This window comes from Gossypium hirsutum, chromosome A05, assembly GCF_007990345.1.
Source record: "Gossypium hirsutum isolate 1008001.06 chromosome A05, Gossypium_hirsutum_v2.1, whole genome shotgun sequence".
Taxonomy (NCBI): Eukaryota; Viridiplantae; Streptophyta; class Magnoliopsida; order Malvales; family Malvaceae; genus Gossypium; species Gossypium hirsutum.
Genome location: NC_053428.1, coordinates 1,485,666 through 1,586,858, shown reverse-complemented (window position 1 = coordinate 1,586,858; position 101,193 = coordinate 1,485,666). Strand labels below are relative to the sequence as shown.

The following is a 101,193-nucleotide window of genomic DNA, read 5'->3' as shown; positions in this document are numbered from 1 at the left end:
ATTGACTGAATTGGTATCATCCTCAATTAGGTCACCAACTCGGTCAATAAATTACGAAAATATCATTTCATAATTAAAAAAAGTTTTATTATTTGAGAATATTTTAGTCTTTTCATTTTAATAAAACCCAATTAAAACATGCGTACAAATTGGATTACTAAAGCCTAGAATTTACCTTTCAATCAATATTTCATTTTAATATATTTTACACATTTTTTGTTTCAATATACACAATTTATTATATACACAAGTTGTATAATTAGTTTCAAACTATATATTCAATTGTTTATTGTATATTACTTTTAAATAAGTATTTGTGTTCTAAATATTTAGTTTCCACATAGAAATGTGTGTGATAGAATTTTTAGTATTATATAGAATATTTTTATTTTTTGTATTATATCTTAAGAGAAATGTGTAGATAATGAAAATGTGATGATTCACGAAATAGAGAATATACGGAGAATCATGATAAATGTAGTGTTTTTACTGCATATAAGGTATGATGGAAAGACCTAAGTAGGGCGAAATTAAATTGTACTTTTTATTATAGTAAAAATATAATTTTATAATTTTAATAACCTATATTTTTGTAACTTTTTAAGAATTAAATCAAAATGTTATCATGTTTGAGGAATAAATTTTAAATTTTAAAATTTTAAATAAATTAAATAAAAAATTTATTTAAGGAGTCGAGCCCTGCAAACTCCCTCTAACTACGCGCCTAGACCTAAGGTCATCCTAGACTAATGGTAAGTATTTATATGTTCTGGTAGCCCTCTCTCTTAGCCATATTGACATGTGTACAAAATAAATCATGTTTTAGTTTATCACTAAAGAGACACCATGATTGGGCAAAATCCAATGTGCGAGACAACTAACATCAGTCATTAGCAAAGTAGATGGTAGAAGTTCCATATTCTGCACGTATGCATATTCACAAGACTTAAAATTTAAAAAAATGCTACTGTTAACGAGATTATGATTAACAAAATAATGGTGCCGAAATTCATAACTTATAATCAGGGAAATATTTTAGTGGGTCTGAAATTTTAATTTTGATAGTTTATATTTTTATAATTTTTAAAGAATTAAATTAATTTTTTATAATTTCAGAAGAGGTCAAAGTGTAATTTTATTTTTATTAATTTAAAATTTTAAAAGAATTTAAAATTTTAAATGATAATTTTTTATTTTAGAGGAGTCGGGCACATGTCAGCCCTACAATCGCCTCTGCTTATAACAATATTATTATTTTAAAATATTAAATCTTGACCTAAGTACAACAATAGAAAAAACATTTTAGATGATTTTTTTTTAAATTTTAAATAATTAGATACAATTTTTTTATATATAATTCGTAGTAGTTCCTAGTTGAAAGAAAGAAAAAAAAACACATGTAACTTTTTAATTGCAAGGCTTATTAAAGATACTGGTAATGATTTATAAGATCAAAATTGACATCAATGTCCAATTTTTAAACCTTATCGTGAAAACTCATTCTTCTCCAAATTTAAAGTAAAATGATTGTTGAGCTGGAAAAAAAATCTGTTAAGCTAAAAAAATCTTAAATGAATCATTAAATATCGATTTTAAATATTTTTTGTAAGAAAATGATGAAATACGTGACAGAAATTTTAATCAATCATTATATATAAATAATTAACTGAACCATTACACTAATGAATACCAATTTCTCGCATAATAAAACTTAAAGATTCTACCCTAAAGTCCTAAATTTATCTTCTTATCCGACCTTAGTGAGATTTTATCCAAAAAAGTTTTATAAAATATATGATCAACAACCATTTAACACAAGAAAATCAGTGTTTGATAATTGAGAAACTGAAAGAAAATGAAGGAAAACATGAAGTAAATAATGAAAAAAAAAAACTGATCTGAAAACTATATTATTCATTATGAAAATATAACTATTGTATTTATGTACAAACTAACGTGAATTGATATAACAAAATAACTACTGAATAACAACCATAATTAACAGTAATTGTTAGAGTAGTTATCAATAACTGATAGTAGTTAGTCTAATGATACGTAAATTTATACTAAATATATATAAAAACTTAAATAAATATAAATTGATGTTAGAATTATTCATATAAACAATTATTCAGATAAATTTTAATGAAGGAATAGATTAATGTTTTTCAAAATTCACCATTTAATATATATTTTCTTTTAAAGTTTAATAAATATTAGTGAATATTATTTAAATAAATTTAAAATTTTATATACATGACAAATATAATTATACTATATAAATACTAAAATAATTATATTTTATTATATTTTTAATGTTTAAGACAATGTTAAATTTGATTTGAAAAAAGTTTCAATATGGTAACCTTTTGAGTCAGATATATTCTGTTAAAGTGCAATTATTATTAAATCATTTTACCAACTTGGTAATACTAAAGGAAATCCAACTTTCAATATTCATATCCCAGCAATTAAAGATATACAACCCAGAAATGTGGTACAATTAAACTTACTCCATATGCAATTATCATATATTGTCATCATAAATAAATTTTATCCAATTATTTATTTAAATCTCATAATAAAAATAAATCTAAAATCTAAATCTAAAATTTCTTTAATTATCATTCCGAGTCCCAACCATTAAAAAGGAAATGCTGTATCCATTGTTGGCCAATGAACATTTAAAAATATGGAAAGTTGACAGGTAGCACAGCGCAGATCCAAACAAATTTTGTGACATAAATCATCACATTCCTTGTTTGTTTTTGGTTTTTTTTCCAAAAAAAAATTACCTTCTTTTCATAAATAGAATATTTAATTATAGATTTTTTCATAATAAGCCTTTAATATTATTTTAAATATTATTACATATAATATTAATTTTATTTACCAATAAATTAAAAATACAAGTTATGCTAATTGAGCATTACCCCTAATTAACATGATCGTTATTGTTAATGTAAGAGGATTTTAATTTTAGTATGCTGAAATTTTTCTATTTATGAGTTGAGAAAAAATTATTAATAATTCTAGATATCATGTAAAAAAATATCAGAACTTATAAAATAAAAATTAAGAATCACAACCATACACTCCTATAAAAGTATGTAAATAAAAAGATTATTTTTAATAATTTTTATAAAATAAAGTTAAGGACATTTAATAGCAAAATCTATATCTTTGGGTGGGACCGGGGGATTAACTTAATGTGGACCCGCAGACTCTCAGTCCAACACATTCTCGGGCTCTGCCCACTCAAAAGTCCCTTTTTATGGTTTTCGCTTTTCGCTCCACTAAGAGGACACTCTTCTTCTCATGCTTGCTGTCACTCTGAATCTTCTTTTCCCTCATTCCATTTCTCGAACAGAAAGCGAATTCGAAAATTCGGCCATGACTTCCATTAAGCAAGAAGGTTTGCCACTAATTGATCCCTCCAAAATTGAACTCCGACGTGAAACCGCCGTTGTCTTGCCCGGGAAAAGAAGAGGAGCGCACGCTGCCCTTGGCTACATGTGCAGTGCAGGTCTCTAAATTTTAAGCCTCTTCGTTTTTTTTTTCCTGTTTGATTGTTGGCGTTTTCACCTATGAAGATTCTCTTTTCTTTTTTCAAGCCCTTTTTTCCCTTCTCTAGTTCATTTTCGTTAATTTAATTTGTTAGCATACGTAGGTGGTTTCATTGTATTTTTTTTTCTCATCACTTGTTTGGTTATAGAGTTTTTGAATACAACAAATAAATCATATTCTACCGTGGAATTTAAAATCTCACTAGCTTACAGTTGAATGTAAACAAGTCAACAGAATTTTTTGAATCATGAGCTTAACATATCGAGTTAAATGGACACGTTACAAAATTTATAAACAGTTTTTAAATTTCACGAAAACTTGTATAGAATGATAATACTAAACTAGAACTATTTTTATAAACAGTTTTTGGTTAAAATCGTGTTAAATAATAATATATCGAATGAAACAAATGTTCTTGAAATGAAGTTGTACCCTCTATTCTATGTGTTGGAGAATTGTGAGTTTTCCTACAAAGATTTTGCGAATATGCTATCTACTTGGAATAAGGAATTATAGAGTATAATAACTGCCTATTTGTGTGTTGAGCTTGAATCTATATTAACGGAGGCCACCAATCAGATTAATACATAGATTCTTTTCATTCTATACTTTTAGCTTGTAGAAAGATTTGTCCTCTTCTTTTTTCTTTTTGCCGTTATTAAACGTGACAAAAAATAAACTGTAGATGGTTTCGAGATTTGTATCCCCTCGTAAGTATGACAGAAAAATATCTTATGTGTATTAATTCAATTGCTTCGACGTGTAGCTTGCATGGTGGAAAGGGTCTATATAATAGTTTCTGCTATTCAAGAGAGTTACCGAGGTTGTAACAATCTGACAAAAGTTCTAGTGGAAATTTTGCCGTAGTATTGAGAAAGTCTTGCCATGTTTGGTTTGCTTTATTTGGATGATGTTTGTAAAAATCACTTATTATTGGAAGTGGTATTGTTATTCTATTATCTCTTTATTTCTCTCTACGTCTGATCATATTGTCTTGAATTCTTTGTTCTTCTTAATTAGTCTTTATGTAATTGAAGAGGATTCCTTCATGAACTAGAAAAGAGAGGGAGACCATGATTGCTGCTTCATTTATCACCATTTATAAGAATCCAATTGCTTATCTGTTTGTGCTTTTTGTAAGCTACAGGATTTTTGGCTTTATGTGTAATTTTGACACAAGGGTAATAGAAATAAATGGTTTTAGTTAATTATTGAATCACCTTCAGCCTCTGCAGTTTCCATTTTTGATTAATTAGTGTTTTTCCATGAACACTACTAATTTCTCTTTTCCGTTTATGCTTTTCTTTTCTCTCCACAGTTCTCTTGGTTCTGTTCAACAAAGCAGCCCTTTCTTCTTACAGCTTTCCATATGTAAATGTGATCACACTTTTCCAGGTAGATCACTTACTAAGTTGGTTTCCTGAGCTAGCCTAAGTATGCTCGGCAGAATAGTTAAATGTTCCAACAGTTGAAAGACTTATAGAATATCTTCCTTTTTAAGATCTTCAGTGACAATTTTTTTCATAAACAATTGCTAGCAGCTAAAATTCCCTTCCTATATAGTTGAATATATTCCCAAGATGTTTCATGAATAGAGCAGAACAAGTGATATGGATCAAAGAACTGATTGAGGAGAATTTCAATCCTAAGTAGATTCTAAAAGTTGAAGCTCTCGCACTTAAAATTTCCTTTTTCTATCTGTATCAGGAAGTTATTGTCCAATTTGACATTTCCTCTCCCTTATAGTTTTTCAGTCATGTAAATATCATTTTCTGTCCAATTTTAAGTTATTGGGCACTGTTTACTGCAAGTTTGTCATTTTCTGCATTACCTTTACTTCCACAGCATGTGCATCCTGATCTGGTCTTTAAAGTCCTTAGCCTGCTATGATATCTAGAGAAACTCTTCATTTGTGCTATAACATAAAGGTTCAAGTACCCATGACACTACTGAAAGGTTTTAAAGAGGGGGAAAAAGCTTTGCCACTTGAAATTACTTTGCCAATCTATGTTACCTATACTTGGAAGAGTATCTGATATAGGTATGTGTCCAACATGCATGTTTAACTTTTTTAAAGTTTTCCCTTGTATTTGAAGAATCATACCCTATATCCATTTCCGAATATAAGTTGGACACAGATGCTAGACATGGGTACTGTAGAGAAATGAAGAACCAGGTAACATAGTTGCCAATTAATTGATAACGATCCTCTATTAAAAGATACTAGATAAACCCATCAGCAAACTGCAGTAACTGTTGAAGTTTTTGAAAAAATCAATGATATACATCGAGGTAAAGGATCATGGATTTACAGTAGTAGTGCCTTTTCTTTATAATTTTGTATGATTGAAAAAGAGCTTGAGAAAGATCAAATCACCTTCCTTGTAAAACCCCCTCTCCTTTTTTTCCTCTCCTAAGAAAACATGGGCATACTATTGATGTCAACAATTAGGCTTTACATGTATTTTGGTTGTTTTATTATCTCTTGACAGTTAACAGATCAATTACTATCATATTTTTGAAATTCAGTATCGCAAATTTCTATTTAATTTCTTTATTTAGACTTCAGTCATTGCACCCTGTTTGACTTTTGGAGTTTGACAATTGAACCACAACACATTAAAATTTTTCCTTATCTTAGTAGTTTATAAATCAAGTTGCTTTTATGTGTATTTAGATGCTATCTTCTTGTGCATTTCTCTATGCCATGAAACGCTGGAAGATCATCTCTTTCTCAGAGGGGGAGCCACAGCGTGTTACAAGCAACCCAATAACCTTAATACCATTGAGGACACTAGTTCATACCCTCCCTCTGGCAGTTTCATACTTGCTATACATGGTATGATATTCACTTTATGCGTGCTTGGTGAAGTTTTAATCTTTCTCCTAATCGGTCTCTTTACTTGCTTGTCTGGTTAAAGTTAATCACCATGGAATCCGTTCGTGGCATAAATGTTCCTATGTACACCACTTTAAGGCGGACTACAGTGGCTTTTACCATGATTGTGGAGTATCTTTTGACAGGACGGAAACACTCATCATATATCGTTGGCAGGTACGGAGCCCTTCTATATGCTATTCGTCTAACAATTCAGTCATGCATTGTACTTAAGGCATCTGCATGCATGTGCATTTGGTTGATGTGGTACATGCACCTCCTACATCATAAATAAGAATGCTTTTACATTTACAAAATTCAAATGGTTCCTGCCACTTTAAGCTCTCATGTCTTGCCCACATATGAAGTTTCACATTGAATATTGTGGTTGCTTAGAGAACTGAGATTTCTTAGATTTCTGCATCATAAACAAGAACTCATTGCTTTTATATTTACAAAGTTCAGAGCATTCCTGACATTTTGATTTCTCATGTCTGAAGTTTTACTTTTGAATTCTGCAGTTAATCAGAAGAGTTAAGTCTAGACAGCTGGGATGTCTTAAAATTTCTCCATCATAGCACCATGAGCACGAGCTAACCTTGGTGCCTGAGCATAGCTCAAGCACCATCAAAGACCCCCAACCCCCCAAAAGAAAAAAAAAAGTTCTGTATCATAAATAAGAATGCATTGGTTTCATATTCACAAAGCTCAGAGCATTCCTTCCATTTTGAGCTCTCTTGTGTTGCACACATTTGAATTTTCACTTTTGAATATGTGGTTGATGGGAAGATTTAAGTTTAGACAACTGGGCAAGTTTGCTTGAGGTGCAAAAATTATTTTAAGCCTGAAAACAAAACAGTGTGTCACTTGCAATAGAAAGTTTGATAATTGATAGCTATAGTTTCCATGTTCTGCAATTTTATATATGAAATGTTATCTTTTATGCATCACTATCTTGAATGTTCAAGGCGTGACTAATAACTTTCTAATGGACTAATCCAAAGATTTCATCAGTGTAGGGATAATTATACTTGGTGCATTTGTTGCTGGAGCTCGTGACTTGTCATTTGATGCCTATAGCTATTCCATTGTTTTTATGGCAAACATCTGCTCAGCAGTATATCTTGCTTCCATCGCTCATATTGGTACTAAGCCATTTTTGTCTCTTCGTCTCTCACAGAATGTTAATTTCTTTCTAGTTATTTGATAGTATTTCCTAACTTTTCAGGTAAATCCAGTGGCCTCAATAGCTTTGGCCTTATGTGGTGCAATGGTAAAATAAAAGAACTAATAGAATTTTCTTATATCCTTATCTATATAAAAAGCTACAATTAGGCTTTATCTGAACTTCTAAAAAATTTTGTTGATTCTTGAAGGAATAATTTGTGCACCAATCTTGTTACTTTGGACATCATTCAAAGGTGACCTTGAAGCGTTGATGAGCTTCCCTTATTTATATTCTAGTGGGTTTCAGGTGCTTCCTTTTTACAAAATAATATATCTCTTTCTCTGTTTACATTCCTTTTACTCATGATGTTGTTGAGAAAGTAAGTGCATTCATTGTTACCTATTTTGCAAATCTATCCATTAATACTTCTGCTCAGTTTGCAGCTATAATATTTTTTGGTTTTGCTAATGCAGTCAATTTCTTTTTGTTGATGGCGATTACCAATCTTGCCTGTCATGCAGTCTTTCTTTTATTGCTTTCCCTGGCAACAAAGTTTTTCTTAATTGTTATCCTTCAAGTTCCTTTCTTTTGTTAACTCATTTGGGCAAAATTTCTTAGCTTCTCTAAAGTTAAGCCAAGATTATACCGACCCTAATGATATCGTGACATGAGATTAGAAAAACTTTATAGCATTTAAACTCTTTTACATGTTAATCATTTTAACCTTGTGCAGGTTGTGATGCTTCTCTCTTGTATCATGGCTTTCCTAATAAATTATTATGTATTCTTGAATACAACACTCAATTCAGCTTTGACACAGACAATATGTGGCAATTTGAAGGTGTGATCACTTGTTCTGCTTTGGACATATTTGTAATTGGCTTTGATGTTTTGTCACTAAAAGGACTCTTTTATTATGTTTGGACGGGAAGAATTGTTTTTGGGATGGGAGTTGAAGACTCAAATGGGGTGAATCATTCCGGAGACCACTGGATCACTGTGCCTGGAATTTTTAGTTGTCTGTCTAAACCAACTTTATGCTGCAGTAATGAATTGTCTGGGCTTAAGTTTCTTGAATGTCCCTAAAGTTCACTAATCAAGATTTTTATGTCCATAAAAGTCATCTCACAGTAGGAAAAAGACTGTTTCTTCAACTCTTATGGTTTAACAATTTTGCATGGCAACAATTTTGCTTTTCCTTTTTTTACAAAAGACTAAAAGAGGCCAGAGTTCTAGAATAGGGGAAGGGTCGAAGGGGTCGGGTTGATCGAGATAAACTTGGGGTTCAAATGTTTTTCCATGTGAAATAATGGTTTTATTTGGTCTCTATCATGCCTTCAAAATGTCCTACTGGTCCAATAGATGCTTTTTCTCAGCCTTTCATTTAACTTGTTCCCTTGCATGTTGGTGACGCCTAATAGCTAATTGTACTGTGGTAGGATCTTTTCACTATTGGATTTGGATGGCTACTGTTTGGTGGGCTTCCATTTGATTTGGTGAGTATGGGCTCCTTTTCCTTGTCGAAGTTTATATTTGCAGGACCCCTAATAACCTGGGATACTTTCCCGTTTCTTGCTTTCAGATGAATGTTGTTGGCCAATCTCTTGGGTTTTTGGGATCATGTTTGTACGCCTACTGTAAACTCAAAGGAAAATAGACATATGGCCGCTGCTTGAGAGCCTCATACTGGAGGTAAATAATAATATTAATGGCTAATTACTATTATCTTTATCTTCTACAAAATTTTGATTCAAAGATAAATACTGTAGAGCGCACATGAATATCTTCCGTGGTCAAAGCTCCCTGCACAAATAGGCAAGCATTTAGGCGTATAAGAGGAACAGGGTCTCTTTTGCTTTTCAATGTCACCCAACACAGAAAATGGTTGATTATAAAGAACAGTAGTTTCTTCTATATATATATAACTTTTCATAAATGAAATTTTGAAGTTGCCAAATTTTGATTTCACCAAAATTCCTGCAACTAATACTTGCTATGGATACTTGGTAGCTTTGGCTAGTTATCAATGGTTATTCAAATAGCACTCAGATTCCTTTGTGCAACAACATGATTCGAGTTATAGTAAAAAGCTTATTTGCAAAAGGATAAGGTGCGTACATCTGACCTATCCCAAACCCAATAATGGAAGAGCCTCGTGCATTTTGATATATGCCCTTTAGCATATGTTTCTTCTCTCTAAAGATTAAGATTGTTGTGAAAATATTGGTTTAGAAAAAAGCGCAAAAAGTATATAAAATATATGGTTTTAATAAATTGAAATGTCATAAAAAGTGTGTTTAAAATAATTAGATTTTTAGAAATGCAAGGAAAATAAAATCATTTCATCAAAAAACCTAATTTACAAATGCCAAAAGCAACAACCGTGTTGATTTTTGTTTGCTTTATTAAATAATCATGATTTCAAAAATAGAATTTAAAATGTTTGATTTATTTTTTTTTAATCAAGAGGTAGGGAAACGGGATTAGTCAGAGCTAATATTATGGTCAATCACATCAATATTTTTTGGTATCTACATTAATACTATAGGGATTCTTATACTATTAGTTGGAATGTATTTGAGTTTCTTTACTACAAAAAATTGAGTAAATTAGTATATTAGATTAATGAGTAATTTAATCTTTTTATTAAAAATTTTGTTCATTTATAATATTTAAAACTAATTTTATATATCAGCATGAGATATGCATGACGTATCATGTTTAATTATTTAATTATTTCGTCAGCTACACTAATTTTTAATAGTAAAAATAAATAAAATTTTAATAAAAATAACCAATTAACTTTTTAATTTAATATATATGAATTAAATTATGTTTTTTAAATAAAAATAATAATATATATATTAACTCTTGATAAAGAGATCTCTATAGTATTTTTACCTTCATTAATCACATATAAAACATGGCTTTTGCTGGATTAATGTAACACAATAAAAGAAAATTAAGATCCCTTTACCTATAATGCAAAATGAGTATCGCTTTCGTGTACTGCAAGAACTCATTCCTGCTCAAATCAGAATATCGCTACCATTGCTCTGACACATGTGACATTATTATAACGTAGCGACAATTCATGAACTAATTTCTTTTCTTTTCACCCCCCCCCCGGCTTTGCCATGGTGTGCCCACACTGACTTGGGGACATTTCAGGTATCCCTTTTCAGTCTCCATAAAAGGTGAAATTGTGTCCATTTGTGCCTGAATCTTTTACAAAAGCAAAAAGCTTCTAATATCCACTTATTGCGGAGCAATTTTTTGGGGGGAAGAGAGATTCTAGGAGGTAAACCTCTGCTATCTCCCATGTGTGGTGTGGACAGTAAATAATAGTAACAATTAAGGCAATGTAAGAGAATTAAGAAAGAGATGGGTAATAAAACTCTCGAGATCTTGAAGGTAGAGGTGTGTCTTTCTTGTCTCCACAAACTGACAACCCCAAGTTTGGCCTAGTTGCCTTCCATGATTGAAACATACTCCTCAGTCTTCACCCCACATTTTGTTAAAAGCTTAAATCTTGCTTTCAATGTTCTCGTTTCTCAAATGCACTTTCTTGACCTTTCTTACCAGAAACCCAGAAAAAAGGTCAACTTCTTTTATCTTTATTGCTACGGTTCATAATGTCATTGATCTTGGTGGTAGGGCCATTTAGTATTATGATTGATAATCACATTTTAATTGTATTTTTAATTTTAAATGTAAGGTAAAAAAAATTTTAAATTTCGATGTATGAAATATTCTTTTCTAGATATAAATATTAAAATTATAAATAAATTTTGGTCTAAATTTTGATTTTATATGATTTTATATATTAAATTTTAATTTGATTTAACTTTCAATAATTACTAACAATATTATCGAGTTAACACTATTTCAAAGATAATATTACATAATTTATATACACAAATAATTATATTAATCTAATATAAAAATAAATGTATGTATTTATTATTTTAAATGTGAACAGTTGAATTAGAATAAAAATTACATATATACATATGATGACAATATAATATTTATGTATATAATTGCATCAAATAAAACATAATATATCTATATAAATTTGATATTTATTTAAAAAATAGTTTTTACACTTTGAATTTTAGATTACATTCTAACCCAAAGTTCAAATAGTAAACCAAACTAATCCCCTCCCCGGTCAACGTAATTTATATAAAGTCAATTATTAAAAGTATAATAATTATATTTAATTTTTTTGAAGTGCATGGAATATGAATTTATTTTATTATATCTTTGTCACGGATAGATGCATTAATTCCTCAAATTTCTCCACTTGATAGAACAAAAGTAAAAGAGTATAAAAGAAAAAATAATAAAAATAGTGGAAACTTGAAAAATCAAAAGTCATTCAACTACACACTTTCATTGTAGAGATGCTAAAAAAGTAAATTAGCTTTGGGTGATAAAAGGCAACATGATGATGATGATGGGCCATTAGTATTCCATACAAGTTGAATAAATCTCTGCATTAGTAAGAAACATGGGTGTCTCTTTGTCCCCACCCCTTTAATCAACAACAACCCCACCTTCCAAATCTATCTTCCCACTCTTCATTCTGACTCTGTTCCATTCTAAACTAAATTTCAATTTTCAAATAATTTGTATTTTAATTTTAAATCTTATTTTTGATACGATTGGTAAATTAATTTATTTTAAGATATATTTTTTTACTTATTAATAGATATTATATCGTATTGGTTGTCGAATCAAACGCATGTTAATTAAATTATTTTTTTAAATTAATAGCTTAATAAATTAAATAAAAATTAATAAATAAAAACAATGAAAAAAAATAAAAGCTAAATATTGTGCTATATACTATAGCGTTTGACCTATCGTCCATTTATTGAGACCAAAAATATGCAAAAACTGAGATTTAAAAAAGGGGTTCCTAGGATCTGGTGAGAAGGGAATGGAATGGTTGAAGGCGTGAGGGAATCTGTATTGGTAGTGGCATGCCAACTTATCCCCCCAAACTCATGAGTGTTAGCGAAGAAGGGTGCTTTATTTATTTTTTTAATTAAAAAAAAGTTGCTTCTTTTTTTAACAGTTCCCAAAATCTTCAAGAAGAGGAATAAGAAGAAAAAAGAGGACCCGCCACTCCATTGTTTGAAAGAAATGAAAAAGAGAGAGAGAGAGAAAAAAAAAGAACAGAAAAAAGAAGCAAAACCCAAGGAGTGTGTTCCCTAGTGCAGGCCCAAGGCAGGGCTCCTTTAGCGCCGGTGTCTCCGCTTTGGCTTCTTACAACCCAACCAAATCTTTGCCCCTTTTTTTGCTAATTGCTACGCTCCGGTTTGTATGTTTCTCTACTACGATTTGTATGAATCTAACTAATTCTATACATATATACATGCATACGTATAGGGGTAAATTATACTCACGTATCTACACTGAGTTCAGAACTTCAATAACATCAGCTGAATAAAGATTTGGTACAAGTTGAACTCAGAGATGAATCTTGTAAAAAGTCATTGATATTGATATATACGGATACGTACATATAAGCCAACTATCTTATTCACTTGGTTAACATCAGATAGAAAGGTGGTACTATATAATACAATGGAAAAGAGTTTTTTTGGGTAGGGTTCTTTATTTCCCTTTTTGAGGAGACTGTTTCCAGGTGCATGCGCAAGAGAAGGAATTTGATTTTTATTGAGTACAAATGAAGCATGGCAAACCCTAAAAAGTAAGTTCATCATTTCCCTCACCTTCTTCCCCCTCGGTCCTCACATCCCATATTTCGTAATCACATTTTTAAATTAACGACAATCAATTGCAATAAATATCGAAAATGTTAACGAAATAGCAATTTCTATTTAAATCTCCACCTGTAATCACTCTCTTAGTTCTTCTTCTCTCGTGCATCAAATAAAGTTATAATGGTTGTTTCTTTTGTTGACAATCTCATCACTTTTTCTTTTCTTTTCCTTTTTGTTTTTCCTCCGTTTGAACCCTAATTCAGCCTTGTTTTTTGATTGATTTGAGTGGTACTCCATAATCAACAACAGTGATGATCATCAAATACTTTTTCTGAAAACTTTGAGGTTTACATTAAGGTGAGTACTTTTTGAATTAAACAGAAGAATGTCTCCTCCATTTGTCTTTTGTTCAATTTTTTTTTCCTCATAAATGTAGCAACATGTTTATGTCTTAGTGCACCAAGAAACATCATATTTTTACTGTATTTGTCTTGTTGTTGAATAATAATTGATTTTTAGACTATTTTTTTTTCTGTAATTTGCTTTTAGCCCATTTCATAATTAAATTCAGTGATTAGACAGATTAATAGTTTAAGCATCAAAATTTTGCCTTGATTTTGACACAATTAAGGAAGGAATAAAAATCATGATATAGAGATCCCACTTTGTCATTATCATTCCCAACCACCAGCAAAACCGCCATGATCTCCACCTTCTACTCCATGAAGCTAGGCATCTTTTTTGCCCTACCAGGGACACTGGAAAAAAAAAATCAAATTTTACTGTCATGGGGGCCATATCTAAAACTTCTTTATTCAAGTACCCTTTTTTTCTTGTTGTTGTTGTTGGCTGGCTGGTAAGGGCAATGGCAACCATGCAAAGTGTATAAAAGCTTCAAAGGTGGTACAAACTCTTTAAACACCGATCGAAGTGTGTTTCTCTCGTTGCAATATTCGTGAGGGATGATCATTAATATCTTCTTCTTCTTTTTTTCATGCATTTGATCATGCTCAATGCTTGAGAAGCAAAAGAAAAGAAAGCGATGTTGGTGAGGTTCAATCCGAAGACGGATTTACGAATTGATTCAGTCGTAAAATACGATCTCAGATTGAGCCGCGCCAATATCACTTTCCACATCCCTTCTATTTTGCTTCCAAGCTCTTCTTCCTGTTGTTCCTTTTAAGTTACTGTTCATATATATATGTATGTATGTATATCCTGGATACAGTATCTTTTTATTTTGAATTTTTGCATGGTTTTTTTCCAGTTTATTGTCGCACTGATGAGACACAGCAGGTACGTAGTTGTTTTGTTTTGTGGCTATTTTGCAAGGATGATCATCCAACTATAGTGTAAACCGCTGCAAACAAGTTTTGTTGATTTCCTTTGAACATGTTGCACCCATATTCTTATTGTATGTATTTTAGATACAGATATTGCTCAATCTTTTGGTGATATAATAGCAATCAAATGGATGAAGATCTGGTCCTTGGCTTTTTAACACCTCCAATATTGTCCATTTATTAGTTGTCTACTGTTTCATTATCCAATAGACCATTTGTGGTAATTATGAGTTTGAGTCCATTAAATGTATAATTTCACTGTTTCATTATCCAGTAAAATAGTGATTACTTTCAATATGGGTAAATTCTTTTAGTGGTTTCGTCATAAAATGACATTTTGCTAGTGACGGGTTTGGCTATATCCGACATGCCTGTCTTCTTCATTGATAGCAAAGTGGCAATTCATTTTAAATATATATTATTTTATTCAGCATTTCTTTTTGAAAATTTTGTATTAAATAAAAAATTAAATGTTAAATATTTTCTATGCTTTACCAAATTAAGATTGATTTTTATCACATAATATGTGAGTTATAGATTTTGAAATAAATTCTATATTATCACTTCAAGAAAGGAAAATGCTCCTAATTTGCATGGAAATGTTAAGACTTGATTCTCCTATACATCTCTAAACTATAACTTTTATTTTAAATTGGTATTTAAATTTTAAAACATTTTAATTACATTCTTAAACTAATGAATTTATGTCAATAGAGTCCTCTCATTACTAAAATCATTAATATAACCATTAAATAATAACTTAAATCTTATATGTCATAGTTTAAAATATGAAGTTTAAAGAAAAATGAATATTGTAAAAATAGATATATAAATATTAGTTTTGAGATTTTTGAAGTTTTTACAAAAGTTTTATCGTTTGTCCTCCTTTTTCGATTTTACTTTATTTTTAGTTTTTATTTTTAAAAGTTATGGAGTAACATTTTACTCTCTTTTTTATATTTCAATTTAAATTATATCATGTAAGATTTTTCGTACCATTTAACTGTTAAATTAACAGTTTTAATAATTGAAGCACTTAATTGATGTAACATCAATGGTTAAAGGATACAATTAGAATATTTTGAAATTTGAATACCAAATTAAAATGAAAATCATAGTATAAAGATATTTGGTGCTACAACCATTGTGTTTAATATAGAAATTAAGCAAATATATAGAAAGATATATGTAATTAAGCAAGTATATGGTCATTGTGTTTAAAATTTTATGGGGTTGATTTGCCTAATTCCTACTGTATTAAATCAATACCGGGAGTGAAGTGAGATATTGAAAATGATACAGTTTATTTTCAAGAAAACCATTCACCTTTTATTTTTAAAATACAATTAGTTAAAACGTGTTAAATTTTAGTGATTAATTAAATATTAAATTTGACACGAGTTGAAAATTACAAGTTAATAAATATGAGGCTAGGCCATGCCATCAGTTTGCCCAGTATACTAGGTCTGTAGACCAACTGTTGTGTGATCTGCTCCATTACGTAAATCCGGTCCAATTCATTATTTTAAAAAGATAATATAAAATTTCTTTTTTCAATTAAAAATAATATATTTTTAAATCTAAAAATCATCAATTTCTTTTTTATGACCAACTTCGTATGCATTTTTTTTTAATAAGCAACGACTATCATTAAAGTTTAAATTTAAATATTCGTAGCATGTGTCCTATTCTCTTATACTCATCAGTTTGATTGAATAAATCTTAATTAATACTAGAGTTGTATCCTATTCATTTCCTAAGGGATTTAAATCGTCCATTCTTAAAAAAAGTAGAAAAATTTTTAAAGTCGATCACATCTTAATTTTTTGACAAAAGAAGAAAACCCAACAGCTTCTCTGACAATCCACTATTTCATCAACTACCATCGTTTCATCTTGGAAAGATTTGTACTTTTTGGACCTTTGATGGAATTTCTTTATGTTTAAGATTTGAGGTTACTTCTCTTAATAATATTGTATCTAAGGTTTGAATTTGAATCTTTCTTAAAAATGTAATATATTTTATTACTCCATCTAACATTTGTTGATTTTATTCATATGTTTTAATAAGTCAAATGATGAAATATGATAATAAATTTTTAGAATTCAATTTATCCAATGATAATATAATATATTAAATACTAATTTAATTTATTTTTTTGTATGATTACAAAATGAGAGACCATAAATGAGAAATATATTATTTTTATCAGTACAAATTACTTAATTCACACTTCTCTCTTTTAAATTTTAAGTCGCGAAATTCAAATTCGTTAATATTTATTTAGAATTTTATTTAAAATTTTTAATAAACATTTAAATAATATAAATTATTCCTTGTGTCTTTTTTTTAAATTGTATTTAGATAAGACTCAGATCTAAATTAATTTTTTATCGAAAATAATTCAAATAAGTTGATTGTCTCAAATCTTTGGTTTTCAACCTCATTACCATTCATTGGAGATTTTTATATGAGCCACAGTCTTGGTTTAAAAAAAATTTTGATTTTTTTTAAAAAATTAATTAAACTCCTAATGTTAAAATCTATCAATCACCATTGATAGCCAGCATGATATTCTCTAGAGCTACTATTGTTAAAGCCAATTATAATGGTTTCTTTTTCTTTAAGAAACACCTCAAAAAAAAGTAAGTATAAACGAGGAAATGCAAACATAATTAAACCACTTTTACTTTGTAAAGAATGTGAGAATTTGCTCTCTCTTTTTTCTTTTTTACTGTAGTCTCTTACGGAAATGATTTATAGAATCACGTAAAGCAGAGGTGAAGCTAGGCGCTGGCTGGGGCTGGCCCCTAAAACTGAATTTTTTTTATTTTAATCTATTTGAAAATAATAAAATTGTAAATTAATTTATGATAAAATTATATTTTGGTCCCTTTAAATATAAAAATATATATTTAATCTCTTTAAAAATAATGAAATCATAAATTACTACATAAAAAAGTTCGGACCTTTTAAAAATTTTATAATTCAATTCTAACACCTTAAAAATATTTCTGGTTTCGCCCTTGAAAAAGTAAAACTCAAATTCCAAATTGAATGCTATACAAAATACGTACCTTACATTATTGAACTGCTCTCCTTTTGGAAGTGATTTTCAGAATAAAAGTTAAAGACAGGGATCACATTCTAGTTTGAAAGAGTACAGCTGATGGAAAATATAGATTTCATTAGCTGCAAATAACCCACTGTCTTATCATGGACTAAATGGTTAGATGCTATTGTATGAAGGGGACATCAACATGTAATATATTGTACATTAAAACGCCTCACAAGTTGAAAATGATATAATTACATATGTATCCAATCGAGCTCTAAAGCATAGAATTAATGGAGGAACATTAAAAAAAAAAAACAAATCCCAGAATTCAAAGTAAATTGACATTCATGTTGTTGCAAATCAAATACCAGTGTTGGAGCCACTACTTACATAATTGAAGTTTGATTTCATCTTTCCTATGTTTGCCAATATTCAAAGGGGAATCTTTGGTGCTTTTGGTTCCCTCTAGTTTCTTTTTACGTCTTCCTTGTTGAGATAGACGAGAATGATGCGATAATATGGCGAGATCATTAAGGTCTTGCAATGGAGTGAGGACTTTCACTACTTCATCCATTGTAGGACGGGCTTTAGGGTCCCTATGGAGGCAATTGTAAGCTAATTGAGAAACTTTAAGTACCCCTTTAAGAGAATAATTTAGCTCTAACCGGGGATCCACCAGTTGGTAAAGTTTTCTCTTGTCAGCTAAATACGGCCGAGCCCATGTAACTAGATTCTGCTCGCCACTAGGACGCTTCTTGTCCATCGATCTTCGGCCGGTCAAAATCTCGAGTAAGACAACACCGAAGCTGTAAACATCACTTTTAGATGTCAAGTGTCCTGAGAAAAAAAAATATATGTATCCAATGTTGAATCAAATTTCCATCTTTGAATTAGTTAAGATCATGTCTGAGAATTATAATACCTGTCATAACATACTCCGGTGCAGCATAGCCATAGGTTCCGACAACTCTAGTAGAAACATGTGTTTTGTCTCCTTGAGGACCAGCTTTTGCTAGACCAAAATCTGAAAGCTTTGCATTATATTCCTGCAATAATAATTTAGATATCAATGATATAAATCACCAAAGCTAATGTCAATAAGAAATACATACATACATACCGAATCAAGTAAAATGTTGGATGTTTTAAAATCTCTATATATGACTGGTTCTGGACCACCATGAAGAAAAGCCAATCCTTTTGCTGCGCCAAGTGTGATCTTAATCCTATTTGACCAGGGAAGAGGTATTGTCCCTTTGCAAAATTAGGCAACATCAGCATTTGTTTCATATAAGGGTCAATTCTAAAAGGATCTGAGACTCACTTCTAAACAGATGGTTTTCAAGACTTCCTCGGGTCATAAACTCATAGACAAGCAACCGGTGATCCTCTTCAATGCAGTAACCAATGAGTTTAACGAGGTTAGGATGATGAAGTTGTCCAAGGAAGGCAACCTCAACCTGCAATGAATCAACCCAAGTTTCATTGACTAACCCATGAAAGCACATATGTTATTTTGTTTTGTTTTTTCTACTAATTACCACCCATTCTCTGTGGCCTTGAAGACCATCCAGTTTCAAACTCTTGACAGCAACAGTGATCCTTGAACCTGGTTTGGCCGGTGCTGTTCCATTTTCCTCTATCCACCCTTTGAAGACATACCCAAAACCACCTTCACCAAGTATGCTGTCAGGTCTAAAGTTCCCTGTTGCAGATTTTAGCTCTTGAAAAGTAAATTGAAGAAGCTGTCGTGGTGATTTGGTTTTTGTGGATGTTGGTGGATCGAGATTATCAGATGAAAGACGAGCTTCACTTGGAGGGAACAACTCTCTATTACTAGCATTTAGACATCTTGTCTCAGTAGCTGCATACAATGATTGAGAATCAGTCTTCTTTCAAAATATTGGAACTTTAAAGAAAAAAGGAACAAAATTCAGAAAATATCAGCATCATAAACAAGACTAGTGCGGGGAATTGTGTTAGCAGAGTGAGTGGTAGAAGAAGAGGAGTTGCAAACGCCACGTTTCAAGAAAGTCCAACAGCCACAGTTGTTGTTGTCAGCCATGGAGAACAAGTTAGGAAGAGAAAGTGCTTCAGTTAGTCACCACGTTAAACAAATGAAAGTAGTCATTCTTGCATGAGATTAAGGAACAAGGAGATGGAGGAGGAGGAGAGATTGGCCATATGGGAATAAAGCAAATGAAGAAAAGATAATTGAGTTAGTCAAGAAAGAAGGAAAGACAGAGAGACAGGATTGTGGGTGTCGGAGATTACAGGCATCATCATAAGCATCATCGCAGTAGTGTCTACAAAAAGAACTTTCTTTTTAACCACCTTTTTTTTGGGGGGTGGCAATTGCCTCCATCTCTTCAAGATGGTTTTACCAATGCCAGGTACGAGAAATACTTTTATATATATATATAATAATAGATTAAGAAAATGTAAATAATTTTATTAATAATACCATGGCAAATCCAAAATATTTTTTTTTGGAAATTCCACGATTATAAAAATACAATTTTATCATTTTAATATCTTATATCTTTATAATTTTAAAGAATTAAATTAAATTTTTATTATTTAAAAGAATAAAGTACAATTTTATCATTATTAATTTAAAATATTATAAAATATAAAAAAACTAAAATATATTTTTTTTCATTTTAAAGAGGATCAAGCCGTGCCAATTGCCTTATCTCCGCCCTTGAATAAGACATTGATTTTGATATTAAGTTCTTAAGTATTGAGGTTTGAATAGTTACATGATCGAAATTTTATTTTATTAAAAAAATAAATTATCTATATAACCATACTAATATACTACTTTTAATAATAATATTTAATGTATAGTTGGTGTCAAAGTTTCATTTATCATTTGTGAATAATAACATGCCATATCATAATTAAATGAAAAAAATATGAAAAATTTGTAAATAAATATTATTAAACATAATTAAACATTATTTGTAACTATTATAAATAAATATTAGTAACTCTTATATTTAAAATCTTAAATTTAGAATCTTGGATCTCGAGTTTAAGATTTTAATATTTAATTAAATTAATTATTATTTAATTATATTTAAATAAAATTATTAATATTTTATTTATAAATCTTACATATATTTTTTATTTTATTTAATAGTAAAACTTATATTACTATTCATCGATTTATGCACCCATACTTTTGGTTTATTTGTCATGCCGTAAACCAATGTGGCAATGTTAATTTCTTTTTTAAATAATTATTATATTTATTTTTAGTTCATGGTTTGTATATAAACTTTATAATATTATATTTATATGTTTGTATTTTTTTAAAAGTTACAAAAATTCTAATACAATTTTTGCGTGTTATAGTCAAATTATATAACTACCTAATGTTTATAATTAACTAAAGTTTTTCTTTCTAATTTTAATTTAATCCAAGCTTTGCAGTTGCTTTTCTAAATAATCTACATTATATATTTTCGCCAAAATGTTAATAATTCATATTACATTAATTTTGATCAACTGATTATATCATATCTAAAATTATCATTATCTTACCCCAAAAAAATCATTTTCTTACTTTAAAAAAATTTACCATTTTCTTGTGAATAATGTCTTTTTTTTTTTGGAGTTGTTAAACATTATTACATTAACATATTAAGAAACTAACGCATGCCAGAGAAATGATTAATTTGGAGGATTAAGAAAATTATAAACCAAATAAAGAGCCTTTTTTTTCCCTTCCAATCATAATATTGAGCTTGAAATGCAAAATAAGCAGAGATTTCCAAATTAACACTTGAACATATATGGAAGGTAGGCCATCAACCCTCCCAATTTATATGTTTTATGCTTTATAATCATCCAATTCCCAATTTTATTCCACCAAAAATAAAATCCCAACCTTTTTTAGTTACTTATTTTTGAATGCTTGGACTTAAAAAATGAAATTTTTTCCTTTCAATCGTTTTATAAATAAATAAATAAATTATAAAATAATATATGGTAAAATTGTACTTTTATTTCTTAAAATAAAAATAAATCGATTACTCCCTTCAAAAATGCGAAATTATAAACTAATACATGATAAATTTATATTTTAATATCTCAAAAAATTATAATTAAATTTCTTCTCTCGCCAAAACAATTTTGAGTTCACATTTGATTAAAAATCAAATCAGTACAAAACTAGAACCAAACTGAAAATTAGAATATTAAAATAAAATAAATTTGGATAAAACCCATTTATTATGGGACTTAAAAAAATCTTTAATCTTATCAGTTCAATCAATATGTGAAGATGTTATTAATATTGTGATTACACAAGTTTTAGATCAACTAACATTGAATATGTTTCTATACGAAAAGAGGAGAATCTATTAAAAAGGGTTTTGGGCCATTGAGGTTCAACTAAGACTTAATTTATAAGTTAAATATTTAAAAAAAAATCAGTAAAAAAAAGTTATGTTAAAATTTCAAAATATATGTATTGGTGATTTCATATACGAAGAAATGTTTTTGGGTTTGGGTTTATAATTGGATAGGAAGAGTGGGGGGAGTTTTGGTGAGAGGTCATTTCATGGATAAACAATAAGAATCAAAATGGCATTCAAAGAAATACACATTGGGTGAGTGAAAAGCAAATTTGGGAAGGTCCCTTGTTGGAAAGAAGGGGTACCCCATTGCCCCCACTAACCCAGCTTTGGATCCCCACCACCAATAATCTAGGCTCACCAGTTTTAGCCCACTCAACCTCATCATATTGGGCAAACAAGATATCCTACTTTTGGAGCTTTAAAGTTGCTCTATCATATAGTGGCTATATGAGAAAAAATAAAACTTCAATAGCGTTAATAGAGGTTCTAAAATAAACTCAGGCCATTTATTTTAATGTGGAAAGCTTTTTTAGACCCTCTTGATTGATACTTATAGAACCCTTTTTCTCTTAAAACTCTTTAATACGAAATTTGTCAGTAAATGTATCATAGAAAGACTAATCACTCTTTTTTGAATAAATAAAATAAAATACAATCTAATTTTTATTACAAGGGTCTTTGTTCCAAATTTATAGTGTGATAAATTAATATCCAAATACAGTTTTTCAAAACTGGGTTTAGCCATTTAGGGACTTAACCTGAAAGATTACTAGATTTTGCCCAACCCCAACATATATATCTTTTTACGGAAAAGAGCGCAATTCATTAATCAACTTTGTCGCTTTTCACAAGTTTAGCTAAAGCAGATTGAACCATAAAACATTCAAGTTTACATTTACATATTAAAACTAAAAGTTTCAATAATAAAATTCCTTTTCATCTTTTCCTCTTTTACTGACAAATAAATAGTTAGGTTGAGATGGGTTTGGTTGATTTAGTTTTTTTTTTTTTTTGGTTTTTTTAATCGAGACATTTGATTTTTTTTTGTTTTTATTTTATGAAATAAGAAATCGATAATTATTAAACTGTACTAAATCGGTTCAGTTTGAACTTTCATATTATTTTTTGGCTTCGATGTCAAACGAAATAAATCAAAATTAAATCGAATTGATGCAATTCAATAACATCATCTAACTAAAATTAAATACAACCGAATTAAATTACCAACTCATTTCTCTATTTAATCGGTTTTTTTTCCTCAGCTTTAAAATATTACAAGAGCTGAGCCAATTGTGTACCATCGTTCCCTTTTCTTTTTTCTTTTGATAAAAGCATGGTCCCTTATTGCCATCGTTATAAAATATAGAAAATAATTGGCATGCGTTATTTATTTACTTTAAAGTATTTATTAATTTATTTTGTAGAATACATATAAATAGGAGGTTATATAATAATTTGTTATTTGTTTTTTTCTTAATTCAAGTAATCACAATTCAATTTACTTTTTATTATTAAACTATTATATTATTTATAATTAATAAAAACCCAACAAACGAGGAAAAGAATAATAAATAAATAAAAATCTGAGTTAATTGTACTAAAATTCTTAAATTTTGGTCCTCAATCTTTAAAAGAATATTTTAATTACATATTCAAACTATCAATGTTATATTAATAAACTCCTTTCATGACTAAAATCGTTAATCTAACCATTAAACAAGATATTAAATCATATGTAATATAACTTAAAATGAAGAATTTAAAGAAAAATAAATATAGTAAAAATAGATGTAAAAATTTTGATTTTAAAGTTTTTACAGAATTTATATTCTACTCTTTTTTCTTTTCATTTTTACTTTTTTTTTAAAGTAATGCGATGATGTTTTACTTTTCTTTAAAATTTTTATTTAAAATTATGTCACATGTGTGTCATTTGATAATTAAATTAATAGTTTAACCTCATTGATATAATATTAATAGTTCAAGAACATATTTTTTTACAAGGTAATTTCATTAAATTTATTCAATTAATGAGACTATACAATTCGGGGGGAAGATAACAAACAACCATTGTAAGTGGTAAAAGTCAAATTCCATCAACACAACAAAGGCTTCGGCTTTAGCCTTAGCATCGATAAAATATTATGACACGTTAAAAATTGGCTCTGTCATAACTCAAACAGAACACATCTTGAGTGATTGCAGGTACTTAATACAATGAGAAAATTAGCACCGGATGGTCCAAAGCGACAAACACAAATTGGCAAAAGAATCGAGTATCCACCAATCTAGAGAAAACAATGACAAAACTAACCCTAAAATCACTCGCAAAAACAAGACTACATGCATAAACAATATTAAAACGCGTACTATAAGAGTAGATAAAAACTTTTAAAAGTGAATACTTATTAAACAATAGAAAAACAAACAAAATAACATATAAAACTTAAGACAGCACGAGTCTAAATTGACTCATAAAATCATTTATTATTTTAAAATATTCTTAAAATATAAATATATTAAGAAATTAATAAAGAGTGACATACTTTCTAAAAAAAACTGTCAGTGATCGAAGAGAAAACACGTGAAAGAGTAAATGAGAACTAGAAATGAAGAAAAGATTGATAGAAAAAAAAAAGTGAATAATAACCAATCTATAAACTAACACCGTCACCGGGTAAAACAAAAAGATAAAAAGCAATAGAGTTGAAGGAAAAAAAGAATTTTAAGGTTTGAAGAATGTAATTAAGATATTTAAAAATTTAAAGATCAATTAAAATAAAAGTTAATTAAGAGATGCATAATGCAGTCAACTCTTAAAACCCAACCCATAACCATGAAAGGAAGAATACGATGTCTAAACCTAATAAGATGCTTCCAGTAATAACTTCTCTTAACCATGTCTAAACCCAATCATAGAAGAACACGTTTCAAATGAACCTGACGTGTCTATTTTTAAGTGGTGAGTTATCTAATCATCGGTGTTACCCGATCCAATTAAAATAATCTTTTTATTAAATTTTCTGGCAGGCTGATGCTGCTACCTGCCTCCTCGTCTTCATCCCAGCCATGATAATAAACGATAACAAAATTAAAAGGAAAAAGAAAAGAGAATATAGCAAAAATAAAATTTCTTTGATTTCCTCAAATGCTACAACAACAACAAGAATTCCTCTCTATCAAATTGCTAACGATAGAGAGTAAGCGAATCCTAATTTTCTGAAGCCCTTTTGCGTTTTTTTTCAGAGAAATCGAGATCGATCGGATCGGAGTTTTTGAAACTGAATTTAGATAATATAATTTAAAAGGGAGAGGACGGATTTGGGATAAAAAAGAAAAGAAAAGGCCGTGAGAGCAGGCAATTTGGCTGAAACATGTCTGCCATAGTTTCAGGGAAGAGATCTTTCTTTGAGGAATTGAGTGCGTCACCTCCCGTTTCTAAGAGAATCCGTTGTTCTTCTCGTTTTGCTTCTTCTTCTTCCTTCTCCCCTTCTTCGCCGCCTCCTTTGTTTTTGACCGATCAATTGATAGCTATTTTCCCTGAAATGGATAAACAGGTAAGATTTTCAATTTTTTATTTTTATAAAAAAATTGTTATTTTGTTTAATTTTTAATATCTGGAAAAGAATATGAAATGGAAATTATTATTCAATTTTCTTGTTATGTTTTTTTATTCTAATGTTTAGTTGCTTTCTGTCACTAGAATGGAATTTCGAGGCGGAATTTTATGGTAAAAGAATTTGGAGTTAGAATTCGAATTTCAATTAAAACTTGAGATTTACCCTTTTTTTCTGTAATTAACACAATTCCAGGTTCAAAGATCAAATTCCATATTATAAATTGTAAAGTGACAGTCTATGCATAAAAACTTGAATTATATCATGTAAATTCAACTGACTTGAGAATCAATTTTTTTTTTTAAGTATCTGAGATAAGATCTTTTTGTCGTAATAGTTTAATGAAATAATATGATTTAGGTTCTCGAGAGAGTACTTGGAGAATGCGGAGACGATTTGGATTCAGCTATTAGACGTTTGAATGAACTTCGTTTAGGATCTGCTAATAGAAATGCAGCAATTGCCGCTGATGATAAAACTGGTGTGGAATTAAAAGAACTTCAAGCTCAAGGTATGAACGAAAATCCTTTTGATTCAATTTTGATAACTCGAGATTGATATCCCTGACAATTTTGTGGCTTTTGGATTGACCAAGATTTTTAACTACGCTCTACATCTCTCTTTGGATTCAGTTCTTGAGATTATATAGCAAAGAAGGTTTGTGGTAGTACTTGTTTTCAGGAATAATTGAAGACAATTGAATATTGGTATTGAAATGATAACCTGAAAGCTTGTTCTTTGATCCATGTAACATGTTTGAATAAGTAGTTCGCTTTTGGTGGTGCCTATGTGAGTGTTGCTACAAAGTCTGAACTTAAGAATGGGTAATTAGTATTGTATGATTCACCAAGAAACTCCAAGGCTTGGAGTTGTTTATGACCAGCTGTCCCTCCTGTGCCCCTTTTCCTTTTCTCAAATCAACTAAACAAATTGTGGAAACCAGAAACTAGCACACATTTACCGTGCAATATGTAAAACTTTCTTAGCAATTTGATGTGTGAATATATTACTATTGAAGTTACAGCTTATGTTCTTGCATTTACTTTTTATGCTATTTAGCTAGCTTAGAGTTTATTAGAATGAGCCGCCATGAAAACTAGAATTATGACTTATACTTTACTGAATTGGCTTTTAGTCTTTTTGCATCAATAGTTGCTTAGTGAGAAGAGCATTGTTCTGTTGTAGGTGTAGCAGCCAATGGAGATGTGGCTAAGGAACCGACAGCTCCAGAAGCTATGGATGGTTCAGATTGGGTGGACCTTTTTGTTAGGGAAATGTTAAATGCTTCTAACGTTGATGATGCCAGAGCACGTGCTTCGAGAGCACTGGAGGTTTTGGAGAAATCCATTTGTGCACGAGCTGGAGCAAAGGTGGCCCAAAATTTCCACCAGGTTGGTTCTCATGACTGTTAAAGTTGCTACTAGTTATCTCCTCTCTGATCCCTGCTACACACCATACTTCAATGGGAAAAAAGAGGAGGAAATGTTACTTTTGGTAACTAAAGTTTGACAAAAATCTCATTTAGGTCACAAAACTTTAATTTCTATCAATAAGGTCTTGAACTTTGTTAACTATACCAATTTGGTGACCCTGACATGTTTGATCCTAAAATTTAACGAAAAAATGACATGGCTGTAATCAGCATTTTTGAGACAAACAAAATAGAAGGCCTTGTTCTAAACTCTAAACCTTTTGTCACCGCAGACCAATCAAAACCAACCACCCCCCAGACCAATCAACTCCACACCCAAAAACACAATTCAGACTTTCAAAGTACAAGAAGCAAAAAATCACTCGCAATAACTGAGCCAAAAATCAAATAAAAAATTTCAAAAAAAGAAAAAGAAAAAAAAACAATGGATATTGCAGGTGATGGTTATATGTTGCTAACATGAACTGTTGTGGTCTCTTACTTGGTAGCTGCATATTTTTGTCTATTTTATTTGATGGATGAAATCATATATTGGGGCTAGATCTCGTATAATTAACTAAAGATCTATAGAGATAGGAAATTGTATTTCTCATCTTAACTATATCTTCAATTATTTTAGAGGATAGGTAATGGGATTTTGGTCAAAGTTTAATGACTAATGATGAATTTACTAGGAAAATGAAAAAAAAAAAAAAAAGGTTGTTTGAGGATACTGAAATTGGTATTTGGTTGTTATAGGAAAATAAGATGCTAAAAGAACAACTGGAAGCACTTATTCAGGAAAATACTATTCTGAAACGAGCTGTTGCCGTTCAGCATGAGCGTCAGAAGGAGTACGAAAATCAGAGTCAGGAGTTGCAGCATCTGAAGCAACTAGCATCTCAGTATCAAGAGCAGTTAAGAACCCTTGAGGTTAGTCTCATGAACTCAACTTTTGATTCACACAGGAAGTTGGAACACCTGCAGAGAGTATTAATATGCATATATTATCCATGTGCCTACTCACGTCTCATTATGACAAAGTTTACGGCTTTAATTGTTCCGGAATCTGATGAAAGTTGTTTGATCATTTGACGCCCCAACAGGTAAACAACTATGCATTGACAATGCACTTGAAGCAAGCTCAGCAAAGTAGCTCTATCCCGGGCCGTTTCAACCCCGATGTTTTCTAGAAGTTCTTGGATATGGTTTTTGCAGATGATTTGTGTGCAACTCAGTCCTCCAATCCTGGCAAAAGCTTTGCTAACAATATTAAGCTGCCAATAGCTATAATCTTAATGTGCATCAACAGGTATGCTGCCACCGGGTGGTGTATATTTTCTTTCTCATTTTACAAACAAATAGGCTCCAGTCAAAAGATCAAGCCTTTATTATTTTAACGAAAGACATGCATGGTAGTTTGTCTTTCCGATTATTTACTTGAACTGGAAATTTGATAGTAAAAAAAATGTTGGTAGGCTCCATATAACCTATAGAGCAAATGGAAATACTTACAAGTCTACATTTTCTTTCTATATTACTATTGACCATGCTATTGACCCACAATAATGGTTCCTTGTGCAATTTATTTTGGGAGTAATTTTCCTCTCTCTGTGGTTAATTGAATCTTAGCTTGAATGGTATGCAACAATGCAGGAGGACTGGATTCGAGTGCGCTGAAATACATTATCTTCCTATTTATGGGCTGGTTAGAGGCTATGGATGGTTTTAAACATATGTCAAAAAAAAAACAGATATGATCAAAACTTATTAAAAAAATAAAAATACACTCTAAACAATTTTTGCATTACTTGATTAATTCGGTGAAAAACAAAATGAAGTTCCTTAACAATAAAGGATCTCGTATCATTTAAGGATTTTTTTTTTCTTTCAACTAAACTTCTCATCTTATGTCCAAATTGAATATACATAAAATTAAAAGGCCCCGATTTCCATTGTAGCTTTCAAATTTGTGATAATTGATTAAAAAAAAGCTATTAACCCATTTCATCTCTTGTTAATAGACAAGAACGTTTTTACTTTATATCAAACAAAAAGGTTCTTTGTTTTTGAAAGCTGACAAAATTGTAAATCATGTATAGTTAATTTTTGGATTTTGCATAGATTTCCAAAGGGGATGGTGAATTGGTTATAGGGAGAAGGCACCATCATTGTACAAAACACACGCAATACTAATATCCTTATTTTCCACTAATTAGCTTGTTTCGGCAGTGTATCAGTGAAAGTATTATGAGATAGTTTGCATTAAGAGTTGGATTGTATTTTATCTTCTTTATTTAAAAAATGAGTATATTAATTTTTATACATTAGATTAAAGAGTAAATTAGTTATTTTATTATAAGTTTCATCTATTTTTACTGTTAAGTGTCGACGTGACTTATGAAATAATCATATAATGACATTTGGTCTGCCACATGTAGGAGAGAGCATTGATCGGTTTAAACTGACGAAACCAACTAATTCAATTTGATCCTTTCAATTTTATAGGTTTATGTGATTTTGTCGATAGACAACTCAATTATTACAGGTAATTCAGTCTAGTTTTGATTTTTAAATTGTCAAAGTGATTCAATCAATAAACCGATTTAATTTTATTATATTTAAAATATATTTTTATTATATAATTATATAATAAATATATTTTTGTTAAAATTCACTAAACCCAATCCCTAAACCCATCTAAATAACTAACCCAATTTAAATTAGCCCAACCATTCCAAGTGATTAAAAACCCAATTAACCCATATAATTTAGGTAAACTATACCATTAGTCACTAAATTATAGATGGATTTTCATTTTAGTCAATTAACTAGAAAAGTTACAATTTGGTCATTAAACTATTCAAAAGTTTTTATTTAAGTCACTAGGCTGTTAAAATCGATGTTATATGGCTTTCTCTGTTTGTATTGCCTGCACAAAAGAAAGCTCACTTTCCGCTCTTCTTCTACAGTTCAATTTTTTTTCATGAAATAGCTTTGGACATCATGAATCTGCGAACAACAATTCAAATATCTTTTTTTTTCGATCTCTAATACTAATAGTCAAATTGACTTGGACCTAAAGTATGTTCTTGACTTGGACCTAAAGTATGTTCTTCTACTCAACAATAGGTACTAATCCATTGTATTTGTAACACCCATTACCGTATTCCGAGCCTAGAATAGGGTATGAGGCATTACCAAACTTAATATGATCAATCATGTAAAAAAATCAGCCATAAAATTTTTTCTAAATTAAAAGCTTTCATACATATGTTTAACGTCCCTTATATGGGCCTACGGGGCCCAAAACATACATTCAGGGTGGTTCGGGACTAAACCGTAAACATATGAAACTTTTGCAACACTTAGAAAATTTTCACACTTTGGAGAGTCACACTCTCGTGTTTTCAACCCGTGTAACTCTCTGTTTATAACTTCATCACCCTTGTCAGTCGTACACTTCATATAAATAACAAGAAACGTGTATGGGCTTAATTCTCATTCAATTTCTCATATATATATACACAATTTCACGTTATGTAATCATACAACATATATCAGCTATATCTCTGTAATCTAAATATATTTTCATAACAACTTATCTTGATTTCAGACTATTTCATATTTAAGCTTAAACAACCAAAGTATTTGAAATATCATCTTTATGCAAATAGGACACATGAGGTATATAATTCTATAATTATGAATGAACACATTTATCAAACATTGTCCATATTCATATATCAATGTCTCATGTCTCCATATATCAATAACCGTCATTTTCATGAATTCCGAGTTCAATTTTATAATTATTTGTCTCATGTTCAATTTATTCCATATCGTAATTTTATTCATTAAAACATTTGAATTATCAATACATATGGACAGTACATTTAAGATGAACAATTATATAATCACAAATGAATTCATTTATCAACCAAGTTCTATACTCGTATCTTATCAACTCGTACTTCCTTGTATCACATAATTCCATGTAACACTTACCAAACTTTGTCAAATTAGTGAACGTCTTACGAAATTGAGTACTTCGTTTTCTCGATGCCATAGTTCAACTATGGTCTTACACATCTTCACATAATGATGCCATAGCCCAGCTATGGTCTTACACATATTCATATATCGATGCCATAACCCAGCTATGGTCTTACACTAATCACATATCTCACTTATGCCATATCCCAGATATGGTCTTATACAGTAGCATATATCACACCGATGCCATATCCCAAATATGGTCTTATACGGAAATCACTTGTCACTTGTTACTTGTAGCCGAAGCTACCACTATTCATTGATCAGGTAGCCGGAGCTACCATTTTTCACTGATCAGGTAGCCAGAACTACCACTTTTCACTGATCAGGTAGCTGAAGCTACCACTTTTCACTTGTCATTTGTCATTGATCAGATAAGTGTAGCCGAAGCTATCACTTATCACTTTCACTTTTCCTGGATCAGATAAGTGTAGCCGAAGCTATCACTTATCACTTGTTGCCATGGTCCAGCCATGGTCTTTTCCTTCAATTCATCTTGTCACTGAACTGAAATACTCAATTTGATCATTTATTCAATTTTCATGCTTTTACATTATTCACGATTTTATCATCAATACATATGAAATAACACATCATGAAATTCATAAAATTAACAAATAATCACTAAAATTTAGCCATATAAACTCACAAGTTCAATTTTTGTATTATAACGATAATCATAATTTCATAATAACTATACCAAATAAAACATTATATCATTTCTAATCCAACACTTATCGATTATAATCAGGCATGTGATCAATTTATACATGAGTCATTCATATATTTTTGTATATTTTCCTCCTCCTCCTCTCCATCCACATCCTTAGTATAAACAACACACTTGTAGGTAACATTATCCATAATTTTCACTATCTACTTATGTGTGTAACAACCCAAAATCCGTGGGCACCAGAAAAGTGTGTTATCGGGCCTCCGTCTTAGTGAAATAAGTTCGAAAATAATTATTAAAAATATTTATGAGTCTAGTAGTGTGTTTAATTAGGTTTTAATTAAGTAAATTTAGCTTAATTTAAAGTAATTAGTAAAAAGGATTAAATTGAATAAGAGTAAAAGTTTAATTATAGATTAAAGAAAAATTAGAAGGACTTAAGAGGAAATTAAACCATTTCCTATAACTGAGGCTGTTTAACATGGAAAATATCAAAGATTTTATTGATTAAAAATATATATATATTTATTTAATAATTAAGTATATTATATTATATTATATTATTATTATATATAAAAGAAACAAATAAGTTAAAAGAAACAGAATGAAAGCAAACGAAACAGAGAAGAACAGGGGAGAAAGAAAGGAAAGAAGAAAGAAAAGGGGAAATAAGATTTATGAAGCTTGGAGTTAATTGGTAAGCTCAATCAAGTCCTTTTCTCATAATTTTGATATTTTAGAAGTCTTAAAACAAGTTTTTGATGAAATTAAGTTGTTAGTTTGGAAGTTCTTAGGTTTTTAAACAAAGTTCATGTTGAATAAAATGATGAAATAGGGGTTTAATTGAACGAAATTCAAGTTAGAATAGATATAAGGATTGAATTGCAAAGTAAGTTATAAGTTTTGTGTTTTAGGGACTAGATTGAGGAAAATTCGGAATTAAGAAAATATGTTGAAAATTTAATAGTTAAATTTGAGTTTAAATGAAATTTGAATAGGAATAAGGTGTGAATTGGTGTTATAAATTTGGTTATTAACATTTTTCATCAAAACAGTTTTGGGAAGTAGCAATGGTCTGACTTTGAAAATTCACTAAAAATTTTATAAATTGAACTAGAGGATGAAAAAAATATGAAATTAAAGCTTATTGAGTCTAGTTTCTTATAGTAGAAACAATGTAAGCAATTAATTGATGAATCAAGAGATATTTGAAATTTTGTAATACTGGTTCGGGGTGATTTCGAGATGCCCTGTTTTAACTTTGGAAAATCACTAAAAATTGTACAAAAATTATTATGAGTGTAATTTATATATGTGAACTCCTTAATGAATCTAGTTTCAAAATAAATAAACAAGAACCTTATTCGAGTTCTGTACAATGAGATAATTTAGTTTTAGTAGAGAGAGGTCAGAACTGTCAAATGAAATAACAGGGGAGTATTTAACGAATAAACTGTATTAAATGGCTAGACTAAAAATTCTGGAAATTTTATGATTAAAAGATATATGAGTCTAGTTTTAAGGAAAATTTACGGATATTAATTTGGAGTTTCGTAGCTCAAGATATAAATAATTTAGTAACAATGACTCAAGTAGACAGCTTAATGGTGAAATTATATATATACATTAAAAATGGTTAAATTTGCATGTTTAGGCTCATGAATTAAATTGAATCATGTTGTATTGATGATTATAAATTATTATTTTCATAGCCAACAAAGAACCTGAAGCATCAGCATCGAAAGGAAAGGAGAAAGTCATCGAGTACTAAAACGGGAGAATTACGGTGTGTATTACTATAATTCGAATTTTAATTATTATTGATTGCTGAAATTTTTTTATTGTTATGTATGGTAAGTAAGACTTGAGGTAAGTATGTGAAATTGATATGAATATTGAGTGAAAATGAAAGTGATGCAAATTGAATCAAATTGAATTGAATAAGTGAATTATGGAATATGTAATTATTTGAGAAGCGTATTGATTGAAAAATGATTGGTGATTTGAATTGTGAATTGAAAGTGATATAGGATTGAGAAAGTGAATTGAATACCCTATTAACTAGTCGGGCTGAGTCGGATATAGTTGGCATGCCATAGGATTGGAAGTGTTCAGGGATACTTCAACCTCGAGTCGATGAGACACTGGGTGTCACTATATTTCTTCGGATAGATTCGATGAGGTACTCGGTACCAACTTTACTTCGGCTAGGCCGATGAGACACTGGGTGTCAACTATTACTTCGAACTATCTGATGAGGCATTGGGTGCCATATTGGTGTTGATGTGATCTTGATCGCATCATGTAATGTCACAACCCAACGCCGTCGAGATTGGCCTAAACACGAGGGCCCCAAGTGCAAGATGAAGCTAATTTTTAGCTCATTTGAATTTCTTTTCGTGTGGTTCAACTCATTCGAGCTCAAGTTAGCTCATTCGTGCTCAAGTCAGCTCATTCAAGCTCAATTTAACTCGTTGAGCTCGTTATTAGCTCTTTAGCTCTTTTAATTTAATTTGCCGGAATAAATTAATTAGTTGAGTTAGTTATTTTAGCTCAAATAATTACTAAGTGTTTAATTAAGAAATCTGGACATTTTAATTATGTTTGTTTATTGCATGTTTAAATTGTTTTAATTATTACCTAGCATAAATGTGTTTGCCTTATTACAATTATTTAATGTGTGCGATTTAAGCTAAGTAAATTTGTTGAATTTGCTAGGACAATGTACATGGACGGCAAAGAAGAGGTGGACTGCAACAAGCATAAAAGCCGAATTAATGTGGAGGTGAACGGCATGAAATTAAAGAAGCATTTGACCAACATCATGCATAATTTATGGAACAAATTAAGGAAGCACTTGACCAACATCATGCATAATTCATGGAAGAATTTGAGGAAGCATTTGACCAACATCATGCATAATTCATGGAAGAATTTAAGGAAGCATTTGGCCAACATCATGCATAATTTAAGGAACAAATTGAGGAAGCACCATGGCCGAATTTGGCTTCCAATTTTACCCATTCGGCTACCATTTTGTTTTGCCTATAAATATGTGTTAAATTTCATTGTAAAAAGGGAGAAGAACCTTGAACTAATGTTTTTACATTTTGTGAGATTGTTTACAACTCTCATTGTTCTCCAAAGACTCGTTTGACTTATCAAGTAACCCTTGTGGCGTCAACCCATTCTTCTTATCCGAACTTATCACTTTGCATCCAAAGTGTGGCGTTCAAGTTATACCGAGGTTCCTATCATCTTTGATAGTGGGTCAAGGTTCCATTTTATTCGTTTTCCATCCATACAACATTTAACCTTTCCTAAGTATTCGTATAAGTCCCGGGTTAACACACTTATATTGTGTTGGTTCAACTTGAATACTTGGTTTTCATTCACCTATCATCCTCAATACACTTCATAACCCCTTTTGAACTAAATTTGAGCCTTTATCCCTTCTTTCTTAACCTATCTTCGACAAACCTTGATATTACTCCAATTCACGATCGGGTACATCAACGACTCGACTCTCATCACCGAGGCCGGGGCGTATCATCTGGTATCAGAGCTAGCCGAATCGGAGTAAGAATCATCATCTTTGATATTATGGTTTTGTAAAAAAAATCAAAAAATTTTGCCTACGATCTAGGCGCGGACGAAAAGAACGTGAAAGATCCGTAAAAAAAAATCAAAAAAAAAATTTTGCCTACGGTCTAGGCGCGGACGAAAAGAACGTGAAAGATCCGTAAAAAAAATCAAAAAAAAAATTTTGCCTACGGTCTAGGCGCGGACGAAAAGAACGTGAAAGATCCGTAAATAAAAAAAAAGAGAAATTCAAAAAAAAAACAAAAAAAGTGATTGAAATTCATTTTAAGTTTTGTTTGATAGCCTACCATTTCCGACATCATTGCCCACCAAGCCAACTCAATTTTGTAAGCCGACGACAAACGGTATTGATTCGTCTATTTAGTTTGCGAAGAACTTCGAGAGGTAAAAAAAATCGAGTGGAAAAAGGCAAGAGTGATTGGTGTGAGTTCATTCGAGAGAAGAAAAGCCAAAAGCGAGCGTAAACGCGAGTGGAGTGAAAATTTTCTTTCCGAGTGTCTTGCGAGGTTTTGTGGTGAGGTATTTACTTTTTATTTTAAACACTTATTCTTTTTAGCAAAAAAAAATGTCTCAAGAAGAATTTTCCGAGTCAGAATTCCAATATTTGATGCAAGAAATGCGTAGAATGGTGAAATCAAAATTTGATAAATTGCATAATCGATTGAATCGAATAGAGAAAAGAGCCCAACGAAAGCAAATTTCATCGAGTCAAGAGACGGAGTTAAGATCATCTCGACGACTCTACTTAACAAGAGACTCTTATCAAGACTTCTATTCAACAATGCGTTCGAGACCAAGAGAAGCAAACTCCGAGTTTGAGTCCTTTCGAGATAATAAACGAAAAGGTAAACATGTCTCTACAAGTGCCTCAATTTATTCATCTACGAAGGATTATTTACGAATAGGCGAACGTGTTTCAAGAGTGTCAAAGTACTCGGCTACGGAAGATTTATTACAAAGAGATGATTGTCATTTGTATGAAGAATCCTTTTCTTATTCTCAACAAAAGGATTCTCATTTTGATGATTTCTACTTTTGTAATGGAATTGAAATAGCATGTGAAAAAGAAAAAGAGCGCGAGCGAGAAAATGAAAATGAAAAAGAAATGAAAGAAAAAGAAGATGAGTGTGAGATAGAAAAGAAAATTGAAAATGAGATTGAGAATAAAAACGAGTGTGAAAAAGAAAAGAAAACTGAAAAAGAGAGTGAGATTGAAGGAAGAAATGAGAGTGCAAAAGAAATGAGTGATATGGTAAAGGAAAGAGGATTTGAAAATGAGTTGGAAAAAGAAATAAGCGAAAAAGATGAAAGTGAACAAGAAAGGAGTGTTGTTACTAACCATCCTATGAATTTTCCTTGTTTTGTTTCTACTTTTCAGGTTTCTCGAAATCCCATCGATCAATTTCAACTTCAATACTTTTCTGAGGAGAGACGATTTCGATTAGTCGAGAAAGGTAAAATCATAGATGACTCTATTCCACCAGCGCCTAAAGGTAAGCATGGTAAGGGTTCTATGTTAGTCGAACTTCAACAAATTCATATGCATGATAATGTTGAGATTGCTGAAGAATTAGTTAGTAGAAGACTTTCCTATCCTGATATGTCTAAGTATCAATTTTTGATTGGTAATGACTTTGATTGGGATGATGGATTGAAAAGTTTTCCTCATGATATTTCTGATGTTTACAAGTTTGATGATGAAACCAGATTAAAACAACACAAACAAAATTTGGGATTGTGTGATGAAAAGTTGACATCTAATTTGTTTGCTTCTGTTGATCATGTGAATTATCTAATTTGTGATTCTGAAAATTGCTCCATGTCGTGGTTTAAAAGGTTTGAACATGTTTTGCATAATCATTACTTAAAATTACATCGTTTCCTTTTTATGATACCGATTTTGAAATTGTCATATCAAATTGGAATGGCAAGAGGAAACTTTGTTTTTGACCCCGGTGCATATCATTTTAAATTGTTGTCAAAAGGATTCGAACTATGGGAAGTTGACTTCAAAAATTATAGCTATCAAGTGCCTTGTGACCCAGGTTTGTTGCAATCAATGAATTTTTTAATTCATTTTGATAAGGTAAGACCAACTTCTACTTTTGATCCCGGTATTGACTCATATGTTCACTTGTTGAATAAGATCGTTAAAAATCCTTTTGAGTTTATGATTTCTAGTGTCACTAACCTATCTCTTTCTTGTGTAGGTGACACTTCAGAATGGTTCCCTCCAAAAGAGGGAGGGCGTGGAAATAATTCAAAATTTTCTCGAACCATTCGTGATTTTCAAAGTTTTGGAAATGATTCTATTCGGGTCATGAACAAAAGGGTTCGAGATCTTGAAAAAATTTTTTGAGCAAGTGGCCCGATTTGAGGACAAATCGTCTTCAAGAGGGAGGGTATGATGTGATCCTGATCGCATCATGTAATGTCACAACCCAACGCCGTCGAGATTGGCCTAAACACGAGGGCCCCAAGTGCAAGATGAAGCAAATTTTTAGCTCATTTGAATTTCTTTTCGTGTGGTTCAACTCATTCGAGCTCAAGTTAGCTCATTCGTGCTCAAGTCAGCTCATTCAAGCTCAATTTAACTCGTTGAGCTCGTTATTAGCTCTTCAGCTCTTTTAATTTAATTTGCCGGAATAAATTAATTAGTTGAGTTAGTTATTTTAGCTCAAATAATTACTAAGTGTTTAATTAAGAAATCTGGACATTTTAATTATGTTTGTTTATTGCATGTTTAAATTGTTTTAATTATTACCTAGCATAAATGTGTTTGCCTTATTACAATTATTTAATGTGTGCGATTTAAGCTAAGTAAATTTGTTGAATTTGCTAGGACAATGTACATGGACGGCAAAGAAGAGGTGGACTGCAACAAGCATAAAAGCCGAATTAATGTGGAGGTGAACAGCATGAAATTAAGGAAGCATTTGACCAACATCATGCATAATTTATGGAACAAATTAAGGAAGCACTTGACCAACATCATGCATAATTCATGGAAGAATTTGAGGAAGCATTTGACCAACATCATGCATAATTCATGGAAGAATTTAAGGAAGCATTTGGCCAACATCATGCATAATTTAAGGAACAAATTGAGGAAGCACCGTGGCCGAATTTGGCTTCCAATTTTACCCATTCGGCTACCCTTTTGTTTTGCCTATAAATATGTGTTAAATTTCATTGTAAAAAGGGAGAAGAACCTTGAACTAATGTTTTTACATTTTGTGAGATTGTTTACAACTCTCATTGTTCTCCAAAGACTCGTTTGACTTATCAAGTAACCCTTGTGGCGTCAACCCATTCTTCTTATCCGAACTTATCACTTTGCATCCAAAGTGTGGCGTTCAAGTTATACCGAGGTTCCTATCATCTTTGATAGTGGGTCAAGGTTCCATTTTATTCGTTTTCCATCCATACAACATTTAACATTTCCTAAGTATTCGTATAAGTCCCGGGTTAACACACTTATATTGTGTTGGTTCAACTTGAATACTTGGTTTTCATTCACCTATCATCCTCAATACACTTCATAACCCCTTTTGAACTAAATTTGAGCCTTTATCCCTTCTTTCTTAACCTATCTTCGACAAACCTTGATATTACTCCAATTCACGATCGGGTACATCAACGACTCGACTCTCATCACAGAGGCCAGGGCGTATCAGGTGTGTTTGGTTGGATCCGTGTATCCGCCAAAGTCCGAGTTACGTTAATAGGGTGAAAAATTGAAATGTGAATTTGAGGCATTGAAACGAGAAAAATAAATTGAATTACGAATTGAAATTGGAATTGTGATAATAAGAGAAAAGTATGAAATGTATATTCATAAGTGATATAAATTTAAGTTTGAGAAAATACATTGATTTATGAATTAGTACATATGACATTAATTGTTAGGTATTTTAATATTTATGTTTTTACTATTGTTGATATAATTTGAATTATGGTAATATCACTGAGTATATCCATACTCAGCGTACGATTGTTTCCGTGCGCAGGTTAGTAGAAGTCAAGTGTCCCGGTCAGCATCCAGAACATTCCCGACTCCAACACAAATTTGGTGATGTATATTTTTCTTTTGGGTAAAGGTGGCATGTACATAGGTGTTATATAGTCACTTGAATATGCATATTACTTTGGGTAGTGAAGGTTGAATTATAAGATTTAGATGGTTAAATGAAATGGTAAGAAAAGTATATGATATTTTGATACATGAACATTAAGTTGTTAAATGAATGAAGTTTTTAATCAATTTTGAATGATGCTATGATAGTTATTAAGTTGAAATTATGTTAATGATATAAATATTAGTTATATGAATGTGAAAAATTGGTGCTGGTTGTTTTAGTTTGAATTTGCAGAAGGTTTTAGGTAAAAATAAGCAGACCGAAATTTTTATAAAAAAAAAAATTCTGAATATTCGAACAAGTTCCGTTCTACTTTTAACACGTGCTTGAACTTTGAGAGTTCAAGATAGGGACTCAATTATTATATTATACCATAAAAGTTATATTAATTGTAAATTATTAGTAAGTTGTCTGATATGTCCGGTAATGCCTCATAACCTCGTTCCGGTAACGGTTTGGGGTTAGGAGGTGTTACAATGTGAATATTTAAGCTGTCCATCTGTGTCATAGTCACTAAATTATTTTTATCTTGAGCTACAGAACTCCAAATTAAGATCCATAAATTTTCCCAGAAACTAGACTCATATATCTTCTTACCATAAAAATTTCATGATTTTTGGTTGGGTCAATTAATACAGTTTATTCATTGAAGTCTCCCCTGTTCTGCTGTCTGACAGTTCCGACCCTTCTTCACTAAAAATTAATTTTCTCGTACAAGATTCGAATGATGTCCTCATTTGTTTCTCTTGAAAATAGACTCATTCAGGATTCTAAACATATAAATTTAAGCCTCTAATTATTTTTATCCAATTTTTTATGATTTTTCAAATTCAGAACAGGGGAACCAAAAATCATTCTAACCTTGTCTCACAAAAGTTATTGTATCTCATGATTTACAAATCCATTGCTTACATAATTTCTTTTATAAGAAACTAGACTCAATAAGCTTTAATTTCATATTTTATTCATCCTCTAATTCGATTTCTACAATTTTTCGTGATTTTTCAAAGTTAAACTACTACTGCTGCCCAAAACAGTTTTAGTGCAAAATGTTGATTTCTATTTTACCCCAAATTTCACAATTCATACAATTCAGTCCTTGCTCAATTGACCCCTTAATTAAGATAATTTTCTCAATTAATACTTTTTCTAGACATTATAAGTTATTTCATAACTATTGAAATTCATAATTTCCACATAAAACTCAAACTTCAAACTCTTTTACAATTAGGTCCCAAACATTCACTTTCTATTCAATTCTTTCAATAAAATCAGAATATAAACAATTTAAAGCTCTAATTCCATGCCAAATCATCATATACTTCCAGCACTCATCCATAACAACTTCAAAAATTAGACATGGAATCAAAAACTAATGAAATAGTAAGTTGGACCCAATTGTAAAAGTCCAAAAACATAAAATGTCAAGGAGAAAGCAAGAATTAAACTTACATGAGGCTAGAGTATGAAAACCAGCTTGAACCCTCCTCCATGGATTTTTTTCAGCTGATGAATATGAAGAGAAATGAAGAGAATTCTAGATATTCTAATTTAGTCCCATTTTTATTTAGCCAATTTTATCAATTTTCCAATTTTGCCCTTATTTCACCCATTTCCTGATTTTTCTCAGCTATTGCCGCCCAAAATATCTCCTTTGAGCTTATTTGCACTTTAGGTCTTTCCTCATTTGACAATTGAGCTATTTAATCCTTTTAGCAACTTTTACACCCTTTTCAATTTAGTCCTTTTTATTTAATTAACCATCCAAACGTTAAAATTTTCTGACTAAATTTTATTACTACCTCACCAACACTCCATAAATATTTTTAAAAATATTTATGGCTCGATTTATGAAGTCGAGGTCTCGATACCTCATTCTCGACCCAATTTACCTAATTAATTCTTTTAAATCACTAAATTCACTAATTCAAAAATGCTTTTATATTCACATTTGACTCATAGGTATTAATTTATTAAATTTTCAACTCACCCGTCGGATTTAATGATCTCAAATCTCTATTTCCAATACCACTGAAAATTAGACTGTTACAGTATTGATTGTCAAATCGTTACTTGGAGCTTATTGGCGGAACTTTAAAAGAAAAACTTAATAGTCCAATGGCTTAAATAAAAACTTTTTAATAGTTTAGTGACTTAAATGAAAAATTTTGAATAATTTAGTGATCAAATTGTAACATTTTTAGTTAAGTGACCAAAATGAAAACTTACCCATAGTTTAGTGATTAATCATGTACTTTACCCAATAATTTAAAAGTTAAAACCCAAGTAAATTAAAAAAAAAGCCCTAATCTAGCCTGCCTAATTGTCTGAAAAACACATCCCCTTCCCTTTTGGCTTTTGCTACCTTACCTGCTGACTCCCGATTATCTTCCTTCTTCTTCGTCAAATTAAAAAAAACCCCGTAAATAGCAAAATCTTCCCCCTTTCGTTGCCGTTACCGAAAGTGTGATTGCAACCCAGCGGCCAGCCAACACTTCTGCACCACTCGGCGTTCATCTTCCCCCTTTCGTTGCCGAAATCTGCCATTCCTCCATTCGTTCATCTTCCTCTCAAAGCCGAAGGTAAGAATGAAAAAGAAGAAGGAAGAAATATTAGTGTTTAAAAACGTACTTCTGGTAATTCCCAGAAGTTCTTTTTTTCTCTTCTTCCCATTTATCTATATGCATTTACTTGTCTTTTCTTTCTTTAACTCATTTCGGAGCATTTTTAAGTATCACTGCTTCTGTAAAACTTCCATGCTTATGCTACTTCAAGATTTGGGGTCTTTATCAAAGTTTCAATGGTCAATTGATTGAACATGCCTTAGAAATGTCAATGGCTCGAACTGAGGTTTAATTTGATTAGTTTATGCAATTTCTTTTATGAGCAGTTAGTAAATTTAAGACTCATAAAATCATTTTGTATAAATTTGATACCTACATGGCTATTTGAAAATGGTTGAAAGAAAAAAAAAATCAGGAAGCAAAAAAATTCCGTTATGTCGGTTAATGGACCGAACACTGACCTAAATTCTGTTTGGTTAGATCGGTTATTTCAATAAATTTCGGTCTGATCGGTTTAGCACAAGTTAGGTCGTTTGAGTCGGTTCAATAAAAACCGACTGAACCAACTGTATGCTCTCCCCTAGCCACCTGTACCTTGTGTTGCCAGACTAATTCAAGTAAAATAGATGGATTGAAAAAATGGATGAATTTTCTAATAAACAGTAGAATGGATGGAACTTTTGACATGTAGGGATTAATTCAATCAACCAGACAGTAATACATGGGTGAGATTTTTAATAGAAGGTTCAATTTAAGTAGAGAGGATAAAATGCAATCCAAAGGTCTACATGATACTTTTGATACTTTTACTACAGGTTTTATTTTATAGAAAGATCAGCTTAGGATATTTTTGAAGAGTGAATCCACATGAGACCCATAGTTCAAGAAACCGAAGAACCCCCAAATTAGTAGTAAAAATTTCAGCCCAACCACAATAAGTCATTTAGGGGAAAAAATAGAATGAGAAAGAATAAAACTTTCGGGTCTTAGATGGAAACTCTAATGGCCCATCATACTAAAAGTTTCAAACTTGGTAGTGATTTAGAAAATTTCAAGAAAAAATATTGGGCAAAATTTGGATGCTGTTCATATTGCTTCGTTTTTTTTCCATCAAAATTCGCAGGATGACTAGATACGAGGGTTAGCTTGGGAGAAACCAAGGGTAAAAACTGAATATGGATTTGTGTCTGTTCAAGCAAGATATTGACGATCTTATTCATGAGTTTGTTGAGGTAAATTTATTATTATTTATTCAATTTTATCAATATTTTGGGTCTGGGTATTTGTCTGTTAGTTTTAAAGTTTTGATAGTAATTGTTAGATATGGTGTTTACAGAGTGAATCATCAACTTTGAATGACATGAAGAGAATATGGTTATCCATGAAATTCTCATACATTTACGAGGCCAGTCCTTCTACAAACCTAGCTTTCTTTATGCAGTCACTCTATGCCCACACTATCAGTATGTCAAAATTCTCTCTTTTTTCGTTGTAATTTTTACTACTTTTGGGTTCTTAAAATGGGGAAATTTTGCCTTTGTTTTTGTGTTTTTAAGCATGAATTTTCCTCCCATTGCTGACTATCTTATGCAGGTCACATGGTCAATGTTGATTCTTTAACTTGCAGACTTGGAGGACTCTATTGCCTCTACTGCCTCTATGAAACTCAACCATTTAAACCGCCTTTCAAGATTTATCTCTCACTCCGTATGTTCGCACAATTTACTTCAGATTATTTCCCACTGAACGGCATTTACAACACTTAATAATAATGGTCAATGTTGATTCCTCATTTGTCTGTCCTTAATCAACAGGAGAGATGGAGAAACTTAAAACCCTTGTTGCTGAGGCAAAAGAAATGGGTATAAAAGTAGTGCCTGCTTTGGTCAAAAGGATGATGGAAACAAATATGTTTCTGTTTGGGTTTGTGGACTTAAATGAAGGCTCAGTTAGTGAGAGGATTAACAGTTTGACGAAATTACAGGATGCACGTATACAAGTTGCGTATGAGAAGTAGGTTCTGATAACTGTCATTTACTAGTTCGATATGATATACATATAAATTTTTAATATTTCTTTATGTCTTTGCTGGTTTCCTTTTCACTAATAGGTTGTTTACCGATACTGCGATCGAGCAATACATCTCAATGGACTTGGTAAGTTATACAACTCGTTATATGAAATAACAAGAGGAAACATAACTATTAGAAGGGGCATAAATACCTTCTAATTGTGCGATCCTGTGCATTGCAGATGACATTTGTGCATAACTTTTAGTTATCAAATGGTCAAATTCACTCGTACTCTTTCAGTCTATAGACAACAATAGCTTTGAAATGTATGCAATTGCTGCCATGAATGTGTTCTTATAATCTATTTATCAAATTATATTTGCTTTAAACTACTTCCGATTATGTGATACTTGCTTTAACGCTAAGTGTACTAGGGTAGGGAGGTTGACCTCAATATGCTAAAGAAAATGTCCACCGAATATGAAGTGGCGAAGAGAAAAGCCATTGAAGGTACGTTATGCTTTGTTAATCTGTGAACTCTTACAATATGCCTAAACATGACTGCAGATTCTTTTTAGCAGACCACTCTAGATCCAGGATGGTGTTATTCTTATCATTTAGAACCAGGACCTTGATCATGTCATTAGTAAACAACCGTGTTTATGTAGCTAAGATTAAACAGATTCGTATGATATATTGGCTAATATTATAAGTATTATGTTACGTGTGTCAGTTACAATTTCCTCAGATCCATATCCATGAATTCATGATTCCATGTTGTTGGTAAATTCAATTTTCTTATTCTGTTTTCAATTTAATTTCTTCTTAAAGAGGCTGGAAAGGTGGTGGATGTCCAGAACATAAAGCATATATCAGAAAACGAGGAACCTCTAAGCGAAATAGTTGAAAAGATAGATGCGAGCTGGAACAACCAAAGAGAAGCATTTTATCAATGGACCGGATTGACCCCCCAAAATCCTGCAGAACCACAACAGCTGCAGTTACAACTGAAGGAAGACGATGCAGAGAACAACGATGCCGATGAATTTTATCAACTACTGTATCAACATGATTGAACCCTTTACCTCAAGAATTCATTTTAATTAACAAATGTTAGTGATGGTTACCGTCTTCGGTATCATTTGTAATTATCTTAGTAAATATTGAAATTTGAAGTCAATTGTTCGAGCATAGAATCAGGAACATGAAAAATGTCCCCATTTTGCACATTCTTGGCTTTAGCTGATGGATAGGCACCAATGTTGCCACAACATTTAATCTCCATACTCAGCACCAAAGCCACTGCTTTAACCTCCATTTCTTACATTAATCTCGGATAAGTGATCACTTGCCAGTTTTAACCATCTTTAATTTCAAATATTAGCCCCTCGATGGTGCCATTTTTAAGAAGAGAAGAAGATGATAGGGATTAGGTATTTTGATAGAAGGAAAATACTTGGAGAATAAATCATATTTAATTTGTTGGACTAATAATGGGAAGGGTGTATATAATATTTAGAAAAAGTAGTTTTTTATTATTTAAATTATATAAAATTCTTTATTTAATTTTTGAATATGTTCCTTTCATGTTTAAGGTTGGGGATACACAAGTCAAATGTTTGTATAGGAAGATGACAGTGACAGAAAGCTTTAATTTAATATGATAAAATTTTTGATAAATTTTTGATGATTCAATTTTAATTTTTAAAATGTTGTTAACAGGCTAATTAATAATTTTTCCATTAAAATACTATCTTAATCAATACACATTAAAGGGTATGAAGTTGCTATGGCCATTAAGTACGATGATTATCTAGACATCATGTACGTGTAATCAAAAACAAATTCAATTATTAAATGGTACAATTGCAAATAAAAGCCTCTCATTTTAAATTTGTACAAAAGAAGGGTCTTCTTGAAATCACTAGCAAATGTGAAAAGAATCCACAGACACCACATGTTAGTAAAAGATAGAGACAAACAAGGTTCATGTGCCATAACTTAACATTGGTCCCTCTTTCTTTTAACCTTTACCCAACCCAAGGGTCCTTCTGCCCATTTCTCTTGTGAGTACTGATTGATTCCCATCATTTTCTGATTGAATACTACCAAATCAACCCCCAGTATCAAAAACAAGAAGATGAAGTTATCATAGACTTCTAGACTGTCGTTTCCTTATTCTTTCCCACTGTTTTCAATCAAAATATACACATCTTGTGGTGGAAACTGAAATTACCTTGTTGTGTAAGAATATTTGCTTGAATGATTTTTCATTCACACCCTTATTATTTTCCCATTTTCATATAATGTATCATCGGATTCTTGATTCAAATTTCAAAGGCTTCATACTACAAATTTTTTTAAAAAAAAATTTAAGTTATCCATTGTTGGTAATAGTAATTAATCTGCCTTGAGTGCTCTTCGTAGAGATAAACAACTAATCGTGAAATATGTTTTATTGCCATAAGCAAGGATCGAACTCCTGACCACATGGTCAAGTGATGAGGCAAGAGATGTAATACACTTTTGGCATGCATTTTACTGTAGAAGGAACTTATTAAAATTGAATAGGCAAAATGATAAATTTAGCTTTTAGCGTTTATTTTTTTTTATCAATTTGGTCTTTATTCATTTAGAATAATAGTTGAATTTAACCATTAACCTTTAAAAAATAGTTTGATAATTATTTTTTAATAGAAATATGGATTAAAACATTAAATTTTTAAACACGGAAGCCCATGTGGCAATCTACATATACTTCATACTTTTTTTTGAAATTTTATGGACTTTTAATTTTTTAAATTTTGAATTTTTTTATTTTTTGAATATTTTTATAATTTTTAAATTATTTGGCAGTGGTGTATATAAAACAAATAGTGTTATATCAATATGAAATATATGTGGATTGCCACGTGAGTTACCACACCAATATCATTAAGAATTACTAAATTAAAAAAAATAAGGACTAAATTGACAAAAAAAATGGAGACCATATGCCAAATTTGAATAGGTATACATATTAATAGAAATTATATTTCTGCCTGAGCAGAACATATATATATATATAGTTAGCGAAAGCAACAAAATGAAAATCCCAGAAAATCATGACCAAAGACAAATATCATTCTTGATTGCTTTTTTTTTTTTTTTTTTGTGGAAGATACAGAAACACACTTGCAAGTTGCAACAATCTTTTAAAAGAAAAAAAATAATTGGTTTTACAATAAAAACTGCATCAGATTTCCAATCCAACTAAGAAACAAAGAGAAAAGCTCGACATCCTCTCATGTCCATTCCATCATATAGAGTCCATCAACCTAGCAACCTGCAAATTCCATATGCCATGAAATCTAATTAGCAACAAAGCTGCTGTTAATGTAATAATAATTAACAACATTCGTTATTTAGAGTGTATAGGTCGATATATTCCACACATATTCAAACATATGTATATAATTATATATTAATACTTATGGGCAATTGAGTTAATAATAGGCGAGAATGATGACATGCTTTATTTATTCTTTTTGGGTTATATTTGATTTTTGTTCCTAATTAACTAAGACTTTAGCAGTCTACATTTAATATATATATATTATATATAATAGACGTAAAAAAGAATATTACTGGTACGTACAAAACCATTGCTGTCCTTAAACCCTAAAAGTAGTGTAAAAATCAAACAAAAACCAGTTTAATAATTTTTTTTTCTTAGCATTTAAGAAAATTTCAAATGAGATGTACTTAACTTGGTTTTAGAGAGAGCAAGTGTAACCAGGAGGGGGTGTTTTCCCACATGTGACAAGGAGTTGAAGAGCCAGTGGCACATAAATTTTAAGGTTGAGAACCTTAAGTTTGAGGGTGGTGCACAAGCAGACCGCAGCTTCGAGCTCGGCGAGTCCTGAAAGAACCGGACAACATTGGTTCACAACCGGGTCACCTAGTCCAATGTGCACCAACCCTCCCAGCAGATCCACACAAGCACCCAATTTCAGTGTGTCAATGGGGCAAGTGTCCTTGGTTGGTGGTGTTGGGCAGGGTTTCCCACTTGGTGGCTTAGTTACTGGAGGAACCGTCCCTGGGGGAAGGTTAATTGGAGGGACCGTAACCGGAGGGAGGTCAATGGGTGGCTTAACTATTGGAGGAACAACCGGTGGCAACTTGATTGGAGGTTTCACAAGGGGAGGCAAAGTGATGGGACCTTTAGGGGACTTTCCCTTAGGCTTTCGATGCTTGTGTGCTTTCCCACATGAACCACACCCAAGAATTGGTGTCACTGAAGAAATGAAAAGCATGCAAATCAAAAGAAGAGCTGACATTTTGGTGTTGGACTCCATTGTTTCAAACCCAAAGAGAGAATTGAGTGTAAAAAAGGATTGTAAAGAAGCAAGATTTATAAGCAAAATATCAAAGAGTAGAAGAAAACAAACAAAAATGAACAAGCCCTACAAGCAGAAGCACATCACGTGAAGATGGGCTAGGCTCGAAAGGCAGCTGCCAAAATTTGCAAGTTGGCACTCTATTACTTTGCCTTTACAAATACAAGGATGTGTATATATAAAGATTTAATCTCTGCTATCTTATCCGTATTTATTCTTGGCGTCTAGTTTTTATTTAGAAAGAAACAATAGATTTTAGTTTGATTTTACAATACTACTGTTTTTTTTTTCTCCTCATGCATATGTGAAAACGTTGAATATTTAAATATAAATCAGTTGGAAGTAACCAAATTCTATATAATAAAAAAAATAGTAATATGAGAATTAAGGACAATTAAAACATATTGTCCAAGTAAAATGTGTCTTGTTGACGATGTATTGCCTTCTCTCTAACCATTTTCTTTAAAGAAAATACAGAGCGGCCGGGTTATACCACAAAATCTGACCCTACCTATGTATGGACTGCAGTACAAGTTATATGGTTGACCTACGCATCATTTTTATGACACATAGGTTCACAACTTAGATATGCCTCATTCTATCTCTATAAATATTTCTTTTGAAATTTTTTGGAGTGAAACAAGTCAAATTTTTGTTACCCTTAATTCTTATGTTACTTTTAATGTTGTAAATAATGTATAATAATATGCATTTTTATTGGGCTGTAAATAGTTATATGCCTACAAGCTAATAGTAACCTCTCTTCGATATGGACTGACACCATCTGGTTATTTTATATTATCTACTTAGCCAAATGTCATGTCTTTTTTGGAAATAATGGCCACAAAGCACTTTATTGTTTTCTTTTGAAGTAAAACCTATATTCACGGATGAGAATAAAAGTTTTGGATTAAATATAAATCCACGATTAAGACATGTTAGATTTAATAAAATTGAATATAATTATATTTAAGTGAAATTTAAAAATTATAAAATCTAGCAAAATAAAAATATTTTGATTAATGCAACATAGGGGGCCACATGATAGCTGACCGATCGAGATGATTAGACCATTATCTTGCCTGTATAATCACATGTTGATACGGTGGATCTTATTTTTTATTTAAAAATATTGCTTTACATCTTTAATTTCCAGCTAGAGAAATTGGATGCCCCCACTGCATTATTAGTTTAAATCAATGATTCTAATCATTTTTATGGGAAGTGACCCCTAATATTTTATGGTTTCAAGTATCGTTATATGCATACAATAATCTCAGTCCCTCAGCTTCATTAATTGTAATAAATAGTGCAAAACAAAGCTATTCACATATAAAATGGTTGGTAATTAAAGTAATATTTAGTAATACAGAAAATCTATTAAATCCATACACAGCCTCTCAAATAGATTAGTTCAAAATTCTATGGAATTTTGATTCATTTATCCAACATATATAATTATTTCAGGGGCTGGTAGGTCCCCACCAACTAAAAACAATATTTTTAATTTTTTAATAGTTTATAAAATTATAAATAATAATAATAAAACTACATTTTATCCTCTCAAAATGTTAAAAATTTGATTTGATCCTTTTAAAATTATAAAGATATAGAATATTAAAATAGTGAAATTACATTTTTACTATTGTAAAAAATATACAACTTAATTCCAGCCCCCTAAAAAAAATTCCTAGCTTTGCCCCTAAATTATTCTTTGGTTAAATTGTTATTTTAGTCCCTGTATTTTTCTAAAATTAAGGATTTAGTTCTTGTACTTTTCAAAATTTGAAATTTTAGTCATGACTCAAATAGTAGCAATTAAATCCAATTAGTTAAATTCAATTACTAGTCATGTATTATGAGTACAATTATAGATTTAGTCCATATTCTCTAATTGGATCATTCTAAGTCTCTATACTTTTTTGAATTTTGATATTTCAATCTTGACACGATTGAATTTTAGTGAGTAATATGTCGAAATGACATGAAACTAAACATATGATAATACTGCATTGGATTTTTGAAATAGCATAACATAATAAATTTAAATAGTTACTGTTTAGTGATGACTAGCTCAAATAAAATGTAAAAATTAGTACATGGACTAAAAATAATCAAATTAAAACACAAGAACTAAATCCATAACTTTTCCAAAGTAGAGAGGCTAATAGCAAAATTTAACCTTATTCATTTTTATATTTTTAGATTTTGGCGTCCTTGAAATTATAAAAAATTATTTAAAAATCATTTTTACGTGCTATTTAAAAAAAAAATTAACCTGTTCATTTGGCATATGCTATGGGGACATGGTAAATTCTCACATGGTAGGTGCTTTTATTATTAGAATTGAGCAAAATTTACTTTCCTTGTCATTGCATATGTCTCCTCAAATTCAGTTATGGCACCATAGCATAGTATATGCTGAGTTATATCAGAATCTGAAAATTTTCTCAAAAGAAACATATACCATTAAGTTAATGACAAACAATCTTGTCATTACCTAAAGGTACCTACAATAATTTTGATAAAATAAAGCGGAATAATTAAAAGAAACACCCCATTCATTTCATCTTTGTTCATTGAAACCAAATTAAGTCCAATTACTTTTAACAATGAAATTATTAGATTCCATAGAAGAAATATATTCATCCTTTAAAATGAAATTTTAAAAAAGGCATAATGTCAAATTTAGTCCTCAATATTTACACTTTTTTATCAATTTAATTTTTATTCTTTTTTTTTAAGTTAAATTTATTCATTAATCATTCAAAAAGAGTCAAATAGTTTTTTTAATGGAAATATCAATTAAAACATTATTTTTTTTAACTTAGCAACCCATATGGCAGTCTATGCATATTTTTATGTTGACATAACACTATTTATCTTTTAATTTTATTTAAAATTTTGATAGTTAAATTTGATTTTTTTAGAAAAGATTAAAAGTTAATTTTAACTAAAAGAAAAAAGAAAAAAAACCAAATTAACAAAAAATATAAATGTTGAGGACTAAGATGTATATTATACCTAAAACGAAAAAACACAACCTCTTAACTCTTTTATGATCGTGATAGTAATTAGAGAAGGCTGAGATACATAAATATTAAAAGGGAAACTTCACTAATTAAAAAAAGAAAAAAAGCAAAGGCATGTTTGGTTTGGAGTACAGCAAAGCATGTGAAATTGTTGTTGGAAGGGAAAGAGAAGAGAATGGCGGTGGGGAAGGCCATAAGATTTGGTCGAACCGGCAATGTGATTGGTTTATCGGTCCCTCGAATTGATTAAATAAATTATTAAAAAAATTTAAATTAATAAAAATAAAAAATAATTCACACAATCAATTCAATTAAAATTTTAATTTAATTTAATCGATTTATAACAATTTATAAATTCCATCGATTTAATATTTTTTTTATTAATATTTCAATGGATACTCAATTCAATCCGGTTAAGATAATTATGGCCACCATAAAAAAAATGTATATAAATAAACAAAAATATTAGTGCATGCATGGCTTTTTCTTGTATTCATCTTCATCCGTGATTTGTGCTTTTCCTCCGTCTTCCTCAACCCGATGTGATGGGTCTCTCACGCTGTCATTGTCTATTGTCTATGTCTTGTTCCCCCCTTTCTATCTCTCTGATTCATCATTCTTCGTCTTCATCAAAGCTTGTGGTGGAAAAACTGGATTCATACAAAATTTTATATTTGAATGATACATCTCTTGTACTTACAATTGAACTTTACGCCATTCCTACCATGTAAGAGCAAATATTGTAATAGAAGATAAATTCATTTAGAAAATGGTCCCTAAAAGTCAGTCGTTTTACACAATATAATTTGGATTTACTTCATGCTAAGGAATTTTAATTCACAAAATTATCAAAAAGTTAATGTTTTGTTGATTCAATTTTAAAAAATTATAAAATAGTTGTTAAATTATTCAAAAGTTTTCATTTAAGTCATTGAACTATTCAAACGTTCTTATTTAAATTACTTAGTTTTTTTTTTGAATTCAGCTAATGAGTTCTAAGCAATGATCTAAGGATCGATATTGTGAATCTGTATCCATTAACAAGTAGAAAAACATATCTTAAAACCAAGTTGATCTGACGGTCAGTGTTGAAGATTAAAGTAGAAAGATGTTTAGATTTTGATTCACTTAATTGAAAAAAATAGGAGAAAAGAAAGCGTTCAACTGATGTAGGCAGTACGAATCAAAAAAAACCATACAACAATAGATTTAACAGTTCAATAACTTTTAAATAAAAACTTTGACATAATTTACCGGTATTTTTATTTCACTAACTCAGATAAAAATTAAAATAATATAAATATATAAATAGTAATGTGAAATAAAATTCAAATTCAACTCCAACGAGTTAGAATAAAAAACTTTTTTACGAAGCATTCACTTTAAAATTTAAATGGATTATTAGATTGTAAAATTTATTTATTCTTTAGAATTTTATTGGAACTTGGAAGATAAAAAGTATAATGGATGAATAGTAATTTTTTTATTTAAGTAAAAGTTAAATTTATTTAAAGCATTAAAATATTTGTACTAATATTCCATTGTGTGTAATCATTGATATATGATTTCACTTTTAATTATTGATTTCAAACATTCAAGAAATCATTATGTTTGTTAAACCAATCCAAGTTAGGTTAACCATTGACTATATACCTGATCAGTCAAATGGTAAATGGTATATTTTTTAAACCAAACTATTACCTAATAAGTACAATAAAAAATATTTAATTTTGTAATTTAAAATTTGAATGTATATAATTATATATATATATAAAAAGAAGGTCATCCTCTTTTTCTTTTCTTTTTTGGCATTTTATAAAAAATAATAAAATTTAAAGTTTAATCTTTGTACTATACTTAAATTTTAGATTATATAACAATAATCATATTTCAATTTTGATCTTTGCGCCATACTCAACTTAAGGTTCAATTTTTATATTTTAACTTATTGACATAATTTGATACCTCAAATTTTTACAATATTGTTGTAATGTTTCTTCTTTTTTTGTTATATGACTAATAAGTGAGTATTTATTTTTTAATTTCAAAATATTATACTAGTAAATTTAATAAAATAATTTAATGGTAAATAATTGAATCTGAAATTTTAAATTTAAAAATTAGAAAAATTAAATTTTTAAAAATAAAAATACTAAATTTTAAATATACAAAAAAGTACAACCACTTAAAAATATATTTTAATATTCAAATATTGGCTTTGTAATATAATTTAAAAATAATTAATAATTAATAAAATGCGAAACGTATATGATATGAAATCTTGAAATATTTTAATTATGTATTGACACGTATGACTATTTTTACCATCTATATTTTGGTATTTCTTTATAAGGTTGTTATTTTTAGTTTATTTTAAAGGGTGATTTTATTAAAGAATTTACGTAATTATTAATTTCATACATTATCTTCATTAATTAAAATTAAATTATAATAGTTATATTTTATGTGTTCATCTAATTAAGGAGGATAATGGACACAATATTTGACTAATTTTCCTATATTTTGTGATTTATTTTAAAAAGCGAAACATATATTGAGTTTAATTTAGGCCAAAGATCAGTCGACAAGCTCTGAACTTCAGAACCCCAATTTTAATGAAACCCATAAAAGAAATTCATTAGGGCCTATGGGTTAAACAATGGGTTAACAATCAACATTTTAATTTGATGAAAATTTGATATTAGTCTTTGTACTTTATGAAAGTTTTGGATTTAACACCTGTATTTTAATTTGATCAAATTTAGTCCTCACTGAACAATAACTGTTAAATTGATTAAATTAAGTTTTGTTATTTCAAAAATATAATGCGACAAACATATCATTATATGTATAATTCCATATCAACTTGTTATTTCCATATATCACTCACTAAAAATCTAGTTAATGGGTTAATGGTTGTCATTTGTGTTGACACATATATTTCAAAATTAAAAAAAGTATAGGGACTTAGAATGATCCACTTGGAGAATATTGGCTAAATGTACAATTGTACGTACAATACAAGACTAATAATTGAATTTAACCAAACAAATTTAATTGCTACTGTTTCAATCAAGACTAAAATTTCAAAAATAAAAAAAATACACAGACTAAAATTGACCAATTCAAAATGTACATGTACTAATTTTTATCAATTTAAAGTATACGGACTAAATTCATAATTTTCAAAAAGTACATATATTAATAGCAAAATTTAACCTTTTAATTTCTAGATTCTTAAATTACTTTCGAAAATATTTTTTCCCTAAAGGAAAATATTTCAACACTAAAAGCAATTCAACTTTAAATCTACGAAGTAATCTATGAAATGTATAAAATCAAATTGTCAACAATTGAATTAAAATTTAAAACATCCAATTTAAATAAAAATAAATTATATATATTTATTCATGAACATATTTTTAAATCATATCAATCTATTCAAAAAGTATGTAAATTAATTCTTATATTTTAGATCAAAGAATAAGTTAGTCTTTTTATTAAATATTTCATCTATTTTTACGGTTAAAAACGAGTCATTGTACTTCAACATGAGGTACACATGACACGCCCATGTGTTATTGTTTGCTTATTATGTTTGTCACGCTAGTTTTTAACAATAAATAAGGATTGTATATTTAACAGAAATAACTAATTTACTCTTTAATTTAACGCATGGTAACTAATTTACTTATTTTTTAAGTAAAGGAGATAAAATGTAATTTGACTTCAAATCTAGTTACCTTCATGATTCTTTTACCAAAAAATAGATGTTTCTCTCTTTTGGATTACTTAGTTAGGTATTGAATTTTTTTTAGTAAAAAATAAAATAAAATTACATTAAATGAACTGCTCAAATGTACCACTTTGTATTGATGAAGAGCCTCCAACACATCATCTTGAGATACATAAAAAATTTATAAGTTTGACTTCAATGTTAAATAAAGTTTAGCTAAAAGATCTTCAATTAAATTGTTTTCTCTGAGCACATATTTAATTCACGTGTAATTCTTTGAACCTTTCTAAATAATTCCGTAATAGTCAAAGCTTTAACCACGTATGGGTTATCTGTTTGATTTATAGCCCATTTGTAGTCTTTATTGAACAAAATATTTTAGCATTCTATTAATTATTAATTATGCTATAAATGAAGGAAAAAAAATAAAAGTCAGAGAGCTTTTGTTTTTAAAATATGTAAAAGAAAAAATGGGATTAAATAAAGTGGAATGATGAAGTGTTAGTGACTGTTTTGATTGCAGCAACATCATATCCAGACTGTACACCCTTTCTTTTTTTTCCATTTGTTTCACACCCATGGAAACGCAATATGATTGGTCCACGTTTCTTTAACCCGTCAAACTCGCCAATTCATCCCTATATCTGTTCCTTCCCTCCTCTCTTTGTTTGTTTTATTATATTAATATACTTTACCGTTCCATTTTCTCATTTCTCCGCCCTTAAAAATCTAGCATCCAGGCCACCGATCCTCAATCGCCAACTTTCCATATATGAAAATGGGGATTTTATATGGGATGGTGGCAAGGGGGCAGGTTGTTTTGGCGGAGTTTAGCGCTACTCAAACAAATGCCAGCACCGTAGCAAGACAGATTTTGGAGAAGATGAGCCAAGGAAAGAACAATAGCAATTCTTCTTTTTCCCATGATCGTTATATTTTTCATGTCAAAAGAACCGATGGCCTCACCGTTCTTTGCATGGCCGATGATGCCTCCGGCAGTAAGCAGTTTCCTTTACAATTATTCCATGTTTTTCTTTATTTCTCATTGGTTGGCATTTGATTAATTTTATTGATATTATGAATTATGTATATAGGGAGAATCCCTTTTGCTTTCCTTGAAGAGATTCATCAAAAATTTGTAAAGACATATGGTCGTGCTATTCAGTCAGCTTCGGGTTATGCTATGAATGAAGAATTCTCCAGGGTCATGAGTCAACAAATGGAACATTTTTTAACTGATCCCAATGCTGATAGATTAAACCGGTTGAAAGGGGAAATGAGCCAGGTACGTACGTAGGTAAATTTTGCATATATATATTATGATTTTTATCCTTCAAATTCCAATTTTTTCATAAATTTGTACGTACAGGTACGTAGTGTAATGATTGACAACATTGAAAAAGTATTGGAGAGAGGCGACCGGTTGGTGTTGCTGGTTGAAAAGACAAGCACAATGCAGGGGAATTCACTTCGATTCAAAAAGCAATCTCGTCGTTACAAGAATGCCATGTGGTGGAGTAATTGCAAGATCACGTAAGTATATATATATATATATAGAGAGAGAGAGAGAGAGAGAGAGAGAAAGGCTAATCATAGTTCAGTCTTTTAACAGCAATTTCATTTATGAATTGTGGTTTGTCTTGCAGGGTGACATTGATAGTGCTGCTTTCGTTGATCATCACTTATATTCTGTTCGCATTTGTTTTTTGATGGACTCTTTTTTGTCGTCCTGGTTGATGTAACAAGGCAGTGGCTTTTCCTGATTTGTCCCATCTTTTTATTTTTCACATATATACATATACATATATATTTAACATATTTTTAAAACCAGTCGATGAATCCATAAACAAACAAATTTAAACAAATAAACAAACATGTTTATTCGTAATATAGCTAAGCTAATTACAGATAATCAATGAAAATAATCAAATAACAAAAAAATACGCTAATTGATGGGCATTGACAAAATATGCTACAAAACATGTTCACATTTGACAATTCGAACGTTGCATCTGTGTGTCCCGACATTTTTCTCGTCCAGCGTGTCTATATAAGGCCTGTATATGGCTGAACAGGCATACCTGAGTTGCAAGGGCGGACACTGGCTCCGTAAGTATTTACGAAAGCATTAGAATGCGACGGTTGTGGGCCCATCATCATCATCATCTGCTGCTGCAACATAAAAGCCTGATGCTGGTTCGCCATTGCGGCTATCTGGACTGAAGGTGGGTCAGAACCGTAAAAGGGTTCTTGCATTGGTTGTTGCATCATAGCTGCAGATGCTGGAGGTGGTTCCCATGGATTATAGCTGACGTTCTGGTTGCTTCTTTGGAGTGCATCCTCATACAGGCTGTCCAATATAAACTTGTCGAATCCTCCAGCCTTACAATTAAAATAGTATCAATGAGACATACATGAACAAGTCATTACAGTCTAATATGCCGATAGCCTTCTAATATGTACCATTTTGTTAGTGGCAGTGGCACTGTCATTTGAGCTTGGAGCAGTGACAAGTGCCAATTCCCAGCCCGTAGTACCATTTGCTTGAACTTGAGCAGCAGTAGAAGTCGTTTGCTCAGCTGGAAAACCACCAACAGGAACAATAGCTAATGCCAAGGCATTCTTCTCATCTAATTTAGAAGCAACTGGGGCGGGATCATTTAGTCCCTAGCAACAAAAAGAAAAGTTCAAAATGAAACTACAAAATTTGCAGATGAAACTGCGAAAAGAGACATTGAAATTACCAACAAATCTGGTGGTTCAGCAATAGGCTTTTCCACTTTCTCCACTTCTTCTTCAGGTTCTGGCAAAGGAGGTGATGGTGAGCATTGCTGCACCACTGAGGCTTTCTTGTACTCAATGGCCAACACTTCTTTGGGTTTCTCAATCTGCTTGTTCAAAATATGCAAATATTATATGTACTGCATGTATGCAAAGGAATAGAAATAGATACAAAATTATTTTGTAGACCTGATCTTTACGCATTGTTGAAGCCTGTGGAGGTTCTCTTACATACTCTTCCATTGCTTGTAGAAACGATGCAGGGGGCTTCAACATTACACCAAAAAGAAAAATTTACATACTCGGTTTCAGAAGGCACTAAAGTTGAAGTATCCTAACCTGTTCTATCTTAATAAACCTTTCACCACGCCCAGCATCAAGTCTTTTACATACTTCATAAAATTCTGAAAGAACTTCTGCCTGCAAATACAAAGTGTACAATTCCCCTAGAGTTTTAAATCATCTTCATTTACGCTAGGAACTGGGACATCAATTTACCTGTTGCCTGAATCTCCTGTATATACTCAAAGCTCTCATGGCATCAGGACGTTGCATGTCAAAGAACTGTCATTGTTTAGAGCATCATAAATACATGATTTACTGAAAAGAAAAGCGTTTCGTTTAGAAAGTTAAAATTACAGCTTACCTTGTCTACGAGATTCACGGTACCATCACTTAAAGCTCGATATATTTTGACACTTTCAGAAGCAACCTGTTTGAAATGACTAAAGGGTAAGGACAAGAGAATGTTGGGAGCATAGATGGGTACAATGTTTAAAAATGAACATACCAAAGAAAGTGCCAATTGGATCACAAGATTGTGAGCAGCTGCACCAAGTGGCTGCACACAAATTCTATTAATATTCCCACTAAAAAGAAGTGGGGGGGGGATTTTGTGGAACACAACAGGAATTGTGTACTCACCTGACAGCCAAGAACTCGAAAAAGGAGCTGTTGCAGTGCTGGCAAATGTTCAACCACCTCTGCAGTGTCCAAATCTTTGGTTCTCTGTAAGAATATTTAAATTTATGAAATCTCCAAATAGTTCAGTCTCAAAAAAGAAAAAAAATTAAAGAGCCTGAAAGAGATATAGTTGCAGTTCTAAGAACAGATGGCATAACTTGTGCCATAAGTTAAAGCATAACTTCAAGAGCTTATGTTTTATTTCTTCCCGAAAATAGAAAGAGATATAGCAAGAGCTTCTTACATGGCCTTCCATCTCGATGTCATACTTCAAGACGCGGAAGCATTCCAACCTCTCCTCCAAGAACAAGGCATAACTGCGAACCCAGGCTGAATAATCCCATGCTGTGCAGCAAAATGGTTAAGCATTGAAATAAACTATATTGTTAGTCACCCAACTATACATAGACTTCATTTTATATTACAAATTATGAAAAATTATAAAATTTTCACTCAATTATTTAATTTGTCCTTGCTTTTGTCATTAACCACAAAATGGCAAATGAAAAGATGACGTGTAAACTTTTAAATTTGACACAATATCAAAAAAATCTAATAATTGAGTGATCATTTTATAATTTTTTATAATTGAGTGATAAAAAATAAATAAACTAATAATCGGGTGGCTAACAATGTTGTTTACCCTTAAAGATTGGATAAACAAGGAACTTCTTCAGCTTTCTGAAAATAGAAAATATGGATTGTTAGCAGATAAGGTACCAGTTGGGCTGGAATCATCCCTGAAATGAGACATGTTAAGCATATGGCGTCTACTTCTGCCATAGTTAATGACTTCTTCATGAAATGTTGGATCCACCTCCCTTAAAGCACGATGAATGACTATCAAAGTTTTCAATGCAACCTAAATGCCAGCCAAACAAACATCCAGACAATCAATCAAATTTCAACAAACACCCATCAATCACGGTATATTTGTTAATGTTTTAACATACCGCCCAATTATGTGTCCTTGACAACCGCCTAGCAAGAGCATAGATGCAATATGCAACATCAGCCCGAGGCCGAGCAGCAGAAATGGCAGTGAAAATGGCTGTGAAAAAGGGGGGGGAAAAAAAACAAGTCTTATTTATAACGAATCCATAAAGTGCTGAATCACTATAATTAGAATTTGGGTATCCACCTCTAATGTGTTTTTCTTTTGCAGGGCGTTCATGATGATTTGTGGCCTTGACTATAGCAACATCCAAATCCTGCAAAACAATAATAATAAATGCATAATCAATAAAGATCAGCAACAGCCATAGTTGAAATAACCATCTTTGACAGCTAAATCCACCTTATAATCACTGTTCACTTTAGCCAATGAAACAGTGGTGGTATCTTTGATGGCTCCAAGTGCTTTCCTCAAGCAATTTTGCGTGTCTCCCCCAGACATTTTCTCTCACTCTCAATCTCAATTTTCTAAAAACAACCATTAAATGTAAATATTACTTTCTTCAACTCATTAAAAACAAATCTTGAATTTTGCAAAACACAAATTAAGATTCCATCATTGCCCACATTTTTCAATAATTCCCCTTTGAATATTTAATTCATGCAAAGTCTTCCTTATGATGCTATGAAATCAGAACTTCAAAACTCAATAATAATAAAAAGCACTCACCTTCGGATTACCATTCAATAGAAGGAGAAATTTTTTTTAACTAAATAAAATTCAATCAACAATTCTAAAATTAGTTACCCATGGCTGAATCAGAGAGAAATCGAACAAATTTGTTCTGTAAATTACATTAATTGATTTTTTTTTTAGTTCTGATTTTCTGTATATATGTGTCAGGAATTGCAAGAAATTATACTTTGGAATTGGTCAGAACATTAATGCGGGATTTTGTTACTCTAAGTTTGCTCACATTCTCATGTGCTTAGCGCCTGTTTTTTTTTTAATTATTTTTTTTAATTCTCATTGAATCATTTTTCTTGCAGGTTAAATGCAACAACACTTACTCTAATTATAGTACAATTTTAAATTTACCCTTAAACTTCAATTTTAAATTTGTTAAAATATTCATTAATTTAATTGCCATTAGGTGATAAATGTTAGTTCGAATTATCGACAAGTGGGTGTAATTGTATGATATATTGCATATCAAAAGACCGAAGTTTAAACTTTGGAAACAACATTGTTGGAAGGGATAATCACAAATCTTGATTATGGACCGTAAAATAGATATAGAGAATTTTTTTAAAAAAAAATACTAGTTTAAATTTTATGTGAAGCAATTTTTAAAACACTTGGATCAAATAATATACATATATAAGTACATATTGTGTTTACATTTAAAATATAATATCATTACTATTTAGAAGGGTTGTTTTATTTTTCAATGCTGCAGATTCAAGTCGTTTAAATGATAGGTAAATATTGTGTTTACATTTTGACCCACATATTTTTAATATTATTCTACTTTAGATACTTTAAGGACTTAGTTATAATATTTCAAAGTTTAAGGAATAATTTAGAATGCTTACAGTTTGAGGACTCCTAATGAAATTAACCCCTTTTTCCTCTTATCTATTTATACTATTATTTAAGCCTAGCGTCATGAGTCAACCGGGCATTAACTCAATTAGAAAAATTAAAAAAATGTCCTTTCATAATTAAAATATGTTATATTATTTAAGGATACTTTAATCCTTTTAATTTTTAAAAAATTAAAAATTTGAATATGATTGGATTTGAACTTGTACTATTTATATCAATAAAAACATTAATTTTATCACTAAACCAAAACTCTATTTTAATGTAATATTTATATTTTAATTTTGTTATGCATGCTTTATTACTTCTATTCATCGTATATATTGATAATATTGTTGATTGAGATGGTATCGATGTCACAATTCAACTCGACATTAACTCAAAATTGATGACAACAACACAATAGGCAATTGTACTGCAATTAGTATTCTTAATATAATTTATATGCGTGTTTAAATTTTATTTTACTCACAATTTGATATATTTTTATTTTAATATCATATATATTTCATATATTATTAATAATTAATTTTAAATCATATATTTAATTATTTATTTTACATTTTTAAGTTTATATTTTAAATATGTAGTTTTCACACACGAATAATAAAATTTTAATTTTAATAAATGTATTTATTGTAAGGAGGGTTAAGTGATTTTGTTTCACGAGTTATAAAATTTATAATTACATCTTGTATATGAAATGTTAAAATAAACATTTAATATTATAATTTTAATCGAAGAATTATTTTACTCATTCATCTAGTATTAGGAATTAATGTATTCATTTTCAATGTTGTTTGAATCAGACTGGACTGAATCAGTTAGTCAAATAAAAAATTAATTTAAAAAAATCATTAAATCAATTAATTCGAATAAATCAATTTTTTTATTTTTTAAAACTTTTAATAATTTATTTAATTAAATCGAACAAATCGAATCGATTATATCAATTGATCTAACAAACTAATAACCTAACCAAATTATAAAAACCTCTGTGCTAAAATGCAATCAAGATACAATCCAACGGCTATGCTACTCTTACCAAGTACATGCATTTATTGAAATGGACATTGGACCCTAAGTAAAATCAAAAGCGATGAATGGAGAAAAAAATTATGGTTCCCCCAAGAATTGTTTGACTTTTCTATGCCGTAACATAAACTCAGAAGGTTGACCAAAAAAAAAAACCATACACTCGGAAGGAATATTATACTTTTTACTTTCTCAGAGTCCCTAATTCATATCTAACCACATTTTCACAATTCTAATGTGGAAAAAGTGGATGACCATAAATTGATATATGAACCTTCTCTGATTTTCCTCACCTTTCGCACGCATGCAATTGAGTTTTAGCAAATATTAGTACAAGATGCTCCAGTTAATTATTATCTAATATTTTAATTTTTTGTTAATCAAGTCATAGTAATGAACTTATGAATATCTACTGTAGTGTAGTGTCGAAAGCTGGTTAAGATAATTCAACCTCACTTTCCATCTTTTTTACACATGATATTCAAGGAAACCTTCCATTACGCTGCTTTGAATAAAACATAAATTATAAAAATTATTTAGATACTTGATAGTTTTATGGAAAACAGCTAGCAAAAATCTAGCCAAGGATTCAGTCAACTCAACCGTGAAGACTTTGGTAAACTTCGCCGCAGTAGCCCTTTTTAAGTCGCATCTTTTCCTTGTTGTTGCCTCAATTCTTTTATTATTATCCTTTTTTTTTTTTTAAACTTAGCAGATAAAAGAGAAACCCATTGATATTTTTGTTTCTATGATTGTTGAAATATCATTGGTTCCTTGTATTGAGAATGGGACGCCACTGGTTTTAGTTATTGCATGTTTCCTTCCAAATGATGAAGGATGATACTTGTTTTGTAATTTCATTTCTATGAGAGTTTGAGTGCATTAATTCATTCAAGAATGGTTGCTTCCATGGTTAGTCTACTGCTGTTTATGCAATTATCAACATTCTTCGCCTCATCCATCCAAGTGAAGTCCAAGATTTGTGGCACAGATCATATAGTTTATTCAACTTCAAATGGTCATGAATCGTTTTACTTGAACGGTGATTTAGTAGATAAAGTTTTGTTCTGCAAAACCCTGCAGTTACACTATGCAGACGAGTGTGTGTTTGAAGGCTTCACTGCAACTAATTACTGTGGTTCGAACCTTTCATCCGGTAATGATTTATATCTAATTTTACACTCCAAAAAGTATTTCTTTGAGCTTTCATCAATGGATTATGTTTTTGACAGCTGATTTTTGTTTATAGGAAGAAAAATATTGAAGGAAACAGAGAAAGGAGATGATAGAGTGAGAACTCATCGTGATAATAAGAAGTGGAATCCTAGCAAACCATTCAGAAAATATTCGGACGGGACAATAATAGGGATAGGAGCAGCAGCTGGAACTCTTTTGATATGTTGTGTTTATCTCTGTTGCAGTGTTTGTCGGAGAAAGAGAGCAACTGCCCACGCTGTTCTTACAAAGTATCCAAATTCAAGTGAGCCTTAAGCTTTATCTGGTCTATTTTAGCAGTTCATGGAAACCATAGTTCTTACAAAGGATCCACACTGTTTATATCTGTGGTTGCAGTTCGTTCTGCTTCTCATTTGGAAATGAAAACCCATTCTCCTTCGGAAACCGTTAATCCTTGGGTATTGTCAACATCTCTGAAACTTACAAGAATGGGATCATTGCATCTCAGTATGGAACAGGTAGCCAGAGCTACCCGTAATTTCTCACCGGAGCTTCGGATCGGTAAAGGAGGGTTTGGAACCGTTTACAGGGCCGTGTTAGATTCTGGTCAGGTGGTTGCTATTAAAAGAGCAAAGAATGTGAATGGAGAGATACTATTTATGGACTGGCAGAGCAATGCTGAAAGGGTTTTTTTCGTTATGTTAGTATAGATTATGCTATATAATTGACATAAGAGTATTTGTGTTTGTGTAGGAACATTTTGAGAATCTGCAAACTGAGTTCAGTAGTGAAGTTGAACTTTTAGCCAAGATTGATCATAGGAACCTCGTGAAGCTACTTGGTTATGTGGATAGAAGGGATGAACGGCTTATTATTACAGAATATGTACCAAATGGCACGCTGAGAGATCATTTGGATGGTAAGGCCTCTTGATGGTCATTAATGCCAAACAAGTTTTTTTGGGTCAATAATAGTACATTTTTACTTCTATTTATGGCAGGTCAGCGTGGCAAAATCCTGGATTTCAATCAGCGTCTTGAAATCGCCATCGATGTTGCTCATGGCCTTACTTATCTCCATCTTTATGCAGGTTAGAAAAATAAAATAAAAATATAGATTAAAAAAAACAATGCCTAATTATTGTTTTGATGATGAATTAGGGAAGCAAATTATTCACCGAGACGTGAAATCATCCAACATATTTATTACAGAAAGCATGCGAGCTAAAGTGGCTGATTTTGGATTTGCAAAAGTTGGTCCAATAGACTCGGACAAAACCCATATTTCAACTCAACTGAAAGGAACAGTTGGTTACCTTGATCCCGAGTACATGAAATCTTATCAACTCACAGCCAAGAGTGATGTTTATGCCTTTGGGATTTTACTTATAGAAATTTTGACCTCCCGTCGTCCAGTGGAGTTAAGAAGACCGGTCGAAGAGCGTGTCACTCTTACATGGGTAAGCTTGTTCCTTCGTGTTTGCTTTAAATTACAGAAAAAAAAACAAAAAAAAACAAAACAAGCAGGTTATTCAGGGTTTGCTTCTAATAACTTGCATGATGTATACGTACAGGCATTCCATAAGTATAATGAAGGGCATGTAGCTGAACTGGTGGACTGTATGATGGAAGAAGTTGTAGATGCAAATTTATTAACCAATATATTTGCTTTGGCATTTCAATGTGCAGCACCGACTAGAAATGATCGACCTCAAATGAAATCTGTGGCAGAAGAGCTGTGGGGGATAAGGGCCGACTATCTTAAAATTAGTTCAAGGCAAGGCTAGCACGAGAGACTAAACAGTACTAAAATTCACCTTTATTAGCTTTTTCCTCCGTCTTTTTGGTGTTTTTACCTTTCTTTTACCCCTATTTTCAAGCTTACTGTAACAATGAAGAGGATTTGTATAATATATATCACTTTCAATTACCTTGTTTTAATAAGTAGAATATATATATGATTACCTTTTAACATTTTGTTTATATAACTTTTGGTTAGATTTTCTTTTAGCCTAGACAAACCTTACAGAACAATGAATTTTGAAAGCTATTCCACAAGGGCCTTACTAATTTATTAGTGCATGGAACTCTGCATGCAATAAATTTCAACACAGCAAAAATTTTTGAAGGTTGAACCATCCCTGATTTCCCTCGTTGCTACTTACTTACTACTGCAATGAAGGGCTAGATTGATACTACAACTTTATGCTGTGAAAATATAAACGCTAAAAGAAAGCTATTGAACCATGAAGGGCTCCAGCAAGACTATTTACAAACTTAGTTTTAGGATAAGCCCCCCCCCACCCCCCCCCACCCCATCTAGAACGACTACCGAATGAGTAGATCTCCACCCTAAAATATTTTAAGAAATCGTGGCAATGCAATCCTTAATGGTTTCCACTTGCTATTTACCAATAATGGGTGCAAACCAAGTACGTGCTCAGGCATGAAATCGTGCCTTGTTAGTATGCCAACCACAGGTGATCCCTGCAGTCACAACATCAAGCATTAGATATGCAATGAACTTTTAGATCAGAAGACATTAAGGTTAAGGAAAATAGAAATGGCTAAGATAGAAATGGCTAAGTTACTTACGGTGGTTCTCTTGGGTATAACAAGCAGGTGCCGCAAACCGACTTCACGGAAGAGTGTACTTGCCTTAGCTAGTGACATTGTCTCCACAACTGTATATGGTGAAGCGTTGGTAAAAGGGTGCAGGTCCAAGAACATTTCCATCTCTTCCTCAGTTAATTTTATGTCTTCTATCTTGTCAACATTACCTAAGCCTTTCTTTGCAAACTCATCTGCTGAGAAATGTCTGAAGGCATCAGCACCTATTCGAACAGGGGTGCGCAAGAAAACTCTCTTCTTTAGCAGTGTAATAAGATGAGCACGGAGGATTAAACCATACAAAACTGGGGATTCAGAATGCGGAGGTTCGTCGATAACCGGAAACCCTTGATGATTTGTGGTCTTGAGGATGTGTACGATATTCCCAACCTTCTCGTTTCCATGACAGACTTGAAGAGGGCCAGTGACAACATCTGCAACCGTGAGTTGTCTCATATAAGGTTCGACATGAGCTTCTAAGTAAGGGAAACCCTTTGCTTTCATAATAAGGTCATAAATGTTGCCGTTAAAAGCATCAGCTACAGTCTTGGAAACAAGAAGAACAATCATTATCATTGGCAACAGTAACAGGTTATTGGTCAATTCCAGGATTATGACACACAAGGAGACTGTCATCCTCATAGACCCACCAAGGAATGAAGCTGCCCCAAGCACAGCAAAAAGACCGTGATTAAGATTTGTGCGAGAACTAAATAACATCCCAACGAAGCGACCATAAGATGCTCCAGTAACTATGACTGGTACAAAAAGACCTGCTGGAGCAACAACCCCGTAGCTAATAATACTTAGAATGAAGCAGGTGACAAAAAAAATGAGCATTGTTGAGTGCTGAAACTCAGCGTCAGTGTTCTTGCTGAAAAGATTTCTGATAGCATCATCATTTGTGTTGAAAATGAGGCTTGCAAGATCATTGTAGTGACCAGGAGGGCATTGGAATTTCTTGTAGTTACCAGATCGACCTATTGTGGGACAGTCTTCGGTTGAATCCAAGGGACATGGTTGGCAAGATGCGAGCCATGGTAATCCAAAAAGCAGGCAGGATGTAAAAATGGAGATTGTGCAAGCAATAAAAATCTTATAAGTAACGCTTTTCCTGAGATGGGAAGGCAAGGAGAATGACCCAGTAAATCATATTATACCAGATACAAGAAATGGTAATTGGTGCAAACAAACTCAAATCCGAAAATAGAAACTTACTTATTGATGATGGCGTAAACTCGGAGAACCTTATCCAAAAGGAAATTATACAAACTTCCAAAAATGCCCCCAACAACACCAAGAAGAAGTACAGGAGGAACATCTGCCATGTGATACGAAATGTTTGCTGAATAGACATCAAACATTATCAAACCCCCTTTACCGAATAGCCCACACTTGCCACTTAAACAAACATCAATTAGAGCTCGAAGTATGATTGCAACTACAGCAGTCGTAAAGAAAGCTCTCCAAAGAAGGCCACTTGTCCACCTGTAGAACAATACCAGGATATAATCATTATATATCAACTTTTATCAGTTCTCTTAGTCAGAGAGATGATGAAAGAAAGGATGGTGATTCTCAAAGTAAAATATGTCATATCAAGGGTACAAAAGAATCACATTTTGCCTTTCAACCTTAGTAATGATTATGAATAAAGTAGCTGAAAATTGATATTGAAGAGATATATCACACAACATGTTACTGTCTATAATGGCCCCAGATCCGTTCAGCCTTCCATCTATGGAATAAAAACACTCATGAAGGCAATTTAGAAACCAACAATGCAAACAGAACAGATGGTTAATAAGGTATCAAACATTGTGCTCCAAATGCATGCATAAATTTACATACCAAGATGCCATTTCTTCAAGAGCAAACAGCACACCACCAACTGGGGCACGGAAGGCAGCAGCAATTCCAGCTGCTGATCCGCAAGTTACAAGGTCTCGTCGGTCTCTATCATTTTTAAATAATCGAATCCACTTCCATGTTAAACCATATCTTCTTGACCCACCCTGTCCCAATAAGGATGCAATGCATGCACCGATATGCATCATGGGCCCTGCTTTTCCGACAAGCAGAGATGACGACACTGCAGAAATGCTTCCTATAATCTGCACACTTCACCCAATTATGAGATTTCTACATCGAAATGACAAAAAAAGAAGAGAAAACTGTTTCTTCTCAATTCCTGACTACTCTTTAAGTGAAAAAAAAAAATTATGCATAAAACTTTGAAATTACAAAATCCTATAACTTGATAATTAATTACGCATTCACTGTACCCAATAGTGATTAATTTTGACTAGAATTGAGAATCACAAATAGATTTAAAACTTAGGGGGGAAAATATAGCTCTTTAGCTCTGCATCAAAGGATTTTGCATTTGTAAGTTATTTTTCTTTTCTAATACCTTGACAATTAAAGTTCGTAGTGAAATTATTCCCGGAGCATCTACACCATTCAAGTAAGCCTTCACTTCCGGAATACCAGAGCCAGCTGCCGCCGGCGAAATAAATGTCGTAATGATGGCGGCAAATAGGGTTAAAACTAAATTTGATAGAAAGAATACTAGAAATGCCATCTCATACCTACAAAAAAAAAAGTTTGATTATATACTAGGAGTATATAAGAATTTCGCTATAAACAAATAAAATTTACGGAAAAAGTTTTCTAAACATTTGGTGCAAATTATTTCCCGTCAAAACAGAAAAAAGAAACACTAATGAATGAAATTTAACCAATCAGAGATTCAAAAAACAAATCAATAAATAAAGTAGAGCGAAAGGGACCTTCCAGTTAACATCATGTTAGATGTAATGACGAACTTAACGCCGGCAATGTTCTCAACGGCGAGATTATTACAGAAACCAACGACACTGACGAAACAGCCAATCAAGAAACAGAGAAGCCATTTCATGAAAATATATTGAAAATTTTGGATCTTGTCACGTGCCCTCCAATCTTGTTTGTAGAAATCATTCTCCGCAGTCCTTAAAAAAAAAACAAGAATCGGAAGCAATTAGAAACCAAAATCCAATGACGGAATATATGTATATATATATGATCACAGGGTAAACGGGTAGCTTACTCGTAGTCGAGGCTTTCAATAGGGCAGACGTTGACACCTACGATAGCGAGCTGAGAGGTAGAATTACTGGCTCGTTGATAATGAGGGAGTAAAGGACTGGTGAGAGCTTCATGGTCATGGTCGTGCTCTTGATCTGGGTCTTGGCTTTGGGTTTGCACCGGTGGCAGATTCTCTGACATGACGTTACGTTGCGGCGTTCCGCCTGGTGGAACCTATTCTAAAACGAAAAGATGAATTTCGGTTCAGACTTAAAATATAAAATGGAAAGCAAATCATATATAATATTGCTCCCGCAGAGAATGAAGAGTTTGTTATAGAGACGAACTCAAATGGGGGAGCTGTTTTATATTTTCTTTCTTCTTATTATATATAATGTTTTGCTCTTCTAATTTCCTATTTTTCTAAATTATGATATAGTGGTGATTTAAATATTAAGGTGATAATCATTATAAAAATACATTTATTTTTGTTTCTTATCATTATTATTTTGGAGGTTCGTAAAATAAATAATGAATTAATTTAATAAATATAAATATTGTAATATTTTGAAAATTTTAAGAATGTCAAGAAATAATTAATGGGCCAAAGAGTGGGGCCAATGGGATTATATGGTTGTGGTGTGATATGGGTTGCGTATTACGGACAAAGAAGAGACGACGAGGAATGGAAATCAGCATCAGACAATCAATCGCTGCATGCGAGCAACCGTCAACGTCCGGACTTGGAAACTTCGCGTTTGTGAGCAGTGGGGCTCGGGACGTTTTGCCTTTCTGACGTCTTTGCGCTGACAAATCCTCACAGACACAAGGCACAGCACCCGCAGAATATTTTTGTGCGTCTTAAATATCAGTCCCAGGCCACCGTGGTGTTTTCCTTTTCTCTAATATAAAATAATCTCCATCGTTTTCATTATCTCTATCCGACGTGGTTTTGCAGCTCTTCTTTTTCATTTTTTTTATTCATACTAAAATAAATTTTATAGTGAAGATTTGTGTAAACACCAACAAGTAAGATAGTCAATACTAGGGGTTCGATGAATTATTATTTTTTATTGAAACTAGTATAGTTAAAAGATTGATTTATTTCGAAGTATAGATTTGAGTCTATCAATATTTTTTAAGATATTAATACAAAATATTGATCGATTATATAGTCAGTCGTTTCTATAACAATTTTACCTGCTAAAACAATCAAGTTTTCAGTAGAACCGATATTTTATGAATTATATTACCTAAAATTAGTATTTGATATAATAACATTGTATTTTTTTTGTTAACTATTAACCTTATTTGTGGAGTCTAAAAATTTCACTAACAGTGTACGAAATAATTTCCCATAAATTGGACACATCACAATTTTTTTAACTTCACTTATGAAGTTAAAATATGTCGTAATTAACGTATCAAATAATAATTTTTATTTAAAAGGAGGAATATATTTTATTTTTAAATATGTAGGTATACTAAATGTTAGTGTTTTATTAAAAAATATTCATTAGAGATGGTAAAGTATTTTGACCCTAAAATGCTTTTATATAAAAAAAACCCTAAAAAAGCTGTGTGGAACATTATTAAAAAAATAAAAATAATATATGGCCAACTTTTAGATTTTGAAATTAAGAATTATCAAATAAATTTATTTGAAACATATATATATTATGATATTCCAAAGCCTAAATTATATTTCTACGTGGGAAACCTTCACTTACCACAAAACAGAACCAATAAAAAACGAAAAGGATGGATTACCTAATGTAACAGTAACAATAGAATTATTGTAATGATGCATTACAACATACATGAACTACCATTGTTTAATCCTATTTTTAATTATGTTTTCCGAAATCGTCAATAATGTCACACCAAAGAAGCTTGTTGATTTAATTTTATGTACTAACGTATAATATATCCCTACAATTAAGTAATTATTTGTCTAACAAGTAATTAATTTTTTTTAAAAATAACTGTTATTATTTTTGTTTAACAAACTTAGAGAAAAGAAAATTTTAATGATATAAGCTGTCATGAGCGTTTGATTTTGATATAATATCTAATTTATGCAGAAAGGACCGAACATATATACGTATAGGTAGCTACATATGTCATATAATATACCCCACAAAAACATATTATATATTTGTATGAAATTTTCTTTTGTGAATATTTGGAGACCTATTTGGTGTTTCCTTCAATTTATAGCTGTTGAAAAAGTTAAAACAGCTGCTGCATACATTGCTCCTGCTTATATTTTTTTTATAGAGTCAAATTAAAAAATAATTAAATTTATTTTTTCCCTCAAATAAAGTTCCAAATTCATTATTTATTTTTTTGGAATATATATGTAATATTGATAGAAATTTTCTGCTATTTGATAAAAGAAAATGTGATTTTCCATGTGTTGTATTAAACTTGATACACTTATTATGGGGATGGCGTTAGAAGAAATGATTGGTGATTAATTTTTTTTAAAATTGGATATGAATTTTCTAGGAAGCATCTACTTGTGGAGAAGCGTTTTCCTTTTTCAGTTGACGTGGGTGTGGCTTAGAATCAGATAAAAATGATGGATTTTCTTTAAGTGACAAAATTACAACAAAGGAATCTTCCGGTTTCATGTTTGATGACCGGTTCCCAAGGAAAAGACAGGTTAAAGAGAAAGGAAATTGCGAGCGTACAATGAAAGTGCCACCAACCAACCAATTGTGCTTTTCTATCATATAGGCATCGAGTTGGTAAAATAACCGAGGAAGCCCCTATATTCAGGGGTATATTGCATTTCAGTCCTTCTACTGAGAAATTGAGCAAATTAACTCTTATATATTTTTAAACATGCAAATTAGTTCCTCCGTTAATTTTTTCTGTTAAATACTGATGTGGAACATTAAATCAATGCTGAAAATTATTTTTTTATGAGTAAACTATAAAAATAATCATCCAACTATTATTTTTTTATTTGATTATTAAACTTTTCAAAATTAAATATTTGAGTTAATCTAAGCTAGTGTGGGCCTTTTCTTATTGGTCTAATAATAAAATTAGCCCTTTAATGTTTACAATTCTATCAATTTGATCTTAAATATAAAAATTTTAACAAATTTAGCTTTCAATGTTTACAAAATTTGTCATTTTAGTTGTAATTCTGAAGAAATTAATACATTTGGCCCTCAACGTTTACAAAATCTATCAATTTAGTGATAACTCTAAAAATTAAAATATATATATTTAAAAAAATATTTTTAACCATTTATAACCAATCGGCTAACCCATGTGAAATATTGAAGTAAGAAAAAAAGTATACTCTTTCAAGTCGCTTGCAACAATTTCTTTTACTATAATTTAGGCTTCATACTGGGGCAAATCAATAGATTTGGAACCTATTTGGAATGATTGGTTGCATTACTACTCAAACAGATAACATTTTTAACGCCTTTACTTTCATTTAGATCTTAATTTTTGTGTTTTATCCTAATTTTTAAGAGTTGTTTTGCAAGAGAGACTTGAAAGAGGACACTATTTTTTTTCTTTTTTCTTTTTTAATATCTCACATGGGTTAATTGTAGGGATGGCAAAAAAAAAAACTAAATCTGATAGGTTCCTAGCTGATTCGGCCTGATAGTATTGGATTTTCTTTTTGAAGTCAAGGTCGAAGCAGATTAATTTTTAAAAGCAATTGGGTTAAGTCAGGACCAAGTTTAGAATGAAATAGCCACGCCTGATATATTTATAAAATTACCTTTTATACATATTTAATATTAACTAAATTAAAAATATAAAAAAATGATCACTACTAGTCTCATTTTACTACCACTGCATCTATACTAGTCCCCTTTCACCCTTGTAAGGTTATTTTCCCCATTTTCTATCATCTTAATTCAATAATTTATTAAATGAACATTTATTCCTTCTTTTTCGTCTTTATTGTAATCACAACACATGTGTGAATATACATTAGCACACAACTCCAGAGATAAATCTTTAATCAAATCTAATTAATCACAGTTTTAAAAAAAATAAATTAAATTAAATTCAGGTCGAATCATATAGAAATTGGGTATATTATTAATTTTTGAGTCTAGGTTCAAAGCGGATTAAATTTGTTAAAGTCGGGATTGGGTCAAGGCATGGCAGTAGAGCATCGAGATAGGGTTGGGTGGGCAAAAGACCGCTATAACAGCCTAATTTTTAGTGGTGTCAAGAACAGTGATTTGAGATCACTAAATCTGACGAGTGAGTCAAAATTTTAATAAATTAATACCTATGAGACAAGTGTGAATATAGAAGTATTTTTGAATTAGTGAATTTGGTGATTTAAAAGAATTAATTAGGTAAATTGGGTCGAGAATGAGGTATCGAGACCTCAACTTCATAAACCAAGTCATAAATATTTTTAGAAATATTTATGGAGTGTTAGTGAGTCATTATTAAAGTTTCATTAGAAAATTTTAACGTTTGGATAATCAATTATTAAAAAGAACTAAATTCAAAAAGGTACAAATTTTATTAAATAGTAATTAAATAGCTTAAGCGATTAATAAGAAGGGATTTAAAAGAAAATTAGACCCAAATTAAATGGGCTAGACGGATTGGGCAAGAAAATCAGCAAGAAAATAAGGAGAAATAAGGGCAAAATTGGAAATTTTGCAAATTTAGCATATAAAATAAAGACAAAATGGAAAAATCTAGAGATATCATCATTTTTCTTCAGCCAAAACACCATGGGAGGTTTGAAAGAAGCTGGTTTTTCATATTTTTCCATATTTGAGTTCAATTCTTGCTTTTTCTTTGGGATTTTTATATTTTTGTGACTTTTACAATTAGGTCCAAGTATTTAATTCATTAGTTTTTGATTTTATGGACAAAATTTAAAGTTACCATTGATAATTTTTGGTTGTTTATGATGAATTAACATTGATTTGAAGCTTTAATTTTGTTGCATGATGATTTTATCAAGTAATTTCATTAGAAATTGATTTTAGGACCTAATTGTGAAAAAGTTGTGAATTAAGGTTTAGTGTTGAAATTATGATTATCAAAGGTTGTGTAGTAGTTTATAATAATGGAATAAAGTGTTAATTAAAAAAAAATTAGCTTAATTGATGGGTGAAGCTATAAATTTTAGGGTAAAGTGTAAATTTGAAAATTGAAGGGCATAAATTGTGAAGTGAATTAGAATTGAAATGAATGCTAATGAATAGAAACTTTTATATTATAGATCGAGAATCCGAAGATAAAAGTGGAATAGAGGAAATTTTTTATTAGTCCCTGAATTTTCATAACTTCTACAAATTGGCCCAGGTAAGTTCATATGGTTGAACTTGCATAATTATTTGTTAAATTGAGAACGATGTAATGTGTTATTTCATTTTTTTTCTATTGAATTGTTAATATTGGGAAATAATGTGAAAATCGAGTTAGAAGTCAAATGGAGGAAAACACAGGATTGAGTACGTTCGTGTTGTGACAAATGATGTATTGACAGATAAGACCATGGTTGTTCCATGGAAAAATGTGAAACGTAGGTATGGTATTTCCATACCGAGCTATGATATGTAGGTATGGTAATTCTATACCGAGCTATGATCGTAGGTATGGTATTTCCATACCGAGTTATGATACGTAGGTATGGTATTTTCCATACTGAGTTATGAAACGTAGGTATGGCATTTTTCACGAGGAGAACCATACTGAGTTGTGAATCGTGGCACTGAGAAAACCATACTGAGTTGTGAATTGTGGCACTGAGTAAACGACGTACTCAAATCCGTAAGACAGCCCTTAATTTGACGAGTATTGGTAATATTGTATTTGACAGGAATTGATTGTGTAATATTGTATATTGATTGTTTGTAAATGTTTGGTAAGCTTGTTATTATGAGCCTATGAACTTACTAAGCTTCCAAAGCTTACTTTGAGTGTTAATGGTTTCTGTAGATTTACTTGATATCGGTGGATCGAATCAATACATCAGGGCACACTATCCAGATTACTTCGGTAAATTTTATTGTGTATCTTGAGGTTTATATGGCATGTATAAGGTTTAATTGAAAGGAAGTGAAGGTGTTATAAACTTAGTTATCAACATTTTTCACTAAAACAGTTTTATATAGCAATAGTAGTCCGACTTTGAAAAATCACCAAAAATTGTGAAAATCGAATTAGAGGTTGAATAAAATATTGAATTAAAGCCTATAGAGTCTAGTTTTACATAGAAGAAAAGGTGTAAGCAAAAGAACTTCATTTTATGAGATATTTGAATTTTTGTGAGACAATGTCAGAATAATTTCGGGTTCCCCTATTCTGATTTGGGAAAATCATTAAAAATTGTACAAAAATAATTATGAGTTATAATTTATATTCTTAAAATTCATAATGAGTCTATTTTCAAAAAAAAAATGAAAACATCATCTGAATTCCGTATGAGGAGATAATTAATTTTTAGTGAAGAGGGGTCGGAACTGTTGGACAGCGAAATAGGGGAGATTTTAAAGAATAAAATGTACTTATTGGCTAGACCAAAAATTCTGAAAATTTTATGGTAAGAAGATGTATGAGTCTAGTTTCAAGGAAAATTAGCGGATCTTAATTTAAAGCTCTGTAGCTCAATATATAAATAATTTAGTGACTTTGACTTGAGTGGACAGCTTTGATATGAACATAAGTAAATAGTGGAATTATGTGTAATTATTTTATAAACTCCAGTAACATCCTGTGACTGTGTTCCGGCAACAGATGTGGGTTAGGGGTGTTACAACCGCCCTACCCTATCTCGTTGAGAGCACTAGTTAGTTGATGGGTTAGAAAGCGCTAAAAATGATTGTTGTAATAAAAAAATAGAGTTAAAGACTAAATTGACAAATTTTGTAAATATCAAGAGCCAATTTTTTTTTATTTTTTAGAATTGGATCTAAAATGACAAATTCTGTAAATATTAAGGGCTAAATTTGTTGATTTTTTTATATTTGGATCAAATTGATAGAATATGTAAAAATTAGAAGACTAACTAAAAAAAAATTGCATGTTCCATGCCATCATTTAATAGAAAATTTTAATAGAGAGACCAAATTTGCATGTTTTGAAATATATAAGAGTTAATTTATTTATTTTTTAGGCACTTCTTTAAACACTCTTCAAAATATATTGTTTTGAATTTTTTTTTTTAGTATCATAAAGATCGGTATGTTTTGCAAAAAAGAAAAAAAGATCATTACAATATGGAATTTTTTTATGTTGACTCTTACGTAAAATCCAAGATGGTGGATTGAAAGTTGTTGGTTTTTTGTTTGTCCAGAGAACCTTTAAAATTCCTCAGCTGCTTCTGTAATTTTTTCGTCCCTTCCAACACTGATTTTCTATTTAGAACATCATATCATCTTCATCATAACATTAATCTAAGTATGCGATTGAAGAAGAATATAAATGTAATAAGTTGAGTGATTATTTTATAATTTTTAATGATTAGTGGACCAAATTTTTTTAATTGTGATGTATTATGAAGTTTTTACCCTAAAAGGACATGCAATAAGGGCCAAGGTGGCTTACTTTAGAATCTGAGACCACCGTTTGTTGGGTTGCTCATGATTTGCGTGGCCTTATGGAATGCTGGTCTCATTTTCTAATATTGAACACTGGACCTTTATCATAGAAATGTCTATTAAATGTCTAGATTATCATAGAAAAAATATATTAAAAAAAATTGTTCTTTAAACCGCGAAAGGAAATAGGCATGAAGATCTTTTTTTCCCTCTTTACAAATTAACTATATAAACAAATCAAACAATAAATGAAAAATATATATAATGGATAATTTTTCAATTTAATAATAATTTTTTTATATTACAATATCAAGGGAGTAGAAATATGTGGAGCCAAAGTAAGGCAAAGTTGGGGCTCATTCTGTTTCTTATTCAATGTGCTGTGGATAAAATTAAAAAAAAAAACTCGTGCTTAATCCGTCAACCACATCACAAGCCAAACATCTATCCTTGCAAGCTTTCTTTCTTATTCACATTTCACACAGAAGGAATTAATAAATTAGAGTTGGGTCCCACATTAAAGATGAACCAATCATTTTCCATGCTGGAAAATTGAACAAGTGGCTCATATTCTTGGGCCAAGATCGAATATGCTAAACTAGCATTATAAAAATAACAATATTAAGTGTTTTGAAAATATGTTTAATTTTAAGAGTAGGTAAATCACCTTTCCAATTCACGAAAATAAATTAAATATTTGATTTAGTGATAAGCGCGTGTGAAAAGAAAATTCAAATTTTTATTTTTGTTTTTTATAAAGTCAAAATAAGAAACAAAAAATGCTTTACTTAATGGGAACTTAAAACGGAAAATAAGCATTGAAAAACAAAGAGAGGTAAAAGATATAGGGAAATGGGCTTTATTAATTTGTTGCCATTTATTTATTATTTTTATTAAATGCTAACCAACAAATCAATTACTTAAACAAATTTTGACTGATAACTTCCCCCTTTTGACTAAAATGTCTAGATTATCATAGAAAAAATATATTAAAAAAAAAATTGTTCTTTAAAAGCTAAAGGAAATAGGCATGAAGATCTTTTTTTCCCTCTTTACAAATTAACTATATAAACAAATCAAACAATAAATGAAAAATATATATAATGGATAATTTTTCAATTTAATAATAATTTTTTTATTTGAGCTAAATAATAATCCATCCAAATATTCCTGTGTATTCAATGTTTATTTGGATTCAATATAATGTATCAATGTATTGAAAAAAAACATTATGGCTTCAACTTATATTATGTTTTTTTTGGTGCAGCAAAAGGTATTATATGATTAGTTATATCCACATACATGAATATGTTTACACAATTATTTTGATTTAAATGGATCGTGATTAAAATTACACAAGTTAAAATTATATTACTTTTATATCTTACTTTAATATTATATAAAAAAACATTAACTTAATTACATAATTTTATAAAAGGGTTAAATTATTATTTGATATTTAAATTTGACGATAACTCTTACATTGAGATCTGAACTTTTTTCTTTTTTGACTAAATTAATCTTTGAACTTCATAATTATTTTTCATATTAGGGTCTAGTTAAGCGATTATTTTCATATCAAAAGTTAGACTTCTTTTTTTGTTCAACTTAATATCTGAATTTGTATTAAAGTTTAGATTTTAAGTTTTTGAGAAAATATCAATAATTAACTTAAAAAATTCAACTTAATATAGTAATAATTTTCAAATGTAAAGATTAATTTAGATAAAAAAATAATTCTCAATATATGAATTTGGACCAAAATGAAATTTAAACCAATATGAAAAGTAGTTTCCAAATTAACCGGAAAAAGTGATTACCCTTTACAAAATAATAGGGTAAGGGATAAAAGAGTTTATTAGTGTTAAATAATGGTTTCTATCGATATAATTACACGTGGAAAATTACAAATAAAAAATCACAAAGCCCGAGCGGCTCGAATATAAACCGGTGGTTGAGCTACTTTTCTCCATTATACTCTCGCCGCCTCCTAAAACAAGAGTCTATTGTAGTTTGTTTCTATGTAAACCGCGAAAGAAGAAAATCTACATCTGCAACAAAAAAATGGAAGACTCATCGCCCAAAGAAGACAACCCTGGAGTTCTGAAGCTTCTCGAAGCTTTGAAACAAGCAATCCAGGAGTTACAAGCTCATCCAACTCACAAATCGGTTCAGTCTAACTCATCTCCCATTAAAGCTCTTCTCGAGCTTGAAACCGAGTCCGATTCGATCATCTCGAAAGACCCACTTCTTTCTACTCTTTCCCGACACTTGGCTGAGCTCAAGATCCTCGTCGAAACCCTAGAAAGGAATCGTGGTTATGGTCTCAGGAGTTTTTTGACTCGTCGTGTGTCGACTTATTCCATCTCTCGAGTTGCTGGCTCGATCGAGTCCGAGATTCAAGCCTTGATGGATCGTGGGAGTATCGATAGCTTGATAAATGCTTTGAAAGATCCCTGGAAGGACGAGGACGAGTTAGCTCGGTTACTGAGTCAGTTTGAACACCGAGTATCACAAGGGTTTAATCCCGAGTTGCAGGATTCAGTCTTGAAATCGAAAGCCTTTTCGGTTTTACAAACAGTGCTTTGCGACCCGAATTGTTCAAAACAGATCAGGGAAAAAGCTGCGTTTTGTGTAGCCGCTTTGATTCGATTCAACAAGGATGTCTTCGTCGGCCAAGTGAATATGGGAGATACAATTCAAGCTCTTTTGGAGATGAAATCAGCCCATAGCGTAAAAGTTCTATGTGAGTTGATTACATTTATTAAATCTCCATTTGTTGATGTAATTCTCTGTAATGGGGAACTTCCCAAGATTTTAACTTTATTAGATTCCAAAGATTTGAGCATGAAAGTGGTGGTCTTTAATTGCATTCTTGAGATTGGTTACTTTGGACGTAAAGAAGCTGTTGAAGCTATGCTTAATGGGGGGTTGATAGAAAAACTTGTGGAGTTGCAGAGGTCAGAATTTGGTGGTGATTTGATAGGGATGGGAAAGTATGGAAATGAGAATGAGGAGAGTGAGGGGAAGAAAAGAGAAAAGAAATTTTTAGAGAATCATCCATTTGCAAGCTGTGTGGCAAGGTTTGCAGTGCAATTAGAGGTTGGGGAAGGGTTGAGGAAAAGGGAGAAAAGGGCTTTTAAACCAGAGATTCTGGAGAAAGTTAGGGAAGCATCTGTTAATGATGCTGAGGCTGCTACCATAATTGCTGAAGTTTTGTGGGGATCTTCACCTTGACGATGTTCATGTTTAGTGATTAATGATCATGTTTTTGTCTTTGTTTGGTTTTTTCTATGATTAGCGGTCTTTTGGTTTGGTGCATAGAAAATTGGGTATCTATTTGTTGTTGTAAATGAACTGTTGATAAAAATTGAATTCTTCATTCAATCAACTGGTTTTTTGTTTGTTAGCTTTGTTCTTAAAAAATTTGTGTTAATAGGATTTCGCCTTTAGGAAGCATCTTCTTCTTCTTTTTCTTTTTCTCTTTTTGGAGTTTGCAAAGTATTTTGAAACTTCATTTTTAAGCTAGAATTGCATCCTGACAACTTTAAATAATATAACCATAAATTTAAATAATAAAAAAAATATTTCAATTATGTTGTGATTTAATAAATTAACATAAATTAAAACTTTCTACTTTTTTGGGGGTGTTGATGCCTCCAAAAGGGGTGCAAGAATCATTGCTTGGTTTAATGCTTTTTTTTCATTTTTTTTATTATAAAAAAGTGAACATTTTTAATAATTCAAATGGTGGATTTAGTCTTTTAAGTCTCATGCAAGGCAACATAAATTTAAATATATTTAAGTGTATACTATTTTTTTAATTTAAATGTTTGAGAGAAATTATTGTGGTATAAATTTGAAATTCATCCAAACTCTAGTAAAACATAAACCGTAGCAGAACATGCTACCATAAGCACTTACGTAGGTTGAACCAAAAAAGAAAGCACTTGCCTTGCCTGGTCCTTTCCTACAATGTAGCATTTGTTTCACGTAAGTTGCAAAGGCGACTCAATTTCTAGTAGCTGACCTTTCCTTGGGCGTCCACTATTTTTCAATCTTCCTCGATAAAGTTAAAACATGTCTACTTCATTCACACTTTTCTAAACATTAAAAGCAATTTCAGATTCTTTATTCAATTTTATTATGTTTTAATGCTTGGGAAGTTAGATATATGTAATATGTTTAATTTTAACTATATTGAAATAGAAGCACCATTTCTAAGGATAACTAGTTCCAGTTTTTAACAATTATAGACTAAACTTGGAATCTCATCATTTCGCTTTAAATCCTAAGATTTCCAAGTTCAGCTGTCGTATTAAATATTTGGTAAAATGTATGCTGTGGGTGCCAATATTTCTTGAAAAGATTTCCCATTCAGGAACTTGTTGATTTTATAATTTGCTGAAAAAAAAACACTAAAAATAGAAAGGAAAAAGCTTGTTAATTTTTAGAATCTTTAGATCAAATTAACATTCGGAAAAGTGGCTGCTGCTGATTGATGCTTTACCATCTCCATTAGGCCTTAAACTGAAACCCATTCTAGTTTCTTTCAATCGAATCCACGTACAGAAACCAACAAAAAAGACAAAACAATGCACGAATTGCCAATAACTTTACAGTACAAGACTTTAGTGTCTTTGGTTTTAATACGCAACTGCTGACATCAGTTTCCAATTAGTGGACTGTGTGTCAATTTCAGTGAAGATAAGCAAGCTTTGGTTGGTTCTTTTTACTTTATGTTGCAGAATGCACTCAAAACATGTTAGGTTATAATATCAAAATTTCAACAGGCTTATCACATGTAAAAGCTATTTATCAAGAAGAGCAATGTTCATGAATTTCCTTTTTGCAAATGCTAACCACCACTTATTTGGTGTTCCATTAGGCCTATATGCAACACCCAACAGTCTCCCACTCGTCTCTTCTCTTATTTGCTTCAGATAATCCCTCAGCAGTTCTGCATTTTAAGAAACCAACAATTTACATGATACTAGAAGTTCAATAATGCATGTGATATTCAATATTGTAACAAATGAAAAAGGAGATTTACCTGCTTCCTGTTGAGACTGTGGAAGAGAAAAGAGCCCTGTAAAAGGAAAACCAGATTCACCAGGTATGGTAACATTTTCCACTCCTAAGTTAAGAATTGCCTTAGACCCCTCAGCCAAGGTTCTACAACCTTCAAGCTTCCTTAGAGACAAATTTATGTAGAATGTCAAATATATAAGGAGCTTATCTGCAGGGCCTTTAATATCGAAGTTCCTAAAGAAGACATTGCAACGAAAGAATGTGATGGCTTCATCAACTATATCCGTTTTGCCTGCAAACAAAACAATACCATCTTGAATAATCAAATCAAATATTTGAAAAAGGACAACTACCCAATGATGCTGATTAAAGAACTTAAATCCCACCTTGTTCTGAAACAGGAGCAGGACCCTTTTTACGACTTTTCAAAGGAAGTAAAGGGCAGCCACAGGCTTTAGTAATTCCTTCCTCATCAGCAAAAGTAGAATGATAAACCTGCCTCTCATTTATTTCCAAGTGAATATGAACAAAAAGTTACCATAAATAAAATTGTTATGAATTATCTGTGCTATTATTTAAGAGTTTGCTGAATTTGTGTCATCGATAAGAAAAGTACTAGAAAACCAAAAGTTAAAATAATTAATAAATAACTACACTTTTAAACCCATCATCATCATCATTATTATTCTAAATTTTACTATTTCCAACCAAAGCTTCATTATTATTAAACTTTCTAAAGAAATATTGATTTTCACCCATATCATGCACCTGCTATGATATAATATATATGTAAAGGAAAGAGATTGATTTGGATACCATTTTCGTTTGAATTCCTTTGGCAAATAAACGAAATCAAGCAATTGGATTTTTCACAAGAAGGAAAGTGGGGTAACCAAATAATTCTGCAAAGAACAGCAGCACAACATCAAATTACAATCAACAGTAACGATTTATCCACAAAAAAAAAAACCGAAAATTTGCTATCAAGAACATGATAAATACTAAATTGAGACGGTTACATTATAATGCCATTGTGCAAGACTTGAATTCTTTAAAACACACAAACCCATCAAATTAGAGAAGCCATGAAATATGATATTAATGCAAACTGTTTACAGGAATGGGAAATCGTTTCATTCTCTATGATGCATAAACAGATATAAACATGTAAATAGCTTAACAACAGGAGAAGAGATGTACCAACAAATTTTTCCTTGGGAAATTTTCTGGGTGATCTTGAATTGCAAAAATGAACCAGGTGGGCGTTGGTGACATGCAATCATATAGCTAGAAATGGGGAAAAGACACGAAAAAAGATCGGGTAAACTTACAACCAACAAAAGCTTTTCAACAGCAAAATCTTCTCCTTCCTTTGAAATTTGCGCTTTGACTAGTTAAATGGGCTGTTGAACCAAAAAATGGACTAGTTAAATTGGCTGACTTTCTTCCATGACCATAAGAAAGCGATTGAAGTTTGGATATGATGGAACTATAAAGCCTACATCAAGAATGAAATACAAAGCCCAAAATAGGGAAAAAAAAATACTCGTATAGGTTTGTTTTTTTTTCTTTTATAGGTTTTTAGGTTTTATTAAACATAAATATAATTTTAGTATTTTATAATAATTTTCTATATACACATATGTAGTATAATTTCTTTAAGGATTAGTTTTTTTTTTCACTATAATCCATCTCATTAGCACACTTCATTTATATTTAAACACATATCCTATTATAAATTTTAAATGATTGGTATAACATATTATTAAATTAGAAATCGAAAGAATTAGTTGAAACCTTTAAAAAATCGAAAATCTAAAAATCAGTTAAAACCCAAAAAATTTGGATTTTTAACAAAGAACTGGGTTCGTGTTGTTTTATTTTGGACTCATTCTAATTTATAAAATCTTGCTTAATATTTGAGAATTGAAAAAAATAAATCGAACAAAATGAGTTTAAGTAAATAAATTAGATTTGTTTAAATCAAAAGTTGGGTTTACACGCCAACATGAGCTTAATCTAATTAGTTTTCTAATTATATGATATACTATATTAATTTTATTTGGACATACCATCTAATTTATACCATATAAAAATCAAATTTATAATAATAAATAATAATACTATAATGTAAATATTAATTTTTATGGATTGCAAAACAGTTATAAAAGAAGCCTTGATTATATAAAAAAATTAAATCTAAAACTAATTAAATATTATTTTATTTTATTTTTAAATATTACATTATTTATACCATATAAAAATTTAAATCTATAATAATAGATAATAATATTATAATAAAAATATTTAAGTTCATAAACCGTAAAACGAATATAAAAGAAACTTTAATTATACTAGACCTAAAAAAAATATGTAAAGAGTTAAATATCATGCATAAAAAGATAAGCCAACTCCAACTCCAACTCCAACCCTATCCAACTCAACCCATGAAAATCTAACCACCTCGGTTCTCGTCATGGGCACAGCGAACCAGTTTTTGGAGTTTACGTTGGGAATCAACATGTGGAGGGAACGGAATCAACCAAAAAATATTCTTTACTCGGGGCGTTTATGAGCTGCCGCCATGGATCCCAGTTCTTGGAAACATTGTATTCTTTCAACATCACGATAACAACGGAGTCTATACCAACTACTTTTAGCACCTGTGAATGGAGTTTCAAGCTGCGGTACTCTCTTTAATATCTGTTACTGACCAATCAACAAGTATATCTGTTTAATATCTGTTACTGGTTTCAATTGGATATATATATATATTTTACCCTCTTTGATATAGAAATCCATTTATTCATTCATGTACCAAATTGCAAATTCAGACTTTTTCATGTCCCTGTCACTGCCATGCTGGCACCGTTAAGTTAAGGGGTTGATGAGTCAAAACAGTCTGGCCATCACACAACTGAGGGGAAAAAAATATGCATACAGCTCATATGTTAGACCATTGGCAACTTGTAAATCTGTTTGAGGTCATCATCATCAATCTTTTCAAGCACATCTCAAATAACATTTTCTTTGGTTTTAATCATACCTTTCAATGAAGAGTCAAACCTACCAGTCCCCCTTCAGATTCCAACCAACTCTTCAATAGCACTTTCCCTTTGTTACTGTCCGTTTTGGGACATTCCCCATTAATATTTTGCATTCTTTTGGGGTATTGCCATTAAATTGTTCTATGTACTTCAAAGTTATAAAACCATCAATTGGTTGTTGTTGTTTGATATGTTGCTTATTATTTAAGATTCTGAACAAAAAATAGAGTAAAATTTAAAGCATAATTCCAAAAAACCAACATTATTCCAATATACAAATATATCAAACTATTTAAGGTGTTAAAAATTATATAAATATATAGAAAAAAATGAATACGAAGTATTTTTTAGAGCACTACATTAATAATTAAAATCTACCAGACACTGACACAAGCAAGTGGTGTTTTTGGAAATACATGGTTGTTGGCTTTTAATTAAAATAAATAAATAAAAAGGAAATGATGTTGATTTATAGCTTTTAACATATTAATTCATTTAAGCAAGCTTACCTCCAATCAGAATTTTGCCTTAACTTTGAAGAAAGAACAAGACGTCATTCCAAGTGTAGCAGACTTTTGGTTTTACACTAAAACTATACTCCTCAGCTTAAATATCAAAGACCAAACTTTAAGCAGAAACTTAATGCCATATTAAGTGAAAAAAAACCAAACCAAACCAAAATACTGCAACACCACAACCATTTCAACTTTCAGATTAACCTAATTTACACACTTTTTCAGCAGACCATAGTGGCCAAAGAATGATATACTACATTAAAGCTTTACCTATAGAACAAATCTTAGTTATATGGAAGATGTAGAGGTTATCTATTAAATTACGTTTGTTAATGAGGATGTTGAGTCGTAAGGAATGTTGGCTAAAGGTCCTCTTTGACAAGCAAGTTCATGGATATCCTTTACAATATCAAAGACGGCCTCTGGTTGTGCTAGTTTAAGAGCATTCACCGACATTCTTTTGAGTTCGTCTGTCTTGGTGCTGAACCATTCCGACACGATTCTTGCTGTTTCCTTCGGACTTCTGGTGAATACGCCTGCTCCGTTGTCTACTACGTAAGGCACATTACCCTTTTCCTGCAATAAAAAATTCAAGGGTAATGGTTAAGGACGGCAAAAGTTGAAGCCATTGAAACACATCTTATAAGTAATTGTAACTAAACCTGTCCTGGAATGTAGTCATTGAGAACAATTGGAAGTCCCCTAATCAAGGCCTCTGTAATGGTACCAGGACCAGCCTGTAATTTGATTTAGACAGATTAATCTATGTATATTAAGCAAGAAAATGTGCAAATATAGGTTCTTACCTTTGTAATTATGCAGTCACAAGCTCCCATCCATTTCTCCATTTGGGTTTCGAACCCTCTGACCTGCAGTGAAGGGAAAACATTGTTTAATTGACTGTTTCTCATTAATTGTGCCTGTTTGTTGCATACATGTGGTAAGTTCAATGAAATTACCTTCACTGGGATCTTCCATTCCAGTGATTCCAATGTAGAGGCAAGGGCTTTGTTTCGGCCACATATTATGATTAGTTGCCCTATTGGTTTCCCTTGATCGTTATCGTATAATGATTCGCCGAGAACCATGGCTGTTTTCTTAACAGGCCCCATTCCTTCACCCCCTCCCATCAGCAAAACAGCAGGCAAATCAGGGTCTAGCTCGATCTCTTTTCTTAAATCTTCCTACAATACATAGACAAAAAGAATGCATAAAAAAAAGACCATCATATAAAGATTGATTGTTTTATTATGTCTGGTAAGATCCTCAACCTTGGAAAGAACCGCACGAGCAAATGAAGGCCGAATAGGAAGACCAAAAACCTGGATTTGGGACTCTTCAAGACCATCATATAAAGCTCTCTTGGCTACCTCCTTTGAAGGGCAGTAGCATCTGTTAACCCTTGGATGAAACCTGAACCGAATTTTCAATTGTTTAAAGATATCAAGGAACATGGATATAAAATGGAAATAAAGAAGTTTACAGGCTTTTGATGAACTGACCATGTGGGATGACAGGTATTGAGGTCTGTAATTACAGTAACAAAGATTACTTTCTTTTGAAGGCCTTTCCATTTAAGAACTGAGAGAGGAATGTGTTGCATCAATGGATGTACACTTATGATAATGTCTGGCTTGTATTCCATTAAACCAGCCTCAACCTCCCTTCAACGACAGATAACATAATTAAGTTGTGATGAAATTAGAAAATGAAATTTATGTTGAAATAAGGATCAACATACTTGGCGTAATAGGAAGCAATGGCAGCAAGATAGCTGCTATGTATCCATCTAGGAGAAGTACTGTGAAAAGCTACTTTCCAGAGTTGTACATGTTTCACCATGAACTTGTAAGACCTTTCCATGTCGTTCAATGGCCAGCCTGTGTATTCTTTCCAGACATCTTTCACGTATATCTGAAAAGAACATAGGAAAATTCGTTACCTGGTAAATTAAATTGTAGATCTAGATGAACAGATGAAAAAGAAATGATAAAAACAAGCAAATCACCCTGTATTCATCTCCAAACTCGATCCGAAAGGCGTCTCGAATAGCCTCGGCTGAAGCTCTATGGCCACCACCTGTGTCACTCATGAGAATCAGCACATTCTTGCTTCTTTCAGCACCCATCTGCATCAACTGTATGGTTCCATCCTCATCCTCGTATTCATCTTCACTCTCATATGAACACCGCCTTCGATGTTTACGATGATGATGATAATAATAGCCGTTGTTGTTGATGCCGCCGTAAACTCTCTGCCATACCTTCTCTGTAATTGAAGCAACTTTTTCCGGCGACGCTACCTTCATCACCATATCCACCAAGAAGAAAAGAAAACAAGATACCAAGAAAGACAAAGAACGCTTTGGAAGTTTAACTGTTTTAACTGCCAACTACCCTTTTCCCGACAACAAGAAATGGAAGTTTTCCGGTAGAGTTACAGAGATTTGACGGCAGAGAAGCAGATGAGCAAAAAAAATGATGTCGTTTAAAGTTTATGAAGAATATAAGCTGGCAAAATGTTGGAAGTTAAAAAAATTGCAGAAGCAAACTGAGAATTAATTTATTGGTGGAAAATTTTGAGTGTAATGAAGTTGCAACCATCAGATTCGCATTTTATTATGGAATGTTCGAGAGGGAAGATTCGAATCTTTTTCTATGTTCTACTTTTAGTTTGATTACATCAAACTAGATTAAGATGTACCATATTTTTCTAAATAATTATTTAATCTACGCTACTTTATATGATAAAACCACATCTTAAAAGTATACACATGTTTTTAATAATTTTATTTATAAATAATTTCTTTTTTAAAATATAAAATCTTTTTTAGCACTGTGGATTTATGAAATATAGTTTATAAAATTGGAGTAAGAAAACTAATAAATATGAAAATTTAAAAACTGTCTTTTTTCTTTGTTGTCCTTCTTTTTGGGATGTTTGTAGTAAAAGGCAGGTTTTATATTTTCAGATATTTATCTTTTTTAATGATACGGTGAAGGATATCCGTATGTAAAAAGGTGAAAAAAAAAACAGGTTTTTATTTAAAATCAGGGTAAATTAAAAGTTATTTGGAGACAGTGTGCAACAATAAAACATATTAAAATTTAAGTTGAAATTTTGGAAATAATATAATAATTTCCCAACACTATAAAATACATATAAAGGTATACTAATATTAATAAAAAAAAATGGTGCATCTATCACCTTAAATAGAAAGCAAACTTATAAAGAAAAGTCAGTTGGAGAGCAACCAAAACAGTTAAGAGTAGAAGCATTGTAGAATTTAGATTACTTGAATTTTCAATAAAACATTACTTTTGTATAAAATTTCAAGTTTGCACTCAACCTTCATTTTTTTTTCATCTCAACCATTTTCTTATACTTTAATATTCAAATTTCAAATTTATTTAATATTATTAGATTATTCACAATAATTCACTTTGCTTTGCGTTTTGTTTTTTCTATTTAGGTTTTGGGTTATTGACAAAATAGAATTTTGCTTTATAACTTTTAGATACTATTTGGTAAAATTTCAAAATTGTTTTTCATAAATATTCTTTTAAAAGTTAAGTTTTCAAGGAAATAAATAAAATTATAACTCATATATAATATTTTCATTATATCATGTTTTAATTTTATTTCATTATTTAAATATAAATATTTATTTTCAGAAAAATAATATTAATTATAAAATACAATTCGATAGAATTCAATTCAAATAATTCAAGGCTTAAACTATTTTTTATTAACGTTTATATATTTTATCAAAATTGTCCTAATTGTATTTTTGAATCTCTTTTTGTCATCAACCTTTTTTTTTAAAAACTGCTTTTTTTAATTATTTTTTTCTAACAGATCTGATGAAAGTACCGTTAAAGACAATGTGGAATATTTTTAATGAGATATAATTTATTACTTAGGTAACTCAACAAAATAATTACATGTGAAAAATAAATTTTATTATCTAATAAAATGTCTCAAAATGAATGCATATATTTGTTTACTGAGAGGTTTCAAAAAGATAATTAATAAATCAAAACCAAAATATCAAATGTGTGCATTTATTTTGAAACTTTTTTTAAATAATTACATTAATTTTCTTTAAATTAAGAGTTTTTTTTAACTTCATGAATTATTTATTTTATTATTTTTCATATGTAATTATTTTATTGGGTCATGTAAGTAATAAATTACATCTCATTAAAAATATTCTACATTATATCGTTAATTATTTAAGTGTACTTTTATCAAATCTGTTAAAAGAAAACAATTTAAAAAAGAAAAAATTTGATGACAAAAAAAACTCAAAAATACAATTAGAATTATCTTGACAAAACATATAAATATTAATGATCGAATTTATCATTAAACCAATAAAAAAATTTCCCCTGAAATTTCTTTTCCCAAACCGGTTTTTACATAAAAATAGGTTTAAATCAACTTGTTTAGAAAAATTAAATGAGTAGAGAAAGAAATAATGTAATGTAAGTGTACACACAACTTGTTTGCGTGAAAGTAAAAATCCATTAAAATGGTAAGTAAGTTAGCGTAAAAATCTGTACTTTTTAACTTTTTAATCTATTTTCATATTTTTAATTTTAAAATAATTAAGTATGCCATAGTTTGAATATTTTTAATTACACATTCCAGCTTGGATAGTAATACATGGGCTTAACCCTTTTAGCATCCAAATTTATACCCTGCTAACATTTTCCTTAAACTTTTGATGTTAGATTTTCTCATTCTTCGTTTAATTCCGAGTCATGTTCTCATTAATTTTAGAAACAGCATTTCATATTCTCTTTAATGTGGTTTTGAAAAGTCTAATTTAAAATTTGGATGTTGAATATTGTCCGAAAAAATAATTTTAGAAATAAAATATTAATTTTAAATATAATATTGTGAAGCTTAAATGTGTATTTAAATAATATTTAAGTTCGTTAATATCATAATATTTTAGTACAAAAATAAATAAAAAATTATTTTAATATCTGAAATATAAATTTTAAATATTTATAGATGGATATAAATATTAATTATTTTTAAAATTATATTAAATATATAAATTATATTTTAAATATCATTAAAATATAACAATTATAAATTTAAACATATAATGATATATATTTAAAATGAATTTCAAAAAAAATATTTTTAAATATTACATAAAATATTTTTTAACCCTTATTTATATAATTATATTTAATATATTTTTTAAAAAAATTGTTTTTGTTTTTGGGTTCAAAAGTAATTTTAATTTAAAAACTGTCTGTTTAGTAAATTAAATCCAATGTATTTGACCTTATTGTACAAAAAAAGGATGGCTGGGCCTATATAATACTAAAAGCCCAAAGAAGAACACAATAAAAATCGACCACAGTGGGAGTCGAACCCACGACCTTTTGATCCGAAGTCAAACGCGCTAATCCACTGCGCTATGCGGTCCGATCTTGATGCTTTGTTATTATTTACTTTAATATCTTATGAAAATGATTGCCTCAATGTAATTTAAATTCAACTTTGCTTGTGATTGTTAATCGAATTATTCTTCAGCTTTAGTTATTTATTTGTTTTTATAAAGACGTATAAATTTTGAGGAAAATTGTTAATCGAACTAGGAAAATGAGAACTGTCCATACGGTTTGATGAGTATGATTGCGTACTTTGGATTTTAGTATGATTGTGCAATTTAGATTAATATTCTATATATATTACATGTGTTATTGTTATGTGTCTATAATCTTTATATTTTTTGAAAATTGAGAATTTATTTTTTATATTTGTAATTTCAGAAATTTAATTCCTCTACTTTCAGATTTTAATATTTAGATCCAATTATTAGCACTATTAATTTTTTTGTTAAATTAGATACTACGAACATTTTAAAATAAAAATAAAACCTATTCAATTAGTAGCCATATAATAAAAAGATGTTACAAGAGTATTAACGATTTAATCTGAATTTTAAAATTTGAAAAGTTGAGACATTAAATTCTTGAAAAAACACAAGGCCTTTAGACATATTTTAACCTATTATTTATTATATATATATATATTTTTTTGGTGAAAAATTATGTTATTTTTAAACACATCCTCTGTTATACAGAGGTGGTTTTCATGTGCATACTGATAAAATTTCTAATAACTTGCTTCGTTTGCATGCCATTACTGATGTCTCGTTGTTCAAAATGCAAAATACAAAATACCTGGTTAAGATCCTAATTTGTAAACCTTCACTGTAATAGGTTTTAAGGTACAAGAAGAAAAGCCTTCAGGGTACTAAACTAGCTCTAATCTTAGCAAAATACAAAATACCTGGTTAAGATCCTAATGTGTAAACCTTCACCTTTCATCACAACAAACAGCCTACATTCATTTCCTATAATACTTTCAGAAATTTAGTATGATAAATTTTATGTGGACATCTATATGCATAATCACTTCTTTCTTGTTCGAACCATCAAACTTGTGATGGGGAACCTGAACATAAAGGACATGGCGGGTCACGCCTGTTCTCGAAACTCGTTTTCCCTTCCAAACAATCTGCATGATATGCATGCCCGCAAACTAGAACTGCCACGACAGAGAATTCAGCAGAAGCCAGGGTATTTCCGATAAAATACGGTTTCCGTCTCAGATGCTTTTGGCATAGGCCACAAATCATCTTCATCTTGTCAGGTGATACTGGATCCGTCACCAACAAACTGGACCTAATCCTTTCGGGTCTGCCGAACGCTTTTTGTCTACCATCTGTAGAAGTTGGGACACTTTAGATGGCATGGCAAAACATAAACCAGAATGAAACACTTAATTTTGGCTATGAAATCTCGATATCTTGTTTTACCATTTACGCACCGATTTTGATAAGTTAAGAGATTCATTCACACTATCACATGCTATGGAAACAAACAGATTCATGGCATGAAAACCAATAAAAGATGCATGTAACCTGATTGGCGTCCAGGCTCTTGGCTGGAATCAGTGAACTTGAATGACATCCTCTCATCATGTAAAGGACTAATCTTGGCACGAGAAGTTGATGGATTAGAATGGTTGCCAAAGTTTTGGAATTGGTAATGCTGGTCATAGTAACGGCGTGATCGTTTTGAAAATATCGAACGCCCAAAATTGTAATGGCGTTGACCAACTGAAGAGTTGGGATTTAGTAGCTTCATTGAACTATCTCCAACATCCATGCCAGCATCCAAATTGAATGAAGGCTATAAAACAAAGAGAGATAAAAAAAAATTAATGAACTATTGCAGACCATTCAGTTGACAAAGAGATGGAGGGGCAAAAACATTATTATATCCAAGAAACGAACAAGGAAAAGTACAAAACCTCGTTGGACAATAACTCCATTCCCGATGAGCATGGCATGTCTGCTGCAATATTTAATAAAGAGCACAACCATTATCCATATTCTTAACTTTCGCATTATAAAGACGAAGAATTTTTTGCACTTTCAGAATATCAGATTATAAAGCTGAAGATAAACCAATCCATTGCACGGACATATTTCATCTACCGAGACCAAGATGATCACCACAATCTCATTATGATCACATCGAGGTAGCAAAAGAAAAGTATTGAACCACCATTTCTGATCCAAACCGATGTGCATCAACTTAATAACATATATAGAAGACCTAATATCTAGATGATACTGCAAACAAATGCCCAATCTAATAGGTCCTACGTTTAGTAAATAAGATACAAAACAGCTTCCAATCAAATGAAAAAGAGCACAAAAATTTCAAAGAGAATATATACATATTAATGGTAGACTGCAAAATTGTTTAAGCTATTGTTAGTTTGTTACCTATAAATCTTCCCTTAATCATCTCCGCAATACCTGTTAAGATTGAGCATAGTTTGCAATGTTTATGAACAGAAATCTCCTAAGTTTCACAACACCATGAAGGTTTGTATGATCAAAATAAAATACAACACTTCCGTAACGTAAAAGCGCAAAGAAGCCAGAAGAACCTGTGTTCATCTGGAACATTCTAGGCGAGGAACAGACACAAAGCATTCTAGCCCTGGTTTCTGATATCAATTTTTCATAACTAAAACTCCCCTAAAGGCCAAGAACTGTATCAACAAAAGTAACCATTGAAGAGACATACAAGAATATGATTTTCCAACCTATTTGATACCATAAATGAAACTCTTTTTTTTTTTCTCTTCAAATCTCATAATTCATAGAATCCCACAACACTCCAAATCAAATAGCATCAAAAAACAAGCATTAATAATGATGATAATAAACGATTCAAGAAATTAAAACCATGTAATCAACAGAGAAAATAAGAAGTACACACCCAGATCAAATATTGATGAATAATTGAATAAAACCTTGACCCAACAAACCAGAAAAATTAACAAAATAAAAAAAAAAGGAAGAAAAATTACGATGGCGGCATACCAAATTTCGAACATTTTTCATGTACCTAAAACTTCAAAAAAAAAAAAAGGTATCAAACTTAGATTGGAACAAAATAAAAAAGAAAAAAATAAACGTACCCGAAGAAGAAGGAAGGTGGAGATTATGATGATTAAGATGTTGGGAGCTTGCCCTTCTCTTTCCCATTTTAATGACTTAAAATTGAGACCAAAAAGAAAACGAAACAGAAAATAGTAAATTATCCAAAATTAAAATGACAGAGGAAGTTCTTTAGAGGACACTGCACAGCCAAAGTAAACCATAACCCCAAAAGCTTTTTTTTTTTTTTGAAGGATATTTGGGTTCTGGGAACTGTACGGTCAGTATGATTTTGTATGAAACAATGGCACGGCCAGCAATTTTATTTGGGCTTTTTTTCTGTAAGGGTGTTTTGTTTCGTGAGAGATTATAGGAAAGTGTAAGAATATGAACAAAACAACACGTGCATTTATAAGTTTGGATGTTTAGCCAAAAATTAACTTTTATGTGTTTGTTTTAAAAAATAAAATATATTTGAAAAGGGTAAACTGTACACAAATTACTAAACTATTAATAAATTTACATTTTAAACACTTACCTTTAAAAATTGAATCATTCAAAAGAATTCATCAAAATTATTGAATTACTAATAAAATAATAATAAATATTCAATATAACTCTACACCCACTTATATGTATTAACAGTTAACGAAATAAAATTTATTATATTTCAAAATTAATTTTCATTCTCTTACGATATAATATATTAAATTTAATTTTTAAAACTATTATTTTTCACAAATATTATAAAATAATGTATTCTAAAAACAGTATAAAATATTTTATATCTTATATTTTATATTATTTAAATATTATATTTTAATGCTATATATATTAAAATAGTAAATTTTTATTATCGTATAAATATTGTTTAAAATTTTAAAAATTGTATAACTAATGTTGTGTGCAATTTTATTTAAAAAATAGATAATATGTTTCTAAACTATTACTACTTAGTTTTAAAAATTATAATAAGTAGTTTTTATATTAATTATAAGCTTAAATAGTATTTGAATGAAAAATGAAGGTTTGTAAATTTGTTTTCCTCAATTTCCAGTAAAATTTTTTAATATAAAATCAAATTGCAGTGAGCCAGAATCTCTCCCTACTGCCAACTCTAGCGTTGCGACGATTACTTTTACTTTTTCGAAAATATGTGCATCACTAAAATGAGAATCAAAGCATATTACAATAGGAGTTGTTGTTCTACACGTGGCTGTAATTAGTACCACTTATTAAGACACCTGTTTTTTCTTGTCCTATTGTCCTTAGAGAAGTTGATAATTAAAATTAGACTAATTTTGCAGGCCACTCTTAAATTATTCCCTTTGTTTGAGTTAAGTGTTTAAATTATTTTTTCATTCGTCTGAGTATTTAAACTTTAACTGTGTTATTGAAGTAAGTATTTGCTGTTAAAGTCGGTAAAAAAAAGTTTCAACCAATAAAATTATACCACGTCACCACTCCTTTAAATTTATATTAAAGAAAATAATTAGATTAATATTAGATTAAAAAATACCACCTTTCCCCTCCCTCCACCACCTCCACCCCCACCGCCACCCTCGTCCCTCTACCCTCCTTCTCTCTCCATCTTCAAATCCACTACTTGTATATAAAGTAGCTTCTGAGCAATGGCAGAAAGCGTATATATTTTGATCAAATGTATAAAATATGCTAATATTTGTTGTCGAACTTGGCCTTCCTTCGATTTGAAGATGGAAAGAGAGGGGATGGTGTGGGGGAGACGGAAAGAGACGAGGGAGGATTTTTTATTTAATATTACTACAACTATTTTATTTAAAATTAATATAATATTATTCTTAATTATATTTTTAAAGTGACATGGCACAATTTCATTGGCTAGAATCTTTTTTTAACGGCTTTAATGGCATATTCCCACTTCAATAGCATAATCAAAATTTAGGTAGTCAGGTGAACAAAAAATAATTTTAAGTACTTAACTCAGACAAAACCAATAATATAAGGACCTCTTATTCAATTAAGCTTAAAATTAAGAAAGATGGTATTCGAAATCTAATTTTTCTTAATAAATACGATTATAATGTTCATTTCGGTCTAAAGTCGACAAAGGCCGAATCAACACAGGCTTGGATCATTGATAACAATTCCTAGTTTGGACCCAATATACCTCAAACGCTAGAGGATAAATTAAACTAAATTGGAAGCTGTATGAGAAGGATACGTAACTGTGGCGGCTTTTCTTTTTTCTTATTCGAAGTCACCATGGCATATGTGAAAGCCTAAAATGTCATTCTTAGGTGATTTCGTTTATTAATACTTCTAATGTTCCATGTATCCTTTTAGATAAATATAATGTCTTCTTTTTCACCCTGTAATCTTCATAAATCTTAAATTAATTCGTGAATTATGACCAACAAATTACTTTAAACATATAATTTAAAAATAAAATACTTTTTCATATAAATATACACAAACATACTATAAAAATACATTTTTTTCCATTCTTTCTTTCTTCCTTTCTTTCCTTCCTTTTTCATAGGAAACTAAATGATATTAAGGTAAATTGTACCCAAAGTTATTAAATTATTAGTAATTTTACATTTTGATTACTCAATTTAAAAAAATTAGAAAACGGTTATTGAACTATTTAAATGTTTTTTTTAACTAATTGGACAGTTAAAATAGCTGTCATAGCCTGTATGACCACCATTGTTCAACCGCTTGCACTGATTGAAAGGTCTTATTCATTTATCTTCTACAATTTTTTTTCAAACAATATTGAATGTCATGAATTTATGAAATCTAAAATTCAAACACTTTTTTCCACCAATATCTGAATTAACTTAGATCTAAGATATATTTTTTTACTCATCGATTGGCATTGATCCATTGTACCAAACATTGAATCGTCGTGTGAATCTTGTTAACCAAATTTAAAAAAAATCTAATAACTTAAATAAAAAAATTTAAATAATTTAATAATCAAAATATAAATTTACTAATACCCAACATCATCAACAAAAGGACTCCAATAGAAAACTTGTTGTATTTCTTTTTATATATTGTAATGGAAGTATGATTAAGCGGCTATTATGAATTATTTTAATTATTTTAATTCTCATCGAAAGATAAAAAAAAGTATGTGTTATTTTCTTAAGTTTATTTATAACATTTGAATTTTTTATTTTATTTTGTTCAAATTATTTTATTAAAAATATAGTGGTAGAGGAGATAATTTTTAAATTATAAAATGACCGGAATATCAAAAGTTCGACTGTTACATTTATGAAAGAACGGAAATATTTGAAATAATTAAGAGAGAAGGGGGAGAAAAATAGATGGAAGCTCCACATTGAACGTAGAAAAGAGACTGCCAATAAGGAAGGGGGGGGGAAGAAGGGTTGAAAATCGAAACCATTTAAAAACTATAATGTTTTTGTACTTTTACGAAATAGTGGACCTACATAATACGTGTTTTTAGTTTCACGACCCAAACCGAATGTACCTTTTTTGATTCGCATAATGTCGAAATGAAAGCTAAGTAGCTACCAGCCATAATGTTACTAGATGAACATCAAATCTAACGTGGAATAAATGTGACAATTATTTACATACAAATATATATTAAGATTTAGTTTGTAGGTTTAACTCAATCGAATATTTATTGTTGAAGCAAAAGGCGTTTATTTTTTAACTTTACTCTTTTCTTTATTAACTAGGTAGGAGGCATCTTAATTATCATTGAGTGCTCCGATTGTTTTTTAAAAAAATCCTAATTTTAATTTACCTTTTTGTCTTCTAAAATTGATTTATAAACTGCCAATAATTTATGATACTTGTACTACTAAAGTATTTATAGCATTTCTAAAATGGTTGGCAAATGAATCACCACACAATATTAGCCAAAAATAACAGGCTGGCTTTGGATCCCCACCACCACCACCACCAGGTTCAATGATTTTACTTCAGTTTTTGCCTCCAGTAAAAGCAATAGCGTTGTTAAAGTACAAATATCCCAAAATAGGAGTCCCTACTTTGTAAAGGGCCGACAATGGTCCCACAGTTAGATTTTTTTTAACCCTTTATTAAATAATTATACTATATCTCAATTAAATCGTAAACAATAATAGAAATATTTTAATTTTCTTTTTTCTGTCAACGAAATTTAAATTCAAAATGTTACTTTAAAAAAATATTCAACTTCTTATTATTTAATCCAATAAAGATGGTCCCAGTAAGTAATTAGCTAGCAGTCATGACAACTCAATCCCAACCAAGCTTCCCTTTTATTTATTCAATTTCATAAATTGTCCTGCACTTTATTATGGTGATGAGTAATTGTATGTCTACCCATTGTTTCTTGTTTTCATATACGGGAATGACAAAACCCTTAATATGCAAATCTTCCAATATACAATTTGCCACCCAATACCATAATTTTTATTGGTAATATACAATTCGTATTAGCTACCACTTAAATTTAATCAACACGCCCAACTAGTTATCAACCCAATATATGCCAATCACTCTAATATAACCTTCAAACAGCACGAAATAATTGAATGTAGAGAGTGTAATTGTATTGCAATTCCATATGTCATGTTTAGTATAATTGCACAATTACATATTTTATATTTTAAAAAAATTACAATGGTTATTTAGAAAGTCACCAGTGTTGGAGTTAGAAAATTTATTTTGGGGGGCCAGATTTAAATTGTATATTTTTATGATAGTAAAAATATAATTTCACAATTTTAACAGTATATATCTTTATAAATTTTAAATGATTACATCAATTTTTTATTTTTTGGGGGGCAAAGTACCATTTTACTATTCTTAATTTAATTTTTTATAAATAATAAAGTGCATAAATAGAAAATTTTTCATTTTAAGGAACGAGGGCTCCTACCAGTCTCCTTGACTCCACCACTGCATGTCACACTTATGTAATTGCAATAAATTACATCTAAATTCAATTATTATGTAACTTTCTAAACACTATTTAAATTATAAACATTATACATTAAATTAGAAAGTGATTATATAAATGATATTATATTAAAATATTTATCTTTCTAAATATAAGTATTAGAATGACAGATCATATACTAAGAGCATAAAGAACATGTACCTAAAATCCAATTAAATATTCCTAACTGTTAAATAGGACTAAACCTGATTATTGTATGATTAAGAAAAGCATCCTATGTTTCGAACAAATCTTAAGTCTGAAGATCATTTCTCCCGGCATTCGTGGAGTGACTGAACTTGTTAAATGTTGGTCAGCACTTAGCGTGCTTTTAAAAGGTTCCAGAATTTGGGAACCATGTGCTTTAATTTGTATATAGATTTGAACTTAAGCATTGATCAACTTTATGGGTGAATTATTATATGTAATCACATGCTCACAACCACATATTTTAACCTTATTTTTATCTACTCCAAAATTGTTTCAGTAACTCCTGATTTACCTTAGATTATTTTTCTTCATTATATGAGAATTTAAGATATTGATTTAATGGTCATATTTTAAAAGAAATATAGGTTAAACCATATTCTTATGATTCGATATTCTTTTGTGGAAAAGAAACTTCCCACTCTCTTTGTTAATTTAAACCAAACACTTTTTAACACTATTTGGATTAAAAGCAACGAAAGAAAAAACAAAGGAAAAGAGTGAGAAATTGAAGAAAAAAAAACTAAATGATTATGTATACCTTGTTTGGATAATTAAAATTAACAAAAGATAAAATGATAGCCTAATCACCCTTCAACCGATTTCTATATAAAATTGTTTTTAATGCATTACTGTTTGGATTGAATTAAAAGAAGAAAAAGTTAAAGGAAAATATGGAAAAATAAGACTTTTTTTTTTGGATACATATTTAAGATCTCAACAATCAATAAAGTGTGCATTTAAAATAACAATCGACAAAGTGGAAAAATAATTTCGACAAAAAAAAAACAAAGTGGGAAATAATTTAATTTTAAAAAAAACCCCTCGATTTAAGGTAACAGGCAAAAGCATCTGATGAGATACTTTGTGATCAAAAGTATATTAAGAACCCTAGTTTAAGGTGGTTTAAAATAAAGCCAAATAGAATAAACAAAGAAACAGGGAATAATTGGTGCAAAAACAGATTGGATTCGAAGAGTGGGTCCATGGAGTGGTGCTTGGTGTTGGCTAGGAAGCTGCCATCCACTTTGGGTGAAGGGTCCCGATCTCATCTTCACCGTCTGATTATCGGTTTCATTTTTATTTTTTTATATTTTTTAATTCGCCTATTTGGATTTGGTGCATAATGTTGATAGCCGGTTCGGTCGGGCTATGACCCGATTTTAATTTTGTTTTAAATGCAAGGGATAATATCATTTTTAGCCCCTAAATTTGGTAATTAGGTTCACTACTTATTTGTACTTTTAATTTTGTTTACTTTGATACTTGAATTTGACAACTAGATTCGATTTAATCTTTGAATTTGGATCTCATCAACATTTAATGATATGATTATTGTTCTTGAAACACGGTTAGATTGATTGATCAGACTAATTGGATTGAGAACCAACCAATATACTAGTCAAAATAAATAGGTTGAATCGATTGAATAAAAAATTGCTTGAAACTAATCAAAATCGAAAACTAGGATAGAGGTTGAACTAATTTAACATTTTTGTTTAAAAAATATGAATTTTTAATTATTTATTTGTTATTGGTCTAACAGTTGAACCAATCACCAATTAAATCAGGAGCTAGTAGTTTGATAGATTCAACCATTAGTTTGGTTATTAAAACAAGGTATACAACACTCTAAAATTATATCATGCCATCACTTGAAAATTTAAATATATATATAAATTTCAAGGCGATTGACGTGATACGATTTCAAAGTACCACATTATCAAACATTTATAATTTTCAAGACCATGACTAAAATAAATTTATTAACCTCAAATATTTATATTTTTCAAATTTAAAAATTTTACTTATGAAGTTAAAATTTTCTATTACTGGCGTGCCAAATAATTATTCTAAAATTATTATCATTAATTTTACTATTTTATGATTTTCTAGAATACATTCATAATTAAAAAATTTAAAAAAG

At 30.7% G+C, this 101,193-nt stretch overlaps 12 protein-coding genes and 1 non-coding gene across 25 annotated transcripts; 5 read left to right on the top strand and 8 right to left on the bottom strand.

Annotated features, from left to right (window-relative positions):
• The first annotated feature begins 3,275 nt into the window (after positions 1-3,275).
• On the top strand, positions 3,276-9,581 carry LOC107942689 (UDP-N-acetylglucosamine transporter UGNT1). 2 transcript variants are annotated; one of them, XM_016876396.2, is made up of 11 exons: positions 3,280-3,526; positions 4,886-4,962; positions 6,245-6,406; positions 6,489-6,622; positions 7,460-7,590; positions 7,674-7,718; positions 7,822-7,919; positions 8,347-8,454; positions 9,053-9,109; positions 9,196-9,305; positions 9,383-9,581. In XM_016876396.2, the coding sequence occupies exons 1-10, from the start codon at positions 3,319-3,321 to the stop codon at positions 9,268-9,270; spliced, it is 1,095 nt and encodes a 364-aa protein (XP_016731885.2). In that variant the 5' UTR covers positions 3,280-3,318; the 3' UTR covers positions 9,271-9,305; positions 9,383-9,581. The 2 variants fall into 2 exon arrangements, with proteins under 2 accessions (XP_040968713.1, XP_016731885.2); XM_041112779.1 differs by lacking the exons at positions 9,053-9,109; positions 9,196-9,305; positions 9,383-9,581 and adding an exon at positions 8,546-9,011 and having other exon boundaries at positions 3,276-3,526.
• An 8,381-nt stretch (positions 9,582-17,962) lies between these two features.
• Positions 17,963-20,050, bottom strand: LOC121202919 (probable serine/threonine-protein kinase PIX7). 2 transcript variants are annotated; one of them, XM_041112778.1, is made up of 6 exons: positions 19,775-20,050; positions 19,294-19,616; positions 19,077-19,212; positions 18,873-19,006; positions 18,675-18,798; positions 17,963-18,558 (listed from the first exon to the last, which is right to left on the bottom strand). In XM_041112778.1, the coding sequence occupies exons 1-6, from the start codon at positions 19,815-19,817 to the stop codon at positions 18,530-18,532; spliced, it is 789 nt and encodes a 262-aa protein (XP_040968712.1). In that variant the 5' UTR covers positions 19,818-20,050; the 3' UTR covers positions 17,963-18,529. The 2 variants fall into 2 exon arrangements, with proteins under 2 accessions (XP_040968712.1, XP_040968711.1); XM_041112777.1 differs by having other exon boundaries at positions 17,963-18,589; positions 19,775-20,020.
• Positions 20,051-25,148: 5,098 nt separating this feature from the next.
• On the top strand, positions 25,149-28,682 carry LOC121229218 (uncharacterized). The gene is made up of 5 exons (XM_041112776.1): positions 25,149-25,676; positions 26,097-26,247; positions 26,922-27,127; positions 27,907-28,080; positions 28,254-28,682. The coding sequence occupies exons 1-5, from the start codon at positions 25,494-25,496 to the stop codon at positions 28,338-28,340; spliced, it is 801 nt and encodes a 266-aa protein (XP_040968710.1). The 5' UTR covers positions 25,149-25,493; the 3' UTR covers positions 28,341-28,682.
• A 13,248-nt stretch (positions 28,683-41,930) lies between these two features.
• LOC121229217 (uncharacterized) lies at positions 41,931-45,374 on the top strand. The gene is made up of 8 exons (XM_041112774.1): positions 41,931-42,200; positions 43,306-43,414; positions 43,519-43,645; positions 43,776-43,889; positions 43,997-44,195; positions 44,293-44,338; positions 44,629-44,704; positions 45,026-45,374. The coding sequence occupies exons 2-8, from the start codon at positions 43,358-43,360 to the stop codon at positions 45,268-45,270; spliced, it is 864 nt and encodes a 287-aa protein (XP_040968708.1). The 5' UTR covers positions 41,931-42,200; positions 43,306-43,357; the 3' UTR covers positions 45,271-45,374.
• A 1,814-nt stretch (positions 45,375-47,188) lies between these two features.
• LOC107907538 (36.4 kDa proline-rich protein) lies at positions 47,189-48,718 on the bottom strand. The gene is made up of 2 exons (XM_016834962.2): positions 47,943-48,718; positions 47,189-47,519 (listed from the first exon to the last, which is right to left on the bottom strand). Exon 1 carries the CDS (start codon positions 48,529-48,531, stop codon positions 47,950-47,952), a length of 582 nt encoding a protein of 193 aa, XP_016690451.2. The 5' UTR covers positions 48,532-48,718; the 3' UTR covers positions 47,189-47,519; positions 47,943-47,949.
• A 7,298-nt stretch (positions 48,719-56,016) lies between these two features.
• LOC121229216 (vesicle-associated membrane protein 711) lies at positions 56,017-57,171 on the top strand. Its single transcript, XM_041112773.1, has 4 exons — positions 56,017-56,339; positions 56,436-56,626; positions 56,711-56,874; positions 56,988-57,171. The coding sequence occupies exons 1-4, from the start codon at positions 56,114-56,116 to the stop codon at positions 57,049-57,051; spliced, it is 645 nt and encodes a 214-aa protein (XP_040968707.1). The 5' UTR covers positions 56,017-56,113; the 3' UTR covers positions 57,052-57,171.
• Positions 57,160-60,840, bottom strand: LOC107907539 (putative clathrin assembly protein At5g35200). 2 transcript variants are annotated; one of them, XM_016834963.2, is made up of 15 exons: positions 60,710-60,840; positions 60,383-60,507; positions 60,227-60,296; positions 60,039-60,136; positions 59,806-59,947; positions 59,330-59,430; positions 59,047-59,130; positions 58,913-58,963; positions 58,769-58,834; positions 58,621-58,686; positions 58,462-58,542; positions 58,312-58,389; positions 58,086-58,229; positions 57,805-58,008; positions 57,160-57,723 (listed from the first exon to the last, which is right to left on the bottom strand). In XM_016834963.2, exons 2-15 carry the CDS (start codon positions 60,479-60,481, stop codon positions 57,388-57,390), a joined length of 1,620 nt encoding a protein of 539 aa, XP_016690452.2. In that variant the 5' UTR covers positions 60,482-60,507; positions 60,710-60,840; the 3' UTR covers positions 57,160-57,387. The 2 variants fall into 2 exon arrangements, with proteins under 2 accessions (XP_016690452.2, XP_040968706.1); XM_041112772.1 differs by lacking the exon at positions 58,462-58,542.
• A 2,457-nt stretch (positions 60,841-63,297) lies between these two features.
• LOC107907542 (calmodulin-binding receptor-like cytoplasmic kinase 3) lies at positions 63,298-65,725 on the top strand. Of its 3 annotated transcripts, none has more exons than XM_041112770.1 (7): positions 63,298-63,776; positions 63,870-64,100; positions 64,193-64,407; positions 64,550-64,715; positions 64,797-64,886; positions 64,957-65,255; positions 65,370-65,725. In XM_041112770.1, exons 1-7 carry the CDS (start codon positions 63,518-63,520, stop codon positions 65,580-65,582), a joined length of 1,473 nt encoding a protein of 490 aa, XP_040968704.1. In that variant the 5' UTR covers positions 63,298-63,517; the 3' UTR covers positions 65,583-65,725. The 3 variants fall into 3 exon arrangements, with proteins under 3 accessions (XP_040968704.1, XP_016690455.2, XP_040968705.1); XM_016834966.2 differs by having other exon boundaries at positions 64,193-64,434; XM_041112771.1 differs by having other exon boundaries at positions 63,310-63,776; positions 64,193-64,254.
• A 118-nt stretch (positions 65,726-65,843) lies between these two features.
• LOC107907541 (putative chloride channel-like protein CLC-g) lies at positions 65,844-69,842 on the bottom strand. Its single transcript, XM_016834965.2, has 7 exons — positions 69,497-69,842; positions 69,198-69,398; positions 68,819-68,996; positions 68,257-68,519; positions 67,624-67,893; positions 66,391-67,519; positions 65,844-66,282 (listed from the first exon to the last, which is right to left on the bottom strand). The coding sequence occupies exons 1-7, from the start codon at positions 69,673-69,675 to the stop codon at positions 66,148-66,150; spliced, it is 2,355 nt and encodes a 784-aa protein (XP_016690454.2). The 5' UTR covers positions 69,676-69,842; the 3' UTR covers positions 65,844-66,147.
• Positions 69,843-81,454: 11,612 nt separating this feature from the next.
• LOC107903317 (actin-related protein 2/3 complex subunit 3) lies at positions 81,455-83,437 on the bottom strand. 2 transcript variants are annotated; one of them, XM_016829334.2, is made up of 5 exons: positions 83,259-83,437; positions 82,875-82,960; positions 82,445-82,553; positions 82,081-82,350; positions 81,455-81,987 (listed from the first exon to the last, which is right to left on the bottom strand). In XM_016829334.2, exons 2-5 carry the CDS (start codon positions 82,875-82,877, stop codon positions 81,839-81,841), a joined length of 531 nt encoding a protein of 176 aa, XP_016684823.2. In that variant the 5' UTR covers positions 82,878-82,960; positions 83,259-83,437; the 3' UTR covers positions 81,455-81,838. The 2 variants fall into 2 exon arrangements, with proteins under 2 accessions (XP_016684823.2, XP_040968703.1); XM_041112769.1 differs by lacking the exon at positions 83,259-83,437 and adding an exon at positions 83,078-83,216.
• Positions 83,438-85,731: 2,294 nt separating this feature from the next.
• On the bottom strand, positions 85,732-88,204 carry LOC121229214 (monogalactosyldiacylglycerol synthase 2, chloroplastic). Its single transcript, XM_041112761.1, has 8 exons — positions 87,629-88,204; positions 87,362-87,534; positions 87,123-87,284; positions 86,892-87,033; positions 86,580-86,804; positions 86,427-86,489; positions 86,283-86,357; positions 85,732-86,196 (listed from the first exon to the last, which is right to left on the bottom strand). Exons 1-8 carry the CDS (start codon positions 87,932-87,934, stop codon positions 85,936-85,938), a joined length of 1,407 nt encoding a protein of 468 aa, XP_040968695.1. The 5' UTR covers positions 87,935-88,204; the 3' UTR covers positions 85,732-85,935.
• Positions 88,205-90,994: 2,790 nt separating this feature from the next.
• On the bottom strand, positions 90,995-91,068 carry TRNAR-UCG (transfer RNA arginine (anticodon UCG)). Its single transcript has one exon. It is a non-coding gene; the product is annotated as a tRNA-Arg (tRNA).
• A 765-nt stretch (positions 91,069-91,833) lies between these two features.
• Positions 91,834-94,489, bottom strand: LOC121229215 (uncharacterized). Of its 7 annotated transcripts, none has more exons than XM_041112762.1 (5): positions 94,150-94,482; positions 93,446-93,478; positions 92,965-93,008; positions 92,573-92,843; positions 91,834-92,373 (listed from the first exon to the last, which is right to left on the bottom strand). In XM_041112762.1, exons 1-5 carry the CDS (start codon positions 94,214-94,216, stop codon positions 92,084-92,086), a joined length of 705 nt encoding a protein of 234 aa, XP_040968696.1. In that variant the 5' UTR covers positions 94,217-94,482; the 3' UTR covers positions 91,834-92,083. The 7 variants fall into 7 exon arrangements, with proteins under 7 accessions (XP_040968696.1, XP_040968697.1, XP_040968700.1 ...); XM_041112763.1 differs by having other exon boundaries at positions 92,965-93,005; XM_041112766.1 differs by having other exon boundaries at positions 93,446-94,082; positions 94,150-94,290.
• Between the last annotated feature and the right edge of the window lie 6,704 nt (positions 94,490-101,193).

Excerpts from the sequence above, each read along its gene's own strand:
- LOC107942689 (XM_016876396.2), top strand. The coding sequence starts at position 3,319 with ATGCTTGCTGTCACTCTGAATCTTCTTTTCCCTCATTCCATTTCTCGA. Across the intron at positions 7,920-8,346 it reads TATATTCTAGTGGGTTTCAG|GTTGTGATGCTTCTCTCTTG; the intron begins GTGCTTCCTTTT and ends AACCTTGTGCAG. Across the intron at positions 9,110-9,195 it reads GTGGGCTTCCATTTGATTTG|ATGAATGTTGTTGGCCAATC; the intron begins GTGAGTATGGGC and ends TCTTGCTTTCAG.
- LOC121202919 (XM_041112777.1), bottom strand. The coding sequence starts at position 19,817 with ATGGCTGACAACAACAACTGTGGCTGTTGGACTTTCTTGAAAC. Across the intron at positions 19,213-19,293 it reads AAGGCCACAGAGAATGGGTG|GTTGAGGTTGCCTTCCTTGG; the intron begins GTAATTAGTAGA and ends GATTCATTGCAG. Across the intron at positions 18,799-18,872 it reads CCAACATTTTACTTGATTCG|GAATATAATGCAAAGCTTTC; the intron begins GTATGTATGTAT and ends TTATTATTGCAG.
- LOC121229218 (XM_041112776.1), top strand. The coding sequence starts at position 25,494 with ATGTCTGCCATAGTTTCAGGGAAGAGATCTTTCTTTGAGGAATTGAGT. Across the intron at positions 25,677-26,096 it reads TCCCTGAAATGGATAAACAG|GTTCTCGAGAGAGTACTTGG; the intron begins GTAAGATTTTCA and ends AATATGATTTAG. Across the intron at positions 28,081-28,253 it reads AGCAGTTAAGAACCCTTGAG|GTAAACAACTATGCATTGAC; the intron begins GTTAGTCTCATG and ends ACGCCCCAACAG.
- LOC121229217 (XM_041112774.1), top strand. The coding sequence starts at position 43,358 with ATGGATTTGTGTCTGTTCAAGCAAGATATTGACGATCTTATTCATGAG. Across the intron at positions 43,415-43,518 it reads TTATTCATGAGTTTGTTGAG|AGTGAATCATCAACTTTGAA; the intron begins GTAAATTTATTA and ends TGGTGTTTACAG. Across the intron at positions 43,890-43,996 it reads CAAGATTTATCTCTCACTCC|GAGAGATGGAGAAACTTAAA; the intron begins GTATGTTCGCAC and ends CTTAATCAACAG.
- LOC107907538 (XM_016834962.2), bottom strand. The coding sequence starts at position 48,531 with ATGGAGTCCAACACCAAAATGTCAGCTCTTCTTTTGATTTGCATGCTT.
- LOC121229216 (XM_041112773.1), top strand. The coding sequence starts at position 56,114 with ATGAAAATGGGGATTTTATATGGGATGGTGGCAAGGGGGCAGGTTGTT. Across the intron at positions 56,627-56,710 it reads TGAAAGGGGAAATGAGCCAG|GTACGTAGTGTAATGATTGA; the intron begins GTACGTACGTAG and ends TTGTACGTACAG. Across the intron at positions 56,875-56,987 it reads TGGAGTAATTGCAAGATCAC|GGTGACATTGATAGTGCTGC; the intron begins GTAAGTATATAT and ends TTTGTCTTGCAG.
- LOC107907539 (XM_016834963.2), bottom strand. The coding sequence starts at position 60,481 with ATGTCTGGGGGAGACACGCAAAATTGCTTGAGGAAAGCACTTGGAGCC. Across the intron at positions 58,009-58,085 it reads CTGAACCACCAGATTTGTTG|GGACTAAATGATCCCGCCCC; the intron begins GTAATTTCAATG and ends TTTTGTTGCTAG. Across the intron at positions 57,724-57,804 it reads CCACTGCCACTAACAAAATG|GCTGGAGGATTCGACAAGTT; the intron begins GTACATATTAGA and ends TTTAATTGTAAG.
- LOC107907542 (XM_016834966.2), top strand. The coding sequence starts at position 63,518 with ATGGTTGCTTCCATGGTTAGTCTACTGCTGTTTATGCAATTATCAACA. Across the intron at positions 64,435-64,549 it reads CTATTAAAAGAGCAAAGAAT|GAACATTTTGAGAATCTGCA; the intron begins GTGAATGGAGAG and ends GTGTTTGTGTAG. Across the intron at positions 65,256-65,369 it reads AGCGTGTCACTCTTACATGG|GCATTCCATAAGTATAATGA; the intron begins GTAAGCTTGTTC and ends GTATACGTACAG.
- LOC107907541 (XM_016834965.2), bottom strand. The coding sequence starts at position 69,675 with ATGTCAGAGAATCTGCCACCGGTGCAAACCCAAAGCCAAGACCCAGAT. Across the intron at positions 69,399-69,496 it reads ATTGAAAGCCTCGACTACGA|GACTGCGGAGAATGATTTCT; the intron begins GTAAGCTACCCG and ends TTTTTTTTTAAG. Across the intron at positions 67,894-68,256 it reads CTTGAAGAAATGGCATCTTG|GTGGACAAGTGGCCTTCTTT; the intron begins GTATGTAAATTT and ends ATTGTTCTACAG.
- LOC107903317 (XM_016829334.2), bottom strand. Across the intron at positions 82,351-82,444 it reads TGCTCCTGTTTCAGAACAAG|GCAAAACGGATATAGTTGAT; the intron begins GTGGGATTTAAG and ends TTTTGTTTGCAG. Across the intron at positions 81,988-82,080 it reads ACAGTCTCAACAGGAAGCAG|AACTGCTGAGGGATTATCTG; the intron begins GTAAATCTCCTT and ends CTTAAAATGCAG.
- LOC121229214 (XM_041112761.1), bottom strand. The coding sequence starts at position 87,934 with ATGGTGATGAAGGTAGCGTCGCCGGAAAAAGTTGCTTCAATTACAGAG. Across the intron at positions 86,490-86,579 it reads AATGGAAGATCCCAGTGAAG|GTCAGAGGGTTCGAAACCCA; the intron begins GTAATTTCATTG and ends CCTTCACTGCAG. Across the intron at positions 86,358-86,426 it reads GTGACTGCATAATTACAAAG|GCTGGTCCTGGTACCATTAC; the intron begins GTAAGAACCTAT and ends ATCAAATTACAG.
- LOC121229215 (XM_041112762.1), bottom strand. The coding sequence starts at position 94,216 with ATGGGAAAGAGAAGGGCAAGCTCCCAACATCTTAATCATCATAATCTC. Across the intron at positions 93,479-94,149 it reads CCACCTTCCTTCTTCTTCGG|GTATTGCGGAGATGATTAAG; the intron begins GTACGTTTATTT and ends CAATCTTAACAG. Across the intron at positions 92,374-92,572 it reads AGAGCCTGGACGCCAATCAG|ATGGTAGACAAAAAGCGTTC; the intron begins GTTACATGCATC and ends CAACTTCTACAG.